This window comes from Medicago sativa, chromosome 8, assembly GCF_051527215.1.
Source record: "Medicago sativa cultivar Bolivia chromosome 8, Bolivia_mono, whole genome shotgun sequence".
Classification (NCBI taxonomy): Eukaryota; Viridiplantae; Streptophyta; class Magnoliopsida; order Fabales; family Fabaceae; genus Medicago; species Medicago sativa.
Window position 1 is genome coordinate 6,029,750 of NC_140756.1, and position 144,179 is coordinate 6,173,928.

At 33.5% G+C, this 144,179-nt stretch overlaps 11 protein-coding genes, 2 long non-coding RNA genes and 6 pseudogenes across 35 annotated transcripts; 9 read left to right on the top strand and 10 right to left on the bottom strand.

Moving 5' to 3' along the window:
- Positions 1 to 12,628: 12,628 nt before the first annotated feature.
- Positions 12,629 to 16,020, bottom strand: LOC146896431 (transcription factor bHLH25-like; annotated as a pseudogene). Its single transcript, XR_015021696.1, has 3 exons — positions 16,003 to 16,020; positions 13,377 to 13,764; positions 12,629 to 12,966 (listed from the first exon to the last, which is right to left on the bottom strand). The product of XR_015021696.1 is annotated as a transcription factor bHLH25-like (transcript).
- A 3,691-nt stretch (positions 16,021 to 19,711) lies between these two features.
- On the bottom strand, positions 19,712 to 25,134 carry LOC146896432 (uncharacterized). Its single transcript, XM_085732821.1, has 2 exons — positions 22,509 to 25,134; positions 19,712 to 20,617 (listed from the first exon to the last, which is right to left on the bottom strand). Exon 1 carries the CDS (start codon positions 23,220 to 23,222, stop codon positions 22,569 to 22,571), a length of 654 nt encoding a protein of 217 aa, XP_085588947.1. The 5' UTR covers positions 23,223 to 25,134; the 3' UTR covers positions 19,712 to 20,617; positions 22,509 to 22,568.
- Positions 25,135 to 26,107: 973 nt separating this feature from the next.
- LOC146896433 (uncharacterized) lies at positions 26,108 to 33,455 on the top strand. 5 transcript variants are annotated; one of them, XR_015022854.1, is made up of 8 exons: positions 26,108 to 26,725; positions 26,834 to 26,872; positions 27,120 to 27,181; positions 27,256 to 27,321; positions 27,538 to 27,596; positions 29,639 to 29,713; positions 31,011 to 31,732; positions 33,281 to 33,455. It is a non-coding gene; the product is annotated as an uncharacterized LOC146896433 (long non-coding RNA). The 5 variants fall into 5 exon arrangements; XR_015022856.1 differs by having other exon boundaries at positions 29,639 to 29,685; XR_015022852.1 differs by having other exon boundaries at positions 29,653 to 29,713.
- A 1,170-nt stretch (positions 33,456 to 34,625) lies between these two features.
- On the bottom strand, positions 34,626 to 40,004 carry LOC146896434 (transcription factor bHLH18-like). Of its 2 annotated transcripts, none has more exons than XM_085732822.1 (4): positions 39,592 to 40,004; positions 38,967 to 39,476; positions 36,380 to 36,766; positions 34,626 to 35,023 (listed from the first exon to the last, which is right to left on the bottom strand). In XM_085732822.1, exons 1-4 carry the CDS (start codon positions 39,625 to 39,627, stop codon positions 34,928 to 34,930), a joined length of 1,029 nt encoding a protein of 342 aa, XP_085588948.1. In that variant the 5' UTR covers positions 39,628 to 40,004; the 3' UTR covers positions 34,626 to 34,927. The 2 variants fall into 2 exon arrangements, with proteins under 2 accessions (XP_085588948.1, XP_085588950.1); XM_085732824.1 differs by having other exon boundaries at positions 34,626 to 35,036; positions 39,592 to 39,868.
- Positions 40,005 to 43,065: 3,061 nt separating this feature from the next.
- On the bottom strand, positions 43,066 to 44,748 carry LOC146896436 (hydroquinone glucosyltransferase pseudogene; annotated as a pseudogene). The gene has a single exon (XR_015021777.1). The product of XR_015021777.1 is annotated as a hydroquinone glucosyltransferase pseudogene (transcript).
- LOC146896435 (hydroquinone glucosyltransferase pseudogene) lies at positions 43,066 to 48,319 on the bottom strand (annotated as a pseudogene). Its single transcript, XR_015021776.1, has one exon. The product of XR_015021776.1 is annotated as a hydroquinone glucosyltransferase pseudogene (transcript).
- Positions 48,320 to 50,474: 2,155 nt separating this feature from the next.
- LOC146896437 (hydroquinone glucosyltransferase pseudogene) lies at positions 50,475 to 52,118 on the bottom strand (annotated as a pseudogene).
- A 1,179-nt stretch (positions 52,119 to 53,297) lies between these two features.
- LOC146896438 (hydroquinone glucosyltransferase-like) lies at positions 53,298 to 59,434 on the bottom strand. Of its 9 annotated transcripts, none has more exons than XR_015021771.1 (4): positions 59,179 to 59,401; positions 56,946 to 58,413; positions 55,355 to 55,463; positions 53,602 to 55,233 (listed from the first exon to the last, which is right to left on the bottom strand). XR_015021771.1 is itself a non-coding variant. In XM_085733446.1 (3 exons), the coding sequence occupies exons 1-3, from the start codon at positions 59,283 to 59,285 to the stop codon at positions 53,837 to 53,839; spliced, it is 1,608 nt and encodes a 535-aa protein (XP_085589572.1). In that variant the 5' UTR covers positions 59,286 to 59,434; the 3' UTR covers positions 53,298 to 53,836. The 9 variants fall into 9 exon arrangements, 4 of the variants coding, with proteins under 4 accessions (XP_085589572.1, XP_085589573.1, XP_085589575.1 ...); XR_015021773.1 differs by having other exon boundaries at positions 53,698 to 55,233; positions 55,359 to 55,458; XR_015021772.1 differs by having other exon boundaries at positions 53,698 to 55,233; positions 55,359 to 55,463.
- A 785-nt stretch (positions 59,435 to 60,219) lies between these two features.
- On the top strand, positions 60,220 to 62,465 carry LOC146896439 (1-aminocyclopropane-1-carboxylate oxidase homolog 12-like). The gene is made up of 3 exons (XM_085733450.1): positions 60,220 to 60,966; positions 61,378 to 61,699; positions 62,082 to 62,465. The coding sequence occupies exons 1-3, from the start codon at positions 60,431 to 60,433 to the stop codon at positions 62,340 to 62,342; spliced, it is 1,119 nt and encodes a 372-aa protein (XP_085589576.1). The 5' UTR covers positions 60,220 to 60,430; the 3' UTR covers positions 62,343 to 62,465.
- Positions 62,466 to 64,619: 2,154 nt separating this feature from the next.
- Positions 64,620 to 67,745, top strand: LOC146896440 (1-aminocyclopropane-1-carboxylate oxidase homolog 3-like). Of its 4 annotated transcripts, none has more exons than XM_085733455.1 (4): positions 64,620 to 64,740; positions 65,378 to 65,986; positions 66,929 to 67,250; positions 67,327 to 67,745. In XM_085733455.1, exons 2-4 carry the CDS (start codon positions 65,466 to 65,468, stop codon positions 67,576 to 67,578), a joined length of 1,095 nt encoding a protein of 364 aa, XP_085589581.1. In that variant the 5' UTR covers positions 64,620 to 64,740; positions 65,378 to 65,465; the 3' UTR covers positions 67,579 to 67,745. The 4 variants fall into 4 exon arrangements, with proteins under 4 accessions (XP_085589581.1, XP_085589582.1, XP_085589583.1 ...); XM_085733456.1 differs by having other exon boundaries at positions 65,386 to 65,986; XM_085733457.1 differs by having other exon boundaries at positions 65,425 to 65,986.
- Positions 67,746 to 71,055: 3,310 nt separating this feature from the next.
- LOC146896441 (1-aminocyclopropane-1-carboxylate oxidase homolog 12-like) lies at positions 71,056 to 74,199 on the top strand. Its single transcript, XM_085733453.1, has 3 exons — positions 71,056 to 71,623; positions 72,538 to 72,859; positions 73,825 to 74,199. The coding sequence occupies exons 1-3, from the start codon at positions 71,100 to 71,102 to the stop codon at positions 74,074 to 74,076; spliced, it is 1,098 nt and encodes a 365-aa protein (XP_085589579.1). The 5' UTR covers positions 71,056 to 71,099; the 3' UTR covers positions 74,077 to 74,199.
- A 1,353-nt stretch (positions 74,200 to 75,552) lies between these two features.
- Positions 75,553 to 78,021, top strand: LOC146896442 (1-aminocyclopropane-1-carboxylate oxidase homolog 12-like). The gene is made up of 3 exons (XM_085733452.1): positions 75,553 to 76,135; positions 76,711 to 77,032; positions 77,575 to 78,021. Exons 1-3 carry the CDS (start codon positions 75,612 to 75,614, stop codon positions 77,824 to 77,826), a joined length of 1,098 nt encoding a protein of 365 aa, XP_085589578.1. The 5' UTR covers positions 75,553 to 75,611; the 3' UTR covers positions 77,827 to 78,021.
- A 1,377-nt stretch (positions 78,022 to 79,398) lies between these two features.
- LOC146896443 (uncharacterized) lies at positions 79,399 to 80,311 on the bottom strand. Its single transcript, XM_085733461.1, has one exon. The coding sequence runs from the start codon at positions 80,177 to 80,179 to the stop codon at positions 79,505 to 79,507; it is 675 nt and encodes a 224-aa protein (XP_085589587.1). The 5' UTR covers positions 80,180 to 80,311; the 3' UTR covers positions 79,399 to 79,504.
- Positions 80,312 to 81,107: 796 nt separating this feature from the next.
- On the bottom strand, positions 81,108 to 83,131 carry LOC146896444 (uncharacterized). Of its 2 annotated transcripts, none has more exons than XR_015021781.1 (3): positions 82,888 to 83,049; positions 82,707 to 82,769; positions 81,108 to 81,656 (listed from the first exon to the last, which is right to left on the bottom strand). It is a non-coding gene; the product is annotated as an uncharacterized LOC146896444 (long non-coding RNA). The 2 variants fall into 2 exon arrangements; XR_015021780.1 differs by having other exon boundaries at positions 81,134 to 81,656; positions 82,933 to 83,131.
- A 6,343-nt stretch (positions 83,132 to 89,474) lies between these two features.
- On the top strand, positions 89,475 to 91,863 carry LOC146896445 (1-aminocyclopropane-1-carboxylate oxidase homolog 12-like). The gene is made up of 3 exons (XM_085733454.1): positions 89,475 to 90,022; positions 90,217 to 90,538; positions 91,382 to 91,863. Exons 1-3 carry the CDS (start codon positions 89,499 to 89,501, stop codon positions 91,631 to 91,633), a joined length of 1,098 nt encoding a protein of 365 aa, XP_085589580.1. The 5' UTR covers positions 89,475 to 89,498; the 3' UTR covers positions 91,634 to 91,863.
- An 878-nt stretch (positions 91,864 to 92,741) lies between these two features.
- On the top strand, positions 92,742 to 94,704 carry LOC146896446 (1-aminocyclopropane-1-carboxylate oxidase homolog 1-like). Its single transcript, XM_085733459.1, has 3 exons — positions 92,742 to 93,364; positions 93,693 to 94,014; positions 94,268 to 94,704. The coding sequence occupies exons 1-3, from the start codon at positions 92,844 to 92,846 to the stop codon at positions 94,517 to 94,519; spliced, it is 1,095 nt and encodes a 364-aa protein (XP_085589585.1). The 5' UTR covers positions 92,742 to 92,843; the 3' UTR covers positions 94,520 to 94,704.
- Positions 94,705 to 102,382: 7,678 nt separating this feature from the next.
- On the top strand, positions 102,383 to 107,092 carry LOC146896447 (1-aminocyclopropane-1-carboxylate oxidase homolog 12-like). Its single transcript, XM_085733451.1, has 3 exons — positions 102,383 to 102,935; positions 103,741 to 104,062; positions 106,630 to 107,092. Exons 1-3 carry the CDS (start codon positions 102,412 to 102,414, stop codon positions 106,882 to 106,884), a joined length of 1,101 nt encoding a protein of 366 aa, XP_085589577.1. The 5' UTR covers positions 102,383 to 102,411; the 3' UTR covers positions 106,885 to 107,092.
- Positions 106,991 to 110,381, top strand: LOC146896448 (1-aminocyclopropane-1-carboxylate oxidase homolog 1-like; annotated as a pseudogene). Its single transcript, XR_015021778.1, has 4 exons — positions 106,991 to 107,124; positions 107,870 to 108,412; positions 109,084 to 109,406; positions 109,911 to 110,381. The product of XR_015021778.1 is annotated as a 1-aminocyclopropane-1-carboxylate oxidase homolog 1-like (transcript).
- A 4,357-nt stretch (positions 110,382 to 114,738) lies between these two features.
- Positions 114,739 to 116,189, bottom strand: LOC146896449 (E3 ubiquitin-protein ligase ATL4 pseudogene; annotated as a pseudogene). Its single transcript, XR_015021782.1, has one exon. The product of XR_015021782.1 is annotated as an E3 ubiquitin-protein ligase ATL4 pseudogene (transcript).
- Between the last annotated feature and the right edge of the window lie 27,990 nt (positions 116,190 to 144,179).

The following is a 144,179-nucleotide window of genomic DNA, read 5'->3' on the forward strand; positions in this document are numbered from 1 at the left end:
TATTATTAAAAAAAACTCGTGATATTTTTTTTGATTTATGGCTAAAATGACGGGTGACTATTGTTGAAAGTCCTTCTAAATGTAGGGACAAAAATTATTTAACCTGATTTTAAAGTTTAGTTTTGTAGTTATTATCATTTTTTATAGGGTTTGTGATTTTGATCCTAAATATTGGATTTGGAAAAGAAAAGATAAACATTTAAGAAAAATAGAACTAAATTCCATTGAAATGGACCATGTCTGATTTCTAATGTGATACAGTCCATTGTTCCAACAATTTCAAAAGGAGAAATGCATTTTGTGACGAAATGAAAATTAAAGATAGGTGTGACATTTACTTTGGCAGTATATATAGCACCACTACCTCCTTTATTTCCCTAAATCTAGAGCTTACACTCATTCACCATTAAATACTTTGGTTTTCATAAGTTTTCTCGATGTATTAAGTAGCAACGATGTGTAAAAAAAAACATGACAACAATTTTATCTATTTCTACATGTGAATATGTGATATATTATTTTAAAAGATTTTGGTCGTGATATATACATTTTATTTAAGTTCTCAATGAATGTGGAGAATTTGTTGTCATTCCAATCATGAATGAAAAAGGTTTAATTAGCAGTAGTATGTATGGATTATCATGACTAATTGCGTTGCGTTATTAGTTTTCTTTTCATTTGCATATATGGATAATCAAGAATAATTGCATTGTTTGGGGTTGTGTAATTAGGTGGGGATTCTTAGATTTGGGATTTTAGGTGGAGGAGAGTCATATTCGCTTACGAGTAAGATCTACTTGTGGGGATTTTAACGTCATGAATGCCATAATTTTGATTGTTACAATGGATTTTTGGACCTCTAAGCACGACTTTTTCGAGAGCTATATAGTTAGGTCAGCTTATCTGGTCCTCTTCAATGGGGCTTTAGTCGAAGGAGAGATCGGAGATGGAGATCAACATCTTGGCTCAGGTGTAAAAATTGTGGGGCTCTTCTAAGGTTGTCGTCTTCTCCTGACAACTCCTCCAGGATAGGGTCTAAATGAATCAAAACCTCTTCAAGTGTGGGTTGATTATGGACCCTGATGGTGCCTCTTGTGTGTTTTGTGGTACTACATTGGAGTCGTCTACTTAATTGTTCGTTACCTAAGGTTTAACTCTCCACGTGTTGTATAATATAGTCAAGTGGTTAAGATGGGAGTTAGTGTTAGCTCCTAATATTTTTAGGGTCTTTTTAATCCTTTTCAGGTGTTTGGGGTTAGTCAGAAAGTAAGGTTGTGTTTGGCTTTAATTTGGAATGTTGATGTGTGGACCATTTGGAAGTCCTGCAATGATATAATCTTCTATATAAGGGTTACCTCTGGGGAGATTCTTAGGGATAAGGTTAAATTATCTTCTTAGAAATGGTTCCTTGCTAAGTACTCCAGCCACCCCTGTTCCTTATGTATTTTAGAAGAAAATGCAATTTGGACAAATTAAATTAAATACAAGTACTTCATGGTGGCATCAAAATTAATCAGCTTAAATGCGGGGTCTATTCGGAGTACAAACTTGATCTAGTGTCGAGATTTATGTGCGATTGGAAGGGATAATGAGGTTGGACCAAATTGGTTAGCAAAATGTGTTAGAATACAAATTGTAAATGGGGAAACTATTTTATTTTTGGAAAGATATATATGATTGGATGATTAAGCATTGCACAGTGAATTTCCAATTTTATACGCACTGTTTAATGGCAAATTCGTGTTTGCCACACAATAATGGATATCTACAGATGGCATACTGGTGAATTGGATACAAAATTGGGAAATACCTTTGAATAATGATGATAAACTTATGGATGTAGCTATGGAACATAATCTTGAAGCAGGGCGACCTCATTTAGGCGTGTTTGAAGGATTTTAATGACAACTTCGCACATCAATTAGAGGCATGACCAAGGGGTTCAAGTTTAATAACAATAAGTATGTTTATAAATAAAGTAATGAAAATCATAGAATTGAATCAAGAAGCATATGAAATCACATGTTCAATTTTCCCTCAATTTTTCTTTTCGGGTTAAAGTTTAACATCTTTAATAACAACAAGTTCATAAATCATAAATTTCAATGATGAAAATCATGAAATTGAATCAAGCAATATAGAGAATCACGAGTTTGGTTTTCCCCAATTTTTTTTATCTTTACTCTACAACAAACCAGTCCAAACATTCTACGATAAATTAAATTGAATCAAATGATAATTTCTACGCAAATGAAAAAACAAACTTGAAGTTAGGGGATAATAGGATGAATGATCTTTGCAAGTGAACTGAAGAAGAAAAATAGGTATGTGATGCCTATTTGACTGAGAGAGTGAGAGTGACAAGGTCCCCAACCGGTAGGGTTGAGAGAGAGGTCTTGGGTGTGGGTTGATGGAAAAGATAGAGACGAGGGGCCAAAGAGAGAGAAAGTGTGAAAATATTTGTAATGGGGGTATTTTGGTAATATCTCATGTAATTTTTTTAATGGACGGTACTATGGCATCCATGGGTCCCCAAAGATATCTGTAACGCCCTCCTTTTTATTTAATTATTTTAATTAGTTTTAGAATATATTTACATGATTTATGTGATATTTTCTTATGTTATATGTTGGTATTTACTAGCATAATATAATTGTTATTTGGTGTAGAAATATATTTGTTATTTGTTATAGATATATTTGTTATTTGGTGTAGAAATATATTTGTTATTTGTTATAGATATATTTGTTATTTGGTGTAGAAATATATTTGTTATTTGTTAGAGATATATTTGTTATTGGTGTATTATTATTATTAAGTGGGGGAGAGATATATTTAATTTAGAAATAAATAAGATTATGAGGAATAGAGTGGTTTTGAGGTGTAAGAGAAATAAGAAGGGGGTTAGAATAGAAAGAAGAATAAGTTGTTGGACCAAAATAGATTTAGGAAGAGCGTTTAGTATTATAAATAGAGAAGCTTAGGTTAGAAAGAGTTTACCGGAAACCGCTTTTTGGAAAAGAGGAGAACAAGAAAGAAGAGAAGAGGAGAGAAAAGTCAAGAGAAAAGGAGAAGACCTTAGGAAAGAAGAACGCTGCCGCTGATTCAAGAATTAATCTAAGGTGAGGGTGAGACTATCTTGCATTAATATTAAGTTGTTAAATCATTAGATTGCATCTAACAAGTTGGGGAAAGTTTGTGAGAATTTGAGAATTAGGGTTTTGAGAGAGATTTGATGATTAGATGATGAAAACTTGTTGAATTGATGTAGAAATTGTATACAGTCCTTAGATAACCCATAGGATGATTATTGGATGTAGTTTTGAGGTTAAAACCATGAAATAACATGAGATGTTGGTGAGTTTAAGAATTAGGGTTTAATAATTGTAATAGGTTGTTAATAGATTTGAGAACCCTTTGAATTTGCATACAGTAAGTTGATGAATAATTAGTGTTCTAATGATAGGGCAATCATAAAGTAATGATTAGGATCAAGTTTGGATAGTATTGGATCGAATAAGAAGTGGAAAAGATTTTCCCAAAGCGAAATCGCAGCTGAACTGCGATTTTGCTGTCAATGTGCAAAATGCGTTTTTATTGTCTCAGTGTGACAAGTTTAAGTTCCGAACTGGGTTTAGCTGTAAACACGAAAGTTGTAGGTATGGATGTTAGCTTTCTAATGCCGTTGGTCTCACGTCAATAGGATTTATAGAGCTTGAGTTATGGTCAAATTACTGCATGTAGGTCACAGTGAATTTTTATGGACTTTCAGCACAACTTTTCCGAATTTAAAATAAAAACTGGTATTGATCGGTACAGAATTGGTCTTAGGCGTAAACATGAAAGTTTTAGATAATTTTGTTAGCTTTCTAGTGGCTTTGGTTTTACGTGAAAATAATGTTTGGTCTTTGAGTTATGATTAAAATACTACAGGGAGGTCTTAGCGAAATTGTACGGTGACAGCATTCTCTGTTTCATGTTTTTGCGTTTTATTCATATGTTTCTGTTTTGAATTGATCTTTGTTCTAAACATGAAAGTTGTTGATATTTGTGATATCTTTCCAGTAGCTTTGGTTTGACATGAAAATATGTTGTGGATAATTTATTATGTTTTTACAAAGATACATGGTGAATTATTGTCGATGTTTAAATACGATGTTATATGAAGTTGTTTATGATTGATGAATATGATGTTTTAAGATGTTGTTTATTATCATTTGATATTGTTATATTATGATATGACATGAATTATTTATGTGATCCATATGTTGTCAAGATGTTAAGATGTTAAGACGTTAAGATGATAAGAGTTGTTAAGTCGTCGAGTCGTTATGAAGTCATCAAGTTGTTAAGATGTTATGTTGTCAAGATATCAAGATGTTAGGATGTCATAGATGTTCATAAAGTTTCTAAGACGTAAGATGTTGAGTCCATGCATACTCATTTAAAGATGAGGGCTCATGCCCTGGAGCTTTTGCTCAACCACGACGATGGAGCTTTTGCTCAACCACGACGATGAGGGCTTATGCCCTAGGAGTATATTTATGCTCAACCACGATGATGAGGGCTTATGCCCTAAAATGGTACCACATGCATTTGCATTTTCATGATGATCAAAGATGGTTTAAGACGTTAAGAGTTGCATACTCGAGTCTAGATGCATTGTCAGGTCAAGTTGTTAAGATGTCAAGTTATCGAGATGTTAAGATGTTAAGATGTCAAGTTGATGAGCTATTAATGAAGTGCTTTATGAATGATTATGATGCTTAAGATGATGAATGATTATGATGTGTATGATGATTGATTACGAAGTTGTTTATGATGATTGATTATGAAGTTGTTTATGATAAGATGCTATGTGATTTATGATAAGATGCTATGTGATTTATGGTATGATGCTATATGATTTATGATATGATGCTACATGTTTACTAATGATTATATGTGATGATGTATGTGATATTATTGATAATATAAGATGAAGTATATGACTAATATAGGAAGAATTGTGACACTAGTTAAGAAAGTTTAAGTTGTTAGATATGATTAATGAATTATAAGATGTTTAAGTTGTTGAATGTACTTTATATGATTTATATGCTTTATATTATTGTTTGAGAAATCTCACCCCTCTGCTTGGAAATGTTGCTCTTCGTATGGGTAACTTGCAGGTAACCAGGATTAGTTGCGGTCGTGAGTGGACTCCTCACAAGTGTGTCTTAGGTGCTCTGATACGTAACGGGATGGGATTATGTCTTTACTTTCTCTTCCTTACGTATTACTTTATGAATCTTTCAAGAATTGATGTTGAACTAAGTTTTATGAAATTTTATATTGAGGCCCTTGTGCCAAAGATTATTTAAGTTGTCAAACTATTCCGCTGCGAAGTTTTAAAGATTATGTTGTTATATTTTTGAAGGATAAATTATTATTCCATTTACGTTTTTTTAAGAAATGTGACATTCCGTTTTATGATGAAAAACTCTGATTTTATTTAAGAAATTTTTACGCTGGGAAAACGGGGTGTTACAATTGGTATCAGAGCAGGTCGGTCCGTTCGCCAAGTAGAAGAGTCGTTGTGTCGTGTCGTCATGTTTTCTAGTTAGTAGTTATGTTTTATTATGCGATCATGTTTAACTGACTAACATTGATGTGGTTTTGTGATTTGTTTGAAGAAACAATAATTAAATTTATTTTCTCTTGTGCTTGAATTTCGAGGACGAAATTCTTTTAAGTTGGGGAGAGTTGTAACGCCCTCCTTTTTATTTAATTATTTTAATTAGTTTTAGAATATATTTATATGATTGGTATGATTTACATGATTTATGTGATATTTTCTTATGTTATATGTTGGTATTTACTAGCATAATATAATTGTTATTTGGTGTAGAAATATATTTGTTATTTGTTATAGATATATTTGTTATTTGGTGTAGAAATATATTTGTTATTTGTTATAGATATATTTGTTATTTGGTGTAGAAATATATTTGTTATTTGTTAGAGATATATTTGTTATTGGTGTATTATTATTATTAAGTGGGGGAGAGATATATTTAATTTAGAAATAAATAAGATTATGAGGAATAGAGTAGTTTTGAGGTGTAAGAGAAATAAGAAGGGGGTTAGAATAGAAAGAAGAATAAGTTGTTGGACCAAAATAGATTTAGGAAGAGCGTTTAGTATTATAAATAGAGAAGCTTAGGTTAGAAAGAGTTTACCGGAAACCGCTTTTTGGAAAAGAGGAGAACAAGAAAGAAGAGAAGAGGAGAGAAAAGTCAAGAGAAGAGGAGAAGACCTTAGGAAAGAAGAACGCTGCCGCTGATTCAAGAATTAATCTAAGGTGAGGGTGAGACTATCTTGCATTAATATTAAGTTGTTAAATCATTAGATTGCATCTAACAAGTTGGGGAAAGTTTGTGAGAATTTGAGAATTAGGGTTTTGAGAGAGATTTGATGATTAGATGATGAAAACTTGTTGAATTGATGTAGAAATTATATACAGTCCTTAGATAACCCATAGGATGATTATTGGATGTAGTTTTGATGTTAAAGCCATGAAATAACATGAGATGTTGGTGACTTTAAGAATTAGGGTTTAATAATTGTAATAGGTTGTTAATAGATTTGAGAACCCTTTGAATTTGCATACAGTAAGTTGATGAATAATTAGTGTTCTAATGATAGGCCAATCATAGAGTAATGATTAGGATCAAGTTTGGAGAGTATTGGATCGAATAAGAAGTGGAAAAGATTTTCCCAAAGCGAAATCGCAGCTGAACTGCGATTTTGCTGTCAATGTGCAAAACGCGTTTTTATTGTCTCAGTTTGACAAGTTTAAGTTCCGAACTGGGTTTAGCTGTAAACACGAAAGTTGTAGGTATGGATGTTAGCTTTCTAATGCCGTTGATCTCACGTCAATAGGATTTATAGAGCTTGAGTTATGGTCAAATTACTGCATGTAGGTCACAGTGAATTTTTATGGACTTTCAGCACAACTTTTCCGAATTTAAAATAAAAACTGGTATTGATCGGTACAGAATTGGTCTTAGGCGTAAACATGAAAGTTTTAGATAATTTTGTTAGCTTTCTAGTGGCTTTGGCTTTACGTGAAAATAATGTTTGTTCTTTGAGTTATGATTAAAATACTACAGGGAGGTCTTAGCGAAATTGTACGGTGACATCATTCTCTGTTTCATGTTTTTGCGTTTTGTTCATATGTTTCTGTTTTGAATTGATCTTTGTTCTAAACATGAAAGTTGTTGATATTTGTGATATCTTTCCAGTAGCTTTGGTTTGACATGAAAATATGTTGTGGATAATTTATTATGTTTTTACAAAGATACATGGTGAATTATTGTCGATGTTTAAATACGATGTTATATGAAGTTGTTTATGATTGATGAATATGATGTTTTAAGATGTTGTTTATTATCATTTGATATTGTTATATTATGATATGACATGAATTATTTATGTGATCCATATGTTGTCAAGATGTTAAGATGTTAAGACGTTAAGATGATAAGAGTTGTTAAGTCGTCGAGTCGTTATGAAGTCATCAAGTTGTTAAGATGTTATGTTGTCAAGATATCAAGATGTTAGGATGTCATAGATGTTCATAAAGTTTCTAAGACGTAAGATGTTGAGTCCATGCATACTCATTTAAAGATGAGGGCTCATGCCCTGGAGCTTTTGCTCAACCACGACGATGGAGCTTTTTGCTCAACCACGACGATGGAGCTTTTGCTCAACCACGACGATGAGGGCTTATGCCCTAGGAGTATATTTATGCTCAACCACGATGATGAGGGCTTATGCCCTAAAATGGTACCACGTGCATTTGCATTTTCATGATGATCAAAGATGGTTTAAGACGTTAAGAGTTGCATAGTCGAGTCTAGATGCATTGTCAGGTCAAGTTGTTAAGATGTCAAGTTATCGAGATGTTAAGATGTCAAGTTGATGAGCTATTAATGAAGTGCTTTATGAATGATTATGATGCTTAAGATGATGAATGATTATGATGTGTATGATGATTGATTACGAAGTTGTTTATGATGATTGATTATGAAGTTGTTTATGATAAGATGCTATGTGATTTATGATAAGATGCTATGTGATTTATGGTATGATGCTATGTGATTTATGATATGATGCTACATGTTTACTAATGATGATATGTGATGATGTATGTGATATTATTGATAATATAAGATGAAGTATATGACTAATATAGGAAGAATAGTGACACTAGTTAAGAAAGTTTAAGTTGTTAGATATGATTAATGAATTATAAGATGTTTAAGTTGTTGAATGTACTTTATATGATTTATATGCTTTATATTATTGTTTGAGAAATCTCACCCCTCTGCTTGGAAATGTTGCTCTTCGTATGGGTAACTTGCAGGTAACCAGGATTAGTTGCGGTCGTGAGTGGACTCCTCACAAGTGTGTCTTAGGTGCTCTGATACGTAACGGGATGGGATTATGTCTTTACTTTCTCTTCCCTACGTATTACTTTATGAATCTTTCAAGAATTGATGTTGAACTAAGTTTTATGAAATTTTATATTGAGGCCCTTGTGCCAAAGATTATTTAAGTTGTCAAACTATTCCGCTGCGAAGTTTTAAAGATTATGTTGTTATATTTTTGAAGGATAAATTATTATTCCATTTACGTTTTTTTAAGAAATGTGACATTCCGTTTTATGATGAAAAACTCTGATTTTATTTAAGAAATTTTTACGTTGGGAAAACGGGGTGTTACAATATCCACCATTGATTGTAGTAACTTTTCTATCAAGGGTTGTTATCAGGCATTCTTAAATATGTAGTTGCGTGCAAACTTCAACGACGATTCCGTCACGGCGACACAAAGGTTATGGAATACTTGGGTTCCATAAAAAATAAAAGTGTTTGGATGGAGATTACTTCAAGTTAGACCATCAATTCGGTTGGAATTAGGAAGAGACATATCATTCATGGTGCTCATCAACAATCTCATGTACTTTGTTTTAGAGAAATCGTAACCGTTGGTCACTTATTTATATGTTGTCCAAAGACAAGCATAATTTGGGATCAAATTTTCAAATGGATGGAATAGAATGTTTTAGTGTGGGGACATCAAATGGTCTATAACTTTCTATCAATTTATATTCAATTCACTTTTAGGTAGAATCAATTTTACAAAACTAAACTATCAAATGGTCTACCTAACTTTTAACAAGGTTGAATTAGAATAGTTCACCTCTTTACAACCCTTAGAAAATTCCATGTATTTTTTATTTTTTTTAAAGTAAATTCCCTATTTTCATAAGCATTTGACCATTTTCAAAAATCTTTGCAAAATGAGGGCTTAGAGCTTCAATTTCCACCCATTTTAAGGCTTTATTTCCAAGCTAGGTAGAGGAAGGCATGGGCTATAAGTTGATATTTTCATGCTCATGTTGAACATGAATAAAGAAGCTAAAAATAAGTTGATTCTTGATCGTATTGACTGAATCTATATTAAGGAGCCTAATGCATCAGAATTATGAATTTTACGTATGTAGTTTATGTGACTCTCATATGGAGCCCACAACATCTAGGAGATAGCAGAATTTATCTGCTCGTGAAACTCATGCTTCACTCATCCCTTAAAGGAAAAGAACTCACTCTTCACTCTAGATCAAATAGGTCTCAAAGTAACATGTATGAGATGAGTTTCTTCGTCAATTTTCATTGATTCCTTGATCTCATCATTGGTTCGCCATTATCATTTATCCCACAATTCATATCCTAACATATAATAATATAAGTTGGCTGAGTTATAACTATCAATTTTTTCCTTTAAAAAAAACTATTTTTTTTTTTTATTAATCGATGATGACAACTCCTTAGTTTTCCTTAAAAAATATTATTATTTTAAAAGATCGGTTGTGGTATATACATTTTCTTATACAAAATTATAGTTGTAAGCTTTCACAATACAATGCAAACTATTTACGTTCAAAATACAAGTGTACAAATTACAATGAATAGTGATGAAGTTAATTATATATAATGGTTTTATTGTCTCACACTTTTGGATTAAGGTGCAATATCATAACATATATATGCTCCACTCCAACCAAAACATCATAAAATAACCATTATATATTGAGTTCCCCAAATCTTATCACACATTAATCACACCAAATATGATACCTCCCTTTGATTTTTTTTTTTTGGTAGAATCACTCCCTTTCGTTAGAAACAAATAAATACACACCATAGCTTTAATTTAATTATTGAAAGAAACCAACAAATTTTCTACAAGCTTCAAAGTCGACATTAACAATAATTGATCAAGATTTCTTTTGGTCCTCTAAGAAATATTCTTTTGATTCTCACGTGACTACAAGAGATGTTTCCTCAGCATTTTTAATAGATCATTGACGCTCATGCAGAATTCATCATCCATCTGCATAGCTAAAGCACTTTAAGAATCTCAAAATATCATACAAAAAAAAATAATAATCCCAATTTAATTGACACAATTTTGTTTTTCACACATATTAAGAAAAATGTATAAATAAAGGGGAAAGTGGAATATATTGTATTGGGAATGATAAAAGTAGTATTATTTAGTGTTATATTGTATTGGGAATGATGAAAGTTGTATTGAAAATTGAAATGAGTCAGTTATTTTAGGACACTTTTTTTTAGAAAATGAGTCAGTTATTCCGGGACGGAGGGAGTATATGTGTGTATATGTACGAGTTTCAGCGAAAAAGATTAATTGTCACGTGAAGACGGAGTACTTTGCAATACAAATTTAAGAACCACTATGATGAAAGCTAAAAAACACATGAAATGTCATTTTTTTTAAGTTAAATTCGTTACGTACCAAATACGAGTTAGAAGCCTCAAATCACTTAAAAATTTAAGGATTTAACACTTTATAAGTGTGAGATCCATAAACTCAATGCGTTAAAATTTTGAATAAAGATGTTTTGTTTAACTCATTCGTGTGGTTGTTTTTGATTCAATGTAAATGATTCTTCAGACTCTATATCGTGATCCAACAATCGTATTAGAGTTGAGGTTCGACAAGAGTTCGACGACTCTTTGTGTCAAAAGTCATCATTGTGTATGTGGATTAAAAAACTTCTATTTGAGAGAGATTTCTTAAAAAAGTGAAGGTTGAACATTTTAAACTTTTTTTTTTGAGAGAAAAAAAAAAAGTGAGATAACTTATAAACCCAATATCTTAACATTTTGAGAATAAATATGTACACTATATAAATGAGAGGATCCATATAAACCCAATTTCTTAAAGTTTAAAATAATGACGTGTCTTTTATAAGTTAAAGGACTCGTAAACTTCCATTTGTTACTGTTTCTTTTTTGCAACAATTATTTGTCATTTTTGTCGTGCATAAACCAAATTTCTAATGTAAAAAAAAAAGCATTTCTATTAAAACTAATGTTTATAAAATTATTAAAACTTGTATTAAAATCATTTAAATGTTAGAACAAAAAAACATTTTAATATCACTCATTCTAATTAAATGTATTTAATAAAATATGAGCTGATACAAGAACTTTTTTCTCAATAAAAATTGACTTTATATATATATATATATATATATATATATATTATGTGTGTGCGCGCGCGCGTGCGTGCGTGTATATTGTTTTGGAAAATGAAATGTTGGTTAAATGAGCTTGAGTTTCATCCCAAAAGCTAACTTAAAGAGTGAGGATGTTCAAACACATTAATACACCCAGCAATCCGAAAACGTGAACAATGTGAATCTTCAATACCACCCACATACTTAGAGTAAGTCCAATTCTCACATTGTTATCTTTAACTTGATTCTGATACCATGTTAAATAAACTTGAATCTCATCCCAAAAGTTAGCTCAAAGGGTGAATGTGTCCAAACATATTTATGCACTCAACAACCTAGGAGTCTGAACAATGTAGGACTTCTAACAAGCTACAAACAACCTTACATACACACCCTCACACCTAACATAGGTTTGGACCCATTTTGCACATTACGGTCCTTAATCAGACTTTGATACATGAGTTAGAATATGATGAGTATGTAAACACATTTCTCTCTCTTTAAGAAATGGGACGTTACACCCTCCCTCATTAGAATTTGATATGCTGAGATCTCTAAATAGATCATTGAAGATTTATTCTTCTTCATTTATATGAGCGGTCTGTCAATATAATTTGAGCACAATATTTAGATACATTCACGTATTTGGAAAAAAAAAGTAAGACGAAAAAGAATTAAATAATTAATATGTATTTTAAAATAATCAATCCATTTTAATGTGTGTGTCCAAATATTATATATAAATCATTGTGACTATATAAGTGTTTTTTCACTCAATTTCTTAAAAAAGAAAAAAGAAAAGGTAATTTTAATTTCCTACTCATCTTTCATTCCCCATCAACATTATTGTGCACCTCTTTCAATTTCGTGTGTCCTCCCCATTTCCATTCACATTCTCTATACTTCCTCCACAATTATCCTTAATTAACATTGTAAATACCTTATTTCATCTATATGACAATTTGCCAAGTGATAAAGGAAAAATCCAAAAGAGGAATCTATATGATATATATGTTCCACCCAACCAACACATCATAAAATAATCATTACATGTTGAGCTCACCAAATCTTATCATACATTAATCACACCAAATCTCACCTTCATCTGCCTCTTTTTTTGTATTTAGATTTAATAGAACTCTCCCTTTCATTACAAACAAACAAATACCCATCATACATAGCTTTATACATTGAATTATTGAAAGAAACCAAACAAAATTTCTACAAACTTCAAAGCCGACATAAACAAGAATTGGAGATTTTATTTTGGCCCTCTAAGAAATATTATCATTATTGTCACGTGATTCCATGAGATTTTGCCGCAGGCCATTAACTAGATCATTCACGCTCAAGCAGTATTCATCATCCATCTGCATGATATAGCAAAAGCATATTTAGAAGTTTCATAAAAAAAAGAACAATTGTGTGTATCCATAATACAACATCTCTCTTAAAGTTTATGTTTAAAAAACATGTAAACTTGTATTAAAATATAATTTGAATACTAGAACCAAAAAATCATTTTAATATTACTTCAAATATTGACCTCTAATTATTTTGGAAAATGAAATGTTTATGTATTGTTTAAGGCAAATGTTAACTTGTGCCCTCAAGGGCACATGTTAAGGAACTTATTATAGAAATATATGTATTAAAAGTCGTGCAATCAACTTCTTAAAAGTTAAATTATCATGTTTTCCAATGCAAAATTTCTCATTTTAGGTTCCTTAACATGTGCCCTTAGGGCACAACTTAACATGACCCATTGTTTAATTATTACCTGAGCAATGATTGTAACTTTTAAGAGTGGAAGTTCAAGGCAAGACACTGCTACTAGCAAGAGATAGATGAAGATTTTGAAGCAAAACCATTAATCTGATCACAATATCCTTTTGTTTCTCACAATGGATTCCAATGAGAATTTCCTTGTCTATGACTCTTGCTTCAACCCTAGGTAGTTCCTTCTTGGAATAATATCTATGGTCATCATTATCGGAATTCTCTTCACATGAAGTACTTTTTTCCTTGTCTACTATGCATGCTTGAGATTTCTTGATGAATATTACTGAATCTCTTTTCCTTTTGTTATGATTCTCTAGCTCATTTACCCTTTCTTGAAGTTGTTTCACATAATTGATAGCTTCTTGAAGTATGTAGGCCTTATCAGTCTACACGTAAATGAGAAAATATATACTTGAATTATATATACTTGAATTTCAAAGTTATTATAAAGTTATATAAAGAAACAAGGAAAAGGCATACTATGATTAATAGAAAAGAAAAGCAAAAAGAGATAAAAGTTACGTAAATATATTCAACTGTACACAATATTTATCTTTTATTAAAGTTGGTAGTATAATTATTATTATACATAATATTTTTTTTTTATATATAAATGTGTCAATTTTTTGATTTTTCTTTTATCTTTAAAAACAAGTAAGTAATACAGTTTATAAAAAAATAATAAAATTGGCTAGTAATATTAAGGGATGGACCATGTCTAACTAAGATATATGTTATACAAATTTTGTTCAAGTGGTTGGATCAAGTATATGCGTGCTTTGGATTAAAATAAACAAAATGATATGAGTTTGTGAAACTTTAAAGTATAGTTTTTGTCAAAATTACAACGGTTTACCGTGATTCTGACAATGATATAATAAAAAACAAACAAAGAATAATTGATGTCATGGTAGTATGTGTAAGATTTTACATGTTTGATAAAGTGCTGAAATGAAAAGGAGAGATGCACATGACAATTAACAATTTGGCATGATGGTGAAGACTCTTCAAGCTAGTAATATTAAGGGATGGACCATGTCTAACTGAAGAGGGAAGAAAGTACATTCTTCGACCTTTTCAGAATATGTTTTTTTTGGTAAACCTTTCAGAAACATGTGATGTGGTGGATGTGTGTATGTGCATGAAAGTGACGCTTTGTTAAAATTGAGGTTCTTTTGTATAACTTTTTTTTAACACCAGACCTCAGTTCCCTTGTAATGGGATGATAGGTTTTGTGCTTTCTTTTTTGAAAGAAAAAAAAAGTGGTTCTTAACACATTATGTGTGCATCGATGACATTGTGAATGATTGATTGGTTTCAAAGTAAGATTTAAATGTATGAAATTGATTTTGACATATTCAAATATTTTTAAATAGACTTGATTTTGCTTTTAAAAGGTATGTTTGGAAACTCTTGTTTAAGTAAAAAGTTATCAAAACTCAAAAGTTACTTGACATAACTTCAACTAAAAATGCGTCGTGGTTCCAAATACAAGTATAATTGATTCTAAAGTGAATGTAGACTTTTCTCTAAAAAAAAGTGAACGTAGAATTTAGAGCACTTTTGCATCTATAAAGTCTAAAATGTTTTTGCTTAACTCACTTTGATATGAATATAGTCTAATATAAATCACTTAACAATTTGAATAAATGAATAAAATAAATCACATTACTCTAACTCACCTTTGTTTACACCTATTCTTTCACACGATACGATTTCTTTATCGGTTGTTAATAGTATATTATTACATTTGAACTTGTTTATTATGTTCAAATACAAGTATAATCACTTAACAATTTGAATAAAAGAATAAAATAAATCATCAACGCGGCGTTTATTATGTTTTTGGGTTCTAATCCATCTCTGCGTGATCCAGCTGCAGCAGAATGACTTCTGTTCTTTTTTTTTTTTTTCTGAGATGAATCTATGCTAATCTCCACACAAGCAAATATTATTGATCTTACTTCTGATTTTGAAAATGACTGGTAGACCTTTATATATATGCATATACTATTGATTGAATGTTCCATACTTCAATTCATGTATGTATGTAACCAAAAAAAAAAAAAAAACAATTCATGTATGAATGGATCGTTGGTGGGTTGGGAGAGTGTGTGTGGCACTTCTTATTGATTTTATCTTGGTTTTTATGTTTCTCCCCAAACTCTTTTTCACATTATTTTTTTTTATTTTTTTGTATATATGCCATTCACACATGCAAAATATACTTGCTAATAAAGATATCATTGACCACGATAGCATCATTCTCCAATGTAAAATAAAATTACTGATTTGTTTTCTTTTTAGAGTTAGAGCTAAGCACAAGCTCCCTTCCTTTATATTTTAGAGCTAGCACTCCAGCCAAAAAAGACCTGAAATACAAGCGTCTCCTTCAGAATAGCGAGTATGAGTGATGTTGGTGGCTGTAATTAAACGTTATCGCAGCAGCAGTGGCGTTGACTAATGTAGTGCAGCAGCAATGTTTTGGTATTGCAGCTGCTACGTAGTGGCGTTTTATCCTCCATGTGTTCTGATTTGTCTATTGGTGTTCCAGCTACAACATACGAGTTCCCGGTCCTGGACAGAACCCTGTAATCGAGAGTGCAGATTCAACCAAGTCTGACAACAGGCAGAGCCGTCATTGAGACTACACCGTGTAGAAAATTACGTGGCAAGCGGACCGTTGACAGTGTAGGCCCTCCAGAGCTTGGAACTGAATTGGTGGATAACTCAACCTACAAAACTCGGAAAGTGAAGTGCACTAAGGTTGAGAAGGATTAGTTTGAAAAGCTATGTCTGCTATTTTCTTATTTTCATTGTCGCCGTTTTGGTTCAATTGTATTCGTATTGTGTGTAATGTTATGTTGTTACTTATCAGTCAGTTATTTTATTTTTTTAGTTTGCTCTTGGTGATGTACTAAGATGTTTTGTTGTTCCCAGTTTACTGAATTCAAACTTCTCCAAAGTATTAATTTTTTTTGAAGAAGTTCTCCAAAGTATTAATGAATTAGTTTTTGCCAATTAATCATATTTAATAATGAATACTCTAATTATTTGGACTGTTGCAGTTGGTGTGTTTTCTGTTAAACAAAGTTAGGAGTAATAATAGAGTGAGAGAAACTAATTCATTTGATTAATTGTGATTGACAGTTTCATGTTTCTAGCTATTTTGTTCCTCGAGTGTTTGTAAATAGATTTCACCTTTGTAAATATTTATATATTGGCTAAACTCATTTTCACTTGCTTGCTTTTATTCTACTGCCAGTTCATACAACTATTCTGCTATATAGGGTATTAAAAAATAATGTTAGTTTCAAATATTCATCGATATATTGGCAGTGTATTGCAACTATTACACGCTATTGAACCGTATCTTATATATTCATTTAATTCTCATGATTAATATATTTGAAGACACGTGTTTGTTTTGCAATGACTATTAACAAAAAGTCAAGGGCAGTCGCTGACATATATCTCCTGCAATCGATCTTCTCTCACGGCCAATTATATGTCGCATTTTCCAAAGTAAAATCAGGGAAAGGTTTGAAAATACTCATACAATATAAGAATCATTTAGCTTATTTTGTAATTCACTTTATCTAACATTTTTCATTAATTATATTTGTTACTATATGAGACTGACTTGAAACTATTTATCAACATGTACATATATTATGTGTTATATTCTACTATATTTTAATCCACACTATAAATGCCCGTGCGTCAGCACGGGTAGAGGATCTAGTGGCAATTCGTGTTTGCCACACAATAATGGATATCTACAGATGGCATACTTGGATACAAAATTGGGAAATACCTTTGAATAATGATGATAAACTTATGGATGTAGCTATGGAACATAATCTTGAAGCAGGGCGAGCTCATTTAGGCGTGTTTGAAGGACTTTAATGACAACTTCACACATCAATTAGAGGCATGACCAAGGGGTTCAAGTTTAATAACAATAAGTATGTTTATAAATAAAGTGATGAAAATCATAAAATTGAATCAAGAAGCATAGAAAATCACATGTTCAATTTTCCCTCAATTTTTCTTTTATAGGGTTAAAGTTTAACATCTTCAATAACAACAAGTTCATAAATCATAAATTTCAATGATGAAAATCATGAAATTGAATCAAGCAATATAGAGAATCACGAGTTTGGTTTTCCCCAATTTTTTTATCTTTACTCTACGACAAACCAGTCCAAACATTCTACGATAAATTAAATTGAATCAAATGATAATTTCTACGCAAATGAAAAAACAAACTTGAAGTTAGGGGATAATAGGATGAATGATCTTTGCAAGTGAACTGAAGAAGAAAAATAGGTATGTGATGCCTATTTGACTGAGAGAGTGAGAGTGACAAGGTCCCCAACCGGTAGGGTTGAGAGAGAGGTCTTGGGTGTGGGTTGATGGAAAAGATAGAGACGAGGGGCCAAAGAGAGAGAAAGTGTGAAAATATTTGTAATGGGGGTATTTTGGTAATATCTCATGTAATTTTTTTAATGGACGGTACTATGGCATCCATGGGTCCCCAAAGATATCCACCATTGATTGTAGTAACTTTTCTATCAAGGGTTGTTATCAGGCATTCTTAAATATGTAGTTGCGTGCAAACTTCAACGACGATTCCGTCACGGCGACACAAAGGTTATGGAATACTTGGGTTCCATAAAAAATAAAAGTGTTTGGATGGAGATTACTTCAAGTTAGACTATCAATTCGGTTGGAATTAGGAAGAGACATATCATTCATGGTGCTCATCAACAATCTCATGTACTTTGTTTTAGAGAAATCGTAACCGTTGGTCACTTATTTATAAGTTGTCCAAAGACAAGCATAATTTTGGATCAAATTTTCAAATGGATGGAATAAAATGTTTTAGTGTGGGGACATCAAATGGTCTATAACTTTCTATCAATTTATATTCAATTCACTTTTAACTATCAAATGGTCTGCATAGCTTTTAACAAGGTTGTATCAGAATAGTTCACCTCTTTACAACCCTTGGTAAATTCCATATATATATATATATATATATATATGTATTTTTTATTTTATTTTTACAGTAAATTCCCTATTTTCATAAGCATTTGACCATTTTCAAAAATCTTTGCAAAATGAGGGCCTAGGGCTTCAATTTCCACCCATTTTAAGGCTTTATTTCCAAGCTAGGTAGAGGAAGACATGGGCAATAAGTTGATATTTTCATGCTCATGTTGAACATGAATAAAGAAGCTAAAAATAAGTTGATTCTTGATCGTATTGATTGAACCTATATTAAGGAGCCTAATGCATCAGAATTATAAAATTTACGTATGTAGTTTATGTGACTCTCATATGGAGCCCACAACATCTAGGAGATAGGAGAATCTATCTGCTCGTGAAACTCATGCTTCACTCATCCCTTAAAGGAAAAGAACTCACTCTTCGCTCTAGATCAAACAGGTCTCAAAGTAACATGTGTGAGATGAGTTTCTTCGTCAATTTTCAATGATTCCTCTCGATCTCATCATTGGATCGCCAATATCCGACAATTCATATCCTAACATATAATAATATATAAGTTGGCATAACTATTAATTTTTTCCTTAAAATAAAACTATTAATTTTTTTTATATTAATCGATGATGTCAACTCTTTAGTTTTCCTTAAAAAATATTATTATTGATGTAGTAATTTTGCATCAAAAACAAGATAAGTATTTGTATCGTCTCCACAGGGATTAGTGTGACATCACGGATAGTTTAACATCAAATATCATTCTAAGTAAAAAGGGTGCAAAGTTTGGTTTAATTCTAACTAAACTAACTATATTGCAATAGTAAAATAGGAGATTAATAAGGATTTAAACTTGTTAGGAGTAGAGTTTCTTAACCAAGCGTCACACATAACCTAATGATCAATACGAATTCTAGCTTCATAACCAACATTATCACAATCATTTCTACAATATCCTTCGTGTCCAAAGTGATATTATTAGTTCTAAGGTATCGTTTAAACAATTGTGTCAATATCATTTAAAAGATAACATAATCGATCGTGTCATAAAACGATATGTATTTTTATAACCTATCTTTTAAACGTTCGTAACCAAATCATTTAAACGATCACAAAGACGATCGGATAACTTAATCGACCGTGTCCAGCCTGACTAAATGTCCGAAAGCATTGAGTTCTTGATTGATGGTGATTATCCAAGATTTAACAAAGGTGTCAAGTAAGACAACCTAAGATAGATTGATATTCTAGCTCTAGATTCAAGAGTTTGTGTTCAAATCATCTTGAATCTCATTGAAAGTATTAAGAACAAGAATAACAACAATATTGGATATAAAATATGCTAGAACCATATATAAGCTTAGATCAAAAGATTACATGTTAGCAAGTATCAAGTACCTCACATCCCAACAAAGGGTATTTAGCTACACATCATCATGGAAGCCTTGCAAGGATGGATTGAAAAGGAAGGATCCATTACACTTGTGATGTCTCAACAAAGGAATAAGAATCCAACTTCCAAAATCACTCTCACTCTATATGATCTAGCCTTATTTCTCTCTTAGATATTACAAGTGAAAAGCTAGAGAAAAACTTATGAAAAACTAACTAAGTTACTATCTCATTTCTCCTAATGAACTACTAGTATATATAATATATCAAGCCCAAAATATCTAACATAATATCTAAATAATATCTAATGGAATAGTAAATATCTAAAATAATATCTAACATAATATCTAAATAATATCTAACATAATATCTAATGGAATAGTAAATATCTAAAATAATATCTAACATAATATCTAAATAATATCTAACATAATATCTAATGGAATAGTAAATATCTAAAAGAGAGGTAAACTTTTATTTTAAAGGGCTGAGTTTTTACACCTACGCTAATAGCGTAAAATACGCTATTAGCGTGGTAGGTCGGCCTAAGCTCTGGCCAATTGGAGTGTGCCACGTTGGTCCTTGGCCCTGTTCTTCACCCTTGGTACGCTAATAGCGTAGTCCTCTGGAGCATTTACGCTACTAGCGTAATTTACGCTAATAGCGTATTTCTTCAAACCCAGATTCTGCTTCGCTCCAGGTACGCTAATGGCGTACCTCTCTGGACCAATTACGCTAATAGCGTGGAACACGCTAATAGCGAATTCTTCAAAACCAGCTTTTGCTAATTTGCACTTTTTCATGATTTTTGGTCTTTGCTCAGTGTCTTGAGGCTAATTCCTGCACAAAAGGATAGAGTAAGATATATAAAGCGTAATAAGGCATTTAACGCTTATTTCTCGGCTTTTCCTACAATAACTTGCAGAACAAGTAACAAAAAGTGCTTTAAAATATAACATGAATTTAACACTTTTATGACATTTATCACTCTCCCCAACTTAACTCTTTGTTTGTCCTCAAACAAAGGATTGAAAATCAAACAAGTTAATGACAAGACACAAGTACAAAAGGCTTTGAAAACTTTCTCAGATGAATGATTCAAAATGAATGCGTGTGCAAGGCTAAGTTTCCAACTAATTTAGAATTCTACTACTAATATGAGATGAGTCCTATGTACAAAGTTCATGCCAAATATTTCAAAACAATAATACATATATTCACGAACCACACCTAACACACTTCTTTGAAAGTAGATAAACAATTGAAAACATATATAAATGAGGGTTATGAACACACATCCGGCAATCAAGTTAACATTCCAATCAAGTTATGTGCCCATCCAAATATCATTTCAAAAGGCATAAAAACATGGATCAAAAGGTCTTTGAGGGTTATAACTTGGCTTGGCTACAAAAGAAATGTCATATGTGGGGCAATTGAAATCAAAAAGCCTAACAACTAGGAACATTCCTTGTATCAACCATAAAAATTCACAATCTTCTCTACCAATCATTACAAACCCTTGGTGTTCACATGAGATACACTTTGATCTTGACAACTTATTTTCTTTTTGGATTTTTCTTTCTTTTTCTCTTTTTCTTTTTCTTTTCATGTACACATTGTTTTTCTTTTCTTTTTGTATTTACAGCAACATGTTGTCTTGATCAAAGATAAAATTACACCATTATACTTGACATAAGATTTACATCTACCTTCTCTCCCCAACTTGAATCAACAAATACCCTATTTGAATGTTCCTCTACTCTAAGGCAAAAGGGACAATTAAACAATGAAATTTTAGGGTTCAACCATTAAAAACATATCAGAATCCTAAAGTGTGTCAAGAATGAACTGGATTTTTAAAACTTCAAGGGCAAATTCATCAAGCATTGTGCTTATGAATTGACAGTTCATAATTGAGGACTCCGATTCATTTGGCTCAAGTGGGTTAGCAAATACTCACTCTTCTCACAAGGTAGGCTATTTGTGGTCAAGTAAGTTTCACTCATAAACAAAAATATGCCTTGATCACTTCCATGCCTTCACACAATTTAAAACAATTATTGGATTTAACATAAAACAACCGAGTTAAACAATGAATACCGGTCTCCTTGCATATGTACAAACATTTAAGGTTTCCTCACTTTTAGCTAGTACTAAGTGGTTCACAAACAAACATATTATTGCGAAGAACTAAATGAAATGAAATTTGCACAAAGTACTCGTTCCATATTCGAGTAAAAACCTAGAAAAACTGGAAACTTGTACCTTGGCTTTGCGCTTTTACCATAATTATGTATCATTACCAATCATCTGAGATTTGAGAATGAAGCAAGAGTGATACAAATGAAGCTTCCATGATTTTCAAAATAAAATGAAGTACTTAATCAACAAAAAATGCTAACACATTATTCAACATAAAACATAGTACTAATAAAACAAAATATGAGTCCATGTGCCAAAATGAAACAAACAACAGAAGCAAACTAGTGTTGAAAGGTATCAAGAAAGAAAACAAAAAACCAAACCATGCTTGCTCGCAATTGCGAGCTGATCTACTCGCAGTTGCGAGTTATGACCATATGCTCGCAGTTGCGAGCTGATTTTACTCGCCATTGCGAGTTGTGTCAGTTCAGGATTCTGCTCTCTGTTTAACTTCTGTTTTTGCTGTTGTGATGCATGCACCTGACTCCTAGACTTATTATGCATTTAAAACAGTAAATAAACTCACAAAATTGGGTTGCCTCCCAACAAGCGCTTGTTTAACGTCGTTAGCTCGACGCCTTTTTCGTTAGGGTGGCCAAAATGAGACGGACAACACATCATCCTTTGAAACCCTACGCTTTGGGAGGAATTCCATGAACTTTAGGTACAGCTGATGTGGAGTCCATGACCTCCTGAACTTTGGTTTGAACAAGACGCAAATTTCATCAATGACCCGGTAAATTTCAGCCTTGCTCAATTTCTTCCCCTTTTGTTCAAATGTTTCTTCCTTGCTAAGTAACCGTTCCTCTACCACCTCCATCACTTCTCCATTATCAACAGTGTTGGCCACTTCAATATTTGACCTTTCTTGAGGAAGTTCGTCTTTGTGTGGTGCACCACATTCTTCTAATGTTGTAACTTCCTCATTTTGAACAACAACTTCTTCAACAATCTCTCCGACTCTCTCAAACATATTTGGATTATTTTCTTGTTCTCCAAGAATGGATTGATTGTTGGCTTGGTTATCCATGATTTGTGCTTGAATCAACTCAAGTTGAAGTGATAAATTCTTCAATCTTTGGCTGGTATCTTGCATGTTTATCATGGATTGTTGCATGAAGATGTTCAAAGTATTTTCTATCACCGAATATCTCTCATCTTCATAAGAACATTGTTGATATTGTTGATAGGATTCATACTTGGGTGGAGTATAGAAGTTGTTATAACCATGATCAGCCATGATTTTGTCTAGGTGATAATCTGAAACGGAAACAACTAACAAGAAACTTTTCTTTGTTTATCAAAGAGGGGTTAGTGGTAACAACTATTAAGTAAAAAAAAATATTTACGAATTATGTACAAATGCTTAAAATGATAAATCAATCGTTCTATCTATGATATCTAACCACCAATCCCCGGCAACGGCGCCATTTTGATGTAGTAATTTTGCATCAAAAACAAGATAAGTATTTGTATCGTCTCCACAGGGATTAGTGTGACATCACGGATAGTTTAACATCAAATATCATTCTAAGTAAAAAGGGTGCAAAGTTTGGTTTAATTCTAACTAAACTAACTATATTGCAATAGTAAAAGAGGAGATTAATAAGGATTTAAACTTGTTAGGAGTAGAGTTTCTTAACCAAGCGTCACACATAACCTAATGATCAATACGAATTCTAGCTTCATAACCAACATTATCACAATCATTTCTACAATATCCTTCGTGTCCAAAGTGATATTATTAGTTCTAAGGTATCGTTTAAACAATTGTGTCAATATCATTTAAAAGATAACATAATCGATCGTGTCATAAAACGATATGTATTTTTATAACCTATCTTTTAAACGTTCGTAACCAAATCATTTAAACGATCACAAAGACGATCGGATAACTTAATCGACCGTGTCCAGCCTGACTAAATGTCCGAAAGCATTGAGTTCTTGATTGATGGTGATTATCCAAGATTTAACAAAGGTGTCAAGTAAGACAACCTAAGATAGATTGATATTCTAGCTCTAGATTCAAGAGTTTGTGTCCAAATCATCTTGAATCTCATTGAAAGTATTAAGAACAAGAATAACAACAATATTGGATATAAAATATGCTAGAACCATATATAAGCTTAGATCAAAAGATTACATGTTAGCAAGTATCAAGTACCTCACATCCCAACAAAGGGTATTTAGCTACACATCATCATGGAAGCCTTGCAAGGATGGATTGAAAAGGAAGGATCCATTACACTTGTGATGTCTCAACAAAGGAATAAGAATCCAACTTCCAAAATCACTCTCACTCTATATGATCTAGCCTTATTTCTCTCTTAGATATTACAAGTGAAAAGCTAGAGAAAAACTTATGAAAAACTAACTAAGTTACTATCTCATTTCTCCTAATGAACTACTAGTATATATAATATATCAAGCCCAAAATATCTAACATAATATCTAAATAATATCTAATGGAATAGTAAATATCTAAAATAATATCTAACATAATATCTAAATAATATCTAACATAATATCTAATGGAATAGTAAATATCTAAAATAATATCTAACATAATATCTAACATAATATCTAAATAATATCTAACATAATATCTAATGGAATAGTAAATATCTAAAAGAGAGGTAAACTTTTATTTTAAAGGGCTGAGTTTTTACACCTACGCTAATAGCGTAAAATACGCTATTAGCGTGGTAGGTCGGCCTAAGCTCTGGCCAATTGGAGTGTGCCACGTTGGTCCTTGGCCCTGTTCTTCACCCTTGGTACGCTAATAGCGTAGTCCTCTGGAGCATTTACGCTACTAGCGTAATTTACGCTAATAGCGTATTTCTTCAAACCCAGATTCTGCTTCGCTCCAGGTACGCTAATGGCGTACCTCTCTGGACCAATTACGCTAATAGCGTGGAACACGCTAATAGCGAATTCTTCAAAACAAGCTTTTGCTAATTTGCACTTTTTCATGATTTTTGGTCTTTGCTCAGTGTCTTGAGGCTAATTCCTGCACAAAAGGATAGAGTAAGATATATAAAGCGTAATAAGGCATTTAACGCTTATTTCTCGGCTTTTCCTACAATAACTTGCAGAACAAGTAACAAAAAGTGCTTTAAAATATAACATGAATTTAACACTTTTATGACATTTATCAATTATTTTAAAAGATCGGTTGTGGTATATACATTTTATGATACAAAATAATAGTTTGTAAGCTTTCACAATACATAGCAAACTATTTATGTTCAAAATACAAGTGTACAAATTACAATGAATAGTGATGAAGTTAATTATATATAATGGTTTTATCGTCTCACACTTTTGGATTAAGGTGGAATATCATAACATATATATGCTCCACCCCAACCAAAACATCGTAAAATAACCATTATATGTTGAGTTCACCAAATCTTATCACACATTAATCACACCAAATATGATACCTCCCTTTGATTTTTTTTGTTGGTTTATTTCAATAATTAAATTAAAGCTATGGTGGGTGAATGTGTCCAAACATATTTATGCACTCAACAACCTAGGAGTCTGAACAATATAGGACTTCTAACAAACTACAAACAACCTTACATATGCACCCTCACATTACGGTAAAAGTGGTCTCAAATAGAGAGGGTGCGTAAGTAAACATGTTTGATGTACATTGTTTTTTTATTACCTGAGCAATGTGTAAAAAAACTTCAAATAACTTCAATAATGTTGATGTACATTGTTTTTTTATTGAGTAATGATATTTTGACATCCATTTGATGATAACTTTGTTGACAACCTTGTTTTTCTCACTTCTTATTGTCCAAAAGTTGTCAAAAAGTGGTTGTCAAAATATCATTTCTCTTTTTTATTACCTGAGCAATGATTGTAACTTTTAGAGTGGAACTTCCAAAAGGCAATACGCTTCTACTAGCAAGAGAAAGATGAAAATTTTGAAGCAAGGCCATTAATCTGACCACAATATCCTTTTGTTTCTCACAATGGATTCCAATGAGAATTTCCTTGTCTATGATTTTGAAGATTTATTCTTCTTCATTTATATGAGTAGTCTGTCAATATAATTTGAGCACAATATTTGGATACACTCACGTATTTGAAAAAGAGCACAATATCTTAATCTTAATAATATACAAGCATGGAGACACAAATAGGAAAATTTTCAAACTCAATCCAATGTGGCGAGCTCTCAACCCCCTGAATGTCACATCATCATTAAAAAATAATTTTGGATTTGCCATTTTAAGTATTCACACAATACAAACAATATAATATTATTGTCACACATTTTCCCTCTTCAATTCAAAATTCAAATTTAAAAAATTTTCAAATCATTCTTTCCCTCCTACTTTTTCTCTTATCCCAACAAACATCACTTTCTATATCATTTCTCTCTCATTCACTCTAAACTTCTTTCCTTTTTTTTTCCTCACTTTCTATCTCACACACAAACATAACATAACTCTCTCTTTCTTCCTCATCCACGTTTCTCTCACCCTCATTCACGTTTCTCTCACCCTCCCTCCATCAAACCCTTTTTCCTCTACCTTCTTTCTTCATTTCCGATCAACTCCGTCCGCCTCACACAAAAATAAAACCACCATAATCTTCCTCTCCTCATCCTCTTTAAAACTCACTCATTCATTTATATATCTATCAACTTTACTTTTGAAGAAACTTTACCGGCGACCACCACACCGGAATTCGTTTCCGCCGTTCCGGAATTACGATCAGAAGGTAAAATTTTAATTTCAAAACCCTAATCCAGATTTATCTAATCCAAATTTCTCTTCTTTTTCGCATTTAGTCTCTGATGTTTTATGAGTTCATTCATTTTTCGTGCAGGTTCTTTCAAGAACAAATCGAGGAAGCAGATTAACCAAGGTGATATTTGAATTTCAAACCTCTAACCCATTTTTTTCTCAGATCCGAAAATAGCCATTTTGGGATGAAATTTGTTTTCATTTATTGTTATTTAAGTATCATTCATCCCTCAAATCATTTATATGGTTTGTTTTTTGGAGAGTTTAAAATTTGGATATGTTGTTTTCATTTAGACCTCCAATATATTGTTTTTGTTCAATTAGATTTTTTTGTTGTTAACATCGTTTTTTTTCCCTCTCCAAATCAGGTGGCCTTTGAGGTGAGCATATGATGAGTTAACAGAGATTCTTATAAAAAAATACAACTCTGGTATAATTTTTATCTTATTAGTAACTTATTGGACATTTGCACATAGATCTTATTAATTTTATGGCACCTAACAGTTATACAACATAAGAGAATTCATTGATTCACCAACTCAAGCTCTTACACATTTTGTACAGCATGAGGTATAAATGTTATATTAAGTTGTTGAATTTGAATATTTGTTTCTTTAATAACATTATAAGAATTGTTATTTAATTATTTAATAAAAGATTGTAAAAATGTTATTGTCATTAAAACTTCAATGATTTCTAAACTTAAAGACATGCAATTTTGACTAACTAAATATAAGAATGATATGTTTTATTCAATTTTTAATCTCTGATTTTGTTTGTTGATAGGTTTTATGCATCAAATGAGAGTTCAGATAAATGATATTGGAGAGGCAATCAAACAGAAGGTATAATCCTGCTTTTTAATCATGGCTTGAATTTCTATGATGTATGATTTTCTATTTTCATTTTCATTTTCATACATTAAAAGGTGGATAAAAATTAGATTTGTTTAAGTTTGTACAAATGAGTGTTGTTGATAAGTGCTCAAAAGTAATATATTTCATGTGTTAAAAGAGGCATTTTTAGTGACTTGTTATGCAAGTTATCTACGGAAAAGCAACCAATTGTTATAATTATACCATTTATGCTTTATATGCCTAATTCTACCCAATTTATGCAGGAAATGACAAGCAAGGACCAAAACTCAAGTTGTGTGAACCAAGCAAATCTCGCTTACGCGAGGTCATCTCGCTTAAGCGAGATTCCTCCAGGGAGAAGCTCAACCTTCGCTTGCATCTCGCTTCCAGGGTCGCTTGTGAATTTTAGAATCTCGCTTACGCGAGACCATATCGCTTACGCGAGACCATATCGCTTACGCGAGATTTCTCCAGGGAACAGATGAGCATCTCGCTTTCTATCTCGCTTCCATGTCGCTCAAGCAGGATTCTAAGGCGGTTTAAGTTTCAAGCAACTTCGCTTGCGCGAGGTATCACTCGCTTACGCGAGATGCAACTTCATCAAGGAGCAGGGCTACGTGGCAAGACTTCATTGGCCATTGTTAGATATTTAGGCTTCTCGCTTAAGCGAGATGAATCTCGCCTAAGCGAGATTACACGTTTTCAGCCCATTTAAATACAAGTTTTCCCTCTCTCTAGGACTATTCACTATTCCATTAAAACATTTTATACATTTCTAGAGAGAGGTTAGAGCTATTTCATAGAGAGAAACACAAAGCAAGTGATTAAGGAGTAGATTCAACCCTAGATTCATTGAGACATCAAGGATCTTGGCATGAAATCTTCATCTTTCCTTCCTTCCTTGCATTAGTTTACATGTCTATATGTAACTATCACCTTCTTTGTAGTATTGAGGTAACTATCAAGCTATTATGTAATCTTTTGATCTTTTAATATATAAGGTTCTAGCTTAATGATTCAATATTGTTGTTATTCTTGCTTTTAATGCTTTCAAAGAGATTCAAGATGATTTGGACACAAACCCTTGAATCTAGAACTAGAATAACAATCTATCTTATGTTATATCACTCTTGACAAGTTTGTAAACCTTTGATAATTACTTTTAATCAAGCTTTTAATGCTTTCGGATACTTAATCAGGCTGGACACGGTCGATTAAGTCATCTGATCGACTTTGTTATCGTTTAAGGAATTTGGACACGAATGTTTAAACGCTAACTTGGAAACAACGATGTCGCTTTGGACACGAAGGATATTGTAGAAATGATTGTAATAATATTTGTTATAAAGCTAGAGTCTGTTAATCGATCGAGAGATTGATGCTGTTATGCTTGCTCGTTATCTTATACCGCAAGCGAAACAGTTCGATCCCCTCTCGTTTTTACTTTAGTGTCAAATATGGATATAGTGTTACAAACAAACAAATTATATCCAAACCCTTAATGTGAACGATTGTGTAAATGCTTATGATTAAACGTAACTCCCTGTGGAAACGATCCTATATATACTCACGTGTACATAGTTATATGACGTGTAGGAAAAAATCTTACATCAGTTGTGTTAGTAGTTTTGGATTGATTTGGCTTCAGTTTTGTTTTAGATATTTTAAATATTTGGATTCAGTTTTATATGAAAACAAGTGTTGTTAAATTCTGATTCATAGATTGCTATACTACAACTGGCAGAGTATTGGGTTGGACTGAAAATATAGCATGTTATAACAATTAACCAGAATCTGTTTATCATCACATTTATTGTTCATTATGATGATTTTGTTGATTTTAAATGCAGTAAATTTGGAATATTTGTTTCTTTAATAACATTATAAGAATTGTTATTTAATTATTTAATAAAAGATTGTAAAAATGTTATTGTCAGAATATTATTTAATGAGCTTCTATTTTTAACGTCACTTTAGTTTTTGACTTTCTAATTGTTTAATCATCTTTCCTTACATATGTTAATCATTAGTGGAAAATCTGCAGATGCAAAGACATCAAATCAGAACAAGATCAAGTGTTATTCTACATGGAAACTACTTTAATGGTTCAAGTTCTATCATACTGTTGAAATACTTTTATGTTTATCTTATTTCAATTTGAATTAAAATTGTATTTGACTAAATATATTTGCAATTGAAGTTTGCTTACATATATTTTCTTCTTTTGTTTTGTTATATTCCTGTCATGCGACTGATTTCAATAGTGGTTTGCTATCTTCTTATAGAGATACATATGTTATTCACAAATTCTAATTAACTAGAGAATTTCTCCTTACTTTGGTCTGTTTTTGGAATATCCTAGAAGCAAAACTATATCAGTTTGTTTCCTTATTAATGACCCTAAATTTGTTGGTCAGATTATTCTTATAATCATCTTTTGAACACATCAATCATTTCAGTCTCACTTCACATTACAGAAAAAGCTTCTATGAAGTCACTCTAACTTCACACTTAAATAACCACAAAAACAAAGTAATTGTCGGAGGTTTCACTCATTGATGCGTTCATGATCATTTCAATTTACTCATTGACACATGTTTGCTAGCTTAATCTGAATTTTGCTTCCCATTTAATATAACTATACCAATTAAATTTTGGTGTTGATTGTTTGTTATTCTACATTAGTTTACAAGCCTCCAATGGAGTGTGTGGTGTAGTGCTTTTGTGAAATACTCTTTTCTACTTTTTATTTCCTTCTCATTCATATTATGAAGTTTAGTTAGTAACCAAATCTTTTCTAAAAGGGATTGAAATATACTTTTGAATTATAGTTTGTATTAATAAATTGTTAACTAAAGTTGATTGTCATGTCTAATGTTTCCTATATCTATCAAAGTTTAATTCCTTATGAATTTAAAGATGACTTATCAAACTCATGGGACTACTAGCAACTGTGAAACTGACTTATTAAAACCTATTTGAAACTGATGAGTATGTGAAATTGTCATATGAAACTGATGAGAAGGTATAAGCCTAGAAAAATTAACAATTTACATCCCATGTTCTGACCTAACATGTATGTGTAACTGACTCATTAAGATCATCAAATATGAATTTGGTTATGTGAAGTTGTCATATGAAACTCATGAGTATTTATAGGCCTAACAAAGTTAACTATCTCACATCCCATGTCCTTATTCATATGAAACTCATGAGTATTTATATGCCTAACTCATGTGATTTGCATGAAGTTGATCCACTGAGTTTAGAATCTTTTACCATTTCCTTGAGATTGGGATTTAGCCAAAATTTAAAATATTTGCATAAAGTTGAAGTTCAAATTATAGTTGTATTTTTTCCTTGATTTATTTTACATTGAAATGATTCATGTGTTGTTTGTAGGTGATCAAGTTCCTTTTCTGAAATCAGTTGGAATGGACAAGATGTTTTGATGGATGTTACCCAAGACAAGATAAGTAACACATTCCCTCGAAAAAAGAAAAAAGAAAAGTAACACATGAATAGATTTTTGAGTATTTTGTCTATTAAAAGATTGATTAACTTCCTTTAATCTTGATATTGAATTCACATAACACTGTGTTGTTTATTCCCCTACTCTTTAATACATGTGGATTGTTAATCCCTTTGTTTATTGTAAACTGAAAATTAGTGCACAATAAGGCAAACTGATTTTTTTTGCAATTACATGATTTTACTGCTCTATTTTTTAGTGCAATGATATATGTGTATCTCTACTTTAATTTGCTTTGATTAGCATCCTACTCTATATGCCATTTTGCACATGAATTATGGCTACATATATGTCATTGCTTACCATGTTAAAAGTTTTGTTAGCTATTAATTTTGTTGACAGTAGGAAATTAGCATACTCCACCATTTTTGTTAGCAATACTCTTGACATGGCTAATGATTTTAGGTTGTTGTATGAGATTGGAATATATATTATCATTTTCTTTTGTGCTTTGAAACATTATTTTAATTCAATTTTGAAATCTTTCCTGCAGGTTTATAGACCTTTGCCTCAATCACTATAAGATGGAGGCATGTTAAAAGCAACAGCGAATAAAAATGCATGTGGTCTTTTCATTAAGAAAATGTTAAAGGTATATTTTATATCTTTTCATTGTGATGGCTGAATTTCTTGGGACTACATTTTGTCCCTTTCTATTTGAATTAGATTTATATGTTCCATGATACAATCTCAAAAGCTACCATTGTCCAAATGACATGAATAGCTGTCATTTTATTTCAAAAACTACACCTAATTTACTTGAGTCATAGGCACTGGGTGAAAAGTGCCACATGACCACAATAGTTTTCAAATTTGACAGCCACTTTAATTGAGGGAGTCATATTGAATAAGGGATCAATTGATTTAAAGAAGAACTATGGCAAGTGATAAGTCCCATCTTAATTTATAATAACATTATAACATATACTAAATTAGCTTACTTTAATTTCAATTCAAAAGACCATTTGATTATGAATGCCTACTCTTCATTAGATGTATATTGCAGTTGATCTTTTGTTATCAATGTTTTATCCTATTTTGTACTCTCTTTTTTTCAATATTCATAGCAGCATTATTTATACTTCATTACTATTTATATTGGACAATTATGTTTTATACAGTGTCTACTAGCTATAATATATTCGTTTTGGTCTTTTCAAAAATGAAAACTGATAATTGATTTATATTTTAAATTAACCTTTTATTTTGATGCTATTATTTAAGTTAGTATTTTAAACCACCATCACTACTCAAATAAAGTAATGAAGGCTCATACTTTGGAATTGTTAACTCCTATTATTTAAGTTAGTATTTTAAATGATTGTTTTATGCTGTGCTACTGAAATTTATAAAAAAGAATATGGAAGCTGCCCGTTTTTAATTTGTAAATCAATTCATAGATTAGGAGTAAACAGTTTTCTTCCAATTATGTAAATTAGATTCTAGATGAGATGCTTATCAGTTTTATTCAACTTCTTCATCAATTGTTATCTAAAGTTGACTTTCATGACTAAAGTTTTCTTTATTTATCGAAGTTTAAATCCATGAGTTTGAAACTTACTTATCAAGCTCAGGGTACTACTAGCAACTGTGAAACAACTAAAGCTATACTCATTTTGAAAGTATCTAACCATATATTAAGTTTATTCATTTTACCATTTTGATAAATTTTATTCATTAACTGCCTCATTCCATATCTATATCTATTGATCTGAGTAAATTCTTATTAGAACCTTTTTGAGATTACTAAATCTAAAAATTATTTTCCTCGACAATTAGTATGTGTTAACTGCATTTGATAGACACATGTCTGCATTTACTAAACCTAAAATGGTATGTGTTTCATATTCTTTTATTTTGTTTTAGATCTTACAAGAAATGGCATATAGTTAAGTGTTTGTAATTTTGTCTTTAAGCAAAAAATCGCATCTTAAATGGCATTTGTTTTAAATGTGCTTAACTCATAATCAAGTTCTGAGGTCAAAGAAAAATGTGATCTGAGTTTCTCATGGATGCTAAATTATCATTTTTATTTTTTACTCATTTGTTTGATGTTTATAATTGAAATTGGATTTTACAAATGTTCTATTCACCTTTTATTACGGATAAGTTAATTTGTTGTGTTCTTATTACTCTGCAGGTGCACAAAGTTGTTGAATTGAAGAGGACTTACCAAATCACCAAATCATCAAGTGGGAAATTTTATGGTTTAAAGCAAGATGAGTTACATGAGTTTGCAACTAAGTTACTTTGATGTGTTCTTAAAAACACGGTATTAGTCCAGTAATATAGTTACAACAAGTTTATGTATAGATTATGAGTAATTATTAATTTCAATTTTTAAACCAAATATTTGTTGTTCTTATTCATAATTGTATAATTGATTTTGTGCTTCATGTAAATTTATAAGTCTCTTCTTCAATTATATGACTAAGTTAACTAAATATTGAAAAGATGCAAAATGGATATAAATTCATGGCCCTGGATAAATAAACAAAAAAATGTAAAACACCGCACGGGAGACTTACAAAATCTTTCTCTGGACAATGTATTTTCAGTCTTTCACTCTCTTAATAATATACAAACACTCTCTATTTTTCAATGCTAACCTCAAACAAATCAATATTCTTATACATAGGGGCTATAAGTATTTTATGGTAGTTTAAAATTTTATATTCCCTAAACATGGGGCTATAAGTATACGATTTTTTTGTACAAAAAAAAAAGTATACGATTCAAGTCCATAATTTGTTAACGCACAAGAAATCTTTGTTAGCCCGTGCGTTGCACGGGTGGAAATACTAGTTTGGATACACTCATGTATTTGAAAAAAAAAATAAGACGAAAAAGAATTAAATAATTAATATGTATTTTAAAATAATCAAATAATATCCATTTTAAAAGAAAAGGTAATTTTAATTTCCTACTCATCTTTCATTCCCCATCAACATTATTGTGCACCTCTTTCAATTTCGTGTATATCTTCCCCATTTCTATATCTTCCCCATTTCCATTCACATTCTCTATACTTCCTCCACAATTATCCTTAATTAATTAACATTGTAAATACCTTTTTTTTTTTAACAAACAAAAATGGAATATATTAGAAACACAAAAGGATACTCAAGCACAAGGTGTGTTCAAGAATCCTCAAACGTACCGAGTGCACAGTATAGAGTCCAAAAAATGAGAACACAAATACAGGCTAACCAATGCCCAAACAAACAAAAGGGTTCGAACACCACATATGAAAATTAGGCCGAGTGGAAATATTAGTAGCCTTCATCCACAGAAAGAATGTAATTTGACTTTCTCTACCAACTGATGGATGGTGCTCTCCTTATTTTTGAAGACCCGACTGTTTCTTTCATTCGAGATAACCCACACACAACACATCCAATTAAACTGCATAAAAGAACAAGAAGCACGCAATCCAACTGCTGAATAAACAAACTGATAAAAATGTATGACAGTTTGCCAAGTGATAAACGAAAAATCCAAAAGAGGAATCTATATGACATATATGTTCTTCCACCCAACCAGCACATCATAAAATAATCATTACATGTTGAGCTCACCAAATCTTATCATACATTAATCACACCAAATCTCACCTTCATCTGCCTCTTTTTTGTATTTAGATTTAATAGAACTCTCCCTTTCATTACAAACAAACAAATACCCATCATACATAGCTTTATACATTGAATTATTGAAAGAAACCAAACAAAATTTCCACAAACTTCAAAACCGACATAAACAAGAATTGGAGGTTTTATTTGGCCCTCTAAGAAATATTATCATTATTGTCACGTGATTCCATGAGATTTTGCCGCAGGCCATTAACTAGATCATTCACGCTCATGCAATATTCATCATCCATCTGCATGATATAGCTAAAGCATATTTAGAATTTCAAAGGACTATATACTTATTTTTGGTACAAATCATCGTAGGGGATCATCTTTATAAGTGGTCTGTGGTCCACCATGAATCAATACTTAAAATTACTAGATATTTTAATGACGATGGACAATATTATTCAAAATTAAAGAACTTTGGATCCTTCTTATATTTTGATTAAAACCATCAATTGATGTCGGTTCAATACAAGTTACACTTTTTTTTTTCTTTTAACAATAAATCGATATCATTTAAGTTATTATTTCAATTGTATAAAGGACAATGATCATGAACATCTACTATCTAGAGTTTTAAATATTTTTTTTAAATATTAATTTATGCTAGACCACTTATAATGAACGTGGTCCATATTAAATTTCTCTTAATTCTATACTATATGCATGTATGTACGAGTTTCATAAAAAAGGAACAATTGTTACGTGAACACAGTACTTGCAAGAGTTTAAGGACCATTATGAGGAAACGAAGAGAAAAAAAAAGGTCATTTTTTAACAGAAAAGTTATTTTGCAATTTAAAAGTTGTAAACCATATTTGTATGTACTGTTACCAATTTAATAATAATTCTTTTTTCTCTCATAGTCAAACTAAAATTTACTTTAAATAACTAAATGTATCTTTATACGGATGTGTCCTAAAGGTTGTTTTTGATTATTCAAATATTACTCTTTGGAATTTTCATTCATAAAAAAAGAATCCTTAAAAATAAAATCATCAAAAAAAGAAGAAAGGACGATTCAAATTATTTCAAGATGACCATGGAAGCTCTCTTTTTCTAATAATTTTCTTTCACTTTTCCCCTTTTCAGCTTTTCTCCTATCTTGTTTTCCCTCTCTCTTGTCACACTCAATCGCATTATTTGTCATTTTTGTCTTGCATAATACAACATTTCCCTTAAAGTTTATGTTTAAAACACATGTAAACTTGTATTAAAATAATTTGAATACTAGAACCAAAAAATTATTTTAATATTACTTCAAATTTTAGTTAAAAAGTGTTAATACAATGCAAGAAATTGTTTCAATAAAATGTGGACCTCCAATTATATTGGAAAATGAAATGTTTATATATTGTTTACTACCTCCGTCCCAATTTAATTGACACAATTTTGTTTTTCACACATATTAAGAAAAATGTATAAATAAAAGGGAAAGTGGAATATATTGTATTGATAATGATAAAAGTAGTATTATTTAGTGTTATATTGTATTGGGAATGATTAAAGTTGTATTGAAAATTGAAATGAGTCAGTTATTTTGGGACACTTTTTTTTAGAAAATGGGTCAGTTATTCCGGGACGGAGGGAGTAATTATTACCTGAGCAATGATTGTAACTTTTAGAGTGGATGTTCCAAAAGGCAAGACACTGCTACTAGCAAGAGATAGATGAAGATTTTGAAGCAAAGCCATTAATCTGACCAGAACATCCTTTTGTTTCTCACAATGGATTCCAATGAGAATTTCCTTGTCTATGACCCTTGCTTCAACCCTAGGTAGTTCCCTCTTGGAATAATATCTATGGTCATCATTATCAGAATTCTCTTCACATGATGTACTTTTCTCCTCTATTGTGGAAGCTTGGGATTTCTTGATGAATATTACTGAATCTCTTTTCCTTTTGTTATGATTCTCTAGCTCATTTACCCTTTCTTGAAGTTGTTTCACATAATTGATAGCTTCTTGAAGTATGTAGGCCTTATCAGTCTATATGTAAATGAGAAAATATATATTTGAATTATATATACTTGAATTTCAAAGTTATTATAAAGTTATATAAAGAACACAAGGTAAAGGCATACTATGATTGATAGAAAAGAAAAGCAAAAAGAGATAAAAGATACGTAAATATATTCAACTGTACACAATATTTATTTTTTATTAAAGTTGGTAGTATAATTATTATTATACATAATATTTTTTTTTATATAAATGTGTCAATTTTTTTATTTTTCTTTTTATCTTTAAAAACAAGTAAGTAATATAGTTTATAAAAAATAATAAAATTGGCTAGTAATATTAAGGGATGGACCATGTCTAACTAAGATATAGGTTATACAAATTTTGTTCAAGTGGTTGGATCAAGTATATGGGTGCTTTGGATTAAAATAAACAAAATGATATGAGTTTGTGAAACTTTAAAGTATAATTTTTGTCAAAATTACAACGGTTTACCGTGATTCTGACAATCATATAATAAAAAACAAACAAACAATGAATAATTGATGTCATGGTAGTATGTGGAAGATTTTACATGTTTGATAAAGTGCTGAAATGAAAAGGAGAGGAGCATGACAATTAGCAGTTTGGCATGATGGTGAAGAGGGAAGAAAGTACATTCTTCGACCTTTTCAGAATATGTTTTTTTTGAAAACCTTTCAGAAACATGTGATGTGGTGGATGTGTGTATGTGCATGAAATTGACGCTTTGTTAAAATTGAGGTTCTTTTGTATAACTTTTTTTTAACACCAGACCTCAGTTCCCTTGTAATAGGGTAGGTTTTGTGCTTTCCTTTTTGAAGAAAAAAAAAAAAAGTGGTTCTTAACACAGTATGTGTGCATCAATGACATTGTGAATGATTGATTGGTTTCACTTTTGAAACAAGGAAGATTAATTTTAAATGTATGAAATTGATTTAGACATATTCAAATATTTTTAAGTAGACTTAATTTTGCTTTTAAAATGTATGTTTGGAAACTCTTGTTTATGTAAAAAGTTATCGAAACTCAAAAGTTATTTGACATAACTTCAACTAAAAATGCGTCGTGGTTCTAAATACAAGTATAATTGATTCTAAAGTGAATGTAGAATTTAGAGCGCTTTTGCATCAATAAAGTCTAAAATGTTTTTGCCTAACTTACTTTCTTTCATATGAATATATTCTACTCCCTCCGTTTCAAAATGAGTGTCGTTTTAGGTGTTTACACACATATTAAGAAATGCAATGATTAAAAGAAAGAGAATAATTATTTTACCAAATTATCATTATTAACTATTGGTTAGTTTTAAAAGTAATATTTTGGAAGTAGTGTGCAGAGTATTAATTGAAGGGTACAATTGAAAAGAAAAAGTTATTATTGCATTGGAAACTGAAAGCGACACTCATTTTGAAACGGAGGGAGTAATATAAATCACTTAACAATTCGAATAAAAAATAAAATAAATCACATTACTCTAACTCACCTTTGTTTACACCTATTCTCTCACACGATACGATTTCTTTATTGGTTGTTAACGGTATATTATTACATTTGATCTAGTTTAAAAAAAAAAAACGAACTACTTTATCAATTTACATGATCAATTAATTTTTATCACCACATTCCTTAATCAAGGTTTCAAAATGATATGATTCGGTTAAACGTCTCTGTCGTGAGTCATGACTAGCTTGCTGCATTGAATGCTATAACATTCAACTTTAAATCATAGAATTAATAATCTCAGAAATTTGATGTTTATGAGAACCATTTTATGTTGTAAATTACTACGTAATTTCATATAATTAAGCACAAATTTATTTCTTATATAATTTTCCAAGCTCATTCCAATATCTATTCTAGTATTTTCTTCTTGATTAGTTTTATAATTTTTTTTTTTTTTACCAAATAATGGGTAGTAAGCAAGACTTCATACAAACCACTCGATCATAAAGTCATAGTTGGCACCTCCTTGCTACGTACCATTGTACACAGAAAAAAAAAAAAAAAAAGGTTCATAAAACTAATTGAAAGGGAGAAGATATTAGAATAGATATTGAAATAACTTGAAAAGTTATATAAGAAATAAATTATTGAACACATGTGGCTTGATTATGATGAATCTACGATTTCTCTTAAAAAAAAAAATGATGAATCTATGATTTATATATCAATGATATTGAGGGTTTAACATAAGAAATTAACTAACCTTCTTCAATCCGGGTATGGTGGCAGACAATGCTATGAACCTCTCACTAAGAACTTGTCTCCTTTTTCTCTCAGCCATAATGTGATCTTGTATCTCTGAAGAGTTTCTTCTTAGATTCTTGGTTCTTTTCTTAATTGTCTTTGGTAATTCACTCAAAATATTGTTGTTCAAGGTTGTTTTTTGGACCATAATAGAAGAACATGTGACACTATTAGGGGAAGGTTTCACACTTGAGTTTTCAAAAGACAAAATGTATTGAGAAGGTGCTAATTTTTGTGAATTAGTAGCACAATTATGTTCTTGAGAAATGAGGGAGTTGGAACTATTGCTATTCTTGAGAATGTTCTCTTGAATTGTGGGGGTGACACAAACATTATCTAAAATATTGTTAAAATATTGTATGGTTGAAGATTGAGAATTATCACCCTCAAAAGAGAAACATGATTGTTGCATATTCTCTTGTTGAAACTTGTCTTCATCCAAAGAGGGAGATTTGTCACCAACCATTTCCTATAACATGGAAAAGTAAGCATATTATATGTACAAATTAATCATTATATCATATCATATTCATACAATAAAATAAGATTGTATAAAATAATCAAACTAATGTGTGTCTCATTACCAAAGAAGAAATCCAATTTTCCCATAAATTTTCCATCCAAAGAAAAATTTAGAGAACTCTAGCTAGGAGGTTCTGTGCCTGCCCAATTCAAAGATGGCTTCTAGCTTTAACTAGACCAATCATCTAAGAATTCCGGACAGGAAACATACACTCAAATGGGGAACTTTTAATTTCTACCGTTAGATGGAGAATACTCCAAACATGTACATTTGGATTCAAACCCAAACAAATCAATATATTTTGTCTACTTTGGAAACATGTACGATTTCAATAATTTAAATATATGGGGCTCACTTCAGTATGCTTTAAGCATAGGTGGGAGACTATGACTTTGAGGAAATAAATTATGTGCAGTTGTGCATTTATATTGGTGTTGATATGAACCATTCAATTTTGATCTGATATGATTGTCTATATTTTAAATGTTTAGATTTATGTCATGTAAACTCATAATATGAATTGTATGATTAAGATCAGACGACTGAAATTGCATGAGTACAATGTCATATTATTATTATTATTATTATTATAGAAAATTCAATACTAACTTTAATTAACTAGTTTTAACATTTCTTCAAAGAAATTCACTGAAATTAGTTAAGGATTTTAGCTCATATTGTATCCCTATAATATCCATGAACATTTAGATTTTTAGGGTTCGTTACTAAACCAATCTATGTTATGCTCAATTTCAGTTAATGTTTAATTCGATTTTCCCTAAAAATGTCTTCATGCGATTTATGATCGGTAAACTCATAATATGAATTGTATGATTAAGATCAAACGATTGAAACTGCATGAATACAATGTCATATTACTATAGAAAATCAAATCCTAACTTTAGTTAACTAGTTCTACCATTCCATTAAAGAAATTTTAGCTGATATTGTGTCCCTGGAATATTCCTGGACGTCTAGATTTTTAGGATTTGTTATGAAACCAATCTATGTTATGCTCAATTTCAGTCAATGTCTAATTCGATTTTCCGTAAAAATGTGTTCTACAAGAATTAAACAAAGATCCTATTCCTTAAAAAAAAAAAAAATCCTTTTGACAGGTTCAATTAACAAAACCAATTGAGTGGCACTCATTGATAAGTAAGTAAATAAATTTTAATTTACTTTTCAAATAAAAAATAAAAAATATTCCTTTTTTATAAATAAATTAAACTCGAGAATTATAAAAAAATGCATAAAATTTAAATTCCAACTTGTATAAACATGATCTCTTAAAAAACTTATATAAACAATATAGTTAACCAACCATCCGATCATAAATAGACCTGAAACTTCAGCATGTTAATCGAAGTAATACTTCCAAAAACAATTTTGCAAAATAGAAACTTTCACAAACTATATGGACAACGCTCTATTTCTCTCCTCACACAACAATGATTTTTTTGATTGTTTCAATAGTTTTTTAAAATATATAAATAAAAGAGTGATGATAGTTTTTTGAATAAAGAGATAATTATATTTTTATTAAATTATCTTTATCGAGTATTGATGTATTTAACACTACTATAAATACAGAATAAAATATGTTAAATTGAGAGCAATATATAGTATTAATTAGGTGATACAATTAAAAAAATGTAATTAATATTACCTTAAATATTGAAAGTATAATTTTCTTTACAAATAGATCAATTATCTTGAGACGGATAAAAGATTTTTTTTACACCTATTATTTAACTATCAAATTCTATTTGTGCACGTGTGAATTGACCGGGCAAAAGAAAAGAAAAGAAAAGATGTGGAAATTAATTTGATTTGAAGGAAGTGGTAGAAATCTATGGCAAGGTGCATGTAGGGCCATCATGTGGTGGAAACGGCCAATTATTAATTTTTTTTATGTGATATGATTTTTGGGGTAAGGTACGTAATCAGGTAAGTGGATCAAATCATTAATTTAACTACTTGGAATAAAAGTTTATGTAGGGCTATCATGTGGTGGAAACGGCCAATTATTAATTTTTTTTATGTGATATGATTTTTGGGGTAAGGTACGTAATCAGGTAAGTGGATCAAATCATTAATTTAACTACTTGGAATAAAAGTTTATGTAGGGCTATCATGTGGTGGAAACGGCCAATTATTAATTTTTTTTATGTGATATTTTGGGGTAAGGTACGTAATCAGGTAAGTGGATCAAATCATTAATTTAACTACTTGGAATAAAAGTTTATTAGAGCTGTGCTAAAACTTAAAAGCAAATTAAATAATTGAATTTAAATGGTCAATAAGCACAACTAAGATAAATTATTAAAAAAAAATTGAGTTTAGTTTTTCGGTAGAACAACTATTAGTCAATCTTTACATACTTTCTAGCTAGAACAATCAATTATTTAATGATGGTATATCAATTAGTTGTAATTGGACCGTGACATTTTTTGTATCCACACTTCATTTTTATGGTTTGACGTATGTTATTTGAACAACTGTTTTTGAGATAACTGAATATGACAACCAAATATGTTAGAAGTTAGTTATTCAGCTAGCAAAATTAGTTATAAAAGTTTGTTGTAATGTATGTTATATGAGAGCTAACTTGTATCTCAAGTAATGTAGTTTATTCTATAAATAGACTAGTTCATATATGTGTTTGCATTAGAGAATTTTTACAATATACAATACAACTCTATTTTCTTCTAAAGTCTCAAATCTATTCTACGTTCTCTTCTCTGTTCTCTCTCAAAATCATAAACGAACCCTTTTGTTCCAACAAAATATATACAAAAAATGTAGGTATTAATATGAAAATCAAAATAATAATGAAAAAGAAAGTAAAAATACAAAGAGAGTATGGTAAATAAAGTTGTACGAAAATTGTTATAAAATGGTTACATAAATATAATTATTTATGTAACCATTTTATAAGCATTCAATGCAGCAAGCTAGTCATGACTCACGACAGAGACCTTTAACCGAATCATATCATTGAAACCTTGATAAAGTAGTTTTTTTTTTTTTTTTAAACAAGTTCAAATGTAATAATATACTATTAACAACCGATAAAGAAATCGTATCGTTATGAACATAATTTATGTAAAATTAATCGTTTTAAACAATTTTTAAACAAGTACTCATAAAAATTGTACTCATAAAAAAATTGTTTAAAACGATTAAAATTGTACTCATGAGAAATCGTATCGTTATGAACATAGTTTGTTATAACCTGGTCAATTTGTGAGTACAATTTTTTTAATTAAATATGTCAGCTCGTACATTTTTTATCCACAGTGGATCAAGAAGATGTCATGAGAACTATCAAACATGAAAGTTAAACAACGCTTTATCTTCTCAAAGGTGGGGTGGTACATGCAAACACTTCACAACTTAAACTTAGAAGTAGTGGGTGGTTTTAAGGACTTCTAAGTTATTCAACATTGCTTTTTTTAATTCAACCATTGTTTGCAAAAGAAAACAATGGTTTTTTCTTTCAAAAACCATGTTAGTAAGTACCATGTAACCATATATTAATTCTATTTATTGATGAGAAATGATTATACAATTCAACAACAAACAAAACCTCTTGATAGTATATAGTACAATTTATGGAAAATGATTATCACTGCTTTAAAACGACTATGATTGATTTCATTGATGTGGACTCTGCTATTAGCGAAATCCTTGCAGATAAGTAGGCTTGCAAGAAAACTGTCTATGGGCGTGTGAACGTCGACACTACAAAAGAGGAAGAGTAACAGTACATATAGATATACACTAAGGATTTTAAGTTTTCCTACACCAAATTTCTCCACTTGAGTGCTAATTGAGAAATAGTTTTTGTAGAAGAACCATCTTCTTTGATTGTATTTGAAGCAGCTTCTTTTAATTCCTTCATGTTATTGCGCAATTTCTCACCTTCTTCTCCTTCCATGAGACACTTGATCACCTTAGCAACCTCTTCGCTTTCCACAATGCTATTTTCATTAACTCTTGGCCTCAGTCCCACTTTTAGTCCTTCGCTCAACAAAACCGCATTCATTTTCTGCTCAGCAAATAGAGGCCACGTGATTAATGGCACACCGTGCACCACACTCTCAAGGGTTGAATTCCAGCCACAATGAGTCAAGAACCCGCCAATTGAGTTGTGACTTAGGATTTGAATCTGTGGCGCCCATGATGTAATGACAAATCCTTTCTCTTTAGTTCTCTCCAAGAACCCGGATGGTAAAAACTGCAAAGGGTCATTTTCATTTTGCGCTGAAAGATATGCTGCACTAGATGAACTGCTACTCGGTGCTCGCAAAACCCACAAGAATTTTTTATCAGTCAATTCCAAACCCAAAGCCAGCTCCACAATTTGTTCATGTGAAAGTGTACCTCCACTCCCAAAAGATACATACAAAACTGAACAAGGCTGCTGTTTATCCAACCAGGCCAGACACTCCAGGCCATTAGCATCATCACCTGAACTTGTTTCTGATTGGATAATTGGTCCAACAGGATACACCGGAGGGTTGTCACTTCCCTCCTCTTTCATTGCACTTATAGGACCCATCTCCATTTCCAGGAAGCTATTAACAAGAACACCATCAGCAGAACTTAAAAGTTTAAAAAGTGGGACGAAGTGTTTGTAAACTTGACTTGATCTATCTTGAGCTATGCTAAAGAGATCCCTGCCATGGATTGGTACACAGCCTGGTATTTTTATAGGCTCCGGTATATCTCTATACTCACATGATGTTTCCTCATCCAACTTAGGCAAATAGAAGCCCCAAGCAAGTGTAGTAGCAGCTGTAGGGAAGTATATATAAGACAACTTGTTGAGTTCCTTACCAATATTTAGTACTTCAACAGAAAAAGAATCAACCACTAAGGCCACAAGGGGAATTTCTTTAGCCAAAGACTTCAAAGCCTGATGTAGATATGGGAGAGAGTTATTCAGTGTGAGGTGTATTTGGCTTTCCATCGTAATCCCTTGTGGTAGGTCATCGGGGTACACAGGTGGAAGAAAAGTGTGGTTGATGTTTGATGGAAGAGTTTGAAGGACAGATTTTGTGGCACTTGAGGGAGATCCAAGTGTGGGAATGAAACATGTTACATGAAAATTTGGATGAAGCTGAACAAGTCTCTTGGAGAATTGAAGAATAGGGACTAAATGACTATATCCAACACCTGGAACAACTGCAATATGAACTGTTTTCTCCATGGAAATTTGAGGTCAAGTTCACAACTTATCAGGTAAGATATGTGAATTGTGAAAGGAAGAACAAATGATAGAACTCACCTAACAATGCAGCATATTGGTATAACATTGATGTGATAATTTAATATGCACCATTATTTCATCAAATGATTTATGTATGCTATCTACCTTTCTATTTCATTATTAAAATGATATGAGTATTGATTGATGTAGTAACAATTTAAAACTGGTTAGACAGGGCAATAATTGTATTATATCTTGAAGTTGAAGATTTAGGAATCAATATAATAACATTTTGTCCCAAATATCATATTATATGATAGTAACATATCCTTAAATAATGTCATTATTGGTCAAGTTGCTTTTGATTTTTGAAAAGAAATGGAGAGCTCTATTTAGGAGAAAAATATATACAAATGGAAGATAAGGTCAGAAGAAGACAAAATACTTAAAAAAAGAAAACTGTGATTACTTTGGAATGAGGTCAGAGTTATTGTCCAGATCTGTTGATCTCATATTTATGTCTGAAGGTGAAGCAGAGGATAAAAAACCAATTTATAGGATATATCATGCGAATATTCATGACATTGGGAGGCTTTTGAAAGGTAAGTAAATTTATTGAAGTTTTATTCGAGTCTCATATCATCAAAGTTTCTTAATTTTGGAATGTATGTGTGTGTATATATGTGTGTGTGTGTGTGTGTGGGGCACCACCATCTTATGAGTTAGTTTTCACGAGTCAGACACAAACGTATTTTATAAGGTATTAGAGTACAGTTTTATAGGCATAACATGTTGGTGAATATTGAAGTTGTATTTGAGTCTCACGTTGCTAAGATTCTTGAGCTATGCATTAAGTTCGGCTGCTCTAGAACCGGCTCACACTTAATTCAGTTGTTGACTGTTTTCGCCTAACAACTTAGAATATTTTTGGTGCAAGCAATTCTCCCCCGCGCCATTTTAGAGATTCATGCAACTAGAGATAATGTGACAAGCAACAATTGAATGTCAGTGCCGCTGCGTAATCATTGGGAGTAAAAAACTAGTTAGATTGTTTGTCTCTCTCAACTAACGGCTAAACCATTTACCTCAGTTCCTTTTGTTATTTGCTATGTTCTTGCTTTTTGACATACTACTATTAACAAACGTTTGTGCATTCTACTCCTCTTCCATTCTTTGGAAATAATCATGTCTTCTGCTTCTCAAAATCGCTATCACAGTTACGTTAATGATTCTGCATCAACCTAGGGATCTTTCATTCGACAATCCCGCGACTAAGTTCGTGCGACCTCTTCCCCCTTACTCAGGGAGGTTCATCTATTCTCCAACCTTCAACTTCCACAATTAAAGATGTGCAAATGTACTTCAAAGAATGCCTCAGTCCACATGATATTCACAGCTTGCCAATCACTTCTAATTGGTTAACAACTGAAGGTAAGGTAGGCTAAGTGATTTGAGAACTTGGCCACATCCAATTATCTTTACGTGGCTTGGGTGACTAAAGCTATCAAAGTTGATACATCCCTTTGGATTTGGAGCTTCTCTACAGATTCCTTGACTACTCATACCTAAGTACAAATACTTTCATTTTTCGTCGTGGCATGGTTACTCCCACTCCACTTGATGTAGCAGCAATTCTTGGCCTTTTTCTGCTCAGGGAAGAAGCTCCATCAGATTACGACATCAGTAAATTTGATCTATTAGAATTTTCATCCAACATTTATGAAAAACCACCAAGTTAGCTATAAATTACTATAAATTAAATAGAAATCACCAAGTTGAAATGAAAAACCAATAAAGTAAGCACACACTATAGACCAATTCTGCTCAACTGTCAAATATAATGTATCAGAAGCATGTTTTGTAGTATGAGTTTAAAATTGGAAATTATGATGATTATCTTATTTGTAGAAAGAAATAGGGTGAATATTGTTATACTTTATGCATCAGTCAAGAGACTACTTATATAGAGCGATTACATAGAGTAGAGACAATAAATAGGAAGATACAAAAGATATGCATTAACTAAAAGAATCATGTGGATTCTCCTAGAAGACACACAGATTCCAACATTATTCCAATGAAAAAACATAATGACTATAATTTAGGGAAAACATATTGGCAAAAGCATTCGTTAAATCTAGTTTTCCTACAGCAGATTTCTCCACTTGACTGTTAATTGAGAAATAGTCTTTGTAGAAGATCCATCTTCTTTGAGTGCATTGGAAGCAACTTCTTTTAACTCCTTCATATTATTGCGCAATTTCTCACACTCGTCTCCTTCCATGAGACACTTGATCACCTTAGCAACCTCCACCCTTTCGACAATACCATTTTCGTTAACTCTTGGTCTCAGTCCCACTTTAAGGCCCTCAGTCACCAAAACTGCATTCATTCCCTGTTCAGCAAACATAGGCCATGTGATTAGTGGCACCCCATGCACCACACTTTCAAGTGTTGAGCTCCAACCACAATGACTCAAGAACCCGCCAATTGAACTATGACTAAGGATTTGAATCTGAGGTGCCCATGATGTAATGACAAAACCTTTCTCCTTGGTTCTCTCCAAAAATCCAGATGGTAAAAATTGCAAAGTATCCAGATGGTTCTCTCCAAACACTTGTGCTGAAAGATATGCTGCATTAGATGAGCTACTACTCGGTGCTCGCACAACCCATAGGAATTTCTGATTACTCAATTCCAAACCCAAAGCCAGCTCAACAATTTGTTCTTGTGAAAGTGTACCACCACTCCCGAAAGACACATACAAAACTGAACAAGATTGTTGTTTGTCTAACCATGACAGACACTCCAAACTATTAGCATCATCAACAAAAGTTGTTACTGTCTGGATGATGGGTCCAACAGGATACACAGAAGGGTTGCCATTTCCTTGCTTTGTCAGTGCTTTTATAGGTCCCATTTCCATTTCTAAGAAGCTATTAACAAGAACACCATCAGCAAAACTTAGACTTTTAACATGTTGAAGGAAGTGTTTGTAATCTTGACTTGATCTATCTTGAACTATGGTCAAGAGATCCCTGCCATGGAGTGGCACGCAACCTGGTACTTTGATAGGCTCTGGGAGATCTCTGTACTCACATGTTGTTTCCTCATCCAACTTAGGCAAATAGAAGCTCCAAGCCAGTGTACTAGCTGCTGCACAGAAGTATATATAGGACAATATGTTGATTTCTTTAGCGAAGTTTAGTGCTTCGACAGCAAAAGCATCAACCACCAAGGCCACAAGGGGAGTCCTTAAAGAAAGAGACTTCAATGCCTCGTGCAAATATGGGAGAGAATTAGTAACTGTGAGCTGAATTTGGATTTCCATGGGCAGTCCTTGAGGTAGGTCATCGGGTTGAACCGGTGGAAGAAACATGTAGTCGATATTTGATGGAAGAGTTTGAAGGATGGTTTTTGAGGAATTTGGGGGAGAACCAAGTGTGGGAATGATACATGTGACATGAATGTCCGGATGAAGCTGGATAAGTAACTTTGAGAATTGAAGAATAGGGACTAAGTGTCCATACCCAACACCTGGAACAACTGCAATGTGAATTGTTTTCTCCATGGAAATTTGAGGCCAAGTTCATGAATGAAACTCAAGTATAGCCAAAGACTAATATAGATTTTAAAGCCAAATTTGAAAGAATGTATTTCTAATATTGGTTGAAAGTTTGGTTTTAAGATTTTCTGGTATGCACCAGTATATCCAGATTTCACAACTTCTACCTAACACAATATTGAGAATTTCACCCTATAGTCAACACTACCTTATAATTTTTAGATACATATAGGGCAATAACTGAGGATGTGCATAACAGACTTGAGCTAATAGAAGCATAAGCACATACTCGTAAAAGTTGTTTGGTGATGCTATCTCATTACCCTTTTTAGCAACATATATATAAAAAAGAGAAGTAAGAAGGTTTATAAAACAAAATCTTCTTTAACAAAGATGCCAAAATAGAAAATTAAAAACGCTATTTAATACAATTAATAAAGTTGTTATCCCTCTATAATCTACATATTTCAAGAGAAATTCCTAAAGAAACAACAGATGCATGTCCTATCCAGTGAGTTGGTGACTAATACAAAGAGAGAAAAAATACCTTATTATAGTAATTGACTTCTAATCTAAATAGCTAAATATTTTAGATGATTTTATGGTGATCACTAGCATATCTATACTTCACAACTTAAACTCACTTGCCATCTCATAACCTAACACAATATATACTGAGAATGTCACCATACAGTCAACACTAGCTTATAAATATAGTCAGATGCATATAAGGCAATAATTGAGGATGTGTATTAACCTATGAAGCACGGACACTCCTCCGATTAGGCGTGCCTCGGTGTCCGACACCGACACTTATAATTACACGAAATTATGTTATTTTCTCAGATTATTAGCGGTGTCGGAGTGCCAGTGTCTATATCGTATCCGGTGTCCGTGTCCGTGCTTCATAGGTATTAACACACTTGAAAATAGTACCTTAAGCATTACTATTAGAAGCAACCAAACAGCCCTGGTGTTGGTGAGTTTGTGACTAATATAAAGACAACAAAAATACCTTATTATAGAAATTAATTTCAAATCTCAGTAACTAGATGTTGAATGTCATTTTTTGTTCTTCAAGTGGATGTCATTACCTCAAAATAAGATCCTCAAGTAATTAAAGCTAATTCCAGTTAAAAAAAATTGTAATTAAAGCAGAGAAAAGTTCCATTACAAAGTTTGATATTAATAAATGTTAGAAAAGAATAGGTGGATAACGAAAATTTAGGTTCTTCAATGTTTTTCTCTTAGAAGAAGATTCAAAGTAGAGAGTTTAAGTAAACTCATTTTGTCTAATATGAAATCAACTCTCGTAAACTCGACTGGTACGAGGTTACATCATCTATATTAAAAATAATATATGCATGACATATTTACTTGTGCTCTATCCAGAATAAAATATAAGCAAAAATAGTAACCGAAAGGTCAATGTATGTGATTAAAAATTTAATTCACATACATCAACTTTTCAACTACTTTTTTTGCATACATTTTATTCCGGAGGATATAATACAATAAATGGGTCAACAATTCAAAATTTCACCTTAGTTATACAGTGAAAAAAAAACGGACATCAACAAAATGAAACTAACAAAGAAGAAAAGAAACCGAATGTGAAAACTATGATGAAAAAAAGATCAAAAATATTGTTAAAAATTCCCTAAAAGTTTATCCAAGTTAGTGCGAGTTCATTTAAGTTAACAATAGAGTCAACTTGAAATTGTACGATTCAACACACTAATCGGGGATTTTAACAACTTTGCTTGAAAGATGAAGAACTCAAGTATTCTCATTAAGATGGATAGTCATCTGGATTATGATAAAACCTTCAAGGCACCAACTTTCCCTGGTCTATATCTAGTTTCTTTGGTCTCAAATTTGTGTCAAGATAGATTCCTAACTGAACTATACACCATTTCTAGGCTAACAGCATTTGTCATTAACAAAGAAAAGAATTCAGATTAGTCTAAGATAGATTCCTAACTGAACTATACACCATTTCTAGGCTAACAGCATTTGTCATTAACAAAGAAAAGAATTCAGATTAGTCTAAAGGGCATGTGCAAATCTATATAATGCATAAAGATATCACCATAAGCTTGTGGTGATCAAAGTCTAAATATCTAAATCAGCCTGAAACAAAATCACTATACAAGGTGAATACTGTAAATAGAAATTCAGATATGATAAATCATGACATTATAAAACAAAAGATATATAGTCACCAATAGAATGTACTGAGAAGTATGAAATAGCCAATAATGGATGCATAACACTAACACAAACTAAAGTAAACTGTGAAATACTAGGCCACATAAGGTGGTGTTTTATTTTTTGAATCATGCAAAATAAGGTGATCATAATAATGTATATTGTCATAGTCTCACAGAACTTGTTTTTCTATACCAAATTTCTCCACTTGAGTGCTAATTGAGAAAAAGTCTTTGTAGAGGATCCATCTTCTTTATGTGCACTATTAGCAGCTTCTTTTAATTCTTTCATATTTTGTTGCAGTTTCTCATCTTCGCCACCTTCCATGAGACACCTGATCAACTCAGAAATTTCTACCTTTTCCACAATGCCATTCTGATTAACTCTTGGCCTCAGTCCCGCTTTTAGGCTGTCAGTCAGCAAAACTGCATTTGTTCGCTGCTCAGCAAAAAGAGGCCATGTGATTAGCGGCACACCATATATAACACTCTCAAGAGTTGAATTCCAACCACAGTGACTCAAGAACCCACCAACTGAACTGTGATTAAGGATTTGAATCTGTGGTGCCCATGATGGAACAGCCATCCCTTTTTCTTTGGTTCTCTCCAAAAATCCGGACGGTAAAAACTGCAAAGGGTCAACATCATTTCCTGCTGAAAGGTATGCAGAATAGGCTGAACTGCTAGGTGCTCTTAAAGCCCATAAGAATTTGTGATTACTCAATTCCAAACCCAAAGCAAGCTCAAGTATTTGTTCTTGTGAAAGTGTACCACCACTCCCAAAAGAAACATACAAAACTGAACAAGGTTGTTGTTTGTCCAACCATGTTAGACACTTCAACCCATTAGCATCATCACCGGATTTTGTTGGCATTTGGATAATTGGTCCAACAGCTTAAACATCAGGGTTGCCACTTCCTTCTTCTGTGAGTGCTTCTATAGGACCTTTTTCAATTTCTAAAAAGCTATTAATAAGAATCCCGTCAACAGAACGGAATGTTCTAATGCGTTCGAGTAAAAATTTGTAAGATTGACTTGATCTATCTTGAGCTTGGTCAACAAGATCCCGACCGTGAATCAGTACACAACCTGGTACTTTAAGAGGCTCTGGAAAATCTCTGTACTCACATGATGTTTCCTTGTCATATTTGAGCATATAGAAGTATGAAGACAAAGTTGTGACTGAAGCAGGAAAGTAAACATAGGACAACATGTTGAATTCCTTAGCCAAATTTAATGCTTCAATTGCAAAAGAATCAACCACCAAGGCCACAAAAGGTGTCCTTAAAGTTAAGGATTTCATAGCCTGACGTATAGGCGGTAATGAGTGAGTCAGTGTGAGCTGAAGTTGAATTTCTAAGGTAATCCCTTGTGGTAGGTCTTTGGAGTTCACTGATGGAAGAAAAGTACAGTTGATATTTGCTGGGAGAGTTTGAATGATGTCTTTTGAATCAGTTGGGAAAGACTCAAGTGAGGGAATGAAACATGTGACATGAAAGTATGGATAAGTAGCTTTGAGAATTGAAGAATTGGGAATAAGTGGCTATATCCAACACCTGGAACAACTGCAATATGAATTGTTTCTCCATGGAAATTTGTTGTTGAATTTACAGCTTATGATCATGTAAAGTAAAGCTTTTCTGTTTATTGTGGCTTCTAAAAGAAAATATTTGAACTTACCTACCTATTATACATGTGCTAAAACAGTATCATTATGCATATGATATGATTGGGAAGTTTGAAAACGATGAATAAGGGCCACACATTTTGGTAATAATACAAGAGTAATTCTATCTAATTGTAGACAAGTTCCTATCTATTCTAAACTATGAATAAGAGCCACACATGTTACAATCTGCTTCTGTTTTTTATTTGACATTTTTTCCTTCACCTTTTTCCATGATTTTTCTTTTTCATTTCTTTTATCTAAAATATATGAATGTTTCTATTAAGATGAAAACAAGCTTTCAAATTGAACTGGCGGCCCAAGACCTTCTATGATATCAAATATACCAATTCAGGAGAAGATAGAAGAAAAGATGATTATAAGATGACTGTGTAAAAAAGAAAATCACTTATAACGCTTTTCATACTATATAGGTTGATGCTTCTAGAGGTCATAGAATTCTAATTACACATGAGTAGTTAAGCTAATAGTTCTTCATAAATTAGAAATAGTTGTTTCTCATCTGTCATGCAAATCAAATTTGTAGCATATTGTCAATGATATTGCAATAAGTGAAATACATTCTATGATGAGTTTGTCATACCTTTGGTTTAGATTTCAATTGGATTATATCAATGAAAGTCTGCTATGTATTGAACTTTAAAGAACATGAAGAGAAGACTGATAGCTTGCAGAACAAGAAATAGAGTTTAGAGTACTTTTCAGTGTTATTACTATGTAGCTTTCACTTCTAGCATAGTTAGTTACTGCACTTATGTAACTAATTGTATAAATACCTATGTACTCATTTCCATAATCAATAAAAATTTTCCTTCTTTCATTCCTTTGATTTGGATGATCCTTCACCAATCTATTATTGTATACCTTTCTTTAATGGTTTATCAGTGAATGTCAACAGGCGGAAGTATCCGAGGGCGGAGGCGCAGACGAAGGGACAATAGTGATCAAATATACAGACATGAACCAAATCAGAAGTCAGTCATGTAAATGGTTATGTGGAGCACATGGTAAAAGACCAATTTATCTTTCCAAATAAATATTAAGCAACTAATGTAATTTTTGACACAATAAAATAACAAAATGGATATCAAATCAACAAAAACCTCAATTGTTACTATTTTTCATGGCTTTTGCAAAAAACACAAATTATCACCTCCTGCATCAACTAAATCTGTCTTAATATCAACAAAGCTAACATTTCCTTAAATATTTATCTCATAATTCCTTCGAGAGACTATCATGAAATCTTCTGTGCGAATCCGTGCAACCAGTAGCTTCTCTTGATGAATGAGCAAATCATGGGTGATATATATAACATCCCGCACATTATGGAAAAAAAATATAAACCCAAGAACATGGAATCTGGATAACAAGTAGTAACAATCGAGAAGTCGAAAACCCAAAAAATTAATCAGATTCATCCAATGAAAAATATTAACCATAGTTTAAATATCTAAAACAGCCAGGAACAAAATCACCACACAAGGTGAACAATGAACATAGAAATTCAGATATGATAAATCATGAACTGATATGTAATATCCAATAATGGATGACCAACACATATTGAAGATACGTAACAGTTAAATATAAGGCCAAACAAGATTTTAATATTGCATATTGTCATTAAACTTGTTTTTCTGTACCAAACTTTCTCCACTTGAGTGCTAATTGAGAAAGAGTCTTTGTAGTAGACCCATCTTCTTTGTGTACACTACTAGCAGCTTCTTTTAATTCCTTCATATTATTGCGCAGTTTCCCGCCTTCTTCCCCTTCCATGAGACACTTGATCAACTCAGCAATTTCTACCCTTTCCACAATGCCATTCTCGTTAACTCTTGGCCTCAGTCCCACTTTTAGGCCTTCACTTAGCAAAACCGCATTTGTTCTCTGCTCAGCATATAGAGGCCAAGTGATTAGTGGCACACCATACACCATACTCTCAAGGGTTGAATTCCAACCACAATGAGACAAAAATCCACCAATTGAACTGTGACTAAGGATTTGAATCTGGGGAGCCCATGATGGAATAACCATCCCTTGTTCCTTGGTTCTCTCCAAAAACCCAAATGGTAAAAACTGTAAAGGATCAACATCAGATGCTGAAAGATATGCAGCATTGGCTGTACTACTTGGAGCTCTTACAACCCATAAGAATTTATGATTACTCAATTCCAAACCCAAAGCCAACTCATCAATTTGTTCTTGCGAAAGTGTTCCACCACTCCCGAAAGACACATACAGAACTGAACAAGGCCGTTGTTTGTCCAACCATGCCAGACACTCAAACTTATTAGCATCATCATCAGATGTTGTTAGTGTTTGGATAATGGGTCCAACAGCATACACAAGAAGGTTTTCACTTCCTTCGTCTGTCAGTGCTTCTGTAGGACCCTTTTCAATTTCTAGGAAGCTATTAATAAGAACACCATCAAAAAGAAGGATTTTTTCAACACGTTCGAGTAAGAATTTGTAAGATTGACTTGATCTATCTTGAGCTAGGTCAACAAGATCCCGACCATGAATCGGTACACAACCTGGTATTTGAATAGGCTTAGGAAGATCTCTGTACTCGCATGATGTTTCCTTATCTAACTTGAGCAAATAGAAGAATGAAGATAAACTGGTGGCTGAAACAGGGCAGTAAACATAGGACAACAAGTTGAATTCCTTAGCAAAATCCAGTGCATCCATTGCTAATAAATCAACCACCAAGGCAACGAAGGGTGTCCTTAAAGTTAAGGACTTCAAGGCCTGATGTATAGATCGCAGTGAGCGAGTCAGTGTGAGCTGAAGTTGAAGGGCTAAAGCAATCCCTTGTGGTAGGTCATTGGAGTTCACTGGTGGAAGAAAAGTACAGCTGATGTTTGATGGAAGAGTTTGAAGGATTGTTTTTGAATCAGTTGGGAGAGAACCAAGTGAGGGAATGAAGCATGTGACATGAAAGTATGGATGAAGCCGAACAAGTAGTTTGGAGAATTGAAGAATTGGAAATAAGTGGCTATATCCAACACCTGGAACAACTGCAATATGAATTGTTTTCTCCATGAAAATTTGTTCTTAGTTTACAGCTTATAAGTTTCTTCTTTTTTTTTTTTTTTTTTTTTTTATGCTTGTGAAAGGAAAACCAAAAACAGAACTCACCTACCGATACATGCTCTGCAAAATTGACATTATGTATGTGTTTGACAAGATTCAAAACGATGAATAAGAGCCACACATGTTGGGAAAAACAAATTTCTGACATCCTACCCTACCAAGACAAAACACAAACCAAAGTGTATGAGTATCTTTTTGTCCAGCACATGGAATTGTGTAAGAAAAGACTTTATTTCGTACAGAAAAGACTTCATGTGGATGTCATTACCTCAAAATAAGATCCTCAAGTAATTGAAGTTAATTCCAGTTAAAAAAAATTGTAATTAAAGCAGAGAAAAGTTCCATTACAAAGCATGATATTCATAAATGTTAGAAAAGAATAGGAAGATAGGGAAAATTTAGGTTCTTCAATGTTTTTCTCTTAGAAGAAGATCGTCAAATTAGAGAGTTTAAGTAAACTCATTTTGTCTAATATGAAATTGACTCTCGTAAACTCGACTAGTATAAGTTTACATCATATATATTAAAAATAATATACACATGACATATTTACTTGTACTCTATCTAGAATAAAATATAAGCAAAAATGGTAACCGAAAGGTCAATGTACATGGTTAAAAAAATTATCCACATACATCAACTTTTCAACTACTATTTTTGCATACATTTTATTCCAGAAATAAATGGGTCAACAATTCAAAATTTCAACTTAGTTATACAGTGAAAAAAAAGCGGACATCAACAAAATGAAACTAACAAAGAAGAAAAGAAACCGAATGTGAAAACTATGATGAAAAAAAGATCAAAAACATTGTTAAAAATTCCCTATGAGTTTACCCAAGTTAGTGCGAGTTCATCTAAGTTTACAACAGAGTCAACTTGAAACTGTACGATTCATCAAGTTAACTCGGGGATTTTAACAACCTTGCTTGAAAGATGAAGAACTCAAGTATTCCGTCAGTCATCTGGATTATGATAAAACCTTCAAGGCACAAACTTTTCCCTGGTCTATATCTAGTTTCTATGGTCTCAAATTTGTGTCAAGGTAGATACCTAACCGAACTATACACCATTTGTATCTAAGAGCATTTGTCATTAACAAAGAAAATAATTCAGATTAGTCTAAAGGGCATGTGCAACTCGACAATGCAAAAACAATATCACCATAAGCTTGTGATGATCATAGTCTAAATATCTAAACAGCCAGAATCAAAATCACTATACAAGGTGAATACTGTATATAGAAATTCAAATATGATAAATCATGACGTTACAAAACAAAAGATATATATAGTCACCAATAGAAAGTACTGAGAATTATGCAATATCCATTAATGGATGCACAATATTTATTGAAGATAAGACAAACTAAAGTAAACTGTAAAATATAAGGCCAAATAATTAAGGTGATATATATATATATATATATATTTTTTTTTTTGAATGATGACAAATAAGGTGTTTCTACACAAAACAAGCTTTCGCCTGATATAGCAAGTCAACAATCCAGCTCATCACCTATAGATAGCACAAATAGCCTTAGTAGAAGTTAGTTATAACTGGTTCCTTACTACTCAAGTAAACCTATTATCTTGTTTGTTCAATAAATAGCATTCATGTAACTAACTCTACTTACAGATCAATGAATCAATATTTCAGTTTTCTCTCCTTTTTCTCCTTGTTCTTGATCTCATAATACATATTGTCATACAACTTGTTTTTCTATACCATATTTCTCCACTTGAGTGCTAATTGAGAAAGTGTCATTGTAGAAGATCCATCATCTTTATGTGCACTATTAGCAGCTTCTTTCAATTCCTTCATATTTTTGCGCAGTTTCCCACCTTCTTCCCCTTCCATGAGACACTTGATTAACTCTGCAATTTGTACCTTTTCCACAATGCCATTCTGATTAACTTTTGGCCTCAGTCCCACTTTTAGTCCTTCACTCAGCAAAACCGCATTCGTTCTCTGCTCAGCAAATAGAGGCCATGTGATTAGTGGCACACCATGCAACACACTCTCAAGCGTTGAATTCCAACCACAGTGAGTCAAGAACCCACCAACTGAACTGTGACGAAGGATTTGAATCTGTGGTGCCCATGATGGAATAACCATCCCTTGTTCCTTTGTTCTCTCTAAGAACCCAGAAGGTAAAAATTGTAAAGGGTCAACATCAGATGCTGAAAGATATGCAGCATTGGCTGTACTACTTGGTGATCTCACAACCCATAAGAATTTATGATTACTCAATTCCAAACCCAAAGCCAACTCATTAATTTGTTCTTGCGAAAGTGTGCCACCACTCCCAAAAGAAACATACAAAACTGAACAAGGTTGCTGTTTGTCCAACCATGTCAGACACTTCAACCCATTAGCATCATCACCGGATTTGGTTGGCGTTTGGATAATTGGTCCAACAGCATAAACATCAGGGTTGCCATTTCCTTCTTCTGTGAGTGCTTCTATAGGACCTTTTTCAATTTCTAGGAAGCTATTAATAAGAATACCATCAAAAAGACGGAATTTTTCAACACGTTGAACTAAGAATTTGTAAGATTGACTTGATCTATCTTGAGCTAGGTCAACAAGATCCCGACCATGAATCGGTACACAGCCTGGTATTTGAATAGGCTCTGGAAGATCTCTGTACTCACATGATGTTTCCTTATTCAACTTGAGTAAATAGAAGTATGAAGACAAAGTTGTGACTGAAGCAGGAAAGTAAACATAGGACAACATGTTGAACTCTTTAGCCAAATCTAGTGCATCAATTGCTAATGAATCAACCACCAAGGCAACAAAGGGTGTCCTTAAAGTTAAGGACTTCAAGGCCTCATGTATAGATGGCAGTGAGTGAGTTACGGTGAGCTGAATTTGAAGTGCTAAAGCAATCCCTTGTGGTAGGTCTTTGGAGTTAACTGGTGGAAGAAAAGTACAGCTGATGTTTGATGGAAGAGTTTCAAGGATTTTTTTTGAATCAGTTAGGAGAGACCCAAGTGAGGGAATGAAGCATGTGGCATGAAAGTATGGATGAAGCTGAACAAGTAGTTTGGAGAATTGAAGAATTGGGAATAAGTGGCTATATCCAACACCTGGAACAACTGCAATATGAATTGTTTTCTCCATGAAAATTTGTTCTTAGTTTACAGCTTATAACTTCATTTTTTTTTTCTTTTTATGCTTGTGAAAGGAAAACCAAAAACAGAACTCACCTACCTATGCATGTTTGAGAACAATTATTCTAAATGACAAAATTAAATTGTTTAGTCAAAAGATTTATTTTATGATTGGGACTTCCATGGATAGGGAAAAGGATAAGATCAAAAGGCCAACAGCCGCCCCCTTGTCAGGCTTTTGATGTATATGAAAAATACCTTATGCAAATAAATAAGCTTCTAGGTTAATTCATAAATTCTCACTAACGAAAATTGTATCTTCGGAAGTTTTTTTTTTTTTTTTAATAAACTATCGTAACAAGCTTATAAATAATACATAAAAACTTATTTATTCGCGTAAGATGTTTTGCATAAGCTCTAAAATAAGCCAATACAAACGGGCCCTTTATGTCGTTTCATGTTTAAAAGCTAATTCAACCATTAATTTTACCAAACACTACAAATACAATTAGTTAGGTTAGTCACTATCAGCTAGCTTATCAACTATCCACTATAAAATCATCCGTTATCAGCTATCCAAACAAAGCCTAAGCTTAATTTGTAACCATTTAATAAAAATTAGAACCAATAACTATCCACAAACATATCCTATTTTCCCAAAAACAAATTAAAAGAATAAACTGAAAGCATTAAAAAAATTGAAAAAAGCTAGCTTTAAGCGTGAATTCTCAAAACCAGTCACCAACTTACCCCTTCCGCTCCAACAACACTCGATCTTCTTCTTCTTCTTCCAATAGAATTGTGCATTTTGCAAAGTGCTTCTCATCGAAGAATTTGAACTTCCGCCATTGATACATTATGATCAATCGGAAGGGAATGTTTCATGAAATTAGGGCTTCGATGATGTCCTTCACCAATGAAACCCTACTATCTTGAAAAATTCTGATTCCGAAAGAAAAGAACCGAGTCTCGACACAGTGAGTAAGAAACGACGTCGCTTTTGCGAGGCATCAAGTTGACGAGAATGTATAAATAAGGGCGGAGCCTGAGAGTGTATATTTTTTACTTTTTCAATGATAAAGTAAAATTAAAAGATAAATACACCCCTCCGGTCACTAATATAAGCAAAAATCAAATTTTTAGATTCATTCAATTAATGATGTATGTAGTCTTTAGTATAGGCTATATACATCATTTATTAAATGAATCTAGAAAGTGGATTTTTGCTTATATTAGTGACCGGATGATGTATATCTTTGGTCTTTATCAATATACTAAATTTTGATTTTAGTATTTTTAATTTTGAAAATTAATGTAATCATTGCATTGTAAATTGAAATTTTTGACTTTTTTTATGGAATAATTTCTTTTTTAGAAGGCTTAAAATCAATAATTACTTAAAATAATTACTTAAAATCAATATAACTAATATTTAGTATATGATACTTATAAATATTAGTTATATTGATTTTAAGTAATTATTGTGTCATAAATCTATAAATAGTAAATTTTATCAAATTTACCTTGTCATTAGTACTAAACGGCCACTAGATATTACAATTAGCATTAGAGCAGGTCGGTTCAAGTCAGACTGAGTCTTAACCTTGAGTCTAGATGTTACAATCGGTATTCCAAGTACCAATTTTATTTTATTTTTTACAGCAAGAGGAAGTCCCAATTTTAAGTGTCCTAATCATAAAATATAATTTTCGACAAATCCATTGAACTTTTGTCATTTCGAAAAATTATTGTAGCTAACTTATAATTGAGACGGATGCTTCCATTTTAAGGGTCAAAATTTTCTCTGCACAAATTGACAAACTTTTATCCATCTAATCTTTATTTTTGTCAAATTTGCTGTCCACTATCTAGTATCTACCACCTATTATATATGGTGGTCCATTTTGACCACCACATAATTAATGCAATTTGTCTCTTCCAAACTCCCACTTGTGATGGTTTCCTTAAAGAGATTTGAACTTGATAAACTGAAAGCTAAAAAATGGAAATCTCTAAAAACAATGAAATTTCATTGACATCAAAACATGACTATGATAGAGCAAGTGAGCTCAAAGCATTTGATGAAACAAAAGATGGTGTTAAAGGACTTGTTGATGCTTCTGTCACAAGCATCCCTCGCATGTTCCATCACGAATTCGACAAGGACTCACCTTCAAGCAACAGCACCAAACTTGTTGTTCCTTCTGTTGATCTTGTTGATATTCATCAAGATCCAACAAGAAGGAAAATAGTTGTTGAGAAAATTAGAGAAGCATCTGAGACATGGGGATTCTTTCAAGTTGTTAATCATGGTATAGAAGTGAGTGTTTTGGATGAGATGAAGAATGGAGTGGTTAGATTCTTTGAGCAAGATTCTGAGGTGAAAAGAGAATTATACACACGTGATCCGGTGAAGCCTTTGGTTTATAATAGTAATTTTGATCTTTATAGTTCACCGGCTGCTAATTGGAGGGATACCTTTTACTGTTTTATGGCTCCGAAGTCTCCCAATCCGGAAGATTTACCATCAGTATGCAGGTATGTTAGATGTAATATATAATTTTATTAGATTAACTCTTGCATGAGCATAGTGATTATTGGAAAAAATAAGATATCATGACTGTGGCGCAATCCTTAATATTTCAAAGAATTATAGTCAAATGAGATTATACCGCCTTAACTACAGTCGTGAAAACATTGAAAACTTTGATGCGGTGGCCAAGATTGTGGTTGGTTAGGATTAGTGAAGAAATTATTTTGATACTATCTTGAATTTATCCGGCTATGAATATACAAGATTATCCCTAAATTATGTCCTGCGCTCGAGTGACTCGCCCACTTATCAGTAACCTATGAACCACATTCAATCATATTATATCATATCTTTGTAGTAGATTTTGATAATAGTTGTGATTAAAGCTTTAGGATATTATGTGCGTATGCTTGCAGAGATATAATGCTGGAATACACAAGACATGTTATGAAACTTGGAAATGTATTGTTTGAGTTATTATCAGAAGCACTTGGACTTGATCCAAACTATTTAAATGATATGAGATGCAATGAGGGAATTGCACTTGTTTGCCATTACTATCCTTCGTGTCCTGAACCTGACTTGACTTTGGGAGCAACCAAACATACTGATAATGACTTTATCACCGTGCTTCTACAAGATCATATTGGCGGCCTCCAAGTTCTTCATGAAAATCGGTGGGTTGATGTATCGCCTGTTCCTGGTGCTCTAGTCATTAACATTGGTGATCTTCTACAGGTAAGTTTTGATCTTTTGATTATGATCTTAATATTCATGCCTTTCTTATCCTGTCATTTAAAAAAATTTAATATCTATAACCTAACGGCATAAACAAGTTTTATGCACGCTTTTAAGTTATAATCATTTTCATCGGGATTTAATTGATATACACTGACAGAGTAATTTTCATCGTTGGATTGTTAAAGGAACTTGACTCTAATTCTATTTATTTACTTTAAAAGTCATATAAAGTATTGTTTGTGATTGGTTGAAAGTGTAAAAAGTGTTACACTGACTGTGCATAAAAATTATTCTCATTCCACAGTCTTGTGTTGTCACATTGTAAAATTTGACATTCGGATTTTCTCTATTAACTAATCAACAATTTTCATTGAAACAGCTTATTACAAATGACAAATTCAAGAGTGTTGAGCACAGAGTGGTGGCAAACCATGTCGGTCCAAGAGTATCGGTTGCAAGCTTTTATAGCACAAGTTTTCAGCCATCAACAAAGCTTTATGGACCTATAAAGGAATTAGTATCAGAAGATAATCCTCCAAAGTATAGGGAAACAACAGTGCAGGATTATGTTTCTTTCTCCATGGCAAGAGGCCTTGATGGAACTTCTCCTTTGCCATATTTCAAAATTGAAAATTTCTGATATACACAATAAAGGTGGTTTAACATGTATGCCTATAATTAAAATAACTTTGTAGTATTTACTTTGCTACCTACATTTGTGATTGCAAAAATATTTAGTATTATGAGAAAATTATATTAAAAATAGAGTATTAGACTTTTCCTTTTTGAAAGGGTTACATTCCTATACAAAATGTAGGAAGGGAAAATAAAAGAAAATAAAAGTGAAAACATGGTTACTTGTTTGGTTAATTAAAAGTGAAAATAAATGATATTTTTCTTACTTTCTCCATAGAAGGGAGAAATAGGTTTTGTTAACAACAAAAAATGTGTAAACATATTCCTCCAAGTTAGAGGACGACAGTGATTAAGATTATAGGGATACAAACCTATTTTCTTGTGGACTACAAGAACCTTGTGGATACAAACCGATTCTCAATTTGACCGATCTAGTATAGTTTTGACTACTTGTTTACATAGGACACCTTATTCTTCCCTTCAAAGTCAAAATGTTAGATCATTTCTATGTTTAAAATCAAAATCTGAAGGATAGCAATAGAGATGATGAACCGTAAAGAAGATGAAGTGATGGTTATACCTAGAGATAGAATAAACGCCAACCAAAGTTAGCTTTGAAGAAACTATATACACTTTGAGAGTCCATTTTAAACACTTTGCCAAAAGGCCTTTGTAAATGCATATAATTTCTTCGCAGCTAGCTTTGATTAGTGTTTACTCTCTCTAGATATCACCATCACTTTCTTTTCTTTACATTTCCTCATCACTCTCACTAACCCTGAGGTATAGAGTTTGATTTCAAACGCAGAAATGTTCAACCATTTTTATGGCTCAAGAAATCAACAAAGATAGCAAATGACATTAATCCATTAAGAAAGAAAGAGAAAAATGGAAGTGGCCGTGTGAAGGGCAGCACAAACTATGACAAAATAAATACACAAAAAGAAAATATGAGAAAGAAGCGTGTGAGAGAGGGTATTAATGTGAAGTTGAATTAAAAAATATGACTACTCATATTTATTACCATACTAGTACGAATTTAAGGTTATGTCACTTTCTATTGCCTTCTATTTGTACACATTATTATCTTTCTGTTATTGTTGATAGCTTTTTCTCGTTGCAGCTTTTTTACATTTAAGGTATACTTAGGGAAGGGTTATAAGTTTATAATCAGACTCCTTGTTTTTTCATTCTTTTGTGTTAACTTCCTTGGCAAGCAAAATATGTAGTGTAGACTCAGGCTCAAAAATAGAAAACAAGTGAAAGCACTAAGCTGTCCTTGTCCTTTTTCGTATTATTTTTTATCATTATTATGAATGTAGATAGAAGAAATATTAATAATATTAATGGGTCAAACTGATCAATTGGATCAAAGCTACAAATTCAACATGGATTGCACTTCTATGATATGATGTGATATGATATTGGTTAATCAAATGTGACACGTGATAATATATTTATTTATTTTGGTTGATAGACGAAATAAGAAAGCAATCATGAACTCACACACATAAAGTGGATGTGTCGGGGTTTGAACCCCCGGTCATGACGTCCAGCCTAACAACTTCTGTATTTTTGTTAGTTGAGCACTTGAGCTAGGACTTATGTGACATAAAGATATGTGAAAAAGAGATATAAAATAGTTGCATTGGTTTATGTGTCATAATTGGATTGATCAATGTCAGTTACATTGACCAATTCAATTTTAACTCATAAACCAATGTTGAAAGAATCATCCAACTATTCAAATGCTTTGGGACAGGTTTGAGACGTTTCTTTCACTAGGAATAGCACTGCTCGTATGGAAGTTAAGTACTCTCTCCGTCCTATAATAGATGACCTATTTGAAAATGTATATTATTGACCTATCGTATTTTTCTACTAATATATAATAAAGATAAATAATATCATATAACCGACCAAAAAAATAAAAAATAAAATAATATCATATAAAATGTCGTTGGATTCGTCTCGATGAATATTTTCAAAATATCAAATTTTTATAATTTTTTCTAATAAATTAGTAAAGTTATTTAAGATCAAAATTGTGCATTGATATGTGTGACAAAATCAACTATGTAACTTAATATAGCACGGTGGGAGTATTACAAAACATTATGTTCGTGATCCGTGCATAAGATTGTCTCTGGCGATATGAATAATGCTGACACCACTATTATTTTTATGGGCTATTATTACCTTATCTTTTCCCTATCAATGAAAGCCTCAATTAATTTTTTCGAGGCAGGATATATAATCCTCAATTATTTCCATAAAAAAAAAAAGGCGGTTTATTTTCATTTTCGCGCACAAAGGGCTTAACCCGGCCCCACAGAACAGAGTGCTTTTTTCTCCATCTTCTTCTCCTTGATCAACCTCTCAATCGCGTCTTCTGTTTCAAGGTACTGTTCACTCGCTTTGATTTTGAGTTTTGTTTTGTCTTGAGCTGTATAAGGATTTTGTTCACTGGTTGAAGCTTTGAACTGAATTATGACCTAAAGATTTGATTTTTTTTGAGTGAAATACAAACATGGGTCAAACTTTTTTTTTTTTTTTTTTTGGAAATGAAGCTTGTTTTGTGATGGGTTTTGTAAATTGTAAGTTCTACAAAAGGGGCTATTTTGTAGTAGTGAAAGTTCTACAAACAGTGACATCAAAGATTGACTATGGAGACGACTGTAATTTGATCTTAGATTTTTCTCTTTCCATGGAATTATTAGTAGTCCCAATTTTTTAGTGGATGATCCGTTCCAATCCATAAAATATCACTTTGACTAATTAACTTTACTTTTTAGCAAAATTTCTATGTTAATCTTCTTAGCTACTGTCCGGGGCATTAGTTAGCATTTCCCAAATTTTATTTTAGTCGATGCTTAAAATTAGTGTATATGTGTCGGTGTCTAACCCCGACACATTTACATTTAAATATTTTACCTTTTCAAATTAGTTGTGGTGTCAAGGATCCGTGCTTCATAGCTCTTCATCAATTCGATGTAAAGTGTAGTTCAATAGTCATTTGAATCCAATTACTTATTCTAGTGTCACAGAGAATATAAATTCAAGCTTCTTCTGCTCAAATTTTCTAGTTACAATATCTAGCTTCAGAACCACTACAAACAAAAGTGAAATGGGAACCACTAATACAACCAAGCCTAATCTTGATTCCACATTCAGCGAACGTAAAGCTTTTGATGAAACAAAAGCAGGTGTAAAAGGACTTGTTGATGCAGGAGTTAAGAAGATACCAAGCTTATTCCATCATCAACCTGACAAATATGAGATAGCCTACAACACAAGCCATGTTATTCCTGTTATAGACCTTAAAGATATTGATAACAAAGATCCAAGTATTCATCAAGGGATTGTTAGCAAAATCAAGGAAGCATGTGAAACTTGGGGGTTTTTTCAAGTTGTTAATCATGGAATCCCTTTGAGTGTTCTTGAGGAGATGAAGGATGGTGTGAAGAGGTTTCATGAGATGGATACAGATGCTAAAAAGGAGTTTTATACAAGAGATATGCATGGATCATTTATTTACAAAAGTAATTTTGATTTGTATAGCTCACCAGCACTCAATTGGAGGGATACTTGTACTTGTTGCTTGGCTCCTGACACTCCCAAACCAGAAGATTTTCCTGTTGTATGCAGGTATGTATGCATACGTATACAATTTATGTGCTCAGTGCTCCTTGAACTTTAGTTATTTTCATTGGTACAACCGACACTTTAGATTAAAGATGTGTTCAATATTTTTTATACTACTTTTTTAAATTATTGATTGTGTCGACATGTTAGTAGTGCCTCTGATATCCATATATATAAACCAACTTATACGAAATATAAAGGCTGTGTTTGGTGTGCAAGATAATTAAGAGATGAGATAGGATAATCGTATCATATCGCATCTCAATTTAGTGTTTGATGAGAGGATATGGTATGATAAGTTAATTTTCAAACTTATTTTCTCCTATCTCTGTAGTTAAAACTTAAAAACCACTATGCCTCAAGACTCATTGTTAAACTTGTAAAAAAAATATAGCATGGTCACAAAGTTGTATGGTTTGGGTGGATTTCCATCGTTTCAAGCATAATTTCCCTTTTTTGTCCTTTAGATACTTTAACTCATATATGATTTCCGTCATCAATTAAATAATGTATCATATATGATTTCTGTCATCAATTAAATAATGTATCATATTTGTTATCTTGTCCGCGTCAAATATACTGTATGATAACTACTTATGTCTATATCATATTATTAGTCAAAGACAAAATTAAAATAAAATCATATCATATCCTAATGGTGCTTTATATTATATCATTTCTCTGTCATATCACATCATGTACATGTGTAGCAAATGGGAAAATACTTCCATGACATAGCTTGTGTGCCATTGGTGCCATTGGGAAAATCCTGGCCATTGATGTGTGTGGATGTGTGTGGGGATGTGTGTGTGATGTGTGTGTGTGTGGTGGAGATGCAAGCTATGGCACCAATGTCACACAAGCTATGGCACCAAAGTGGAGTCCGTAGCAAATGGGTCCAAATGTCTGAAATTGAATTTAACTCTCATTTACTAATTCTTGCAGAGATATACTACTAGAATATGGGAAACAGGTAATGAATCTAGGAACTTTACTGTTTGCATTGTTGTCAGAAGCATTAGGTTTGAATCCAAACCATCTAAAAGATATGGGTTGTGCTGAAGGGATAATTGCTCTTTGCCATTATTATCCTCCTTGTCCTGAACCAGAAATGACTGTGGGAACAACCAAGCATTGTGACAATGATTTCCTCACAGTGCTTCTACAAGACCATATTGGTGGTCTTCAAGTTCTGTATGACGACAAATGGATTGATATAACACCTGTACCTGGAGCTCTCGTAGTTAATGTTGGTGATCTTTTGCAGGCAAGTTTTATGTATTATGTTTATATTGATAGAATATGTAAGCATATAACTAATTATTCGTTTGTTTACCTTGTAGCTTATAACAAATGATAGATTCAAGAGTGTTGAACATAGAGTAGTTGCAAATCAAGTTGGTCCAAGAATATCCGTTGCATGCTTTTTCTCCACAGGTCTTAGGCCATCGTCAAAACTCTATGGACCAATAAAGGAACTATTATCAGAAAACAATCCTCCCAAATACAGAGAAACCACAGTTGCTGATTTTGCAGCCTACTTTAATGCAAAAGGACTAGATGGTACTTCTGCTCTTACACATTACAAGATTTGAACTAGACAGTGGAAGAAAAAAATAGTAAATCATTTTCCTAATACAAATAATTGAATAAACTTGGTGAGTTGATGGTGATGTAGTTATTCAACAATTCCACATGATGATGATGATATAAACTGAAATATGGTGTGCACATATTTTCTTCAATTCCACATGATTAGAAATGTATTTTGGTTCTTTTTTTTTTTTCCTTTCTAATATTGAACTATTGTTAATGTCACATTTATACCTTAATCACAAACACTTGGGGCATGCTTGATTCTGAAGCCACGAGAGTTTATTTTGAATGAATTGATTTTGTAAAATTAATTTTACTTGAAAGTGAGTTGATCGTAAATTCTTTATTTTTGAAGTGAAGTTGTTTATCTCTAAATATATTTACAGAAACTTGAGTTAAACAAAAGCTACTAATCCTAGGTTCAAGTTAGAATCAATTTTAAAGGCTAATTCAATTTTATTCGAGAGGAACCAAACATGTCTAAATTAATTTTACATCGCCAAAGTCAATTATGTATACTCCATATGTGAAACCAAACATAGGCTTAACCATGTTGCCATTAAAAAAAAAACCTCAACCATGTACAAGTAAAATGTTATATATAAAATAGGAAAAGATGGCGTACGCCATGATTGGAGTTCGAACTCCGACTCTTCTGCATGTAAGTTTCTAATGACTTTGCAATTTCATATGTAAAAAAAAAAAAAAAAAGCTTAACCATGTACCGGTAAAAAGGTTTAACCCATGTTGCCATTATTAGTAAAAAGAAAATAGACATAAATTCTATTTGGAGAAACAGTCATTTTGGTCCCTGACTGAGTAGTCACAATAGTCCCTCAATGTATCGAAATTGCAAAATAGTCCCTGATCGTGTACTTTGTTAGTCAAAATAGTCCTTGATATTAAAATATTTCGTTGATATTGTCATATTAGTCCTTCAGTAGACTTACTTATTGTCATTTTAGTCCCTATTTTAAAAGAGTTATTGTGAGTTTTAAGAGATTATTTAAGCTTTAGGGACTGTTTTGACTAACAAAGTGGACATTCAGGGACTATTTTGAAATTTTGATACATTGAAGGACTATTGTGACTACTTGCTACACATTCAGGGACCAAAGTGACTATTACACCAATTCTATTTATAGTGATCGAGCACTACATAGCGTGGAGGATGCACCTTCCTATGCAAAAAGGGCCTAGTTCTATCACAAATAACTAGCTATTTTTCCTCTCTAAAACCCTCTTTTTTCCGCTAACACTTGGGGGTTATCAGAGGAAATGGAATTTGATAATGTTAAGTTCGATCAGGAGGGATAAGTAAAGTGCGAACAGGAATTATTTTATCCAAAAAATTAAATATATGTTCTTTTAAACAATTTATTTTTGATAGAGCTAATTAATCACTTGAACCACAATTGCATGTTTAACCCTTATTTTTGTTTGTAGGCAAGATGCATTGTTTCTATCAATAGAATGATAGATACCAGTCAACCTATTGAAGTTGTACTTTTTTGTTTTTAGTGGCCGTAGTTTAAAGCAACGCCTTAAAATTCAGATTGAACCAACATTAATTTCAACCGATTGAACATGTTCGTCATCTAGTTTGATGCCGATTATATTAGAGTTTTGATTGAATTTTTTTTGGTGGTGTCCGGGGTGCGAACCCCAAACCTTACTATATTATGCATTGTCCTTACCAGCTGGGACCGGTTTGATTGAATTTAACAACTATGGAACTTGGTTGAAAAGTTGGTTCAACTGTTTTTCCTTTTTAACATTATTTATTTGATTCTTTTCTACTTTTTATTATTTATTTATCATTTGAATTGACTATGATTAAACCAATATTAGTTAAATTGTAATCTATAGGTATTATTGGTTCGATTTTTAAGATATTAACCGGAAATATCAATAATAGATGTAAGGTTTAATTGCATTTTTATCTCTCTATTGTCACCATTTTGAAGAATTGGTCCTTTTATTTTAAAATTTGACAATTTTGGTTCATCCATCAATATTTGGTAAAAAACTCAATGATATGACAAATTTTAGATGAAGTTTTAAGAACATTTTCTTACAAGTTCATCGATGTTTGTATTTTCTCATAATCATATCATATACCACATTATTTTAAACATTTCATAACACCAATTTTCTAAACCAAAAATACAATGACGGGCCAAAATTGTGAGATTTTGAAATAGGATGACTAAATCCACAAAATAGTGGAAATAGAAGGACCAAAATTGCAATTAATAAATAGCTAATTGTTTGTTTGAATTTGTAGGTTATAGCAGATGACTAATAGAGTGTCCAAAATTGCAATTTTATTTTCTTTCGCATACATATAATTATATATAAAAGGACTAAAATTGTAATGTTTATATTGCTATTAACTTTTTTTTCGATCCACCATATTGCTATTAACTTGATAATGTCACTTTAAATATAAAAATTTCTCCTTCCTTAATTCTTTTTTAATTTTTTTTGTCAATTTAAAAAAGAAATTGTTATCAAACATTAATAATGAGTTTTTGTCCTACAAATACTCCTACTCGTAATGGTTGTCACAGTCATAACGAGATTTAGAAAATATGAAGCTCTACAAACAGTGATATTTCAGTGGCATCAAAGAAAACGGCTGTTGTTATTTAATTTAACTTTTGACATTTGGAAATTTTGTTCTAGCTAACTTGAATTGAGACGGATGCATCTATTTTAAGGTTCTAAATTTAGACCAATGTCTAATCGGGTTAGTTAATTAATCAATTTTCCACACTTATATTTACTTATTTATTTATTGAATGACAAATTTTATTATGTTAGTTGTCGTGTTAGTATCTTTTTCGTTGCTAGGACTTGAACTTGACCTTTAGCTCCTCAGCTCCTTTAATCAGTGATCTCAAACCATTTGAGCTACCCACACTTATATAGCGTAGCACAATTATAACTAACTCCGTGAATCTCGGCAAGATATGGACGATCTCGTTAGAGATTATCTAGACGGTCAAGATTAGATGTTGCCAACAACTAGTATTCTATGTTGCCTTGAACGGGGAGGATTATGGATTAAGCCTTGAACGGCGAGTATTCTACGTTGCCTTGAACGGATCCGACCGGTGATGTGGGTTGAGCCCCGGTCAGAAACAAAAGGTTAATAAAATTTAGACAAAAATTATTTCAATAAATTATCAAATTTGGATACTCTCCATCTATATATAACGCAGACACTTAAAATAACCTTTCACATGTGTTAATGTCTAACACCGCATGTATACATTCAAATATTACACCTTTTCAATTTATCATTGTTGTTGGTGTCAATCATATCCGTGTTTGTGGTCATACTTCGTAGCTCTCCATCAATTCAATGTAAAATGTAACTCATTAACCATTTGAATCCAAGTATTTATTTATGTACGTAACTCTTAGGTGTCACAAATAATATAAACTCTAGTTTCTTATACTCACTCTTCTAGTCACCATATCTAGCTCCAGAACCACTAGAAACATAAGAAAAATGGGAACCACAGGTACAACCAAGCCTAACCTTGATTCTATATTGAATCAACGCAAAGAATTTGATGAAACAAAAGCAGGTGTAAAAGGACTTGTTGATGAAGGACTTAAGAAGATACCTGAATTATTCCATCATCAACCTGACAAATATGAGAAAGCCAACAACATGAGCCATGTTATTCCTGTCATAGACCTTAAAGATATTGGTAATAAAGATCCAAGTATTCATCAAGGGATTGTTAGCAAAATCAAGGAAGCATGTGAAACTTGGGGGTTTTTTCAAGTTGTTAATCATGGAATCCCTTTAAGTGTTCTTGAGGAGTTGAAAGATGGTGTTAAGAGGTTCTATGAACAAGAGACAGAAGTCAAAAAAGTATTGTATACAAGAGAGAGCAATAGATCCTTTGTTTATAATAGTAATTTTGATATTTATAGATCACCAGCGCTCAATTGGAGGGATAGTTTTATGTGTTACTTGGCTCCACCTGATACTCTCAAACCACAAGAGTTTCCTGTGGTATGCAGGTATGTATATGCATATGTGTAAAATTCATGCGCTCCTTGAAATTTGGTTATTATCATTTGTAGCACTGAAATTTCAGATTGGATGCGTGTAGAGTGTCTGACATGTGTTTGGACCTTTTGTTATAATTGGGCAAATGGTAGTTTAGTTTATTTATGTTAAGAGTCCCACATCGGATAGGTGATGGCCTGACAATGTGTTTATAAGTGGGGCAATCCTCACCTTACAAGCCGGTTTTGTGGGGTTGTGTTAGGCCCAACCACGATTTCTAAGAATTTATATTTCACTATACATTCTTAGAGTAATATTTGTATTCTGAAGTTTTTGCTCATTCTAATAAAACTCTAGTAGCCTTTGTTCTTTTGTTCTCTTCTTTAGTACTCTATATTGTAAACAGTGTCGTCGGACTCTGACAAGACACTGATCCATGTGTGGTTACATTCATTTATACAATTTTTTCAAACTTTTACTGTCGTTGACATGTTAGTATCAAAATCATCTCCAATGTTAGTGTTTCATAGGACTTAAGTTAAGGTACTCAAATTTAGCCCCTTATTTTTTTGTCTAATTGAAGTAACAGGGACTGAAATTTGCAGCAAGGTCATTCTAACTCTTACAAGATTCCGCTGCCTATTTAAGTCATACTCAAGCTTAGCCTTTTTTCTAATATCTCTAGTCTTGTCATATACACTATGTATGAAATGTGTTTTCGTTGGTGAAATTGCTTTGATATCCTTATTTTAAAATGTATCGATGAAATAGCTTTTCTATATCCTTTTCATATTTACTAGAAATGCATCTCTTTCACAAGAAAGGTGGTCTATAAAAAGTAAAACCAACTGATACAAACTATGAAAAGTATGAAATTGAATTTAACCACAATTTTTTCTCTCTAATTAAGTACTTATTCTTGCAGAGATATACTAGTAGAATATGGGAAACACATGATGAATCTAGGGACTTTATTATTTGAATTGTTGTCAGAAGCATTAGGTTTGAAACCAAACCATTTGAAAGATATGGATTGTGCAGAAGGGCTAATTGCTCTTTGCCATTACTATCCTCCTTGTCCCGAACCGGAACTGACAGTGGGAACAACAAAGCATTCTGATAATGATTTCCTCACAGTGCTTCTACAAGACCATATCGGTGGTCTCCAAGTTCTTTATGACGATAAATGGATTGATATAACACCTGTACCTGGAGCTCTCATAGTTAATGTCGGAGATCTTTTGCAGGCAAGTTTTATGCATACTTATGTGTATATTTCCATAAACTGTTAGTAATGTACCAAAATGATAAAAAATGAACAAGGTAGATATTGTGCAATCATAATGTGTTTTGCACTGAGGAAAACAGACCAAAGGTTATAAAATAGGACACATTAAGCAACCTAAAATGACTAATCTAATTTATCTATCTCAGGTTATACTAATTAACTCACAGGAATCTCCTTTCTATCTAGCTCATAGCCATTTGATGTATATTAAGAGTTAGACTTAGACTAGTTAATAAAATCTCTTGCATTTTCAACTTGGTTTCAAGCATATAGCAGGCGTTATATTCCATAATCCATCTTGTTTGAGGTGTTATGTTATGTCTTTTGTGTCACTCTACTATGGATTACTTCACTAGTAATTTGACTAGTTCCACATAAACTATATCCCTCAAACTGATAGGAACTGGTATCCTTAATACAAATATTGAAAACTGCATAACTTGGAGGTTCTGCACATTCCTTTGCCAATAAGCCTCTTTTTATTAGATAGGCAAAATGCCATGTTTCTCCGATTAGTATGATAGACTTCACCTAATGATGTAGTACTTGTTTGTTTTTCTTTGTATTGAAGCAATGTTTTAAAAATTGGATTAAATCGCCCAATTCAAACTATTGAACTAGGTACCATCCAGTTCATCGGTAGTTTGATCCGATTAAATTGTAGTCTGGTAATACTGAATTTAATTGGGATAGAACTGTGTTCAACCGGTTCAATCAATTCAACCGCTTTTCCTTTTTTCCATTTTTTATTTGATATGTTTGACTTTTTTCCGTATTATTTTTTATCCGGTTCAGTTGAACCAAGTAAACCATAACCTAGAGGTCTCATAAGTTCGATATCTGGTTTGGATTTTAAGATTTTAGTTCGAAGTATCAATAGATGATGTAAGCATTTAACTAATTATTTGTTTGCTTCAATTGTAGCTTATAACAAATGACAGATTCAAGAGTGTTGAACACAGAGTAGTTGCTAATCAAGTTGGTCCAAGAATATCTGTGGCATGCTTCTTCTGCACAGGTATTAGGTCATCCTCAAAGCTCTATGGACCTATAAAGGAACTATTATCAGAAGACAATCCCCCCAAATATAGAGAAACCACAGTTTCTGATTACGTAGCTTACTTCGAAGAAAAAGGACTAGATGGTACTTCTGCTCTTACACATTACAAGATTTGACACCTAGGCTATGTGGCAGAAAAAGTATTAGTTAATATAAATAATTGAAAGACCTTGATGACTTGGTGGTTGTGTAGTTGCGAAGTATAAATAATCGAATGATCTTGGTGAATGAACTAGAAATATGGTGTGGTTTCTATTTCATGCTATGGATGAATTACAAAGTACAAACAGTCACTTATTGAAAACAAATGTCATTTTTTCTGTCATAGCCCTCCCCTCCAGTTTTGAGAAAGAATTTGTTGATAATTCAGAGTTTGGTTCGAAGGTAAGTAAAGTATGGCAAAAGATTGTTCGAGCTAGAACGTGAGCTCGAATTCTACCAAACGATTCGTCTTTAACTGAGAAAAATGTCGCTTGCTTATGTTTGATCGTTGTTTTCCTAGTTAGACTTGATTTAACTCAATTTCTCTCGGGAACTTACATCATTGGCCTGTATTCTACAATCTTTCGAATATCGAGCAGAAAGAAAAAAGAAGACTGTGTTGAAACTGAATCGAGCTCCGTCATTAATCAGTATGATCCAAAATGTATAAAACTTTAGCGAAAACTGTTATTGCTATTATTAATTGAAAAGGTCATTCACATATAAATATGTAATTATTGGATTTGAATCCTATTATTATGATTGCAGCTAATGAAAACACTAACATAACTCTATTTATAAAAGTTAAATAAGTTTGATTCATGAAATTAGAATTGCAGAATCTGTCTATACAAAAGAGTTGCAGTCTCTGATGTAACTTTCCTAGCACTCTGGAAAATTGTTCTTTCTTCACATGTTAGTAATAAAGCAACCTATGAAGCACCAACACATACACAGACACCGATAATAATTTAAGAAAATAACATTATTCAGTGTAATTATAGGTGTCGTATCATGTCAGTGTCGGACCGACGCGTGTCCGACACCGAGAGACACCTAATCCGAGGAGTGTTCGTGCTTCATATGCAACAGATAAAAAAGTGTCAGCCACTCACTATTAATGAGGTTTTTGTCCCACATATATTCATATTTAGGCTAAAATATTTCAAAGGACCTGCAAATATGCCTCGTTTTCCTTTTGGTCCTTGTAAAAAAAATGTCGTTTTTCGTCCTCGCTAAATTTTTTGTTTTTTAAAAAAGCCCTGGGCCCATTGTAGCGGCTAGGTGGCACTCTGATGCTGACGTGATGCATACTGACTGTGCATAAGTAGCCACGTGGCATATTTGTAGAGACCTTTGGAATATTTTAGCCTCATATTTATTATGCAGATTTTAGGTCAAAAATCTACGGCAACAATATTGAAGATAAGGAAAATGTGAAGTTCTATGAAATCTTTTGGAGGCGGCTGTTGATCTTATCTTCTTCCCTATCATGGAAGTCTCAATCATAAAATAAATCTTTTGACTAAACAATTTATTTTCCATATTTTATAGAATATGGAAATTAATTTTCATTGTTTATATACGTAACTCTTTGTCTTTGGTATGATATATATAACTGTTGCTACTTCTACTCACTCCATAACCACTACATACAAGTATAAGAAATATGGGAACCACTGATACAACCATGCCTAACCTTGATTCTATAATGAATGAACGCAAAGCATTTGATGAAACAAAATCTGGTGTGAAAGGACTTGTTGATGAAGGACTTAAAAGGATACCTGAGATATTCCATTGTCAACCTGATAAATATGAGAAAGCCAACAACACAAGCCATGTTATTCCTGTCATAGACCTTGCAGATATTGATCATAAAGATTCAAGCATTCACCAAGGGATAGTCGAGAAAGTCAAGGAAGCATGTGAAACATTAGGTTTTTTTCAGGTTGTTAATCATGGAATCCCTTTGAGTATTCTTGAGGATTTGAAAGATGGGGTGAAAAGGTTTTATGAACTGGACACAGAAGTCAAAAAAGATTTTTATACAAGAGATATGCAGAGATCCTTTATTTACAATAGCAATTATGATATTTATAGCCCACCAGCACTCAATTGGAGGGATACTTTTGCTTGTTACTTGGCTCCACCTGATACTCTCAAGCCAGAAGAGATTCCTGTGGTATGCAGGTACTAGTACATTTGTATGCATGTGTATAAAATTTATGTACTCCTTGAACTTTGGTTATTCTGTAATCTGTTTGTAGCACCGACACACTTCAGATTAAATGTGTCAGTATCAGTGTTGTGTCCGTGTATGTTTAAGTGCTGCATAAGTTAACTCAAACTTAGCCTTCTGCATATTACATTCTCTATCTGATCTTGTCTTACTTACTCAATTATATCAAGAAAAAAACACAAATTTTAAGCTGCATTGATTAATTGGTAAAACTGCTTTGGTACCGTTATTTTGATGTTTACTAGAAATGCATACTTTCGTGGAGAGGTCTAGTTATAAGATACAAAACAAATATTAATATTTAAATCAATTTATCAAAGTTTGAATCTTGGCTGAAACAATCTTTAGTCGGAATTTACTTATCTCTTGGACAGACTCAGGATAACCACTACCATTTTCGCTAAAAATCGGAGGTCAAAGACCAAAGCAATTATAAAAGACCAACTGATAGAAGTTATTGAAGGTCTGAAATTGAATTTAATCCTCAATTTTTTTCTCTCTTCTAATTGGCTATTTTTTGTTGCAGAGATATACTGCTAGAATATGGAAAACACATGATGAATCTTGGAACTTTACTGTTTGAATTGTTATCAGAAGCTTTAGGTCTGAGTCCAAATCATCTAAAAGATATGGATTGTGCTCAAGGGCTATTTGCTCTTTGCCATTATTATCCTTCTTGTCCTGAACCAGAATTGACTGTGGGAACAGCCAAGCATTCAGACCATAGTTTTCTCACAGTGCTTCTACAAGACCATATTGGTGGCCTCCAAGTTCTTTGTAAAGATAAATGGATTGATATAACACCTGTACCTGGAGCTCTCATAGTTAATATTGGTGATCTTCTGCAGGCAAGTTTTCTGTGTCCTTATGTGTATAGTTTCCATTATGAAAGAAAAAAATTAAAATGCCACTTGTTGAGCAATCAGAATGTGTCCCATACTAACTAATCTGTAAAACAAACACCAAAGCTACTTAGGACAAACCAAGCAAACTAAAATGGATAATCTAATTTATAATGGTTCTGTTTTGGATTTTGTAATTAATCAAATCTCCTGCATTTTGAAATTGGTATCAAGCATATTATATGTATTATGTTAAGAGTCCTATATTGGATAAAATATGATATGAAAATTTGTTTATAAGTAGAAGGCATATTCCACCATGCAAGCAGGTTTTATTAGTATTGAATTAGCTCAATCCAAGTTCCAAGATAGTATCAGAGTCTATCCAAGATCCATTGGGATACACGCTATCCGGTTAGTCTCTAGATGTTTAGTCATGGGCGTAGGAAGCTTGTTTAAGAGTCCAACATACAATAGATGTAAACATATAGCTATACTTTTATTTTTTTGCAGCATAGCTAATTATTTGTTTTTTACCTTGTTTGTAGCTTATAACAAATGACAGATTCAAGAGTGTTGAACACAGAGTACTTGCGAATAAAATTGGTCCGCGAATATCTGTAGCATGCTTTTTCTCCACAGGTCATTGGTCATCCTCAAAGCTCTATGGACCAATAAAGGATCTATTATCAGAAGACAATCCTCCTAAATACAGAGAAACCACAGTTGCTGACTATGTAGCCTACTTTGCAGAAAAAGGATTAGATGGTACTTCTGCTCTTACACATTACAAGATTTGACACCTAGGCTATGTGGCAGAAAAAGTATTAGTTAATATAAATAATTGAACGACCTTGATGACTTGGTGGTTGTGTAGTTGCGAAGTATAAATAATCAAATGATCTTGGTGAACGAACTAGAAATATGATGTGGTTTCTTCTATTTCATGCTATGGATGAATTACAAAGTATAAACATTCACTTATTGAAAACAAATGTCATTTTTTCTGTCATAGCCCTCCGGTTTTGAGGGAAAGAATTTGCTGATAACTCAGAGGTCAGTTCGATCCTAAGTAAAGTGTGGAAAAAGATTGTTCGAGCTAGAACTTGAGCTTGAATTCTATCAAACGATTTGTCTTTAACTGAAAGAAAAATGTCGTTTGCTTATGTTTAATCGTTGTTTTCCTAGTTAGACTTGATTCAATTCGATTGCTCTCGGCAACTTATCATCATTGGCCTGTATTCTACAATCTTTCGAATGTCAAGCCAGAAAGAAAAAAGCAGACTATGTTGAAACTGAATTGAGCTCCGTCATTAATTAATCAGTATGATCCAAAATGTGTAAAACTTTAACGAAAACTGTTACTGCGTCTGCTATTATTAATTGTAAAGGTTGTTGATCATATTGATACAAAGTACTCCATTCACATATACATGTGTAATCATTGGATTTGAATCCTATTATTATGATTGCATCTAATTGAAGACACTAACATAATTCTATTTATAAAAGTTAAATAAGCTTCATTCATGAAATTAAAATTGCAGAATGTACTGCCTATACAAAAGAGTTGTATTATGTGATGTAACTTTCCTAGCACTCTTGAAAATTGTTCTTTCTTCACATGCTAGTAATAAAGAGGTGAACCACTCACTATTAATGAGTTTTTTGTCCCACATATATATTCATATTTATTATGCTTTGTATTCATAAAGAGATTTTAACTCAAAAATCTACAGCCACAATGAAATTTGCAGATTGATGCATAAAAAACTTATTGTGTGCTGCTTGACTGTAAATGCAAAGGACATTATTAACCGTGCTGATACAGATTCAATTCGTAACAGTATGTTATCATGAATGCCAGCATATATAAAATTTAAAGGCCGGACACACTAAACTTAAAGCAGTTTCATGATTTTATCAATCTGGTCCTTAGAGAAATTAACATAACGTACAATGATCAGAAACAAAGTGCTCATATATTTATACAGTAACACAATTATTCACAATTCTACACAGAAAACTAAAAGTAAAAGTATTCACATTTCTGCATAATAGTAAGATTTGAATATGCCAATTAAAAAGTCAATAAGTATATTTCCATGTGATTTAAACCTGATTGACCTATTCATTGATTTTCAAAGTGAATGACATATGTTGTGTATCACAACATGCCAAAAGAAATTTAACCATGAAGATATCTGTAAGTGATGAAACTTGTCCATTCAGTGCTTTTTGTGAAATCAATGCCAAACTAAAGTTCTTGAGTGATTACTAATTATGAATTTTCAAATAACATTCGAGCTGATTATAGTTCTTGCTGATTTGTGGATTACTTTGGGAATATGATCATACAGGATTCATTGAAACAATAATAAGGAGACAAAGAGTGTCAATAGAATACACTTATCAAAGTAAGAGTTACAATGAAACTATAACATTGTTATCTAAATGCCTGAACCTAAAATTTCCTTCTTAAAAAGTGAGATATTTGGAAGTTGAACCAATTCCTCTCCTTTTCATTGCTGTGATATTTTTGACCTCAAAACTATTAAGAAAATCCTTCTTTGACTTCTTCATTATGTTGCTGCTCTTCACTGACAAGTTGTGTCCAGATCCACTATCTCCACAAGATCTTCTTTTACTGGGTGGAAGTTTGGTGCATGATTTTATTTTCCTGCTTTGTTTTCTTGCTTCTTCTTCTTTGTAGCGTTGCGCGAGTCGATCAACAGCTTCATTCTCAGTCTGAGCCATTTTTTTGACCTTAGCCTCATACAGCTGAAACCATGAGAATGAAACTCTTTTTTCTTTCATCTTCTTAACTACTTCATTAGTGCAATTTTCACCAAACTGCTTTTCAAAGAACTTTTTCCACAATTTATCTGTTATAGGGCCCAAATCCATCCCTTGAGTGGACTTCTCAATATGCATCAACTGGTCAAGTGTGCAGTGAGGCAAGATTCTCTCAAGCATACGATGATCAACATGACTAACATCTCCAAGGTATTTTACATTATCAATAGCTTTCTCGACACAAAGATCAACCAAAGGTGTTTGATCCTTTCTCTTCATCATAACAGGATTCCCTTGAAACAAAAGCAGTGATGATGATGGCTTCTTTCTTGCAGATACTTCATCCCTTCTCATCATAATAGCAAGATTCCTTCGAAACAAAAGCAGTGGATCGAAAACAAAGGAACAAAAACTCAATGAATGAAAGTATTAGATATGTTTTTCACTGCAACCCTAATGGCTTTTAACCTATATATAGTATAAAATACCCTATTTTTAAGGAAACTAGACCATCGACCCGTGCTAACGCACGGGTCATACAAAAGAACAAATATAGCGCAAATATGAAAGTAAATACTTACCTTGAATCGAAAAAATAGTATAATTCAACTCATAAAATAAATTGCCACAAACGTTTTTAATGTACCATATTAAACAATTTCCATGACATCGACCCTATTACAGAAAGGAAAAAAATTGAATCCTAAATGTCTGATTCATGGAGATTGAAGAAATTCGATAACAAAGCAGATAGTTCCAGCATTCGAGCAAGTTAAACAACTTTAGTGTCGGTAGGCTCAATCTTGACACGAACAGCCCTGTTAGGTTTTGTAACTGATGCCTGACCAGCTTCACCATGTTCAACAACCATTGCTATCAGAGGACCTCTTAAAACTACACATTGCAGTAAACTTCTTTATATACCACATTTGATGTAGTGTTGATGTAATTACCCTCTTCATCAATCAATAAAATTTTCAGTCTGTTTCTTGATGTAATTATAAATACCAGCATGATAATATAAAGATAATAGAAGATTCACTTTAATAAAAATAACATGATAAACATTGATCCACGTCTTTTTTTTTTTGAAATAATCCACATCCTTTCTTGTATTACAAAAAAAAACATTGATCCACATCAACAATATGATGATTTGAGTCATTTTTTTATGTTTTGGATCAAATTAAAGATATATTCAATTTCTTCTATAGACTCTATCGGAATGATATAAGATGTGTTCATGAATGTAAGAGAAGTATTGAATATGAAGTAAGAATAGAGATTTATGCTACATGGAGAAATTGAATATTTATTTTTTAGGCAAGAAAACTCATCATTTCATTAAGAATAAAATCATGAATACAATTTGGTACAATCTCATAAACTTGAGGATTAGTTGTGTATCCACTCAAGCCACTACATCAACTTGCCTCCTAGTAAGCTCTACCACATAGTTTGTAAATACAGTTCAACTCAGATAAATCAGGTGTCGTGGGACGTGGAATTAACATGATCATCTACTATCGTAAAATCTAACTCCAAAATGATGTTATCAGTATTCAACTCATGAATCTGATTTATAGCATAGTATAAACCATATGCTTCCCCTTTTGTTACACTTATTTTGGATTGGAGTCTAATAGATTTAACTTGAAGAAAATTACCATACACATCACGAAAATTACCATGATTGCAAGTTATGGCTCTATAGCAGCACCACTTACTAAGCTCCACATGTGATAGTGATGCTACAGAACAGCCTCCATCGTGCATTTTTGTGCCTGTGTTGCTGCCATATTGATGAAGAAACATGATTGTCCATAAATAGATACTGAACAAAAGAAAACAAAAGACTTCTTCAATTTTTTGGTGAATTAGGACAGATATAAAACAAATGCACACTTTCAAAACTTTTAGGTGATGCATATCTTTAAAAGCAGAGAGCAATATGAATATGAATGAATCCTAACACATTAGTAATGCACTACATTCAGAAAACATTTGTTAGCATGTGGGAAGGAGGCTTATCAAATATCATACTTACACCAAGAGTACACATTAGAACTAACTTAAAATTAATTCAATGGAGTAAGAGACCATAATGACTTATCATAACTATACCTGCCCATAAATTATGATAGTAACAATTTCAAAATAGTTCAATGAAAAAAGAAATTGAAGAAAATTGTGAGAAGCAAAGCACGAATGATTGTAGTTTCCGCATAAATGTAAATGAAGAGGACTACACCAAACAATAAAGTGGGGAATCGAGAGTCATAAGCATTTAAAGAGTAGATAATCAACAACCTAATATTTTGAAAGTGAGCAGATTTTTTTATTCATTAAAATGTTTAGAAGTCAGTCAATGTCCATTTCTAAAGATCTTTAACTGCAAACTTTTATATGAACACTTGAGTTTTAAAATACTTTACAGAATCAACCATCACATATCAGAGCACACAACATGACCAAATCAAAGCGCTTAATTACCAAAACAAATCTTTCGCATGGAATATGTATTCAATTCTCACATCAATATAGCAACAATGAGTCAAAATAGACTTCTACATAAAGAAAAAGATAAAAATTTAAAACATTCTTAAATGAACTAATTGACACACATTCTGCTTCCAAACAATACCCTTCACTTCTGTAAAAAGAAAAACAATGTTCTACAGAAACCCTAAACTAAGAATTTTAGTTTTGCAAAGATACGAAGAAGGAGCAAGTAAAGGAAACTGTAAAGGTAAAAAGTCGTTGACATGTGATCAAAATCATTGAGTATTTACCATGATTTACAAATTATTAACTCAACAATAGCTTGAATACAATGTCTTATAATTTGACAAAAAGAATATTCAGGAAACAAAAAGAAACAAACCTGTTTTTACAAAGACAGCCCCAAACAATTTCTCAATCTAATGAGGAATGTTATATATAAGATCTGAAGAGAAAGAAAAAACAACAAATCAGCAAGAACAGACAAAACCAAACAAACATAAATGATTCGGCTGCTCTCAAGAATGATACGATACGATATGAGGAGCAGATCTTAGCGTTACCTCAACTTTTGAATCCGAACCGTTGTCGAAATGCTCATCAATTACCTCATTCATTGAAGAAGAGTAACCCATCATAACAGGTTTGCCACGTTGTAGCTGCCGCAACTCATAACTATGGACCAGCCACTGAGTTTACCGCCACCACCTTGGAAAAAACACTTGAAAAATAAATCATTCTAAAATATTACGCATCATTGATCAATGCGACATACATGAATTTTTATATAAGAAAGTCAAACACAATCTATCGCACGGGTCTATTAAAAAACACAGAAGAAACAAAAATTATCATTTAAAAAAAACAAAAAAAATGATTTTTTTTATATGATTAAAGTTTTAACCAAACTTCTTAAATTAAAATACTGTATGATAAGTTCATTCAATCAAACTTATATCAAAGTAATACGGAAGTTATTAGTGCACAATTAAAATATTCAACTATGGTATACATTATTTTGTGATAAATAAAATTTTATACATAATGTCTAAACTCGACATCACATTGAAAATACTCTTCCCACCTTCTATGAAATGTTGTAGCGATCCCACAATTATTATTTCCTCCATTGTATTTAGTACATAGAAACAACTTCAATGGAGCTACACCTGTAAACTCAGGTACACCATTCACATTGACATCATTTTATTATACACGACACATACACTCTTTGGCAGGAGTTTCCTATACTAAAATAAAAGCAACAGTACACTAAAATCACACCATCAATCTCTTTAGGATATCAAGCATCTACATCGGTGATGAAATAAATGGTAGCTTGCCAGCCATCAATCTCTTTAGGATATCAAGCATCTACATCAGTGATGAAATAAATGGTAGCTTGCCAGAGCTGAATAATTTTCTATTCCATGAACTCCAAGCTTCCTGCCTTTTTTTTTCATGATGCGTAAGTAGTACAACTCCAAGATACAACAACTTCATTCAATTACCGACACTTTTTCCAACAGCCACGTCAATTCAACATTCATGTATACATAGTTCTGAACTTATACAAAAATTAATAGTTACATCACATGATGGCTGCAAAATACACTTTAGGCAGGAAAAATTGCAGCAGGAATCATAGGTTTAGGAACAGTCTAAATCCTTAATACCAAAGATTAATGAATAACCACCATCACCATATCACTCTAAGGTGCAGAAAAATTAATAAAAGACAACGCCTCTAGTATATTTTTCATAACACATAATAATATAATATATGAACACCTATGGAATCAACTCTGCATTCTCATAGTAGCTACATGCAGTCATTCTACAATATGTTAAGCTCATATTCATTCTGTCTCAGTCAACTAATGTGTTACTCACAAATCAAATGTGCATCATACCACACCAAGGAATTTGTCCAATAACTTTTAATTAAACAAACATTATCTCTCATCGAAGGATTGACCTCCTCTATATCTATTAGCAGTTGGTAATGCACTTTCTTGATAAATTATCTCTTCTTTTGGATCAAGTTGAACACTCCACATTTTAAGTGAAACACAAATTAAAGTTTTATTAAAATGCAAATAGTAGAGAAACATGAATGCTTACTTCATATAAATTGAAAGTTAAACATACTGATGCTTATAAACCCCAAAAAGCATCAATATCTTTTACACTATTTTATTAGAAATGTCACAAAAGATACAAATATCTAATGTCATAACCATAGCACCAATGATAAAATATAAAACACTCATGCAGAAATTTCCTCATAAACCATTCACTTCCACAAAATAGACATAATAATAAATATGCTTAAAAACCATTTACAGGAACAAACCACAAACAGCAAGACATTGCACAAAAAATACCCGCCAATGATATGACAGGGGCAACATTAACAGCACTGCGCACGCGTTCGTTGCCACTCGAACGGTAGATAAGGTTGCCATCTTGAAGTGTATATTTTCCAGGAAGCAAGTCATTAAATTTATAAGCTAGCATACATCTGTCAATTTTTAAATAACGATAAAGATCGAATAAAATAGGAGGCAGAGGAAAAGAATATATACAACATCATCATATGAGTGTGTGGAGCACTTACTTCACATCAGCCGCGAGACAAAATAACGGTTTAAATGCAAAGACAGAAGGCTCGCCTCCACCATGCCTAAATAATGTATTGTCATGTAATGGATGTCTATCTGTGTTGTGCATAGCGGAAGGCTCGCCTCCACCATACCAAATGCTCGCTTCATCCGTTCGAATGCTTGTTCTCTTCAACGGTCTCTTAAATTATATTGATTTGATAAAACATTTATAAACTATTTATCAAGACATGGAAGCTAAAAATTCAAACCCTAATTGTCATACCCTTAAATTAGAACATCAATAACAAATTTTCATTCACTTAATTAGAAAATGCATTTCACACGTCTCACCGGTTAAAAGTTTGTTTATAACAATTGATCAATCACCACAGCAGCTTCCAATTTATTGCACTTCTAAGTTAAATAAACCAAAAACATAAATAAACCAAGTTACAATAAAATTAACATAAAAAAAAAAGACCAAAAAAGAGAATTATGATTAAAATCTAAATCAAATAATCCAAGTTACAATAACAGCACCATATCAACTACTTTATCCTTGGCATTTTCATAATGCGCTTTTGCCTCTTATCGCTTGTTAATCGAGTTGAGAACGAAAAATTAAATTAAGCTCAGTGGGTTGCGATTAGATAAGCTAAAATAATCTAGTTGAGAACAAAATATGCGAGTAGATAAGCTAAAATAAATAAATTCAAAAATCATAAATTAGAAACAAAGCAACAAACCTGATGGGTTGTGATTAATAGATGGGAAAGGTAAAAAAGCTCCATAAGAAAGAGCCATGGAGAAGAGGTTGGGACATGATGAAGAGAGATAATTTTTTTTAAGAAAAGGTAGATAGAGAAAGGGGAAGAGAAGGTAAATTGAGAGAGAGGCCGATGAATGTGTTTTGTCGCCGCCGATGGATTGGGGGAGAGGGTTGGCGGTGGTGATGAAGAAGAAACGCGTGAGAGAAAGAGAGGAAAAACAGGAATTTGCGGCTTTAGAAGAAATTTGTAGTTTTTTTTTTTTTATGTTTATCTGTTTAATTGTTTTGGTTAGGGTAAAACAGGAATTTTATTCATTAGGGCTTAGGTTTAATTAGGGCTAAAATGTTAGCTTGGGTTAACTTTTATATATAGATAGATAAGATTCGATATATTTTTAAAACAAATCTTTCTTCGTTATATTTTTTAAAACAAATCTTTCTATTATCCAAAAAAAAAATCTTCTAGGTGTAACAAAAAAGATCAAGATTTTTATTTTTTTAAAACCTGCCTTTCTAAAAGTCACCAACATTATTACTAATTAGCCCTTCAAAAAACATTATTAAATTAGGGTAATTATATAAAATAGATTTAATTTTTGTTCTAAAACTTGACTAAAATCTCTTCTTATATTTAAAAAATCTGTTATATTTATTCTCATGAAAGGAGGTTCAACTTGTTATTATCCTCAAAGCATATATATAAATAGTCAAAGATAAAGATTAGACTATAGTATTAATTAAGGAAAAATAGTTATATTGTTTTGTTCACACCTAAAATAAGGAAAAATAATTATATTGTTTTGTTCACACCAAAAATAAGGAAAAATAATTATATTGTTTTTTTCACACCAAAATAAGGAAAAATAATTATATTGTTTTTTTTAAACAGTAATTATATTGTTTTGTTCACACCAAAAATAAGGAAAAATAATTATATTGTTTTTTTCACACCAAAAAAAGGAAAATTAATTATACGCGTTATTAAATTGTTACCTTGAAAGAAAATGAGTTTGTTGACTAGGTTGGGAAATGAATGAAAACCTAAATGAAACCATGACCTAATAAATGCACAGGCAAGCCATTAACATGATCCTACATGTATATATTCAAAGCAATACTCTTCGGTGCAATCACACCTAACACTAAATGTTCCTCCCTTCTCCATCACAACAATTGTTCTTTGATTCAAAGCAATACTCTTCGGTGCAATCACACCTAACACTAAATGTTCCTCCCTTCTCCATCACAACAATTGTTCTTTGAATTTGCATATAAAAAATTACATATCTATATGTTCTTCTAGTATGTTTTCCATAACTCGATCATAAGGTTATATTTTTCTTTTCACTATAATATATATAGGTGATCATAACATAACATAATTATTTCACATCTAGGCTCAAAATGAACAAGAAGGGAATGAATTTTTTAGGGTTGAGATTGAAAATTTTCATGGTGACGTGAATAGGGACAAGAATGCCATAAGCACTTCATGCAACATTTGTGGAAGCCATTTCATGAAGTATTTGTTCTTCTTATACCTATTAACGTCACCACGAAGCTTTTCAAATTCAGCCCTCAAAATTCATTGTTCATCTTGTTCATGTTGAGCCTACATGAAATGATTATATTATATTATAATCACCTATAATTATGCTATCATATCGTGTTATCACACCTTAAATTCACTTGTTTCAATCGCACTTTATTCCTAAATTCGATCATGTTATAATATCCTATTTTCCTTCAAAATTGCCACAAACGACCATGATGCTCTAAATTGGAATGGATGTTATCCATGAATGTGGGACAAGCGGTGGATGCCGCTGTGGCTGCTGCTCTTTAGAAAGGAGGAGAAATGTTGCTTTGTGCATCAACAATCATTGTATGTATTGATCATTTCCTACCGGCTTAATCATTATTCTTACTTACCAAAAAAAAAAAAAAATTATCATCATTTTCTCCGTATAATCATGATAATGATAGTAGTCACCACCACACTTGTCCAAACTTAGAACCATTAAAATGTTTTAAAACATAGAACCAATTTTGTAATGATTTCTTTCAAAAAGACGAATTTTTTAATTTGTTGAACTTTAGAACATGATCACATGATATCATATTTTATGGAAACAATTGACACACTATTTGATTTATTACTAAAAGTAATTGTGGATGATGAAGGAACTATTTGATTTATTAGGTCATCCTCAAAGCTCTATGGACCTATAAAGGAACTATTATCAGAAGACAATCCTCCCAAATACAGAGAAACCACGGTTGCTAATTATGTAGCTTACCACGATTGTTCTTCTGCTTTTACACATTACAAGATTTGATACCTAGGCAATGTGGCAGACAAAAGTATAAGTACATATAAATAATTGAAAGACCTTGATGACTTGGGGGTTGTGTAGGTGCGAAATAAACATTCACTTGTTGAAAACAAATGTCATTTTTCTGTCATAGTCGTCCAGTTTTGAGGGAAAGAATTTGCTGATAATTCAGAGTTCGGTTCAAAGGTAAGTAAATTGTGGCAAAAGATTGTTCGAGCTAGAACTTGAGCTCAAATTCTACCAAACAATTCGTCTTTAATTGAAAGAAAAACTTCGCTTTCATATGTTTGATCGTTGTTTTCCTAGTAGACTTGATTTAACTCGATTGCTCTCTGGAACTTATTATCATTGGCCAGTATTCTACAATCTTTCAAATGTCGAGCCAGAAAAAAAACACTGTTGAAACTGAATCGAGCTCCTTCATTAATCAGTATGATCCAAAATGTATAAAACTTTAGCGAAAACTGTTATTGCTATTATTAATTGAAAAGGTCATTGATCATATTGATACAAAGTACTCCATTCACATATACATATGTAATTACTGGATTTGAATCCTATTATTATGATTGCCGCTAATTAAAAATACTAGCATAACTCTATTTATAAAAGTTAAATAAGCTTGATTCATGAAATTAGAATTGCATTATGTGATATAACTTTCTTAGCACTCTGGAAAATTATTCTTTCTTCACATGCTAGTAATAAAGAGGTGAGCCACTCACTATTAATGAGTTTTTGTCCGACATATATATTCATATTTATTATGCTTTGTATTCATAAAGAGATTTTAACTCAAAAATATACAGCCACAATAATGAAGATAAGGAAAATGTGAACTTCTATTAAATCTTTTGGAGGCAGCTGTTGATCTTATCTTTTTCCCTATCCATATATATAAGTCTCAATCATAAAATAAAAATCTTTTGACTAAATAATTTTTTCAGGTAAATTAAATTGAGATTGATGAAGGGTTAACTAATCAATATTCTATACCATAAATTCTAAAGTTTGTTTTTAATGTTACTTTGTGTAACTCTATTTTATTTTATTAACCATTCATTCTCAATAAAAATGCTATGAAAATATGAAGTTCGGTCGAAAGACAAGTAAAGTTTGATCAAGAACTATTTATCGAATTCAGAAACTCTCAATATATATAACATCAATATTTAAGATCAATATCTTACGTATGTCTTTGTCCTATACTGACACAAGAGATTGCATTCAAATTTTTCACCTTCACAAATTAATATTGGTATTGATGTTTCAGTGTTAAAACCGTTGTCCGTGTCTATGTCAATGCTTCATAGCTCTCCAAGATTTCTACCATAACTGTGACTCATTAACGATTTGAGTCCACATACTTGTTTATATACATAACTCTTTGTCTTTGGTGTGCCATATATAATATAATTCTTGCTACTTCTACTCACTCCAGAACCAATACAAGCATCAGAAAAATGGGAACCACTGATGCAACCATGCCTAACCTTGATTCTATAATGAATGAACGCAAAGCATTTGATGAAACAAAATCTGGTGTGAAGGGACTTCTTGATGGAGGACTTAAAAGGATACCTGAGATATTCCATTGTCAACCTGATAAATATGAGAAAGCCAACAACACAAGCCATGTTATTCCTGTCATAGACCTTAAAGATATTGATAATAAAGATCCAAGTATTCACCAAGGGATAGTTGAGAAAGTCAAGGAAGCATGTGAAACATTAGGTTTTTTTCAGGTTGTTAATCATGGAATCCCTTTGAGTGTTCTTGAGGAGTTGAAAGATGGGGTGAAAAGGTTTTATGAACAAGACACAAAAGTCAAAAAAGAATTGTATACGAGAGATATGAATAGATCTTTTATTTACAATAGCAATTATGATATTTATAGCCCACCGGCACTCAATTGGAGGGATACTTTTGCATGTTACTTGGCTCCACCTGATACTCTCAAACCAGAAGAGATTCCTGTGGTATGCAGGTACTAGTACTTTTGTATGCATGTCTATGAAATTTATGTGCTCCTTTAACTTTGGCTATTCTAATTTTAGCACTGTCGACGCTTCAGATTGAAGGTGTCTTCAGTGTCTGATTAATTGCATTCAATTATACAATTTTCAAACTTACAGAAATTATTGAAGGACTTTTCTTCTAATTGGCTATTTATTCTTGCAGAGATATAATACTAGAATATGGAAAACACATGATGAATCTAGGGACTTTACTGTTTGAATTGTTATCAGAAGCTTTAGGTCTGAATCCAAATCATCTAAAAGATATGGATTGTACTCAAGGGTTATTTGCTCTTTGCCATTATTATCCTTCTTGTCCTGAACCAGAATTGACTGTGGGAACAACCAAGCATTCTGACAGTGGTTTTCTCACAGTGCTTCTACAAGACCATATTGGTGGCCTCCAAGTTCTTTATGAAGATAAATGGATTGATATAGCACCTGTTTCTGGAGCTCTCATAGTTAATGTTGGTGACCTTCTGCAGGCAAGTGTCCTTACGCGTATATTTTCATAAATTGTTAGTAATTATGTACCATAATGAAAAGAAAGAAAAAAAAAATCAACATGGCACTTATTGAGCAATCAGAATGTGTCCTGCACCAAGTAAAAGAGACACCAAAGCTACTAAAATTTGACAAACCAAGCAAACTAAAAATTCTAAAATTGGACAAACCAAGCTCCTTGGTCCTACTTTGGATCTTGCAAATAACATATCTCCTGCATTTTTCAAATTGGTTTCAAGCATGTTACATTGGATATAATATGTCATGTAAATGTATTTATAAGTAGAAGGCATCTTTCACCATGCAAGTAGGTTCTATTAGAGTTGAGTTAGCACATTCCAAATTCCAAAATAGTATCAGAGTCTATCCAAGATCTATTAGGATACATGCTATCTGGTTACGCGTTAGATGTGTTTATAAATAGGAGGCATCCCTCACCTTACAAGCTGAATAATGCTTTGATGGTTGAATTTGAACCAACCAAAATTTTAATACCTTATTTCCATCTAATTTGAGGTGTTATGTTATGGCTTTTGTGCCTTTTATTGTTGCTTACTTTTGACTAGTTCAACATAAACTAGATACCTCGTACTGATGCTAAACGACGTTTTTAACTTTTCCTTATTTACATCATTTGATATTTTTACCTTTTTAGCATTATTTTCATCCGATTCAACCATGACCTAGAGGTCTCATCAGTTCAATGTCCAATTTGGTTTTGAAGATATTAATCGGAAGGATAAAAAATAGATTTAAATTTTAAACATATAGTTTTTTTTTTTTTTGTTTCTATATAGCTAATAATTTGTTTGTTTATCTTGTAGCTTATAACAAATGACAGATTCAAGAGTGTCGAACACAAAGTACTTGCAAATAAAATTGGTCCAAGAATATCTGTAGCAAGCTTTTTCTCTACAGGTAATAGGTCATCCTCAAAGCTCTATGGACCTATGAAGGAACTATTATCAGAAGACAATCCTCCTAAATACAGAGAAACCACAGTCGCCGACTATGTAGCCTACTTTGTAAAGAAAGGATTAGATGGTACTTCTGCTCTTACACATTACAAGATTTGAACTGGACAACGTGGAAGAAAAAACAAGTATTCGAATGAACTTGGTTAGCTTGTTGTGGTATAGTTATTCATCAATTCCACAAGATTATGACATGAACTAGAAATATGATGTTGTTTCTATTTGATGTGGTTTCTTCAAAGAGCTAAAACTTAACCTCCATAGATGAAAAAATAGCAGAGAAATCTTTCATGAACAAGATATTAAATAGAGAGAAAATTGTTATTCACAAATCTAGATTGTACATTGTGATCTTACACTTATTTATACTATGCATAGCACTATACAAATCCAACTATAGTTGGTTGACCATCTACGACTAACTAGTAACTATCATAACTATATTAACTGTTAAAACAGTTAGTTAGTTAGTTACCTAACTAGTAATTACTTGTGAAGCAAGTAATTGCTTATTCTATCATATTTTCACACTTTAACAAGATCATTGTTTTCCAAGTAAAACTTGCTTTAACTCAATTTCTCTCGGAAACTTATCATCATTGGTCGGTATTCTACAATCTTTCAGACGTTGAGCCTTAAAGACAGAAGCAATCTGTGTTGAAATTGAATTGAGATCCGTTAATCAGCTTGGTCCAAAAATGTATAAAAATATAAGTGAAAAATAATTATTGTTATTCTTAAATGAAAACATCATTGATCATATTGATACAAAGTAATATACTTTACATGTTTAAGATTTGGATTTGCACTATATGGAAACCATTAACATAACTCTGTTTATAAAAATTAAATAGCTTGATTATGTTTATCAATGAGTTTTTTTTCTCCCACACAGATATTCATATTTATTATGCATTATATTCATAAGGAGATTTTAACTCTAAAATCTACAGCCACAATAATGAAGATAAGGAAAATGTGGACTTTTATAAATAGTGATATTTATTTCTCTTACATCAAAGCCTGACCAAGGGGGTGGCAGTAGGCATGTTGATCTTATCCTTTTCCCTATCCATGGAAGTCCCAATCATAAAATAAATCTTTTGACTAAACAATTTAATTTTGTCATCATTTCCAATAATTGTTCTATCTGTAACTTAAATTGAGACTGATGCATCCATTTAAAGGGTCTAAGTTTTACCTTAATTCTAACTCATTAAACATGTAAGTCCACATATTTGTTCATATACCAAACTCTTTGTCTTTTTAGTGACATAATATAATTCTTGCTTCTTCTACTCATTCTAGAAGCATGGGAACCATTGATACAACCAAACCTAACCTTGATTCCACATTCAATGAACGCAAAGCATTTGATGAAACAAAAGCAGGTGTGAAAGGACTTGTTGATGCAGGAGTTGAGAAGATACCAAGCTTATTCCACCATCAACCAGACAAATATGAGGAAGCCAACAACACAAGTCATGTTATTCCTGTCATCGACCTTAAAGATATTGATAATAAAGACCCAAGTATTCATCAAGGAATTGTTGACGATATCAAGGAAGCATGTGAAACTTGGGGTTTTTTTCAAGTTGTTAATCATGGAATCCCTTTGAGTGTTCTTGAGGAGGTGAAAGATGGAGTGAAGAGGTTTTATGAACAAGATACAGAAGTCAAAAAAAGTATGTATACAAGAGATTATCAGAGATCCTTTATTTACAATAGCAATTTTGATATTTATAGCTCTCCAGCACTCAATTGGAGGGATAGTTTTAGTTGTTACTTGGCTCCTGATCCTCCCAAACCAGAAGATTTTCCCGCAGTATGCAGGTATGTTTGTATGCATGTGTGTAAAATTTATGCGGTCAGTTGGTATGGATATTGCAACATGTAGGGTTGTGGTTCAAATCTGGGATTCTCCACTTATTCACTTTAAGATGTGAAATTATGGCTACTAGACTACTTGACTAAGAACAAGGAAAAAAATGAAATGCATATTTTCTCCTAGAAGATCTATTTATAAGATACAAATCATAAAACAAATAAATATTAGGATAAAAACTAAAAACCAACTGATACAAAATATAAAACATCCGAAATTGAATTTAATCCTTACTGTTTTTTTTGTTGCTTTCTAATTAGCTATTTATTCTTGCAGAGATGTAATACTAGAATATGGGAAACAGGTGATGAATCTTGGAACTTTACTGTTTGAATTGATGTCAGAAGCATTAGGTTTGAATCCAAACCATCTAAAAGATATGGATTGTGCTAAAGGACTGTTTGCTCTTTGCCATTACTATCCTTCTTGTCCTGAACCAGAATTGACTGTGGGAACAACAAAGCATTCTGATAATGATTTTCTCACAGTGCTTCTACAAGACCATATTGGTGGTCTCCAAGTTCTTTATGAAGATAAATGGATTGATATAACACCTGTTCCTGGAGCTCTCATAGTTAATGTTGGTGATCTTTTGCAGGTAAGTTTTATGTGCTCTTATGTGTATATTTCCTTAAACTATTAGTAATGCACTCAGTTAATCTAAGACACTGATAAAAAAAAACTCAATATGCCACTTATTGAGCAATCAGAATCGGTTGATTCGATCATTATTGAATCTAAGATAAAGGTCTCATTGATTCGATTGTTGGTCAGGTTTTGAAGATATTAAATATGAAGGATGGATTACAGGTGTAAACATATAGCTAATTATTTGTTTGTTTGAATTGTAGCTTATAACAAATGACAAATTCAAGAGTGTTGTACATAGAGTACTTGCCAATCCAGTTGGTCCAAGAATATCTGTTGCATGTTTTTTCTCCACAGCACTTAAAGCATCCACAAAGCTCTATGGACCTATGAAGGAATTATTATCAGAAGACAATCCTCCCAAATACAGAGAAACTAGTGTTGCTGATTATGTGGCCTACTTTCGAGCAAAAGGACTAGATGGTACTTCTGCACTTGAACATTACAAAATTTGAACTAAGCAATGTGGCAGATAAAATATTAGCTCATATAAATAATTGACAAATCTTTGTGAGTTGGTTTCATCAATACCACTTGATTGTGATATGAAATCATAAACATGATGTGGTTTTTATTTCATGCAATGGATGAATTACAATGTATAAACATTCACTTATTGAACACAGATGTTTTATTTATATATCATAACCCTCCAGTTTCAAGAGAAAGGTTCCATAATAATTCAGAGTTTGGTTGCGAGGTAAGTAAAGTATAACCAAGAATTGTCCCGGCCATGATTTGAATTGGAGATCTCCCAAACTATTCGTCTTTAACCGAGAGAAATGTTGCTTGCTTATTTTAGATTATTGCGTCTCCGGTTTACTTGCCTTCACATCTAATCACTGCCCATGATATTTCTATCTAAGACGCACCTAGATATGAGACCCTCTCACTTCCTCTCAATCACACACCAGCGATTACAACGAATACAATCAAGATGGAGACACACTCCAATAAATTGAATCCACTCTTGCTTAAAAGCTTACGAGTGATTCACAATTACAACTCAACTATCAGTCCAACTCTAGCATCAAGGTGATAAAAGAGTGGTTCACAAACAACAATGGACATACTAAAACCCTAATTGACACTTTCACAAATGCGGCTTCAGTAGTCTTATTAGGTTTAGAGTCTTCCTTTATATAGCTTGAGAATAGCATGTGTAACAGCCCAGGTGGATCCCTCGCAAGGCACTGCACCCCCCTGCACTGCACTGTTACTCACAAGCTTAATCACTATCCCCCTGATAGTGTTTTTGCCTCCCGTGGGAATCGAACCTAGTACCTGGGGTTAAGTACTACTTCAATGCATTCCCACTACCAACCAGGCTCAGATACCAATTGTAACACCCCGTTTTCCCAACGTAAAAATTTCATAATTAAAAATCAGAGTAATTCAACTTTAACGGAATGCTACACTTCTTAAAAATTCATAAACTGAATAAATAGCAATTTATTCTTCAAAATCATTTAACATAAGTAATTCAAAACTTCGCAGCGGAATTAGTTCTTTCAACATAAAAAGTCTTTAACACGCAGACCTCAACATAAAAATCTCATAAGTCTTGTTCAACATTTATTCATAAAAATCCATAAGTAATACGTAAGGAATAGAAATAGAAGACATAATCTCATCCCGTTACGTATCAGAGCACCTAAGACACACTTGTGAGGAGTCCACTCACGACCGCAACTAATCCTGGTTACCTGCAAGTTACCCATACGAAGAGCAACATTTCCAAGCAGAGGGGTGAGATTTCTCAAACAATAATATTAAGCATATAAATCATATAAAGTACATTCAACAACTTAAACATCTTATAATTCATTAATCATATCTAATAACTTAAACTTCCTTAACTAGTGTCATTATCCCACATTAGTCATATACTTCATCAAGTAATCTCAATTATTATTCATAAAACATCTTATCTTAAATCATGATCATAAGCATCAATATCTAACACCAAATATAATCGTAAGCATCATCATATAATTCACATAATTATCATTATCAAAACATAGCATTTATCGAAAACAACTTCATAATCAAGTTCATAATCAACTTCATAAACAAACATCATCATTAAATCATAATCATCAAATCACAATCAAACTTCGTAATCAAACCTCACTTAACTCGACTATGTAACTCTTAACATCTCAAATCATCTTAGCATCTTGACAACTTAACAACTTGACAACTCGACAACTTCACATCTTAAATCATCTTAAAACTTCTTGATATGCAAATGCATTTGGTACCAATACAGAGCATCAAGCTCCCAACCAACTTATATGAGCGTAAATAGGCTCTTCAGAGCATCAAGCTCCCAACCAATCGTGTGAATGACTAAGCATTCCAGAGCATCAAGCCCCCAACCAACGTATATGAGTATGCAATGGACTCAACTTCCTACAACTTAGACAACTTCATGAACATCTATGACATCCTAACATCTTGATATCTTGACAACATAACATCTTAATAACTTGATGACTTCATAACGACTTGACGACTTAACAACTCTTATCATCTTAACATCTTAACATCTTGACAACATATGGATCACATAAATAATTCATGTCATATCATAATATAACAATATCAAATGATAATAAACAACATCTTAAAACATCATATTCATCAATCATAAACAACTTCATATAACATCCTATTTAAACATCAACAATAATTCATTATGTATCTTTGTAAAAACATAATAAATTATCCACAACATATTTTCATGTCAAACCAAAGCTATTGGAAAGATATCACAAATATCAACAAGTTTCATGTTTACAACAAAGATCAATTCAAAACAGAAACATATGAACAAAACGCAAAAACATGAAACAGAGAAGGCTGTCACCGTACAATTTCGCTAAGACCTCCCTGTAGTATTTTCATCATAACTCAAAGACCAAACATCATTTTCACATCAAACTAAAGCCACTGGAAAACTAACAAAATTATCTAAAACTTTCATGTTTACGCCTAAGACCAATTCTGTACCGATCAGTATCAGTTTTTATTTTAAATTCGGAAAAGTTGTGCTGAAAGTCCATAAAAATTCACTGTGACCTACGTGCAGTAATTTGACCATAACTCAAGTTCTATAAATCGTTTTGACGTGAGACCAACGACATTAGAAAGCTAACATCCATACCTACAACTTTCGTGTTTACACCTAAACCCTGTTCGGAACTTAAACTTGTCCAACTGAGACAATAAAAACGCGTTTTGCACATTGACAGCAAAATCGCAGTTCAGCTGCGATTTCGCTTTGGGGAAATCTTTTCCACTTCGTATTCGATCCAATACTCTCCAAACTTGACCCTAATCATTACCCTATGATTACCCTATCATTTGAACATTAACTATTCATCAACTTACTGTATGCAAATTCAAAGGGTTCTCAAATCTATTAACAACCTATTACAATTATTAAACCCTAATTCTTAAACTCACCAACATCTCATCCAATTCCATGGTTCTAATCTCAAAACTACATCCAATAATCATCCTATGGATTATCTAAGGACTGTATACAATTTCTACATCAATTCAACAAGTTTTCATCATCTAATCATCAAATCTCTCTCAAAACCCTAATTCTCAAATTCTCACAAACTTTCCCCAACTTGTTAATTTAACAACTTAATATTAATGCAAGATAGTCTCACCCTCACCTTAGATTAATTCTTGAATCAACAGCAGCATTCTTTTTCCCTAAGGTATTCTCCTCTTCTCTTGACTTTTCTCTTCTCTTCTCTTCTTTCTTGTTCTCCTCTTTTCCAAAAAAGCGGTTTTAGGGTAAACTCTTTCTAACCTAAGCTTCTCTATTTATAATACTAAAATATTCTTTCCAAATCTATTTAGGCCCAACAACTTACTCTTCTTTCTATTCTAACCCCCAAATCCACTCACACTAATAATCCTCATATTCTAATAAATAATATTTCTCTACTAAATATATAATAATACACCAAATAACAAATATATATCTATAACAATTAACAAATATATTATGCTAGTAAATACCAACATATAACATAACAAAATATCGCTCAACAAAATATATTAACTAAATTATAAAAAGACATCTAATCTCAACAAATCATATATCCCGCATATATAAATATATAAATATATTCTAAAACTAATTAAAATAATTAAATAAAAAGGAGGGCGTTACAACTCTCCCCAACTTAAAAGAATTTCGTCCTCGAAATTCAAGCACAATAGAAAATAAATTTAGTCATTACTTCTTCAAACAAAACACAAAAACCACATCAAGTTAGTCAGTTAAACATGATCACATAAAAAACATAACTACTAACTAGAAAACATGACGACACGACACAACGACTCATCTACTTGGCCGGACAGACCGACCTGCTCTGATACCAATTGTAACGCCCTCCTTTTATTTAATTATTTTTATTAAGTTAGAATCTATTTATGTGATTTATTTATATATATGAGGTGTTAGTATTTTATTATGTGGCATTATTCTATTATTTATTAGAATATGAGAATTATTAGTGTAAGTAGAATTGGAGGTTAGAATAGAAATAAGAATAAATTATTGGGCCTAAATAGATTTAGGAAGAGTGATTAGTATTATAAATAAGGAAGCTTGGGTTAGAAATAGTTTACCGCTTTTTGGAGAAAAGAGGAGAAGTCTGCGAGAACCCTAAGAACGAAGAACGCAGCCGTTGGAATTCAGAAAAATAATCTAAGGTGAGGGTGAGACTATCTTGCTTTAATATTAAGTTGTAAATCATTAGATTACATCTAACAAAGTTGGGGAGAGTTTGTGAGATTAAGAGGATTAGGGTTTGAGTGAAGAATTGAGGATTAATGGATGAAAATTGTTAGATTGATGTAGAAACTGTGAACAGTCCTTAGATAATCCGTAGAATGATTATTGGAATAGTTTTGAGGTTTAAAACATATAATTAGATGAGAAGTCGGTGAGTTTAAGAATTAGGGTTTATGAGCGATTTTGATGATTAGATGATGAAGAACCGTAGAATTGATGAGATAATCATGAACAAACCTTAGATATCCTATAGGAATGTTATTAGAAGTAGTTTGATGGTTAGAAACATGAGAATGGATGAAAAGTTGAGATTCTGAGAAAAAGTGATTTTAAGTGTTTTTGAGAAATAAGTGATTCTAGGATAAGCTGTTTTGGAGATTTAAAAATGTGATTTTTCAGTAAAACATGATAGGATTTGTCGAATAGAACGCGTAGGCGAAAACGGAATCGGATTCGGAGTAACGGTTAGGTTTTTACGGACGAAACGGTGAAACCGAAAAAAATGGGACTGCACATAGCTGCATCGCAGGTGGGCTACTGCCTTCCCACGCCTGGGCGCAGTTTTCCACGCCTGAGCGTAGTAAGGCAGCCCCTCATGGGTGACTGCTTGTTGTGCTTTCGTTGAGTGCTGTCAGAACTTCGATTGTTGCGTTCTTGTGTCTTTTTCACCCGTTTTCGTGTTGAATTAGCTCTCGGTGTAAACATGAAAGTTGTAGATAATTGAGTTAGCTTTCTAATGGCTTTGGAGTGACTAGAAAATTATGTGTAGATTTTGAGTTTTGATGAAAATAGTCCAAGTGGGTCTTCAGAAAACTTTAAGAAAACTTAGCATAACTAATCCCAAGTTAGTCCAAAAACTTATGGTTGGTTTCCCAACTTCAACTTAAGTATTAGGGATTTAGTTGAGGTGTTTTATGAGTATTTGGCTTATGTCTCATTGATCAAAATTGATTTGCTTTTGAAGAATGTTTTGGACTTTGATATGAATGTAATTGATTAATGTATATGTGGTTATTGTTGTTGATATGTTGGAATACATTATGTGAGTATTGTATGATACATAATATTATGATGTTCTATGATGTTAAGTTGATATGATTCATTTCTTTTTGATGATATGATATTCTAGCACTGTTATATGCTGCAATTGTTGCTGTTGTTGCTGCTGAATCTTAGTGAAGATGTATAAGTCGGTCTAAGTTGTCATGATTTAAGAAGTTGTCCATTTTAATGGAATTGTATAAGATGTTCACGTTGTTGTCCAAGTTGTAGGAAGATTGTGTCGTTGCATAGTCAGTGATGGGGGTTTAATGCCCGACAGGTTCTTTATGACCTTAGCGATGAGGGCTTAATGCCCGACAGGTTCTTTATGACCTTAGCGTTCTTTATGACCTTAGCGATGGGGGCTTAATGCCCGACAGGTTCTTTATGACCTTAGCGATGGGGGCTAATGCCCGACAGGTCCAAATATGACCTTAGCGAAGGGGGCTTAATGCCCTGGTGGTACCACATGCATATTGAAGTAGTCTAAGTTGTTGTTGAAGTTGTCTAAGTTGTTGTTGAAGATTTTGTTGCATTGTAGAGTCGTCATAACTTATATTTGATGATGATTTAATGATGATGTTTGTTTAAGAAGTTGATTACGAACTTAATTATGAAGTTGTTTTCGATAAATGATATGCTTTGATAATGATACTTATGTGAAATACATGATGATGCTTATGATTATATTTGGTGTTAGATGTTGATGCTTATGATCATTATATGTGTTGATGTTTGTGATTAATATATGTGTTGATGTTTGTAATTAATATTTGATGATGTATGCTGATGTTTATGAATTAGTAATTGATGTTATATGATGATGTTTACATCTATAATTAAGATGATATAAGATGAAGTGTATAACTAATGTAGGAGATTAATGATGCTAGTTAATTTAGTATAAGATATGTTAATGATGTTTAAGTTGTTGAATGTACTTTATATGATTTATATGTTTAATATTATTGTTTGAGAAATCTCACCCCTTCTTCTTGAAAATGTTGCCCTTCATATGGGTAACTTGCAGGTAATAAAGACTAGAAGTGTTCGTGAGTGGACTCCTCACTTGTGTCTAGGTGCTCTGATACGTAACGGGATGAGACTTACTTTCATATCTATTCCTTACGTGTCTTTTATGAACTTTTTATGAATAAGTATTGAACCAAATTATGAGATTTTCTGATAAGGCCTGCGTGCCAAGACTTTATTCATGTCGAACTATTTCCGCTGCGTATTTCCAGACTTTTATGATGTTGAACTTGGAAGGATATTTATTAATATCTATTTTATGACTTTAAAGTAGTATGTGACATTCCGTTTATGATTTAAATACTTTGATTTAATATGGAATTTTTATGTTGGGAAAACGGGGTGTTACAGCATGGGCTTGATGAACAATTCGGGTTAAACAGACAGCTGATCCAATACGGTCTTCAGCACAATATTCCGGAAGCATATATATTGTTTCCTTAAATGTTTTGACATCCATTCTTAGGAAACACTGGAAAGTTTAACCGTCCTTTGTTGCTTCTAGAAAACACACGCTTCTTGGTCAACACTCTACGTGAATCATATCTTCATAGAATCTTTAGAAATCTCACGCTTAAAACAAATCTCCAAGAAAGCGAAACAAGGCACGCTACAATGTCGTATCAACATGTTGTTTCTTCCAAAAATGTATAAAAATTTAAGCGAAGAATAGTTATTGTTATTCTTAAATGAAAAGACTCACTTTTTTTGTCCCAAAATGTAAGCAAAAGAGACAAACTTTTATCCTATTTAATCTTGTTTTTCTAAAAAATACATCTTTTTCAATATTATTTTTTTGCTTATTCTGATAAATTAAATGCAAATTACATTCAATTTTCTCTCTTTTCCATTTTCTCTCTAACCAATAGCCAATGAAAAATATTTTTACATCTTCCCATAAAACTTATTCCAAAGAAAACACAAAAAATTATACTTTAAATTCCTATGTTTTAGTTTTCTTAATAAATGTGATTTGAGTTTTTTTACTTACAATTTAGGACGGAAGGAGTACATGTTTAAGAATTGAATTTGAATCCTATTATTATGATTGCAACCATTAACTTAACTATAAAAATTAAATAAGCTTAATTCTGTTTATGAATGATTTTTTTTTCTCCCACACAGATATTCATATTTATTATGCTTTTATATTCATAAGGAGATTTTAATTCTAAAATCTACAGCCACAATAATGAAGATAAGGAAAATGTGAACTTCTATAAATAGTGGTATTTATTTGTCTTGCATCAAAGCCTGACCAAAGGGGACGGCTGTCTATGTCGGTGTTTCGTAGCTCTTCATAATTTTTACCTAAAATGTAACTCGTTAAATATTTGAGTCCACATATTTGTTTATATACGTAACTCTTTGTCTTTGGTGTGACATATATATAAGATAATTCTTGCTTCTTCTACTTACTCCAGAACCACTAGAAATATAAATAGAATGGGAACCATTGATACAACCAAACCTAACCTTGATTCCACATTCAGTGAACGCAAAGCATTTGATGAAACAAAAGCAGGTGTAAAAGGACTTGTTGATGGAGGACTTAAGAAGATACCTGAATTATTCCATCATCAACCTGACAAATACGAGAAAGCCAACAACACAAGCAATGTTATTCCTGTCATAGACCTTGATGATATTGATAATAAAGATCCAAGTATTCACCAAGGGATAGTTGAGAAAGTCAAGGAAGCATGTGAAACTTGGGGATTTTTTCAAGTTGTCAATCATGGAATCCCTTTGAGTGTTCTTGAGGAGTTGAAAGATGGGGTGAAAAGGTTTTATGAACAAGACACAGAAGTCAAAAAAGATTTTTATACAAGAGATATCAGTAGATCATTTATTTACAATAGCAATGTTGATGTTTATAGCTCTCCAGCACTCAATTGGAAGGATAGTTTTGGTTGTAACTTGGCTCCACCTGATACTCTCAAACCAGAAGAGTTTCCTGTAGTATGCAGGTATGTTTATGTACATGTGTAAAATTTATTTGCTCATTGAAATTTGGTTATTATCATTTGTAGCACTGAAATTTCAGATTGGATGCGCGTTGAGTGTATTACACATGTTTATGTCTGTTAAATAATGTGTAATGGGCCTTTTGTTATAATTCGGCTAAGGGTAGTTTAGTTTATTTATAATTCGGCTTAGAGTAATATTTGCACTATGAACTTTTTGCTCATTCTAATAAAACTCTAGTCGCCTTTGTTCTTTTGTTCTCTTCTCCAGTACTCTATACTGTAAAGTGTCGTCAGACTCTGACACAACACTGATCTACATTGTTGCATTCATTTATACAATTTTTTCAAACTTTTACTAGCGTTGACATGTTAGTATCAAAATCGTCTCCAACATGTTAGTAGTGTTTCATAGGACTTAAGTTAAGGTACTCAAATTAGCTACTTTCTTTTTTTTTTTTGTCTAATCGAAGTAACAAGGACTGAAATTCGCAGCAAGGTCATTCTAACTCTTACAATACTCCGCTGCCTATTTAAGTCATCTCAAGCTTAGCCTTTTTCTAATATCTCTAATATTGTCATATATACTATGTATGAAATGTGTTTTCATTGGTGAAATTGCTTTGATATCCTTATGTTAAAATATATTAATCGATGAAATAGCTTTTATATATATCCTTTTCTTATTTGCTAGAGATGCATCTCTTTTACAGGAAAGGTCTGTTTATAAGATGCAAATCACATATAATAGTATAAAATGGAATTTAATCTACAATTTTTCTCTCTAATTGGCTAATTATATTTGCAGAGATATACTGCTACAATATGGAAAACACATGATGAATCTAGGGACATTATTATTTGAATTGTTGTCAGAAGCTTTAGGTTTGAAACCAAACCATTTGAAAGATATGGATTGTGCTCAAGGGCTAATTGCTCTTTGCCATTATTATCCTCCTTGTCCTGAACCAGAATTGACTGTGGGAACAACAAAGCATTCTGATAATGATTTCCTCACAGTGCTTCTTCAAGACCATATTGGTGGCCTCCAAGTTCTTTATGAAGATAAATGGATTGATATAACACCTGTACCTGGAGCTCTCATAGTTAATGTTGGAGATCTTTTGCAGGCAAGTTTTTTGCATACTTATGTGTATATTTCCATAAACTATTATTAGTAATGTACTTCCTAAATTCTATTAAATACTTAATACAAAATTATATTATATTTACCTACAAATAGATAGACCAGAGATCGAGAATTGTGTACCTGAGTTTTAGAAGTAGAGTATATTTCTTTGCCGTCTAGGTTTTCAACCTTGGCTTACCATCTAATGAGTAACCATTAAATAATCAAACTGCCCGAGCAGAGACTTCTCATCGGACATATTAGATTGACCAAACCTATCACGGTCTATTCAAAATAAAGCTCAGTACATATTAGTGGTTAATGATCATAATTGATGATAGTAATTTTTTTTAGAATCATCAAATTTTATTCACGTCGAGAGTGTACAAGATGCACAACAAACTCGCGGGCAGAAAAACACCATACAAGGGTCACCGACATACCGGCAAACCAGAAAAGACAGCACCCTAAAAGCCCAAAAAAACCAGACCTGCTAAAACAAATGACAGCAGCCGAAACCAAGCTGCAACCACCAAAACTGATGCTGTTATATGCATTACTGACAGCAACAAAACCGCAGGCACCGCATAACACTGCCTCAGCCTCGAAATCACAGCAGAACACCGCGACCCTATCGCAACAGACAATCTTTTGGATTCCAGTGCCACTCATAGAACAGACATGCCGGCCCTGGCAACCGACTCAAACACCATCTCCACGGCATAGCCTTTATGCCTTCCACTACCTCCTCCACATCGCCAGTCGAGTTATTGAAAACTCTGTCATTTCGAGCCTTCCAAATACTCCACACCACCGCATGCCAAATCATCCTCAAGCCTTTACGGATCTTTTTATTGCTCGAAACTCCATCCCAACAATCCCAAAGAAAGAATAAATTAGGCGGAGTGACAAAATGAAATCCCAGCCATCTCATAACTTCATCCCACACCTTCATAGCAAAAGAACAATGGAGGAACAAATGGTTGGACGACTCTAGCAACCCTTCAAACATCAGACATTGTAAAGAAATCTCCGGTGGTAACACTTGCCTATGCGCGAGGTTTGCCTTTGTTGGGAGTTTCCAAGAGAACACCGCAACTTTGGACGGAGTTGCACTCCTCCAAATCCGAGAAAACACTTGCACTTGCTCCAAAGACATAATAGACTCGTCCTCCAACATCAATCCCTCCAACTTCCATTACAAGGATTTCACCGAAAACCTCCCATCATCCTCCAGCCTCCCCCTCCAAACATCCTCCTCCTGACTCCCCCTAAACCCTCCCAAATCCTCCTTCAACTCCAGCAACATCTCCTCTTCCCAAACAAAAAGCGGACGACGCCAAGAGAACCCCCAATCTACATCTGTCACCAAACCAACGGCCAACTCCCCCACATTTGCCTCCTTTTGATTTGATAAAGAGAATAGCCTCAGATATTTATCCCGGAAAGCACGATCCCCCCTCCAAGCACCTCCCGGAAGCTCGTATTCTCTCCATTCCCCACCAATCTAACAATTTTGGAATTTAGCCAATTTTAGTCATCCAACCTAACTAAATCCCTCCACCATCTAGATGCATGTCCCAGCCAAACATACTCCTCTTCTAGTAATTGATTATGCCAACCCATATAATTGATTAATTAAATAGTTAATCTAAGATAATGATAAAGAAATCAATATGGCAGTTATTGAGCTGCCAGAATGTGTCATGCTATTGGGAAAAACCCAAGTCCCACATCGGATAGATAAGACTCTTGATAAGAGTTTATATAGAGGAGGCAATCCTCACCTTACAAGCCAGTTTTGTAAGGATGAGTTAGGCCCCGAATTTCAACATGTTGTCGAATTCAAGGGCCACCTACCGATTCACGCACCAAGCCCAAAGAGTGCTGGGCGTGACGGGGGTGTATTGGGAAAAACCCAAGTCCCACATCGGATAGTTGTAGCTCTGGTGTCTGTTTTGCTTAGTGCATGTGTTGAAATTCGGGGCCTAACTCATCCTTACAAAACCGGCTTGTAAGGTGAGGATTGCCTCCTCTCTCATCCTTACAAAACCGGCTTGTAAGGTGAGGATTGCCTCCTCTATATATAGAGGAGGCAATCCTCACCTTACAAGCCGGTTTTGTAAGGATGAGTTAGGCCCCGAATTTCAACCACCTTACAAGCCGGTTTTGTAAGGATGAGTTAGGCCCCGAATTTCAACACATGCACTAAGCAAAACAGACACCAGAGCTACAAAAATATATGGTTTGTGCAATCTAATTTATGATGGTGTTGTTTTGGTTCTTTGTAATTAATCAAGTCTCCTGCATTTTCAACTTGGCTTCAAGCATATAGCATGCCTTATCTTCCATCTTATTGGAGGTGTTATGTTAAGTTTTTTGTGTTTTCTTCTATTGCTTACTTTACTAGTAATATGAATAGTTCATCGTAAACTTGATCTCTCAAACTTTACTAGTGATTTTTAGTAAAATATAGTGATATACATTCAATATACAGAGATAGAACAGTGCCTAACTTGGAGAATCTGCACCTTCCTATAGCTAATTATTTGTTTGTTTAAATTGTAGCTCATAACAAATGACAAATTCAAGAGTGTTGTACATAGAGTACTTGCCAATAAAGTTGGTCCAAGAATATCTGTTGCATGCTTTTTCTCCACAGGACTTAAAGCATCTTCAAAGCTCTATGGACCAATGAAGGAACTATTATCAGAAGACAATCCTCCCAAATACAAAGAAACTACTGTTGCTGATTATGTAGCCTACTACTTTCGAGCAAAAGGAGTAGATGGTACTTCTGCACTTGAACATTACAAAATTTGAACCAAGCAATGAGGCAGAAAAAATATTAGCTCATATAAATAATTGACAGATCTTTGTGAGTTGGTTTCATCAATTCCACTTGATTGTGATATGAACTCATAAACATGATGTGGTTTTTATTTCATGCAATGGATAAATTACAATGTATAAACATTCACTTATTGAACACAGATGTTTTATTTATCATAACCCTCCAGTTCGAGAAAAAGGTTCCATAATAATTCAGAGTTCAGTTGGGAGGTAAGTAAAGTATAACCAAGAATTGTCCCAGCCATGATTTGAACTGGAGCTCTCCCAAACTATTCGTCTTTAACTGAGAGACAAATGTTGATTACTTATGTTAGATTATTGTTTTCCTAGTAAACTTGCTTTAACTCGATTGCTCTCAGGAACTTTCATCGTTTTCGGTATTCTACAATCTTCCGAATGTCGAGCATGAAAGACGAGCAGTTTATGTTAAAATTTAATCGAGCTCCGTCATAAATGAATATGGTCTAAAAATTGTTAATGTTATAATTAAATGAAAGATCATTGATCATATAAATACGAAGTACGTAATATATAAATTTAAGTATTGGTTTTGAATCCTAATTGAAGTTAATCAAAACCATTAACATAAATCTGTTTATAAAATTTAAATAAGCTTGATTCATTGAATAAGAATTGCAGAATGTGCAGCATATTAATGAGGAAAGTTGGCTGTGGTGCCCCTATTAATGAGTTTTTGTCCCACAGTTATTATTTGTGATCATATGAAAAACACGTGGCTACATTTAAATTTTTCACCTTCTCAAATTAATAATGGCATTGATGTTTCAGTGTTATAACCGTTGTCCGTGTCTATGTCAATGATTTGTAGCTCTTCATAGTTTTTACCTTAATTGTAACTCATTAAATATTTGAGTCCACATATTTGTTTATAGAGCTAACTCTTTGTCTTTGTTGTGACATACAATATAATTCTTGCTTCTTCTACACACATCAGAAGCACTAGAAACATAAGTAGAATGGGAATCATTGATACAACCAAGCCTAACCTTAACTCCACATTCAGTGAACGCAAAGCATTTGAGGAAACAAAAGCTGGTGTAAAAGGACTTGTTGATGCAGGACTTGAGAAGATACCAAGCTTATTCCGTCATCAACCAGACAAATATGAGATAGCCTACAATACAAGACATGTTATTCCTGTCATAGACCTTAAAGATATTGATAACAAAGATCCAAGTATTCATCAAGGGATTGTTGACAAAATCAAGGAAGCATGTGAAACTTGGGGGTATTTTCAGGTTGTTAATCATGGAATCCCTTTGAGTGTTCTTGAGGAGATGAAGGATGGTGTGAAGAGGTTTCATGAGATGGATACAGAAGCAAAAAAAGAATTGTATACTAGAGATAGGAATTGATCCTTTGTTTACAATAGCAATGTTGATATTTATAGCTCTCCGGCACTCAATTGGAGGGATAGTTTTAGTTGTTACTTGGCTCCTGATATTCCCAAACTAGAAGATTTTCCCGCTGTATGCAGGTATGTTTGTATTCATGTGTTTAAAATTTATGCGCTCCTTGAACTGTGGTTATTATCGTTTGTGGCACCGATACTTCAGTTTAAAGGTGTGTCCTATTTCTAACACGTGTCATTTATGCTATATTTTCAAATCATTAATGGTGTCCACTTGTCATTATCAATGTCTTCGGTGCTCGTGTATATGTTAGTGTTTCATAAAACGTAAGTTAAGGTACTCAAACTTGGACTCTTTTTTTTTTTGGCATGAATTGCAGCGAGACCACTCTGCTACTTACAATATATCATTGCATATTTAATTGGTGTTGCTACTTTGATATTCTTAGTTTAAGATGTATTTATTAATGAAATATAGCTTTCATGTTTACTAGAAATGCATATATCAATTGGTAAGGACATTACAATATGGCAGGGCCGGGGTTTGAATATGGGATTCCCCACTTACTCACTTAAGAGAAGAAATTCTGACCATTGAACTGCTTGACTAAAAACAAAAAACATGAAATGCATATTTTCGACTGAGAGGCCTATTTACAAGATACAAATCACAGTACAAAACAAATAATATTAGGATAAATATCAACTGATACAAAATATGAAAGGTCTAAAATTGAATTTAGTCCTCATTGTTTTTTTTTTTTTTTCTCTTTCTAATTAGCTACTTGTTTTTGCAGAGATGTAATACTAGAATATGGGAAACAGGTGATGAATCTAGGAACTTTACTGTTTGAATTGTTGTCAGAAGCTTTAGGTTTGCATCCAAACCATCTAAAAGATATGGATTGTGCTAAAGGCCTAGTTGCTCTTTGCCATTATTATCCTCCTTGTCCTGAACCAGAACTGACTGTGGGAACAACAAAGCATTCTGATAATGATTTCCACACAGTGCTTCTACAAGACCATATTGGTGGCCTCTTAAGTTCTTTATGAAGATAAATGGATTGATATAACACCTGTACCTGGAGCTCTCATAGTTAATGTCGGAGATCTTTTGCAGGCAAGTACTTTTATGCATTTCTTATGTGTATATTTTTCCTTAAACTATGAGTAATGTACTATATTTACATACGAAAAAGATAAATCATAGATCAAGAAGTGTGTACCTGAGCTTTAGAAGTAGAGTATGTTTCTTGGCCGTCTAGGTTTTCAACTTTGGCTTACCGTGTAATGAGTAACCTTTAAATAATCAAACTGCCGGAGCAGAGACCTCTCACCGGACATATTAGATTGACCAAACCCATCACGGTCTATTCAAAATCTAAGGTAATGCTCAAAAATCAATATGCCACTTATTGAGCAACTAGAATGTATCCTGCACTAAGCAAAACAGACACCAAAATTACTAAAATAGGACACACCTTGCAAACTAATTTGGCTAAATCTTGCATTTTCAACTTGGCTTCAAGCATATAGCATATGCCTTATCTTTTAAGATATTAAATATGAAGGATGGATAATAGGTGTAAACATATAGCTAATTATTTGTTTGTTTGAATTGTAGCTCATAACAAATGACAAATTCAAGAGTGTTGTACATAGAGTACTTGCCAATCAAGTTGGTCCAAGAATATCTGTTGCATGCTTTTTCTCCACAGGACGTAGAGCATCCTCAAAACTCTATGGACCAATGAAGGAACTATTATCAGAAGAGAATCCTCTCAGATACAGAGAAACTACTGTTGCTGATTATGTAGCCTGCTTTCGAGCAAAAAGACGAGAGAGGGTACTTCTGCTCTTACACATTACATGATTTGAATATGATGTGGAAGAAGAATAATATTAGCTCATATCAATAAATAGTTGAATGAACTTGGTGAGTTCATGATGGAGTAGCTATTATTCATCAATTCCACAAGATTGTGATGTGAACTAAAATATGATGTGGTTTCTTCTATTTCATGCTATGGATAAACATTCACTTATTGTAAACAATGGTCATTTGATTATGTTACATCGATGTTTTCCTTGTAAACTTGCTATAACTCGAATGCTCTTGGGAACTTATAATCATTGGTTTGTATTCTGCAATCTTTCGAAAGATGAAATCAGAATCTAAGTCGAGCTCCGTTATTAATCGGTATGGTCCAAAATGAATAAAAATGTAAGTGAAAATTGTTATTATAAAATGAAAATATCAGTAATTATATCATCATATATAAATACAATGAAAATGTCCCTCTTTTGTACCAAAAAAAAATAAAAATAAAAATAAAAATACAATGAAAATGCAAACATGTGCCCTAAGCCCTTAAGACACACACATATCTAAGTATTATATTTCAATCCTCTTTATGATCGCATCAACTGAAACCATTAATTAAGACAACTTTGCTTATAGAAATTACATAAGCTTGATTAAATTTTTTTTTTTGTAAGAAAATATGCTTGATTAACCCAATGAAATTATAATAATGTAACTTTCCTAACACAGAAATTTGCTGTTTCTTTTTTTTTTTTTGGTACAAAAAATTTGCTGTTTCTTAACAAGCTAGTAATGGTATACATTATCCAAATGCTTGTACAATTCTAGTATCTAAAATAACTTTGACCTCTTTAAAAAAGTGAATTCATATATTTTGATTCGTATTAGTAGTTAACATTATTTATTGGGACTTTTCAACATTAATTAATCATATATACATAGTGATCGTCTGGATCTTATCGTATTTTTCAACCAAAAAGAGTGTTTGTGATGAGGAAAAAGCAAACTATCTGCGTACTACTTTCAGTCTTTCATGGATCAAAGTTGATTCTTTTTGAACCTTATGATTTGAGTATTGCATTATGTTAGCCGTATCATCAAGTAACCCCGGATTCCTAGACAATCTAAAAGGAAAAAGAACAAACATGTATTGGTTTTACAAGTCAGACTAAAGTATCATAAGATCCACTACCAAAAAAAGTATCATAAGATTCATAATACATGAGAAAAGAAAATGCTACCATAACCATTTGAGCCATTTGTTTCTGGTAATACTTTTTGAGCTATTTTAGAAAATAGAGATGAAAAAGAAAAACATGAGAATGGCAAAAAACATGAAAATTAATACAAGTGATAGTAGGGTCGGTCCGAAGATTTTTAGTGCTCTAGGCAAATTAATAAAATTGTGCTCTTTTAATCATTTGAATGTCTTTCTTCTTGCATTTTTTATGGCAAAAAATTCATTCATTATCAAAGTTCTTTAAAAACATTTTTTCAATATAATTAATCAAAGCAATTTAAAAAGAAATATATTTATACTATATATAAAGAAAACTATCTCTTTCAGCACTTTTGGGTTGGATTTTTTTCTCCAAAAATATCCTCAATTTTCAATACAGGTAACACAAGTAACAAATAGATAATAATAAATGTAAATATTAAAACAAATGTAACAAACACAATAAGAATATTTTTTTTTGTTTTTTCCTTTATCATTTAAAAAGTGTAACAAACTATATGGGCATATTTATACTTACTTTTCATCATTCCAATTATACCCTTAAACAACTTTTTCTATAATAAAATTGTTGTTGGTGTCGTTAAAAAAAGAAATTAAGTTATATTTTTTTTGTTATATTTTATTATTGTCGGTGTCGTTGAAATAGATAATCATCGTTAATTTTATTTTTTATAACTTGAAAGTAACAAACATTTATATTTTTTTTAGTTTTAATCAAAATCAAAATTTCATAAATAAAAAAAAAACACCGTTTATAATTTTCAAACGTTAGCATAATAAAAAAAGCTGAAAGAGTGTCCGTCTTTTCGCTAATCTATATAATATAATATTAACTACTACATAAAAATAATAACTTTAATGTCCTTATAAAAATAGTGTTCTGGGCTGCTCCTCCTCCCGCCCACCTTCAGGGCCACCCCTGATTAATAGTCATTATGGTTTGAACCAATGACACTCAGTTTGAATAAAAGACACGATGTTACCATCTGTTACAATTTTTTTTAAAATTATACCGTGTCACATATTAAGTGACTTTTTAACAAAAAAACTTATGTCAAATATTATACTCCCTCCATTCCTTTTCTTTTTATGTTTTAGGTGATTGCACAAATATTAAGGAATCATTAAATTATAGAAAAAATTGTATGGTTTATACTAAAATACCCTTACTTACTCCTTGATTTTTTTTTCTCAAAATTCTAATCTCCTTAATTATTGAAACTCATCACACAAATTGCATTTATTATTTAAACTTCCAATTTTCAAAGTGTGTTTTTTAACAAGGGTAAAATTGGATAAAAAGTATTAAAAATTCTAAAACATCAAAAGTTTTGGAATAAAGTTTAAGTTTTAAAACATCAAAAGAAAAGGAATGGAGGGAGTAATTAAGAAGGCGCAATTTTATTTGATGATACGGCAAACATAACTCACATAATGCGAACATCTATCTCACCAAAATTTAATGTTGTAGGGTTCTTGCCACTTTAGATAGACTCATTTCAGTTGTCTTTTACATTTTCTAACTCCGTATTTTTTTTTCTTTTTGAAATAATCCATTTTGTTTTATCTCTACGAAATATACATGCTCGTGTTTTAACTTATCGTCGTTAATGATTTTTTTTCGTACTCTAGTACTCCCTCCGTTTCAAAATGAGTGTCGCTTTAATCAAAAAAATTTGTTTCAAAATGAATGTCGCTTTGAGTTTCCAATGCAATAATAGCTTTTTCTTTTCAATTATACCCTCCAATTAATACTCTACACATTACTTTCAAACTATTACTTTTAAAACTAACCAATAGTTAATAAGGATAATTTGGTAAAATAAACATTCTCTTTATTTTAATCATTGTATTTCTTAATATGTGTGTAAACACATAAAACGACACTCATTTTGAAACGGAGTGAGTATTAAAAAACGATTTAACAATCCTAACAATCCTTTAAGTCAATAGTAAAAGTATATGACTTCTAGCTAACTAACAAACTAAACATGTACACGTGTAAGCAAAACAAAAACAAACTTTTTCTTTGACTGAATTCTTTTTTTGGTGAAATCATTGACTGCATTTTATATTTGGGTCTTGTTAACGAGTGTCTCGGGGACACTGGATAAGGAATCAAAAAATACAATTTTCTGTCTTCGAACTATAAACTGTCACTATTGATCAAGTAATAATTACATTACTTTTTAACAAAAACTTACTTCTTTTGGTGCTTAACCAATGCCCCGGGCACTAGTTAACATTCTCCTTTATATTTTAATTTAATGATACAACAACAAACTCTCTTCTGTTTTTTGTCAAAAATAAAAACAAACTCTATTTATTCATTTATTTTTCTCCAGAAAATGAATAAATTGACAAAAACAGTTTCAACATGACCAGCTATATAGCAAAAAAAAAGTCTCAACATCACGTTATATGTGATCATTAATAACTTGTGTCCCTTACATTTACTATAAACATTAATAATCGTCACAAAAGACTTCAAATAGAGGCAGAAGTAGGACCTTTATCATTAAAATGGTTGGTAATACAACAATAAATGAGTTACGTACCATTAATTGAATTCCATACGTTCTTCACTCACCTACATGAAACCCCTACACCATACTTTACTCGTATTTATATCATCCTCGAAAAATAGCATAAATCACCGAACATAGCTTTAATTTATTAAAAGAAAAATATCACCGAACAAAGCATGTCCTTTCTTTCTTTTCTCTTTCAAAGCCAAAGATTTTTACTAATGTCACCATAATAAGGTAAGTATATATAGTTTCATTCGTGGTCCATACAACACATTTCCTCTAAAATCCAAAAATACCCTTTTATAGCAGTATAACAATATTCTAACAAGTTAAAGGAACTCAGATTTTGGTTCCTACTTTTTTGGGTGTATGAAAAATTAACAGGTTAACAACAAACATTCAGACAAATCAACTTTGGACACGTGTTTAGTTTCACCTAAATCATTTTTTCCAATAGTTAGTGTTACTCCTTCCGTTTCAAAATATAAGCAAAATTCACTTTTTTGTTTGTCAAACATTTTAAGTTTGACAAACAAAAACTCATTTGGTTGATTACACAAATATTAGGTGTACTAGTATTACACAAATAATATAATTTACATAAATATTACTCCTGATACCTCGAATATTTAATTAATCTAAAAAATTAAAAGTTACTTATAAATGTAACAGATGGAGTAAACTTTAGTTGATGAGATAATAATGTATCACTTTCAACTTAATTAAAGAACGTTAAATCTTTTAAAGAAAAAGTTTATCATCTATTACGATACTCATCTAGTTCCAAGCTGAGATTTCTAGTTAAAAAAAATATAATCATGGAGCATTATGATTGGGAAGAAAGAATACAAACTACTAAAAACAACCCATAATATTTTTGTATAGAGAAAAAAAGTACCCATAATTGGCGTGTCTTTTTACAAAATCCAATATTATAGTAATTCCTTGTATCTTTTCATCTAATTACGATCCTATTATCATAAACATTCCTAAAAATATTCATGATCTAAATCCAAAAATTATACCATGCCTCTACTCGTTTGCATTAATTTTGTTCTAAAGCCTCAAAGGAAAATCAAAAGTGAAGCCAAATAACATAGTAGCAAATTCCCTCAAAAAAAAAAAAAAAACATAGTAGCAAATGTTTACAAAGATTAAAAATAAAAAAATTATATCGAAATTTATAAACCTAAATGTTAATGTACTTTACCAATTATACCCCTGACAGCCACCGAAACATTTCACTAATCTCTTCACCAATTCTGTTACCTTCAACATCATAATCAACCGGTTCAATCCTCCGACTACTTCCACCTCCGGCGAAGAATCTTCCCGAACTTCGAAACGACGCCGTTCGCGATGAAATCGAAGCCGATAGTCTGTCCACGTAATCCTTCAACCAATGTCCACTTCCAGCAACTTCACCAGCAATAGTATTTTCATGTGTCATTGATGAATCCTCCGATACCGGAATGTGAATGTCCTTCTGATCGGAAACACTTCTCCGGTGATCTTGCGTAAACGAAACCTCCGAAGGCTCAACTACATAATACTCAAACGATCCAATGGAGTAAGACCTTGAATCACCGCCGGTAGTGCCGGCGTCGGGATTGTGAAGATTGTTTCCATGCCGGCTTACATTTCCAATATCAACTCGGAAACTGTCTGAAGAAGTTGATCGGAGAATCTTCGCGAGATCAGAATCTGAAGGGAGAATGCTGGAGCGACATAACGGACATGAGAGATTCGAACGGAGCCATGTGTCAATGCATTCGGCATGGAAAGCGTGGCAACAGAGAGGAAGAGAACGGAGGAGGTCGGAGTTACGGAACTTTGATAAACAGACGGCGCAGTCAGCGGCGGTGACGGCGGAGGAACGACGGGAGATGGATGAGAATGTGAATAAGGGGAGAGATTCGATGACGGAAGGAGGTGTTGTTTCTGGAGAGATGCGGCGGCTGTGACTGTGAGGAGGAGGTTCGGTGGTTGTTGGAGATGGATCACGGCGGAGACGGTGACAGTTGAGGTGGCGGAGGAGGAAACAGATTAAGAGAGAAACGATAACGGTGACGGCGAGGATTATTATAATGATGAGAATGCTAGGGCTTATGTTTTGTAACGGAGATGAACGGTGTGGTGACGGTGGTGTAAATGTATTATCCATAACGACGACGTTTTTGTGAAGAGAAGGTTTAGAGAGAGAGAGAGAAATGAGAAAAAGTTGTTGATGTGTTGTTGTGCATGAAAATGTTTTAAGTGTAGTCTTTGTTTTGAGAACATAGGATAGGAGAGGGAGTGCACGTGAGTGGCATGTGAGAAAATTGGTACATGAATTGAATGTTAATGGATGGAGTTGGGGAAATGGAATTTATTTGATTGAATGTACAGAAGTAAATGCGTTCAGGTTTTTTGTGTAAGAAAGAGAGATATACTACTGTTCACTTATTTTTTTGTGTTCACATTAATATGCATCTCTTTTTTGGTGTGTGTGGTAGATACTCCTTCCATATATACTACTCCATATACTCTACACATTTTGTTATACTAGTCTTTGATACATTAAAATGTCTCACATTGCTCGATTGAAATTTAAAATAGTTTATAAACAACATTCACACTCACAAAATTAAATAAGACCCTTTAAAAGATTGAGAGTCGGTTGTCTCCGTGAGCATAACTCAGTTAACAGGGACATACATTATTATACGTAGGGGACGAGGTTCGAACCCCACACACCCTATTTATTCACCTTGAAAAAAGTGAATTCTAACACTAGACTACTGAAGAAAAAAAAATTGAGAGTAAAAATTTACAGTCTACTTAGGTTAATGAAATTCATTTTGGAATGGATTGTTGAGAAAACTTTTGTGAGATCGAACATTTTCAAAAGACAAAATCATGAGAGCACACATAAAACTCAAAGTAAGAATACTTCATAAGCACCGTTATGCATGCATACAAGATTGGGTTTCATACTTGATATCATGTTTTGCTCCATATAAATTAATCCGTGTTCATTGGGTCAAATTAAATTAAAAGCATAAATTAAGCAATCAATTCATTCAAAATACGGAGTATCTATATTCTTTTAATATTTTCTAAGATTTTAATTTAATATTGATTATTGATGAAGTTAATTAAACCAAACGATTACAATTGACGAACTACTAAGAAAAGTTTCAGCAAGAAGAAGAAAAAAATTGATATTTGGATGCCAAAATCGATAAATAAGAATAAGAGGATGATGTTTTAGTCGGAAGTAGGGAAAGACTACCGCACTCAAAGAATACTCACTTATTCTTTTATATAAGAAAATTTAATGCATTTGATTTAAAATAAATAAATAAAACTTAATACATTTCATTTAAATTTAAAGTAGAGATACAGGATGAAATTTGAATAAAAAAATGCGGAAACTACCATGACCTGGAGCTACCCTAGCTAAACTATGAATTACTTCTTTGGTTTGTCTTTTAATAAACCTAACATCAGGGGTTGCTAAATTAGAAGACAGTAGGCGCGCACAACCATTAATAATTGACGAAAATCTGAGACGTCGAGTGTATGACCATAGATACTAAGTACCAACACATTTGCGCCCATCTCAAAATCCCCATTGGTCAGTTGAAGGTCACATACCCATTGAAGAGTAGACAATAGTTTGAGTGGCTCTCCTAAATCAACATCAAGTGTAATAACCATTCTGTTTTAGCCAACACAAAACGATCCTCATCATCCAGAATGCACATACAAAGACCAACTTTGTTTAATGCATGAGAGAAAGAGCATCCACATTACATTTATAGCGACCTGCATTTGGTTTGTGTCAAACAACCGTCTCAGGATGGTGAGTCCAATTAAGAACATGGGTCTTGATAAGTTGGACATTGACCCAACTTTTGAAAAGAGTGTTCACCCGTTCGCAAAATCATCGAAACGGATTCAACAATATTGTTTTAAACCTTATTAATTATTTCAGTGCTTCCAAATACTTCACAAAGTCACCCAAAAATTTGTTTTTGTTGGCCATCTAGATATTGTAAAGAAGCAAACACAATCAAAGTAAAACTAACAGTAGGATCAATAAGAGGAAGAAACAATTTTGTCGCACTGAAAGAAAATGTATTTACATTTATTTCATTTTAAAAAGATTAAATAGACTTGAGTTTTCAATCTTTAAATCTAAAATATGTCCTTTTATTCTTAGACCAACTCATTGGAGTTATATTCTGAAATAATTTGATGTTTGGATTATAAAAGAAGTCCTAACAAGAGAAAAAGCATATGATTATAATAGTTACTTTTTATTTTGACAGAATATTTGTTATAATTACTTCCATGTCTATATATTACAGCGACAGTTTAAAGTATAAACGTAGGTAATGGTAAATTCTGGAAAAATGTTACTTTACGCTTTTCATATAGAGTAGTAGTTTCACTTTTGTTAAGAAAAATCATATGATTCGTATCAACTAAATTTAGTAAATAGAAGTAACAATCTTTATCAGTATAATAATGTTCACTCTTTCAAATTGTACATGCCGACATAATTGTTGTAGTAATACTAGGTCTAGTAGTATTGTTCAAAGTTTATGAATTATGAATATATCTATGAATTATGCTTCATTTATGTACTGATTAAAAAAATAAAACTATAAGGAAAAAACAACAACTTCATAGTCTTTAATCATTCAAATCTTACTAAAAATCAATATGATGACACTGGCACATTCAACTATGTATATATAGGAACCTTGACTCATGAACCATGCTTGGTTATATTCAGAAACAAATGAAATGGCTGGAGACAGCTTTTGGAATCAAATTGGTAAAAAAAGAACACGAAATAGCTTTTAGGGGGTACCCTTAATTAACTAACAAGGGAGGAATTTCTTTAAAGAATGAAAAGTCAAATTAACAAGATTGGGAAAAGTTTAAGCCAACATCATCCTCAGATCGTGCAATGATGTGATAACTTCAAGATGATTCCAATCATTATGTGTATTTTCTACTATATAGAAATAGTAAATAATATTTTGCAATTTGAATGTGTGAAGCATTATATTTTAGTCCTTAAATGTATCAAGATTGCAAATAAATCTCATCTCAAATGAACGTTGTTTTAATGTGTAAAACAAAAATTGGAGTTAAGAGCATTATAAATTAATACTACTTTTTTATTGAAATATTATTGAAAATATTATTCTCATTATGAATTTCTATATTATAAACTGTAGCTACTTTTTTTTTTTTTGTTGATAAAATAAAGTGTAACTATTGTGTTTTTCTTTTTTTTAGAGGAAGTGTATCTACATGTAAGAAACAAAATTAGGGGCCTAAGGAGCCTTGTTGTTGGGCTAAGCCTTTCTATCGAGAGGAATGCAAATATGTTTCTAAATCATGATAAGTTTTGTGTTTTCCTTTCACACCCCCCGCCCTCTCCCTCCAATGCCCCTACATTTTTATTTTTTTTGTGTTTTAAATATATTACGAACCTTTCTTATCGTCCTCACTTTGTTTTTTTTTTAAGCAAAAAAAAAATATAATACAAAAAATAGAAGTACACAAGCTGGGGAGACATCAACCTGACCCAACAACCACATAATCAACCCTAAAAGGGTATTACAACCAAGTTAAACAAAAGTGGTATAAAAATCCCGAATGCAACATTCGAATACACACCATGTCGCAATCCAGTGAACCCAACACGGGGCACAAAACTAGAATGCAAAAGAAAATGATGTGTAAAAGTCCGCAAGCATTCAGGGCCGGCCTAAGGGTCAAGCCACCCAAGCAAGGGCGTTAGGCCTCAAGATTTTGGGTTAAAAAAAGGCCTCAAAATAAATCAATTTATCTATAAGTATTAATAATCAATGTTTGTTTAACTTAGTTGGTCAATTTTAAGGCCTCAAATCATTTTGGTTCTAAGGTTAAATTTTAGATTCAACAAAATTTGATTTACCATGCTTTTAAAAGTATTGTGTTTTTTTTTAAATTTCAAAAAGGTCTCATTATAATTTGCTTTAGGCCTTCTGACATGTTGGGCCGGCCCTGCAAGCATTATGATGAACCAGAGATCGAGCATGAATAATTTCAAACCTGTCTTGCCAATGATCCGTGATGATTCTGATCACCAACACGATGACAGATCTACAAAGCGATCGCTTGCTTAAAAAAGACTGCAAGCCTGAAGACCATTTCTATACACACAAGATTGTTGCAAAACACACCGACTGATAGCAATTGGAAGGTATGAACCACGGCAGCACCACTGGGCAAAACAGAACCGCGGTTGCAACAATCTTAAAAAAAGTAACCAAAAAATGAGATCGAATCTACACAAAGTTGTGTAGACACGATTTTGAGAGAAACATACCCTTAAAAAGAGTTTTGAAACCACATCCGCCATCAAAGACCAACCAAACATTTATACCGCTACTCGGAACATTACAAAATGATAGAGAGGTGTTAATGTCTTATCACTATGAGATAGAGTCGAATCCGGAGCAACCCAGATTGAGTCTGATCCAAACATGAACCAACTTAGAAACCAAAATGAAGTACGCCATCTCAGCCGAGGAAGATGGTGGCAACGTCCCCGAAAGGGGTTGGATGGTGTCGCAACTTTGAAGGTTGTTCGCACCACCAGCTCCCATCGCTACATAGGGAAGTCAAGCTTTGGATTTTTGGTTATTGATGAGCGAAGGAGAAGGTGGTTCTATGCCAGTTTGTTGTTTTCAGAGAGAGAGAAAAGAGAGTTCAAGTCCAAGAAAACATCTTTTTTCATTTTAAAAACTTCCTCCCTTTGGTTTTTACATTTTCAAAACCTCTTCAAAACAAAAAACAAAAACAAAAAAAAAAACTCATCAAACCACCTATAATCCTTTGTTTTTCATCAAATTCACCTTTAATTCATCACTCTTTTTCAGTTTTGAAGATTTAAGCAAGAGGTTAGTACTCGTTTCTCTTATTTTGAGTTTTTCTCTTATCAGCTCGCCATTTTTTCCCTACACCCTAATTATGTTCGAATTTTATAATGCATATGTAGGTTTCATTTTCCAGATTCTAAAATTTGATTTGTATGTAGACTGAGACAATGATGTTTTTCCTAATTTGTGGTTTTTCCTCTAGGTTCCACTTCCTCTCTTTGGCAAGAGCAAGAGGCGAAACGCAAAGCTGAAAGAGGCAAAAGCATTCTCAACCAATTGTTGAACATTTTGAACTTATCAATTTTGAAAGTTAAACTTTCAAACTTAATCCGAACCATTAGTCAACATTTTATTATTTGATTAGAAATTTAGTTTAATCGCTGTTAATAAATCATCTATTAAAGCCATTAATTGATCAAAGAGTTCTACACCGGCAATTGATCATCTCCCTGTTGCGTCACGTTGAAATAACTTACGAAAATCTGGACGATTTTCATTGATAATTCTTTGAATTGCTCTTGTTGATGGTTATTGAAGATGCCAACCGCTACAAAAATAATGGCCACTAAAAATAGCAACTTTCTATGAAATAATCATCAACGCTAAAAATGACACAACACAACCCAACAAGAGTAGAGTGAGATTGGAAAGAAGCTACAAATATTGTAAGACGTTGTTGTAACAGAGTTTGAAGTACCCATAATAAGAAGTAAACATAATAACGGCTTAAATAGGTTACTAGTCCTTGCATTTTCATCAATTTTTTGTATTAGTCCTTACACTTTTTTTTATTTGGGTTTGGTCTCTGCATTTTACAAAAAATTTGTTATTAATCCCTCTGTTAGTTCACCGTTAAAAAAAAAATCCAAAACTAACGGAGTACCACGTGGCCAAATTATTTCACGCCACGTGGCACAGTACAAAACAAAATTTTAACATTAAAAGAATTAAAATATTATAATTGTTTTTTAATTATTATTATTATTATTATTTATTCTGGTTTTATTAGGGGAAAAAAATCCTCTGTAAGGATGGATTAATCGTTAAGCCAACTCCAATTCCACCTTCTTCTTCATTTTTAGTTCATGATTCATCAACACCCAACTCCATTTCCATCTTCTTCTTTTTAAGTGAATGTTTTTTCATTCTTGCAGTTACTAATTACTTATCAAGTGACTGTTTTTGCTCTTTCTTTCCCACACATGCCAATAAAGAAATCAATCCAAAGAATAACAACAAAAGAATATAACAAACCTTTAACAGTGATTCCCCAAAACATGCTTCCCCAAAAGCTATTTTACTGTAAATTAGCAGCTGAATGATACAACAATTATGTTCTGCAAATGTGCTTCTTCAAAACAAATGGAAACAACAGTAGAAGTGTGAACGAAAATGCGAATTGAAACAAATGGAAACAACAGTAGAAGTGTGAACGATCTCAGTGTCCAATCACATTTTTGGATCTGGGGTTCAATTTGAAACCCTAGAATCCATTCTTCCCCTTTCTAAATATTCAATCACATTTCCCCTTTCTTTTTTCTTTTTTTTGAAAAAATTATTTATCATTTCTGATGTTTTGTTTTTCTAAATAAATAATAATAATAATTAAAAACAATTATTATATTTTAATTCTTTTAATATTAAAATTTTGTTTTATAGTGTGTCCCGTGGCGTGAAATAATTGGGCCACGTGAACTAACAGTGGGACCAATAACAAATTTGGATGTTTTTTTTTTTTAACGGTGAACTAACAGAGACTAATACCAAAAATTGATGAAAGTGCATAGACTAATAACCTATTTAAGGCTGACAAAAAAAATAATTTAATAAGTCCGGGGTTCGAATCCCGACCACCACAAAAAAAAAAAGACGGTGACCGAAGTGTGAACTTCAGTGGTATAGTGACATTTTAGTCCTTGTTTAAAATAATTTAATAATTTGTCCCAGTCCTTGTTTAAAATAATTTAATAATTTGTCCCCAAGTGTTATTATTCGAAACAGGTATAGAAAAGGATAAACTAGTAACATCATATTTTTTTAGGCCAAAACCAAAGTTTTGTGTATGTTCTGTTTGCTCCCTAAAAAAAAGAGAAATGATATTTGAACATCCATTTTATGACAACTTTTGTGACAACGTTCTCTCTCATACTCACATTACTTTTTACTTTATCTCTCTATTGTTTTGGTTTTCGTGCACATACCAACTTTTTCTTTGTAAATTATGGTTGTCCCAAAAGTTGTCAACCAAATGGTTGTTCAAATAACACTCCTAAAAAAAGTAACATTTGAACATCAATTTGTTTGACAACCAAACATACAGCCATATTTTTATAAAGTGAAGTATGTATTGGTACGAAAACCAAAGTAATAGAAAGAGAAAGTAAAAATATAATGTGATTATTAGGGGTGGGCATGGTTCAGTTCGAGATGAAAACTGAACCGAACTGTTTGCTAAATTTAAAATAACTGAACTGAACTGTTTGCATTTCGAACTGAACTGAACTAGTTCAAACCGAACTGAACTGAACTGTGATTATTGATACCTTTGAAAAAAAATATGAAAAAACAAACGAAATTGAATTTTAGTTACCGAACTGAACTGTTTCGAATCGAACTGAACTGTTTCAGTTCAGTTTCAGAACTGTTAGTAATGGTTTAGTTTTTTTTTGGTTCAATTCAGCAGTTCAATTTAGTTTTTGGTTTTTTTTCCCACCCCTAGTGAGTATGACAGAGAAAGTTGTCATAAAAGTTCTTAGAGAAAAGTTGTACAAATATCTTTTCTTAACAAAAATAGTGTATGTTTAGTTTGCATATCTGGACTAACCAGGGGTGTAACACATGTTGCTCCCAGAAAAATGTTAGTTGAATTTAGTGACCACGGAAGTAAGTTGCATGCGAGATGGATAAGGAGAAAATGCCCTAGTTGTAAATGTGTCCCCTTATAGATAGTTGTATTATCGTTTAAGTTTCTGTGTTTTTTTACATGTTGACGAAGAAAATAAAAATTTCTTATGTAATATAAATATACAATATAATCATCTTCATTAGTATAGAAAATATTTATATTATCGAAGACGTTTTTATTATCTTCGTCACCATGTACAAAGTACAGAAGATGTTTTTATTATTGATAAGTGTTCAAAAGTAATATAATTTATGTGTTAATTTAGGCATTATAGTGACTTGTTCTGCAAGTTATCTAAGGAAAAGCTACTGATTGTTGTACTTTTACCATTTATGCTTTACATGTCTGATTCTACCCAATTTATGCATGAAATGACAAGCAAGGACCAAGAAAGAAGCTCCTGAACCAAAGTCCACTCGCTTGAAGCGACCATGGCTCGCTTAAGCGAGCAAGTTCCAGAGAGCAACTCCTCTATACACTTATACCACGCTTCCTGCTCGCTTGTTGAAAATCAGTTGCTCGCTTAAAGCGACCTCAGCTCGCTTAAGCGAGCACAACGTCGAGAGCAAGAGAAAGCTCGCTCATTGCACGCTTGCAGCTCGCTTGTGAAGAAATGTCATCTCGCTTAAAGCGATCTCATCTCGCTTTAAGCGACCAAGTTCTAGAGAGCACTAGAATTGCTCGCTTATCGCTCGCTTCCAGCACGCTTTAAGCGAGGTTCATCAACCTCTGAAGATAAGGCCCACGTGGCAGCTTCCCAATGGCCAATGGAAGATTTTCCAGCCGTTTGCTTGAAGCGGCCTCTGCTCACTTAAGCAAACGAGCAAGAATTGTGCCCATATAAATAGTTTTCTCTTCTCTTTCCACACATTCCCTTACTGTTTTATTGCAATTTTCTGGTTTTAGAGAGAGAACTAGGGCATTTCTAGAGAGAGAAACACAAAGCAAGGGTGTTAGGATTAGATTTTTCCCAAGATTTGTTGAGACATCATGAATCTTGGCATGAAATCTTCATCTTTCTTTCATCCTTTGCCAAGCTTTCATAGACATATGTGTTTTATCTTGGTTTTCGGGTGTCAAACATTGATTACGTTTGAACCTTTTTAACCGGTGATATCTCATTTTTTCTTGGGAAGGGAAAAAAATAAGCAAAACCCTTGAGAATCGAGGTCCGGGAGTTGTTTTCGCTACGGGAAGGTGTTAGGCACCCATAACGACTATAGTAACCTATAGGAACCGTCTTTACTTTCTACGCGCGCGCTTTATTTTTAAATGCTATTTTGAAAAGTGATATTAAGCCTAAGAGTTTTCTAAGTGAAGAATTGGAGGGAGAAGAAGATGTTTGAATTTTTATTTTATTTGAATTGAAGGAATTTTGATTCCTTGCCTACGTACCCGTTTAAGGGATCAAATCCGCCGTAGTTCTCTTCCAAAAATGTTTTTGTCTTTGTTGGTTGATTTTAAGTTTGAAAATGGGATTTTGAAGAGTGGAGATTGAGAGGCCTTAAAGGCATGAGATTTTAAGAAAAAGTGAGGTTTGATTAGTTATTTTGAAACAAAGTCAAGTATGATTAATTCTCATTGAAATTTGATTAAGAAAATAATAAAGAGAAAATGCAAAGGAGTTTTGACTCCTATATTTTTTGGAAAAAAGGTTTTCAAGTGATGTTGTTCAAGTTTTTTTTTGGAAAATTGATTTTTTTTAAGTGTAAATCCTAAGCATTCATCTAAACATACAATCCTAAACATACATCTAAACATGCATAACCTAAACATACATCTAAAGTGAGGTGTGTGCATGTGTCGGTGCTTGTGTCGGTGTACATCATTAGAGTCCATTGTCCTTTACATCATGCCCTAGTTTACATTCTATGGTCTTGTAAGAATTGAAATTGCATAAAAGTAAAGTTCAAGAATCCCTAGGTTTTTACATTCTAAGCCTTTGTATGAAAAATAAATTGCAAGAAAATTATGCTAGAATATGGGATGAGATGAGCTTATGAAATGTATGAAACATGAAATAAAGTGGTTAGTGGCATAAGGAATAATATGAATTGAAATAGAGGTAAGAAAATGCTACATGAAATGGTAAAATCAACCAAGAACAAAGTGTCAAAATACACTAAGAATTTATCATAACCTCTCAATATGCATGTGGCCCATAATTCTCTTATCATAGCAATTTCCAAAGAGTTTTATTGCAGCCATAATATGGGGATTATAGGAACATGTTCAAGTCAAAAGGTATGATGCATCTTTAGACACATTTGACACTTTGTTTTCACAAGACTTGTAAAACAAGAAACTAACAAATCAAACACAAAATAGTGGAGTAAACACAAAAATCAGTGGCAAACACATCTCAAAATCACATATTAAGTACCAATATCATGCATCAATGTATCATGATCAAAGTCATAGCAAAATTCCTCAAAAATTAACAAGAAAAGTAAACAAGTAACAAGAATTAATACACATATTTTTTTATCAAATTTTATTATGCAAAAATATTATAAAAACACCAAGAAAATTATCAAGAACTCATGGAAATTTATTTGGAATTTTTTGCACAAAATTTTGACATGCAGGAGGTGTAAAAAGCAAGGTCCAGTGGTGTACATAGCAGGAAATGCAAAACAAACGAAGGAACTAAGCCCAACCCAAACCAGCATGGATCCTGGATCATCCAAGTGCATCAGGGACGTTGGATTGACCCAGGATCCCAAACCCTAGATCAGACGGTGGTAATCAAGGCTCAAGGACGAACCAGACTGGTTCAGGTGAACCGGTCTGGTTCACTCCCCTATAAAAGTATGAGGACCGGTCCAACATTCATTCTTCACTCCCCTTTCTCTCTCTACGTTGCAAGTTCTCTCCCTTCTCTCTAGACTTCTGGTCATCTTCTCCGGCGGGTTTCACCGCCGCCGATGAAGATTCCGGTACCGGAAACCTAACTAACACTCAAACACACCAAAACTCTTCGATCTAAAGCTTTTCACCGTTTATTCTTCAATCTAAACACGAATCAAACACTAGAAATCACAGAAAAAGCCTAGATCTACGTAGATCAGAAATTAAACTTTACGGTTTTAGGTTTTTGAAACTTCTTTGTAACTTCATGAAACGAGGCTCTAATCTATGTTATTTCCTACGCTGATTACGATTATAAGCCTGGATTTTCAAAAGAAATGGTGAATCTTTGAGGATTTACATTTTTAGGGTTTCGTTTCAAACTTTCTGAATCTTTTTTGAACTTTTTCGAAAGAACAAGTTCTACACTTGTTAATCCACGTTGTTTCACCGTTTACTTTTGTCTATGGACCTTCAATGATGATTATAAGTGAAAAACGAGAAGGTTCTTTGAATATACCTGTGGAAAACTTGAGATTCGAACCAAAGGAGAGGTGAGAAAGATGTTTGAAGCTTCTTCTTCGTCTTTGATGTATTTTTTGATTCAAACTTCGAAAATAAATCGAAGCTTCTTCGTCTTCTCACTCTTCGTCTTTTTTTGAACTTTTCTGGTGTTTGATCTTCTTCTTTTTTGCTTCGATCCTCTTCTTCTCTTCCTTCACCCAAATCCTTCGTGATTGCAAATTCGTCTTTGACGAAACTTTGCTCGAATTGCGAAGGTGATGATTCAGTGATGAACACTTTTCTGAGAATCTTCTATGAATTCGAATCAATCTTGTGTGGCAATTGTTGAATTGAGTTTTTGTGGTGAAATTGGTATGAATTTGTGATGAATTGTGGTGGTTTAGAGTTGTTTCTGATTCTGTTACGGTGGTTTTTGTGGTGGTTGAGAGTTTGTTACGGTGGCTAGGGTTTGGAGGAGAGAGAGAAAGTTTGTTAGGACTTTTTTGATGATGTGCCGTTTCTGGAATGGTGATTGTACTGTTGCATTGATGAGTTGGCCTCTATTTATAGGCCAGGTGTGACATTCTGAACCAATGAGCTTGTGACACCTGTTCTGAACTTTGTTTGATTCGAACTTGGACCAATTTGGACTTTAGGGACCTTTTTGCAATTATTGAAAATTTAAGGACTAGCCTGCAAAATTGATAAGAGGACAAATACAAAACTGATGCCAAGCAGGGAACATTCTGCAATTATTAAAAATTGAAGGACTAAAAAAAGAAAAATAACAATAAGGATCAAAAAATGCAATTATTAGAAAGTTTAGGACTAAAATGAAAATTAAGATAAAATTGAATTAAAATTGGTAAACGGAAAATAACGTAAAGTGAAACTAATAAAAGACACAAAATGGACTAAAATGAACCAACTACTTAAATGAGGTACTTTAACGTAACCTCTCTCTGCCAAAATTTCATGTGAAATGACCAAAATGCCCCTAGGGACTAGAACGACTCAAAATGACTCAGATGCAATTTTAAAAATGGATTTTATCATGAAATTAAAGCAATAGTTTATTTAAACCAATTGAAAAGACTCAGAGACAATTTTTTTAGAATTTAAATAGAGTTTTAACATATGAAAAGACTAAAATGCCCCATAGGGGCTAAACTGACTTAAAATGACTTCAAATGCAATTTTTAAAATGGACTTTGACATGGAATTAAAGCAAGAGCTTATGTAAGCAAGATTAAAAGACTCAAACAATTTTTAAAGGACTAAAATGAATTTGAATGCAGGAAATGACTAAAATACCCTTTTCCATGAACTTTGCAAATAACATTGAAATAAGATGCAAAGAAAGATGCAATTGTTCAGAGATGATTTCAAATGACTTGGAATGTAAGAAAGATGTCTTGGATGACTTGAAATGCAAGAAAACATGGACAAATACACAGTTAAAAGATTTGTAAAGCTAAGTTGAGAGATAAAGCAGAGTGAAATGTCAGTGTAAACAATAGCAAATTGGCAATTCTTCAAGAGTAATAGACATATATTAAATATGAAAGAGAATTTGAACAAGTATTCTTAGGTCCAAAATTAGGGTATAACAGCTGCCCCTATTTAAGTTTCTTTGTCCGGAGGGTCGGAAGACGAAGTCTTTGATGTGACGAGACGAAGATACTTAAATATTAACATTTGCCCTGTTTTTGGACATAAAAATATGCTTCTCACATTTTCAAAAAAAGAATGCCATGCAACATTTTGATTATGAATGCAAGACAAGCTAACTGGAGTCTACAGAGCATGTCGCATCACTGGTGATTTAGATAGACATTGACAGGGTAGACAAACCAGGGGACAAAAGATGGGTACAAGCTGTTCTTTGGATCGAACTCGTCACTTGACCATGGGATACAAACAAGAGATGGGTACAAGCTGTTCTTTGGATCGAATTTGCCGCTTGACTGGGAATAGAAATACAAGACAGGTACAAGCTGCTCTTTGGATCGAACTTGGCACTTGACCGGAGACAATAGACATATAGAGAGATACAAGCTGTTCTTTGAGTCGAACTTGTCGCTTGATTGAAGATACAAACATATAGGAAGATACAAGCTGTTCTTTGGATCAAACTTTTCGCTTGATTGAGAATGTAAACAGATAGGCAGGTGCAAACGGTTCTTTAAATTGAACTTGCCATTTGACCTGGAGGCACAGACAAACAGGGTGATACAAGCTGTTCTTTGGATCGAACTTGTAGCTTGATCAATATAAGTTGGTGCAAACTGTTCTTTGGATCGAACTTGTCGTTTGACCGATAACAAAACATAAGCAGGGTACAAACTGTTCTTTGGATCGAACTTGTCGTTTGTCCGGAAATGTAGGCATATAAGCAGGTATAAGCTGTTCTTTGGATCAAACTAGCCACTTGGCTGATAACAAGATACAAATTGGAAGTTTGATTTGGACAGATACAAATTGAGGGTAAGTTGATATTGACTTGGCTTGAAAATAAACATGACCATTTTGTTGGCCCAAAAGCAAATTGAGAATGGATTACCACTGACAAAGATATTGAATTGAAAGTTTGAGGTTGAAAGAGAGATTGAAGATTGAGATTAATCAAAGACATAGACATAGACATTGAATTGGAGAGTTGAAATTGAGTTGAATTGGAGATTGAAATTGGATTGAAAATTTAGATTGAATTGAATTTGGCAATTGAAATTTGAATGGAATTGAAATTGAGATTGGGTTGAAGTTGAAGATTGAATTGAATTTGACAGTTGAAATTGAATTGAATTTGACAGTTGAAATTGAATTGAATTTGACAGTTGAAATTAGATTGAAATTGGAAGACTGAGTTGAGTTTGAAAGTGAAGATTGAGTTGAGTTGGAAATTGAAATCGGGAATGCAACATGTATGTATGGTATAACAAGATTATTGAATGTATAAGCACATAAAATGCGTGATTATGCATGTATGAATGCTTGGAAATGCATGATTGGTTTATAATTTGACAAGAAAGTTTCACAGAGATAGACAAAACATTGGAAGATTGGGCACGTAGTGGCTCGTGCTGCAACAAATTCACATAGAAATCCTCTTTGGAGAGACCGTCGTTGAAAGACGTATCAAAACCATGGTTGAGGGCAATATATCATATCACATATACACAGTTTGCAGAAGAGGGAACCTTGGAAGAGTCTTTGATACAGGTCGCCGTTGCTAGGCGTGTCAGTGCTGGGTAAACATTGGATGTTCGTATCTGTGGTCAACGCTTTTCAATATTTCTTTTCCTTTATTTTCAATCCCATTTTTGCCTGAACCGCCCTTTCGGGTTTTTGATTCACCGGGGAATAAAATTCTTTTCATTGCCCCATTTTTGCCTGAATTGCCTTCATAGGTTGTCAACCAGCGGGGTGCTCATTTTTGCCTAAGCCGCCCTTTCGGGTTTTCGACTTAGCGAGCCTTTCATTTTCATTTTTTTCAATTTTTTCATTCTGTTTTTCATTCTTGCCATTGACCACAGATCATCCTGAGGAGTAACCTGCTTGTAACATGTATTGAAATAGACATTGACATTCATTTATTCATGCATGTTTCGTTGAAATGTACCCTATTGCTCAGGTTTGTTTTCAAAATTGACAGAAAAGATTTTTCAATTTTCAAAGATGCTTGTTTCGGACATTGACATTATCAAAAAGAAAGAAAATATTTTGTATATAGCATTGAAAATAGAAAGAAAAATAGAGTTTCAAATAATAGCACAGGCTCAAATTGATGTAGAAGAGTGAAAGTCAGCCAAAGGCATAGCTCCACGGATTTACAAAGCTTGGAAAATGGTAATTTTATTGGTTGGTGGTACATTGAACACGATGACCACTACATTTCATAGAAATTTTGAATTCACAAGTACAGAAGCTTCTGATGAGGACGATCATTGACAGTTGCAGATGCCCAAAGGGGTGATGGTGGTTTGCTAGATATAATTGTCTTTCATTGTCAACCTCATTTTTGCATGAACCGCCCTTTCGGGTTTTCGGTTCATCGAGGCGCTCATTCTTGCCTGAGTTGCGTACAATCTCAGCGAGCTTTTTCATATTCATTTTTTTGTCCCTAACTTTTGCCTGGATCGCCCTTTCGGGTTTTCGATCCACCGGGAAGCGCATTTTTGCCTAGGCCGCCCTTTCGGATTTTCGACCTACCACGCTGTTCTTTTCTTTCTAGACAAAGTATTTCTTGACTATATCGGCATTAACAGGATTTGGGAGTTCAACACCATCCATGTGTGTAAGGATTAAAGCACCACCAGAGAAGGCCTTCTTGACAACATAAGGGCCTTCATAGTTAGGTGTCCACTTGCCCCTTGGGTCGGGTTGCTGACTTATTCTTCTTTTCAATACAAGTCCGCCTTCCTTGAATTCTCGAGGTCGGACTTTCTTGCCAAAAGCATTCTTCATTCGCACTTGATACAACTGTCCATGAGCCATAGCATCCATACGTTTCTCTTCAATCAAATTCAACTGATCATACCGACTTTGACACCATTCAGCCTCAGTTAGTTTTGCTTCCATGATTACTCGAAGAGATGGGATCTCCACTTACAGAGGGAGAACTGCTTCCATGCCATATACCAAAGAGAAAGGAGTTGCCCCGGTTGAACTGCGCACTGTAGTACGGTAACCATGCAAGGCAAACGGTAGCATCTCATGCCAGTCTTTGTATGTAGTGACCATCTTCTGAACAATCTTCTTGATATTCTTGTTAGCGGCCTCAACTGCACCATTCATCTGAGGTCTATAAGGAGAAGAGTTGTGATGTTCAATTTTGAATTCTTCACATAAAGCTTGCATCATGCTATTGTTCAGATTGGAGCCATTGTCAGTGATGATCTTGTTGGGAACACCATATCGACAGATGATGTTATTCTTGATAAACTTGACAACCACTTGCTTGGTCACATTTGCATAGGAAGCAGCTTCAACCCACTTGGTGAAATAGTCAATTGCCACTAGAATGAAACGATGTCCGTTGGAAGCCTTTGGTTCAATTCTTCCGATCATATCAATGCCCCACATAGAGAAAGGCCATGGGGAAGTCATAACATTGAGAGCATGTGGAGGCACATGAATCTTGTCAGCATAAATTTGACACTTGTGGCATCTCTTAGCATGTTTGTGGCAGTCACGCTCCATGGTTATCCAGTAATAGCCGGCTCTTAACAATTTCCTCGACATAGTATGGCCCGAAGCATGGGTCCCGAAGGTACCGTCATGTACATCATGCATTAACTTCTCAGCTTCTTGTTTATCAACACATCTCAACAAGACCATGTTATAGTTCCTCTTGTATAGGATTTCTCCGTCCAGAAGGAATCTGCTAGCCCATCGTCTCAAAGTCTTTTTATCCCTGTTGGAAGCACCAGGTGGATATTCGTGATTCCGCAAGAATTGTTTGCTATTATGATACCAAGGCTTGCCATTATTCACATCTTTAGCAGCTTGATCTGGCATATTTTCAATAGTAAACACATGAGCGGGTCTATCAAGACGCTGCACCCTGATCACGGGCACATCATTCCAGTGATTGACACGAAACATGGAAGACAGAGTAGCAAGAGCATCAGCCATCTGATTTTCATCCCGAGGGATGTGGTGCAGCTCAACCTTGGTAAAGTATGTCAACAGACGTCTTGCATAGTCACAGTAAGGGATCAGCTTCTCATGATGAGTCTCCTATTCACCCTTTATCTGATTAATAACAAGTGCAGAATCTCCATAGATGTCAAGGTGTTTAATTCTCAGGTCAATGGCTTCTTCTATGCCCAAGATGCATGCTTCATATTCAGCTATGTTGTTCGTGCATTCAAAAGTTATTCGAGCAGTGAAAGGAATGTGGTGCCCCTGCGGAGTTACAATAATGGCCCCAATTCCTTTACCATAAGCGTTGACAGCACCATCAAACACCAATCCCCATTTGCTATTAGGATCTGGCCCTTCGTTGATCAGTGGTTCTTCACAGTCTTTCGCTTTCAGATACATAATCTCTTCATCAGGGAAATCAAACTTAATCAGCTGGTAATCATCAAGAGGTTGACAAGCGAGATGTTCAGCAAGGATGCTTCCTTTGATTGCTTTTTGGGCTTTGTACACAATATCGTATTCAGACAACAGCATTTGCCAACGTGCAATCTTTCCAGTAACAACAGGCTTTTCAAAGATGTACTTGATTGGATCCATTCGGGATATCAACCAAGTTGTATGATTCACCATATAATGACGCAGGCGTTTGGCAGCCCAAGCTAAAACACAACAAGTCTTTTCAAGCATTGTATACCGAGTCTCACAGTCGGTGAATTTCTTGCTCAGATAGTAGATAGCATGCTCTTTCTTTCCGGTCTCATCTTGTTGACTGAGGACACTACCCACAGAATCATCTAACACTGACAGATACATAATCAAGGGCCTTCCTTCCACTGGCGGGACAAGGATAGGTGGTTCCAGCAGATATTCTTTAATGCTATCAAAAGCTTCCTGACATTCATCATTCCATACAACAGGCTGATTATTTCTGAGCAATTTGAAAATTGGTCCACAGGTAGTAGTCATGTGAGATATAAATCTTGAAATATAATTCAGACGCCCGAGGAAACCTCTGACTTGTTTCTCAGTTTGAGGGGCCGGCATCTCTCTGATGGCTCGGACTTTGTCAGGATCAACTTCAATGCCTCTTTGACTGACAATGAAACCTAACAACTTTCCAGATCTTACGCCAAATGTGCACTTGTTAGGATTCAACCGCAGCTTGTACTTTCTTAGCCTTTCAAACATCTTTTTCAAATACACCACATGCTGCTCTTCATCACTTGATTTCACAATCATGTCATCAACATACACTTCAATCTCTTTGTGAATCATATCATGAAATAGAGTAGTCATACCTCTTTGATAGGTAGCACCAGCGTTTATCAAACCAAATGGCATCACTTTATAACAGAACGTTCCCCACGGAGTAATGAAGGATGTCTTTTCTCTATCTTTAGGTGACATCCGTATCTGGTTATAGCCAGAGAAACCATCCATAAAGGAGAACACTTTGGACTGAGCAGTACTGTCAACAAGAACATCAATGTGAGGCAATGGAAAGTTATCTTTTGGACTGCCTTTGTTCAAATCTCTGTAATCAACACACATTCGAACTTTCCCATCTATCTTTGGTACTGGTACAATGTTGGCAATCCACTCAGGATATTCAGCTGTCATGAGGAAACCCGCATCAATTTGTTTTTGCACTTCAGCTTCGATCTTAAGAGCCATGTCTGGACGAGACCTTCTCAACTTCTGTTTGACAGGAGGACATTCAGGTCTTGTCGGTATCCGATGTTCCACAATCTTGGGATCTAGACCCGGCATATCTTCATAGGACCATGCAAAGACATCGGGATAATCATGGAGAAGCTGAGTAATCCTCTTTTTCACTGCTGGCTCAAGTGCAGCACCAATCTTGATCTCTCGCTTGTTCTCTTTAGTACCCAGGTTGATAAGCTCAATTTCTTCCTGGTGAGGCTGAATGGCTCTTCCTTCTTGTTCAAGCAGTCGAGTGATCTCATACGGTATCTCTTCATTATCCTCCTCATCTTCAGCATCATATACAGGGAATTCAAAATTTGGAGGAACCATAGGGTCACTGTGTTCAACGGGTTTATTATGGTTCAATCTGCATAATATGATTGGAATGATTTTAGAAAAATGTTTTTCATGCAGATTTTTGAAATTAATAAGAAAATACAGATGTTTTGGTTTTTTCTGGCATTACCATTATTTCCAAGAAAAAGGCACTAAAAAAGTATAAAAAACAAAGAGTCGCGGAAAAGACGACAACTTTCATTGATAACGGCAATGCCGAAACAAACATGCCCTTACAATGATATCACTTTCGCCTTAGGCAGAGCGAAAGGATTGTTATTTTGAAAACAAAGAAAAACATGAGCAACAAGACACATTACATGGAAGCATGCATGACTAAAGGAACATCAATGGCCTCCCAATTTCTCACAGTGCCTCCTGGTACGACAAATGTAGGCACATAACTACTTTCAGCAACATCTTCAGCAATAGCATTGATAAACCCAGCACTGTAGAAAGTTCCTGTTGAAACGCCTGAGGTCGGGGAGAATCCAAGGCCCTCTTTACGCTTGTTCCCCAAAATCTGTATCACTTTTCCCCAGCCGGCAGTTTGCCCTTCTTGAACTGCTTTCTGGGCATCTTTCAATGAAGTCATGCCCCTTCAACAGTCAAGCCTTGAAATGACGTCCCTTCGGCGGACCCATTCCTCACAAACTTGAGTTTCTGATGCAGAGTAGAAGTTACTGCCCCAGCGTCGTGAATCCACGGTCTTCCAAGGAGACAACTGTAAGAAGCATTGATGTCCATGACCTGGAAAGTGATCTGGAAAGTTTCAGGACCAATAGTAATTGGTAAATCTACTTCCCCAAGAACATCCTTGCGAGATCCGTCGAAAGCCTTAACCAAATAGCTGCTTCCCCTCAGAGAAATTCCATGATGACTCAACTGTCTCAGTGTAGACTCAGGCATTACATTCAAGGATGATCCAGTGTCCACCAACACATTGGATATCATGTCAGACTTACAGTGCACCGATATATGCAGAGCTAAGTTGTGGTGTTTTCCGGCTTCGGGGAACTCGTCGTCACCAAACCCCAAGTTATTGCAAGCAGTAATGTTACCCACTATTCCATCGAACTGATCCACAGAGACTTCATGATCAACATAGGCTTGTTCCAGTACTTTCATTAACACTTTCATGTGAGTTTCTGAGCTCAAGAGCAGAGACAAGATGGATATCCTTGACGGAGTTTGCAGCAGCTGGTCAACAATCTTATAGTCGCTCTTTTTGATAAGCCTTAAAATTTCGTCCAGATTAGACTCGTCAATAGATTGGCCTGATGGGCTGGCATTCTTGTCAATAGGAGGAGCAACTGGTGGAGTTATTGTGGCAACATGTGTAACCAACTTCTTTTGGAACAAGGGTGAACGGACTTTTCCGCTTCTCAGAGCTGTAATTTCTCCCGCAACATTATCAACCGTAGCTGGAGATACCAGAGGCACTTCCACCCCATTCTCAATCATGGTTGCATTGTACTTGTAAGGGATTGCTTTTGTAGAGGCATAAGATACCGGACCAGGTAACCTGATCACCAAGGGTTGAACATTCTTTGTCTGAGATGCAACTTCAACCGGGGAATCATGAAACACTGGCACAATCACACAAACATCACTGGCAACCAAGTGTTTATCATCCATTAGGCTCTGTATATCATCTTGCACCACACAACAACCCATGGGATTTTGAAGACATTCTGAACAAGAAGCATGATTGTGATGGAACAAAGAAGCCTGACAAAGCTTGACATGTAATGGTACCAAAGGAGTAACAACATTACGGACATTCAACATGGGGGCCTCTCTGGGAATAGGAACTCCTTCGAACGCCTCAATCATGTTAACAGCAGCATGATTTGGGAGTGGATTGTCAAGAACATGAGGAACACTATTTTCAAAAGTTAACCGTCCTCTGTCCATCAAGTCCTTCACAATATATTCCAGGGCATAGCAACCCTCAACATCATGGCCTTCAGCACCCTGATGGAATTCACATGTGAGATCCTGTCGGAACCTGGGAGGCAATGGCGTAGGCGGAGGCTTGCCTGGTCTGGTGACGCAGTGGCCCTTAGCAAGTAAAGTTGGGAGCAGCTCAGCATACCGCATTGGTATCGGTGGAAAATAAGTCTTGGGCCGAGGACCCTGTTGTTGTTGCTGCTGTTGTTGTGTAGGAGGCTGGTGTTGTACTTATTGAGCAATGGCATTAACGGGCACTGGTGGTTGACCCGGTGGCAGAGGATATTGCTGGTAGAACGGTGGGAAGAAGGGATGTTGAGAGTACTGCATATATTGGTAGGGCAAAGGTAACTGAGCAGCATTAATAGGAGCAACAGTAGCTGAAGATTGGTTACCGGATACCATCCCTACTTCAGATTCTTTCCTCTTATGATGGTCATTACCATACTTCTTTGGTGCACTAGCTGAAGATTCTCCCTTCTCAAGAACAATGATACCCTCTCTGACAGCCTCCTCTAGACGAGTTCCCATAGTAACCATGTCGGAGAAGTTGTTTGGAGCAGAGACTATCATTCTTTCCTTATATTCCTTCTTCAGAGTCTTCAGGAATGTCTGTGTTAATTCTTCCTCATCAAGCCGAGGAGAAGCACGGGCAGCTGCCCCTCTCCACCTCTGAGCATATTCACGGAAGGTTTCATCTGTCTTCTGAGACAAGGACTTAAGAGAGTCCCTATTTGGCTTCAAGCGGGTATTGAACTCATAATGACTTTCAAAAGCAGCAGCAAGTTCTTCAAAAGTATGAATATTGTCTTTGCTCAAACCCGTATACCAGTCTGCCGCATCTTCCATCAAGCTATCCTGAAAGCAGTGAATCATCAGCGCATCATTATCTGCGTAGTTGGCCATTTTTCGGACGTACCGAATGACATGGCTATGTGGACAAGAAGTTCCATTGTATTTGTCGAAATCTGGCACTTTGAACTTCTTAGGAACCTCAAATCGGGACACCAGGCATAGATCACGAGCCTTAGCAGAAACACCATTCCCACGGCTAGCTTTGACCTCACGGAGTTCTCCAGCCAACTCTCTTAATTGTCTTCTCATAGCTTCCATTACAGGGTCTTGTCCACGCGGAGTGTCGACATCAATCACCTGTTGCACAGTGTGGACAATAGGATCGGTAACAACAGTAGTCACTTGAGGCATAGGGGTACTTGTACCAGCAAAGGTCGTCGTAGGATTCTGTCCTTGACCAGCAAAACCAGAGACACCAGCCGCAGTATTAGGAGCGTAGAAAGCCGAGAGTCCATATGGACGTACATTGGGCATAACAAACCGAGCATCAGACATCACAGTAGATAGTGGGATAGATGGAATCACTTCAGTAGAAGCTGGGACAGATGTGGCTGGTTGTTCTTGTGCAGCCATCATGGTGGACATAGCGTCATGAGCCTTAGCCAAGTCTTCTTTCATAGCAGCCAATTCGGCACGGAGCTGAGCATTTTCTTCTTCAAAGTTAGCCATGATTCTTCTCTTGTGAAATCTTGTTTGATGAATTCTATCTGGTTGGTAAACCTTACGAGCACGAGCCACCTTTCAGACTGCGGCAGAAGAACCAGGAGGCAATGAGCACGAGAGAAGTCTTTTGTGACCAATGAATGCATATGATGCATGAAATGTGTAAATGCATATGCAAAAAGATTCTTTTTATGTTATCGAAGGGTTTTTAGACAAATTGGAGCTCTTGTAAACATTACTAAACAACAATTAACATAAACGGGAAACAAACAACCAACATATAGTTTTACAAGACGATTCCCTTTGAAATACTAAGCCAAGGGATAGACTTTGAAATGTAAAACAACATAAACAAATGAAAATAACAACAGGGAATGTAAATCCTCAAGCATAGGAAGTGAAAGCATCATCCTCAGATTCAGACTCAGACTCGTAGCTGCAGTATCGGGCATAGAAGTTACGGGCACCTCTAGCCCTCTTGGAATCCCTCATAAGCAACCTATCTTTTTCTTCAATCTCTTTCCGAGCTTTAGCCAACTCTTTCTTCAGTGTCAACACCTCATGAGTCTTCTGCTCATCCTTTCCATCCAAAGTCATGATCAAGTTCTCAGCCTCATAGTATCTAGTCCTCCACTGATGCTTCTCCCGGCTCTCCATAGCTAGATGCTCCTGATACATCTCCTGAGTAGGTGGAAGTAGAGGCAAAGGCCTGGTAGGAATAGATGCAGACACATATCTCATGGAGGGGTAAGGCATGCCAATTTCCTCAGCTTGGTTTATCACCCACTGTGTATAGGCCTCATGAGCAACACCGGACCTTACACCCATATGTTTCACCTCTTTCTTCCGAAGCTTGGACCAAGCTTCCATGAAATCCTCTCTTATTCCTGTGGGTGCATTGGAGTAGTGGAAGAAGTAAGGAGATGTAGCAAGATTGATGGGCTTTTCTTTCATCGGGAAACCAAATTGTCTCAAGGCGAGCTCCGGGTTATAATTGATTCCACCCCGGGTACCAAGAAGAGGTACATTAAGAAACTGCCCACCACCGAAGATAATTTCCTTGACCCTAGAAGCTGGAGTGAGCCAAACCACCTCATTAGGAGTGAGAGCCATAATCCTTTGTGAAATAGACCAATTCTCTGGATTATCATGGAAAGACTTTGGAAGGTGCAAAATAAACCATCTATAGAGAAGAGGTACACAACAAAGAATGTATCCACGACCCTTGCCGGATCGATCGTGAATAGCATGATATGTGTCAGCTAGCAAAGTAGGAACCGGATTCTTGGAGTGGAAGATCATAATAGCATTCATGTCTACGAAGTCATCAAGGTTTGGAAAGAGAATAAGCCCATAGATGAGGAGTGCAAGAATAGCTTCAAGAGTGTCCTGACAAGTGGTTTTAAGATTGGCTTTCTCAAGTAGATACTTCGAAGTGAACCCTCGGATACGAGCTTTAGTGGCAAGGTTCTTGGAGACATCGGTGGTCTTGAGATAGAGATCTTTAGCAATAACCAATGGAGTAGGAGGATTCTCAAGTCCCGCGAAGGGTACCCCCTTAGCAATAAATAGACCCATCAAGCAAGAATAAGCCTCTAGAGTAGGCACCAACTGAAAGTCGGGAAAAGTGAAGCACCGATATTCCCGATCATAGAATTGCACTAGAGTGTGTGCAAGCTTCTCATCCACATTGGTCTGGAGAATAGTAAGTAAAGCCCCGTAACGGTGTCGAAAACCAGTCGGATCCTCGACCTTGAGTGCCAAATCTCTCAAACTAGCCAAATCCACTTCCTTGAACTTGTAGGACTTAGTCTTCCCCATTCCTACAATGTTTACAAATTCAATTTGTTTAAGCCCTTTGATAACAATGCATGGAAAAAGTTTATGCATGTATGCATGTATGCATGAATGCATGATTATGTTCAAGTACGGAGAAAACATGGTGGGTTGAAATTCAAAGTCAAGGAGTCATGGGTGGACACGGCGTCCGGTGAAACTAGGGCTTTAGGAGATAGTAACCGGGTTCTAAAAAGGTTCCCAAGTTGCAACCTCTCCGACGTATATCATGGTGTCACGAGACAAACACTCGCTCCATAATTATCCGTAAGAAGGTCTAACTTGAGTGTAGTATCGCGTGACAACTAAAATTCGAGACAACACTCGGTTTAGCCTCCGCACTACGTCCTAGAAAATGGCCATGGATGGGTTTGGTTATCTACGGTTCATAGCGTCATAGAACAATTAGAAGTAAAGTGCCTAAACGCGACAACACGCGCCGACAACATCACCCCCAAAATGCCTCAGCTATGTGGGATTGATCGCATAATCCAAAACACGAGGCAACCCCCGGAATGAATTGTCGATTATATCCCCCCTAAATCCTAAGTTCACTCTGCCCGGGTGTAGGACTTTTGATATTCTCACCCCACACGTTTGCAAGAATTTAAACATTTATTCACATAGGAAAGCAAGTAAAAGAAACAAGTAAAAAGAGTGTAAGCGTGGAAATAAAGACTAGGCGTAACTCTCGAATCTCCCCAGTGAAGTCGCCAGCTGTTTTATCTTGGTTTTCGGGTGTCAAACATTGATTACGTTTGAACCTTTTTAACCGGTGATATCTCATTTTTTCTTGGGAAGGGAAAAAATAAGCAAAACCCTTGAGAATCGAGGTCCGGGAGTTGTTTTGGCTACGGGAAGGTGTTAGGCACCCATAACGACTATAGTAACCTATAGGAACCGTCTTTACGTTCTACGCGCGCGCTTTATTTTTAAATGCTATTTTGAAAAGTGATATTAAGCCTAAGAGTTTTCTAAGTGAAGAATTGGAGGGAGAAGAAGATGTTTGAATTTTTATTTTATTTGAATTGAAGGAATTTTGATTCCTTGCCTACGTGCCTGTTTAAGGGATCAAATCCGCCGTAGTTCTCTTCCAAAAATGTTTTTGTCTTTGTTGGTTGATTTTATGTTTGAAAATGGGATTTTGAAGAGTGGAGATTGAGAGGCATTAAAGGCATGAGATTTTAAGAAAAAGTGAGGTTTGATTAGTTATTTTGAAACAAAGTCAAGTATGATTAATTCTCATTGAAATTTGATTAAGAAAATAATAAAGAGAAAATGCAAAGGAGTTTTGACTCCTATATTTTTTGGAAAAAAGGTTTTCAAGTGATGTTGTTCAAGTTTTTTTTTGGAAAATTGATTTTTTTTAAGTGTAAATCCTAAGCATTCATCTAAACATACAATCCTAAACATACATCTAAACATGCATAACCTAAACATACATCTAAAGTGAGGTGTGTGCATGTGTCGGTGCTTGTGTCGGTGTACATCATTAGAGTCCATTGTCCTTTACATCATGCCCTAGTTTACATTCTATGGTCTTGTAAGAATTGAAATTGCATAAAAGTAAAGTACAAGAATCCCTAGGTTTTTACATTCTAAGCCTTTGTATGAAAAATAAATTGCAAGAAAATTATGCTAGAATATGGGATGAGATGAGCTTATGAAATGTATGAAACATGAAATAAAGTGGTTAGTGGCATAAGGAATAATATGAATTGAAATAGAGGTAAGAAAATGCTACATGAAATGGTAAAATCAACCAAGAACAAAGTGTCAAAATACACTAAGAATTTATCATAACCTCTCAATATGCATGTGGCCCATAATTCTCTTATCATAGCAATTTCCAAAGAGTTTTATTGCAGCCATAATATGGGGATTATAGGAACATGTTCAAGTCAAAAGGTATGATGCATCTTTAGACACATTTGACACTTTGTTTGCACAAGAATTGTAAAACAAGAAACTAACAAATCAAACACATTGACACTTTGTTTTCACAAGACTTGTAAAACAAGAAACTAACAAATCAAACACAAAATAGTGGAGTAAACACAAAAATCAGTGGCAAACACATCTCAAAATCACATATTAAGTACCAATATCATGCATCAATGTATCATGATCAAAGTCATAGCAAAATTCCTCAAAAATTAACAAGAAAAGTAAACAAGTAACAAGAATTAATACACATATTTTTTTTATCAAATTTTATTATGCAAAAATATTATAAAAACACCAAGAAAATTATCAAGAACTCATGGAAATTTATTTGGAATTTTTTGCACAAAATTTTGACATGCAGGAGGTGTAAAAAGCAAGGTCCAGTGGTGTACATAGCAGGAAATCCAAAACAAACGAAGGAACTAAGCCCAACCCAAACCAGCATGGATCCTGGATCATCCAAGTGCATCAGGGACGTTGGATTGACCCAGGATCCCAAACCCTAGATCAGACGGTGGTAATCAAGGCTCAAGGACGAACCAGACTGGTTCAGGTGAACCGGTCTGGTTCACTCCCCTATAAAAGTATGAGGACCGGTCCAACATTCATTCTTCACTCCCCTTTCTCTCTCTACGTTTCAAGTTCTCTCCCTTCTCTCTAGACTTCTGGTCATCTTCTTCGGCGGGTTTCACCGCCGCCGGTGAAGATTCCGGTACCGGAAACCTAACTAACACTCAAACACACCAAAACTCTTCGATCTAAAGCTTTTCACCGTTTATTCTTCAATCTAAACACGAATCAAACACTAGAAATCACAGAAAAAGCCTAGATCTACGTAGATCAGAAATTAAACTTTACGGTTTTAGGTTTTTGAAACTTCTTTGTAACTTCTTGAAACGAGGCTCTAATCTATGCTATTTCCTACGCTGATTACGATTATAAGCCTGGATTTTTAAAAGAAACGGTGAATCTTTGAGGATTTACATTTTTAGGGTTTCGTTTCAAACTTTCCGAATCTTTTTTGAACTTTTTCGAAAGAACAAGTTCTACACTTGTTAATCCACGTTGTTTCACCGTTTACTTTTGTCTATGGACCTTCAATGATGATTATAAGTGAAAAACGAGAAGGTTCTTTGAATATACCTGTGGAAAACTGGAGATTCGAACCAAAGGAGAGGTGAGAAAGATGTTTGAAGCTTCTTCTTCGTCTTTGATGTATTTTTTGATTCAAACTTCGAAAATAAATCGAAGCTTCTTCGTCTTCTCACTCTTCGTCTTTTTTTGAACTTTTCTGGTGTTTGATCTTCTTCGTTTTTTGCTTCGATCCTCTTCTTCTCTTCCTTCACCCAAATCCTTCGTGATTGCAAATTCGTCTTTGACGAAACTTTGCTCGAATTGCGAAGGTGAAGATTCAGTGATGAACACTTTTCTGAGAATCTTCTATGAATTCGAATCAATCTTGTGTAGCAATTGTTGAATTGAGTTTTTGTGGTGAAATTGGTATGAATTTGTGACGAATTGTGGTGGTTTAGAGTTGTTTCTGATTCTGTTACGGTGGTTTTTGTGGTGGTTGAGAGTTTGTTACGGTGGCTAGGGTTTGGAGGAGAGAGAGAAAGTTTGTTAGGACTTTTTTGATGATGTGTCGTTTCTGGAATGGTGATTGTACTGTTGCATTGATGAGTTGGCCTCTATTTATAGGCCAGGTGTGACATTCTGAACCAATGAGCTTGTGACACCTGTTCTGGACTTTGTTTGATTCGAACTTGGACCAATTTGGACTTTAGGGACCTTTTTGCAATTATTGAAAATTTAAGGACTAGCCTGCAAAATTGATAAGAGGACAAATACAAAATTGATGCCAAGCAGGGAACATTTTGCAATTATTAAAAATTGAAGGACTAAAAAAAGAAAAATAACAATAAGGATCAAAAAATGCAATTATTAGAAAGTTTAGGACTAAAATGAAAATTAAGATAAAATTGAATTAAAATTGGTAAACGGAAAATAACGTAAAGTGAAACTAATAAAAGACACAAAATGGACTAAAATGAACCAACTACTTAAATGAGGTACTTTAAAGTAACCTCTCTCTGCCAAAATTTCGTGTGAAATGACCAAAATGCCCCTAGGGACTAGAACGACTCAAAATGACTCAGATGCAAT

Bases quoted from the DNA above. Each gene is read 5' to 3' on its own strand.
- LOC146896432 (XM_085732821.1), bottom strand. From the start codon at position 23,222: ATGGCTGATCATGGTTATAACAACTTCTATACTCCACCCAAGTATGAA.
- LOC146896434 (XM_085732822.1), bottom strand. From the start codon at position 39,627: ATGGAAAATTTATGGGAAAATTGGATTTCTTCTTTG. The intron at 39,477-39,591 runs GTAATGAGACAC...TCCATGTTATAG, and splicing joins AAAATTGGATTTCTTCTTTG to GAAATGGTTGGTGACAAATC. The intron at 36,767-38,966 runs GTTAGTTAATTT...ATTTACATATAG, and splicing joins CCATACCCGGATTGAAGAAG to ACTGATAAGGCCTACATACT.
- LOC146896438 (XM_085733446.1), bottom strand. From the start codon at position 59,285: ATGTATCAATGGCGGAAGTTCAAATTCTTCGATGAGAAGCACTTTGCA. The intron at 55,459-59,178 runs GTAAGTTGGTGA...TTGGTAGGGTAG, and splicing joins GTGTTGTTGGAGCGGAAGGG to GATGTCAGAAATTTGTTTTT. The intron at 55,234-55,354 runs GTGAGTTCTGTT...TTCATATTGCAG, and splicing joins TGCAGAGCATGTATCGGTAG to TTGTTCCAGGTGTTGGATAT.
- LOC146896439 (XM_085733450.1), top strand. From the start codon at position 60,431: ATGGAAATCTCTAAAAACAATGAAATTTCATTGACATCAAAACATGAC. The intron at 60,967-61,377 runs GTATGTTAGATG...GTATGCTTGCAG, and splicing joins GATTTACCATCAGTATGCAG to AGATATAATGCTGGAATACA. The intron at 61,700-62,081 runs GTAAGTTTTGAT...TCATTGAAACAG, and splicing joins ACATTGGTGATCTTCTACAG to CTTATTACAAATGACAAATT.
- LOC146896440 (XM_085733455.1), top strand. From the start codon at position 65,466: ATGGGAACCACTAATACAACCAAGCCTAATCTTGATTCCACATTCAGC. The intron at 65,987-66,928 runs GTATGTATGCAT...TAATTCTTGCAG, and splicing joins GATTTTCCTGTTGTATGCAG to AGATATACTACTAGAATATG. The intron at 67,251-67,326 runs GCAAGTTTTATG...TTTACCTTGTAG, and splicing joins ATGTTGGTGATCTTTTGCAG to CTTATAACAAATGATAGATT.
- LOC146896441 (XM_085733453.1), top strand. From the start codon at position 71,100: ATGGGAACCACAGGTACAACCAAGCCTAACCTTGATTCTATATTGAAT. The intron at 71,624-72,537 runs GTATGTATATGC...TTATTCTTGCAG, and splicing joins GAGTTTCCTGTGGTATGCAG to AGATATACTAGTAGAATATG. The intron at 72,860-73,824 runs GCAAGTTTTATG...CTTCAATTGTAG, and splicing joins ATGTCGGAGATCTTTTGCAG to CTTATAACAAATGACAGATT.
- LOC146896442 (XM_085733452.1), top strand. From the start codon at position 75,612: ATGGGAACCACTGATACAACCATGCCTAACCTTGATTCTATAATGAAT. The intron at 76,136-76,710 runs GTACTAGTACAT...TTTTTGTTGCAG, and splicing joins GAGATTCCTGTGGTATGCAG to AGATATACTGCTAGAATATG. The intron at 77,033-77,574 runs GCAAGTTTTCTG...CCTTGTTTGTAG, and splicing joins ATATTGGTGATCTTCTGCAG to CTTATAACAAATGACAGATT.
- LOC146896443 (XM_085733461.1), bottom strand. From the start codon at position 80,179: ATGATGAGAAGGGATGAAGTATCTGCAAGAAAGAAGCCATCATCATCA.
- LOC146896445 (XM_085733454.1), top strand. From the start codon at position 89,499: ATGGGAACCACTGATGCAACCATGCCTAACCTTGATTCTATAATGAAT. The intron at 90,023-90,216 runs GTACTAGTACTT...TTATTCTTGCAG, and splicing joins GAGATTCCTGTGGTATGCAG to AGATATAATACTAGAATATG. The intron at 90,539-91,381 runs GCAAGTGTCCTT...TTTATCTTGTAG, and splicing joins ATGTTGGTGACCTTCTGCAG to CTTATAACAAATGACAGATT.
- LOC146896446 (XM_085733459.1), top strand. From the start codon at position 92,844: ATGGGAACCATTGATACAACCAAACCTAACCTTGATTCCACATTCAAT. The intron at 93,365-93,692 runs GTATGTTTGTAT...TTATTCTTGCAG, and splicing joins GATTTTCCCGCAGTATGCAG to AGATGTAATACTAGAATATG. The intron at 94,015-94,267 runs GTAAGTTTTATG...TTTGAATTGTAG, and splicing joins ATGTTGGTGATCTTTTGCAG to CTTATAACAAATGACAAATT.
- LOC146896447 (XM_085733451.1), top strand. From the start codon at position 102,412: ATGGGAACCATTGATACAACCAAACCTAACCTTGATTCCACATTCAGT. The intron at 102,936-103,740 runs GTATGTTTATGT...TTATATTTGCAG, and splicing joins GAGTTTCCTGTAGTATGCAG to AGATATACTGCTACAATATG. The intron at 104,063-106,629 runs GCAAGTTTTTTG...TTTAAATTGTAG, and splicing joins ATGTTGGAGATCTTTTGCAG to CTCATAACAAATGACAAATT.